The 121,896-nt window shown below is 34.5% G+C and overlaps 1 protein-coding gene across 5 annotated transcripts; it reads left to right on the top strand.

Annotated features, from left to right (window-relative positions):
* Nucleotides 1–5,150: 5,150 nt before the first annotated feature.
* Nucleotides 5,151–120,152, top strand: LOC105209306 (uncharacterized). 5 transcript variants are annotated; one of them, XM_011179657.3, is made up of 6 exons: nt 5,151–6,881; nt 63,741–64,623; nt 112,785–112,994; nt 113,098–113,327; nt 117,256–119,111; nt 119,420–120,152. In XM_011179657.3, the coding sequence occupies exons 1-6, from the start codon at nt 6,816–6,818 to the stop codon at nt 119,568–119,570; spliced, it is 3,396 nt and encodes a 1,131-aa protein (XP_011177959.1). In that variant the 5' UTR covers nt 5,151–6,815; the 3' UTR covers nt 119,571–120,152. The 5 variants fall into 5 exon arrangements, with proteins under 5 accessions (XP_011177959.1, XP_054089685.1, XP_054089686.1 ...); XM_054233710.1 differs by lacking the exons at nt 5,151–6,881; nt 63,741–64,623 and adding an exon at nt 82,923–84,062; XM_054233711.1 differs by lacking the exons at nt 5,151–6,881; nt 63,741–64,623 and adding an exon at nt 83,980–84,058.
* The last annotated feature ends 1,744 nt before the right edge of the window (nt 120,153–121,896 follow it).

The following is a 121,896-nucleotide window of genomic DNA, read 5'->3' as shown; positions in this document are numbered from 1 at the left end:
GTTTACTTATATACAATCTTATATGCATATACTCATTTGTGTTTGTGCGAATAGGATTTAATTAATTGGAGGAGTTGTAGCGCACATACTCACTTCTATGTACATATAAACTTATATAAAATTTTTTGTAAATATGTATTCTGTAAGTATTGTGATATTATACATATGTTTGCACATACCACCTTTTGGTAACTACCTACATATATGTAGATAATGAATAAAATTCGGTTCGGATCGGCGTATTTTTGCACATCAATTTTGTAATGTTTTAAGCTTTGTGTAGTTGTTTAAAGAATGAAAAATTTAAGAAAAATATTTCCATTGTAATATCTAAATCCAAATATAATTTTTTATCACATTTCCACAAAATGCTCTAGTATTTCAACAATCTTTTCATCACTAATTTTAATAATTTTCATTACTGTTACAAAGTTATAAAGTTTTTTAACTCCAATATTTAGTATTTTAATGAAAAATCGTATTAATTATAAATAAAAACGAATTCTTAAATGAAGCTTATTTTTTAATTTTTACAACTGAAATTATGCAAATTCAAAATATTTATAAATTAAATTTAAATATAATAATTTTAAAATAATTTTTTATTTTACTAATCGGTCGCATTTTAAATATTGATGAACTTAATTACAATAATACCTCGATTCTTGCAAGTAATGAAAACCGAGCTCAATGAAAGTATTGAGGATGTCGCATGTATCGAATATTTTTTCTGAGTCTATGGTGCGTCATAACATAGCGTGTAATAAAGCGTTGTTTTGCTCCGCCCATTCTAGGCAAATATTGAATAATATAGTCTCCTCTGACGTAACTTTCGTATTCACTTTGACGTATTCAAGATCACGTCGATTATTTCTCCAGATAGGGTTATCATCATCGGCGCAGTGAACTTCATATTGTACGATAGACTTTTAAGTAGATTCCTCAAATCATTGCTCAATTTCAGTTTGTTACGTCGAACAATTTGTAAAATGATGACCGAGTTGAATACACATTCCATACATTTGTCAAAAATCATATTGGATTTTTTAAGGTGCATCGTCTACTATTTTTCATCGTCGAGCGATGTGACCTAAACGGTTTTTTTGTAACTCTATTCTCCTAGAAAGCACGTGCGTAAGAGACACAACAATATATCATCGAAAAAAAGCTGGAGTTCTCTGGAATTCGTCGTCGCAATTATCGAGGCCAAAATTTTTTGCTGCCGCAAGTATTGAAAAATATTTCTTTGTTGCAAGAATCGCGCTGTTGAAAGTATCGAGATGTGCAAGAATCAAGGTGCCACTGTATCTGAAAACAAAAACTTCTAAGATTTATAAAAAAGATATGTCCTACATTTTCATTTGCTTCTACTGACATCAGTTAACATAATACCTTAATACCATGGAAATAAACTGTCTCATTACCCACGTAAATTGAAAAAACTTTAAACAAATTGATACCTGCCAAAATAATGGAGACCGTAAAAACACAACTCAGATAATACATACGATTCTAGAACGTATTATTAGTTGTCGGAGGTTGTGTGCGTGTGTGTCTACTTCAAATTAATTAAAATTTATATTTAAGTGTGTAATTTATTGTGAAGAATAATTTTCTAATATTAAATAATTATCAAATTTAATAAATTTTGAGGTATGTACATGTACATTAAAGTAAAATATGGTTTATGTGCAATATAGTTTTCCTATAATATCTGAAACTCTTTGTTATGTTTTTATAATAATTGTTTGAAAATACATTCCCCTCACTATTTGCCATTTACTCAAATAATAATTCAAAAAAATAAATATCCACTTAAACTAGTATATAGAAAGATTATTTGTCAATTAATATGTACTACGCCTTCTTGTATGCCCACTCGCATACCAGCGCACTTTGCTATGTGCGGTGCAGCTTTTGTATTTGGTTGGCTAAATCCTTCGTGCAGCACCTAATCGCATGTAATGCGCGCGCATTATCTGCTCTCTTAACTACAACAACGCGCACGAAGCTAAGCAGCAACAAAAAGGAAAAGGACCAACAAATTTCATTGCACATTGCTACTAAACCTGAAATCAAGCACACACATTCCTACAACAACAGCACACACACAACGAAGCACATGTAAATGGTAGAAGAACAAGAACAGCAAGGAAAAATGAGACAACAAAAAATCGTGCGCAGGAGTGGGTGTTGCTTTAGCTTTATTTTGTATGCATTCGCATTTGTGTATGTCGACCCGCAATGAGTGCCCGAAGTAAAGCCTCGCACATGAAAATTTCGCCAACAACAACACTCACAAGTGACGCCCGACACTTTCAACGCCAACGCTAATGCCTTCGCCACCATTGCCAATGCCACTTTCGCACGACACACTACCGCGCGTTATCAAACGGCGATTGTAAATATATCCGTTGACTCTTTCGCACTCGCATAATCGGCATATCCGCTGGTTGGGTTAGGGTGGTTGAAACCGGAATCCAAAAATCCACCCATTCATCCATCCATAACCATTCGATTGTGCAGTAGCGCAATAGCGGACTCTTTCGTCGGGCTCGCAAATCCAAACGAATAAGCAGCTGCGAGAGTGTCAGCGTATGCAAAGCGCCCGAACAGGTGCGGTGGGCAATTGAGAGCCTTTGCAAAATAAACAAATGAGTTGTCATAGGTCTTCCACTATGAAAATTTTAATAAATATGTATTTTTTCGATTGTATATATACACGTATATGTCTGTAAATTAAAGTGTTCAAAAAATACATAAATTAATTTATTAAATGATAGTATTTACTTAAAATAAATTTACCATATTTTTGCCTTATTTTATTGTTGCCATTTGGTTCTCCCTTATCAGTTTGGCAGCATTTGCAAAAGTATGCGTGCTCTCGTGAGCTCGCTCATTTTGCTTGCCTCCACACGCAACTGCGATTGTATGCGTGTATTTTGTTTTGAATTTCTCTCACCAAAACATACACACAGTTGAGAGTGTGTTTGAAAAAGCCGGTCTCTGTAAAAATTAAAACACTCTCCACAATATGAAAGGAAGGACTATGAATCCAATTCCAATTAGATCCTTGTATGCATGAATTTTGCGTTAATTTCGAATTTTATGTAAAGTTTTAATGAGTTTATTATAATTAAGAAATAACAAAAATTTAGATTTCAAAGAGAAAAAAATTAATTTTATTATTAGTTATTTATAATAAGAAATATTTTCGATTTTTCTGACATAGATTTATGTATATTCGATAGCTTGTATAACTGCTTCAAATGAAATTATGGATATTTAATCCCAAAATTATTATCCAAATACAAATTCTTTAATCATCGTTCCGATTATCTGAAGCGCAACCAAAACTTTTAATTGAACCAAAGGTCGTTACTTTGCGTCATTGAAATGCATACAAATTAAAATCCTTCTTTTAATCTAAATTTTTTATAGAAGCATCTTTCGTCTTTCATCATTAGATATTAGCCCGAAATTTTTTTATTCTTTCCTCGGTAGCCACTACTTAATTGAATATAGTAGTGGTAACAACAGCGCATCACTCATGTTTCCTTTTGGTGGCGCCAATTGGTGATACCAAGTGCGGCCAAGCCCTTCACCACCTGGTCTTTCCAACGGAATGGAGGCCTTCCTCTTCCTCGACCTCCACTAGCAGGTACTCCACCGAACGCTTCCAAAGGTGATGTCTTTTAATACATTTGGACAACATGACCTAGCCAGCGTAGCCGCTGTCCTTTTATTCGCTGAACTATGACAATTTCGTCTATAACTCCTACAGCTCATCATTCCAAGACCATAAATCTCTCGAAAACTTCTAATGCCATCTCATCGGTTGTTGATATCGTCCATATTTCTGCACCCTAAAGCCAGATGAAAGACTTGCAGAGTTTGATTTTTGTTCTGCGATAGAGGATTTTACTTTTTAATTGCCTACTCAGTCCATAGAAGCACCTGTTGTAAAAAGTGACTATGGGTTCAATTTCAAGGCTGACAGTATTATTGGTGTTAATGCTGGTTCCAATATAGACGAAATTATCTACAACTTCTAAGTGATCACTGTAAACAGTGAGATGAGATGAGCATGAGCCTATTTAGCCTAAAAAAGCAGAACTAACAGTGCGGTTGTCATGGTCAATATCAGCCGTAACGGGATATAGAGACCTTAATATTGGGGACAAAATGTACGATAACTAGGTTAGTGAAGTTTTATTTCTCCTACCCTAAGCTTATTAGTTCCTTTTCACACCTTTAGCAGTTGTATGTTCTGCAACTGTGACTTTGGAGGAGCTAAAGTGTAATATATTGAATTATCTCTTGATTAACGCTTATGAGAAATACAATTGATAAATTTTCAACAATTTTTGTGTCTCCTTTCAAATTAATCGCTTACGGCTTTGAAACTATCATACCATTTTCTGATGTCTAAAGACTTATCCATCATGTCCCGTATTCAAAGTCAGAATTGTCAAATAGGAACTTAGGTTGACACTATTTCCAATGACATTTGAATGGAATTTGTTGGAGTATTGGATTAAGAATTTTCATAAGTTCATTGATAATGTATCTGAATAATCCAAATTTTACAGATTCAGATTTAATTGATATTTTCTTTCATATTAACTTAATTAGTTTAAAAAAGACATTTTTGAAGAATACGAAACCTTGAATTAGCTTGAGGATTACTCGTTACTTTGCTAAATCATAATTTAAGATCTTTGAAATCATATTAGTTAATACTACTTAAATAAGTGTATATTCATCATATCACAAGAGAAGAAATATTCATTATTTGGCAATATAAAATGGCGCCTCATATTATTATTTGATTAACAGAAAGTATTGGTAATTCAACTAAACAATAGGAAATTATGCATCCGATATGTGGTGGCACAACGCTTGAGAGAATTCGCAAGAGAATGTAGAATTTCCGAGACCAAAGTGTATAAGTATGTGTAGAGCGCATACCACTACAGAAGAAGGCAACATTTCGAGAGCGCCATCATAACACCACTACAAATGCAATGAAATGCAGAGAGCCAACGCCGCACAGACACATTTGCAAGCATGCCGGCACACATACACGCACACAACCCAAGCAATGCATGCTTAAAGGTAAATTTGAGGTGAATTGTTGAGAGCGCTAAACAGAATCAGTTGTGCGGCAACTGACAGTGTAGAAGGATGTTATGTTGCTCGATTTTGTCACGATAAAACTACTAACTGACTGATAAATGTAATAAACAAAACAATAGAACAAATAGCGAACATACATACATACTTGCATACAAAAGTATACATGTGAAATAGATAAATAATAAATTGAACGAAAAAGTTATTACACACAATCAAATGCCATTAATGACAGTGGATCAGAGGTGAAGTGGAGCAGCAGAGGAGACGACGGCGTGTCATCAATGAAGGCAACTACAAATTAAAGTGTGGATGATATGTGATGCGCGGCATTAGAAATCACTGTTAATAACAACAATTACAACAACAACAACAATACAAGTAAATCAAATAAATCGTCAATACGAATTAAGCGTCGGTCTACAGCAAAAAAAAGAAGGGGGCTAGCGCGGTGAAATGCTTATGGAGACGCTGCCAGTGGGGACATTGAAGTGGAGCGCAGCTGAGCTTATCATTGTGGCAATTGACATTGCATGTTGACAGTCAGTCGTTGAATGGCGCCCGATCAAGTGTGAAGCGTGCGTGTCGATATACGGACGGACAGCGCAGTGAATCCAAGCAAATAGCGAGCGAGTTAGCGTAACGCCGTAATACCGTTAAGTAAATTCAAAAGCCGAAAACGTGTTAGTGCAGTGAATTTAGGATCATGTAAAAAAACATGGAAATAAAAAAATTCATTAAAACAACAGTACTGATTAAAATGCCACCGCTTTTAAATTGTAAAAACACCTTTACGCTGAATGCTAGTCGTTTTCTAGTTCCTAATATAAACCGCTTCTAAGAAAGTGCAAACAATAAAAATTATTAAATAAAATAAAAATTCTTTGAAACTCGCAAAAAGTCATACCTCAAAGCTTGTGCCGCGGAATTTCCATAAGCGTTCGCAAACCAGCACACAGTAAAACCAATAAGAAAGCACTTCATTAAGTGTCCAAGCAATCAAGCAATCTAACTTTAAATGCATCACTGCTTTTCACTCGTTAGGCGCGTTAGTTACGCTTCTGCTACGGACTTTGTCGCGCGTCCAGTGTAAAGCTTATTACATGAAGTCGCTGCCACCTACAGGCAAATCTAAGCAAATACTAACAATTGAAATACAGTAAATTTACAAATACTTACATCGTAGAGATCCTGCCTGACTCCGTCAACTGCTTGCGAAATGAACTGTTAATGATGCCGCGTCAACGCCGTTGCCAACAATCAATCAAGCGCGCAACCACATTTCCAATAGTTCTATTAGCAGTTGCAGCGAAATTAAGTTATATCGGTGCATACGTCTAACTAACGGTCTAATGCTATAACACGATCGCCAAATGGTCAAGCGCCAATGACTTTTCAGTGATTACGCTCAGCTGCAGTTATTACTAGTGCATGTGTGTGTCCAATTGGCAGTGGGAAAATATGTAAAAAATATAAATATTGTATATATAATAGAAAACAATAGTGGAACTTAATTATAGTAAGCGCTGTAGTTTTTGAATAAACTCTAAGAATCATCGCAAAGTTTTGATAAGTGTGATCATTGGGGAAAACATTAAAATATACAAAAAATCGAGTATAAAAAACTTTAAGTTCAAAATCTTAAAACCCGTCGCTATTAAAGTAAGAATTTGTTAAAAATGGATTTCCAGAGTGCTATGGAAACATTTGCTGAGGCTTGGGTTGCCGCCAATGCAGGTCCACAGGTGAGTTAAAGACTAAAATGTGGATTCAATTATCTTATTTACTTATTAAAAATGATTTCAAAGAAGCACTCATTTGTGATTATTTAAATAAATTTATAAAAATAAGGATAATTTAAATATCCCAATGAATCAAGATCATTTAACTGTCTGATTCTTGGTTTATCTATCTTTCTTTTAAAAATGTTCAACATCAAATTTCAAACGAAAATTATTTTTCTATCAATATCATAATTGTATGATATTCATGAAAGGATCTTAGATAATTATTGTCTACAACTATGTACCTTGGACTTTTTCCATTATGTTGGTAAAAAAGTGACTTCTACTCTCTCGGAGTGATATTTTTATGACTTTAGTGGGCAATTTCATACAAAAACTATATAATTTTTAAGATTTCCATGTGTTTGTTGATAAATTGTAAGCCACTGTGTGTTATAAAGCAGCTGCATAAAATAATTTTAAACTTTTCCATGAATTTACCTGTAATAATTACAGAATTCCGTCTACACCAAGATGTGTTTGTCTTTCATGTTTTGGAAGCAGATGAAGTTAGCGTAGCCTTTTACTGTTCGAAAACTATTTGATTGTCCATTATTTCGGTAATACAGAATTATCAGAAACACCTAAAAGGATTAAGCTTCAGAAATTTGAAAACTCAAGGTTTTTAAAACAACTACTTACTATTATACAATAAAATTTTGTTGATCTACTTACTTTAATTAAACACTTTGAGATATCCATATACTTACTTTCCCCATTATTCAAAATTTCATTTATTCAAACTTTTACAGTTATCTTCATAAACATATATATTTCTTCTTCTATACATTCCACTTGGTACAATGCTTATCTGTGGAGTAAACAGCTTTCAATGTATGTAAATCTAGTTGTGTAAAAAGCATTTATGCCATATCTTCAAGAAGTGAAATACCAATATCAACACATACATACATACAAACAAGCATCCATTAATGCTAATTTTTTTAACGATAACAAAGATAATTTCAGACTGAATGTCTCCTACGCTGATATGTGTCCAAAAGTCAGTAAGTCTGTGAAAGACACAGAGCTGATGATTCAAAGATACTTAAGGGATTCACATTTAATAATTTTAGAAAAAAATATGCCTATGACATAATTACCCCATGATAATGCCGACGGGAAATTAGTTCACTAATTATCGGGGAAAAATATGTTCTTTATATGGCGAAGGAAAAAGATTGTTGTTGTTATTTCTAACTATGAATTTTCATAAAGCAAAAGTATTTATTAATTGACGATTCGAGCGAAAGTGCTAAGCACAATCCGCATTCTACAAATCTTCAATTCTTTCTTCTTTTGGACTGAGTGTATTGAGGCATTAAAAAGTCAAAATTGCAAATAAAGCCTAAACTCAAATATACGCACTTGTGCACGCAACAACGTGCAGGTGTATAAACACCCAATACACAGACATACGGAACATTGGTGGTGCCGAAAAAATAAAATAAAACAATTGACAGCTCAGGCAATGCCAACAAAGGCAAAATCTAAGTAGATGATACATTGTGCATGTGTTTGTTATTGTTGTTGTTTTTTATTTGCGTTTTTCCACTTTGTTTTAACGCTGCCTCTGCAACAACAATAACAATCAAATAAAGGTGCAAAGAAAGTAATTGCATTTGTATGTATGTATGTATGTGTGTGTATTTGCGGCTTTCTTTGCTGCAGTTATCTTACTGTGCCGTTGTACGTCTATTAGCGCAGATTACGATAATCCTTATCAGGCACTCGGTTGTCCAAAGCAAACGTTAGCAATGAGTAAGAAACAAAAAAAAAAACCCGATGACAACCACTACGCTTTTGGATGTTATAATTGAGATGTGTGTGGGTGACAATGGGCATTGTGGTTTTTCAGAATTTTTACTGTTAATTTAGCGTGTGGCGACACATTGGCATACATACATACATACATTTCGTAAAACTCATTCATTGTGTTGCGTAGAGTTGTAGAAACGTATGACCGCCCTATATGGTGGACAAAGAGAGTAGTTGTAAAAATAACTGGTCAAAAAATATTTTTGCTAATAGTTTGCTTAGAAAAATTACGACATTGAATTAAATTTATAAATATACGTTAATACTGCAGTTATCAGCAGCAATTATCTTCCCGGGTCATTGTCAAAGTGCAAAAATGTTAGCACAACTAAAGCAAAACAACTACAGTGGATTATGATAGTCAATTACTCTGAATTATCTTAGTCATATTTAGTAAATAAATAATTATTAAAAATGAGTAATATCACTTATGCGAAATGTAGTAATTTTTTCTTCGTTATAAACAGTTTATTAATTTATTATCTCGCCTCACTATACACCAAGCTTTATGCCGTATTAAAGAGAGATAATTGTTTATGGTATTAATTAAATGGCAATTAGTAGATAAATACAAATAGACCGCTAAATTCAAGTGTTTAAGTGCGTGACTATCAGCTGGTGTGTCGTAGGTTCAAATTATGAGCATAAAAAAATAAAAATTATTTTTTTGATAAAGACTACCTGAAGATTTAGAGTGCAGAGAGTGTAGAAAAAGAAGAAGAGGAAGAAAAATGTAAAATATATATATATATTTTAATTTTTTTTCATGGATTAATATCAATTTAATTTTCAAGTAAATTCAAAGTTCAAAACAACGGTTTTTATATTATATTTTGTTGTTATTACATACAAATATATATATTTTTTTGTAATCAATGCTCTTAATGCTATTATTCTCAAAGCAATATCTTAAAATATTATGAAGCACCGTTAGTACTATGGATTACTGTAATGAGTAAGCGCGTACTCTTACTTATTTTACTCACATCTGCGGCATTTTGCGGGCATAAACAATATAACGTTCATAAATACACGCGACGCATCGTCATATAATTTGTAAATATGCCTACGATTTTTTTTTACTTACATACATACCAACATTTGCACGTTTATTTAGCGCTTTAGTTTGCTAACTCCGCTACCGCGCTCTGCCCGCTGCACGTTTTTCATGTGCCGCTGCTGTCGACAATGTGGGCACTGTTTTTAGCCGCACTCAACACCGCGTCACAGATAAGATAATCCTGTTGACCCACTAAGCGAATGCGCATAAAGCGTAAGCGTAAGCGTTATGGCGCAAAGCGCAAAGGGGTTACACGCCCAAACAAAGCACCTCACTCCCCTACACACAAGCCGTGGCAGTAATTGAGCGTCATAACAGCTAACACATGCGAGTTTGTCATGTGTGTGTGTGTTTGTGTGTGTGTATAAATCTACTCTGGGTGAGTTTGCAGCGCAGTTAATCCAAAAATATCTGATAAAAATATAAACGAATTGAATTTTAATCGTAAGTCATGCGATTGCGCGTGCAAATGGCTATAAACATACAAATACAGGCACACTTATTTATACAACAATCTAACGGTTGTGTTTGTGTGTGCATTTGTTGCCCGTTGAACACTTTGTGATACATCTGTTGTTTGTTGTTGTTTTTCGCCGCAATATAATTGATTATGTCCCAAGTGTGTAATTATTTTATCTCTAAGTGTATATTTTTTTGATAAATTCTGATTTAATATTATTATTTTAGTCTGTTTTTTTCTAACGGCTTATCGCGCAACAAAGTCACTAACTAAATTTGTATATAAATTTGTACATTGGTGGTATTATATATATAAACTTTTCTGAATTAGTAGATATTATAGGCGAATGAGCCCCGTAGGAAAGTGAAGGTTTCGAATCAAAAGTAGTTTTTTTCTACTTCTGTGTACTAGACTCTTTGGGTTTAGTGTCATATATTCTTCAATAAAAATTAAATAATTTTAAAATAATTTCATAATTTAGATTGAAACAAAGTTACTAAAATACTCAGGATACTGGAAAAATTTATTAAAATTATCGCTGCAGGACGACTATAGCCAAAATATATACATATTACCAGAATTATATATTAAAATATAATATGTGATCAAAGAATTTCATTAATATTCGCAATTAGAAATATGTAGATTGAACAAAAAAAGAAATTGTGTATATAGAAAAAATTATATAGGGTGTCTAGATGAGAGCTTTGATGTTAGATAAAGAAAAATGGATAATTATTTAAATTGACTTAGAAACTAAAAAATGCTTTTCTCAAGTTAAAAATTAAAAATTTTCAAATAAATTTTCCTACAGGGCTTGCACTACTTATAGTTAGTACCAGTTTTGGATGGATTTTAACTTATAATAAGCAAATACTTCGTTAAATTTGACATTGATGATTAGGCAACGAAAATGTAAGGCGTATTATATATCGCGCTGAAATTTCTAGCCATTTCGATTAACTTATTTTTAAAGATAGATAGAGCGTACAGCCCTCAGCAACTAAAGTATTATAAAATAAAATTAATTTTAAATTTCACGTGAATTGATAAATTTACAAGTAGGTAATATATTTCATTTATTGATATTTTTGATTTATTTATTATTTATACAATTGATTGATAATAAAAATTTTGGAGTATTAGAATACTCGCTCACTGGCGTTTAAATATAAAATTTTCAAAGCAAAGCATTCCCGTGGATTATAAGAGTGTAACGAATGTCTATATTAATGTGGTTTATAAATTCAATGAAGCTAATCAATTATTCACTACTGAACTGGTTAAGTAAATAATTGAGTAGATCAAATTGGATATATAAATAACTGATAAAGAAGTTATAATTAAAATTTAGTATGTAGGTTAGTCTTCTATGGTGTTAAATTGGTTTGAAATTATTCTAGAATTTTTCTTTCTAAAACCGAAAGTTTATTACAAAATATAAAAAATATTTCTATATTTCGTATGCCATCAATAATAAAATAATAGATTACACTTAAGTAGCTAATTTTTCTTATAAATAATATACAGAGCTTAATATGTAATTTTCGCCGATATTAGTTTTTCATAAATTCTTAAGGGCTTTAAGACTTTACCAGAAAATAACTAAAAAATTAGACCTTTTTAATTTAAATATGGTCGTCTAGAGATCTGTGGATAGACATTATATTGACCGTATTCCTAAAGTAATCCAAGGAACAGGATTTTATTTATCATGAACATTATTTCCTGTATCTCCCACTGGATCATAGGGCCACGAAGTATGAGTAAGAACATATTCTTAATATTTTTATCGAAAGCGATTATGTTGTAATAATATTTCCAAAACTTATTAAAATATATACTCTCAGACTTTGTATGGGCTTTAGGCTCCTTGAAAATAGGAAAATATATCCGATGAAATAGGTATGGCGACAAAGTTTAACTTTAGAAGCAAAGGATTAACTGCATTAAGCGCCGTTAAATGTGCAGCGCTGCGTAATGCAACAAGGTGACACAAATATCCCCCCACACATATACATATGCACTTACGCGCTGAACAAAAGCAACAAAAATAAAGCCAGCGACGTTTCTGTAACACAGCACAAATGTATGTGTAGAAGTATGGACAAATATGTACATTTGAGTACACGTATGTGTGTATTTATAAATCAGTTTCACCAAATTGTTAGCTTCTTCGGGTTTTAATAAATTAATTTCGTTTGTGGGGATTTACGCATTTTTATCGCGCTCCAAACACCGACACGACAAGGGGTTGCGTATACCACATGTACATATACTTATACATAAACACAAATACATATGTATATAAGTATGTATATCTGCCTACATGCCTATGCATTTGTAAACGCTTACGCTTGTATGTATATGTGTGCGTGTTTGTGCCGGCTTATGGTGAGCTTATTGAAAAAATATGAAAAAGGGTAAATCTATATAATAAATAAATCGCCGCATTAAGCTTTATAGTGATGTCATTGGAATGTCATAAAATTGTGCGGTAGCTTTTACACATTTTGTTGTTGCTACTGTTGTTACTTGTTATAAGCACATAAGCATAGTATTATATATCTTGCACTTACTTTGCTTGCGATTGATTATGCCGCAGAAATTTTCGCTCTTCAAATGGTCTTCAAATCAGTAGTTAGCAAATACATGAAAAAAACATCGCGTTGACGTGCTGATAATACCACACCAGACTAGTATTAGAAATACACCTAGTACACTATGTTTATACTCTACAAAGTTAACTCCAACTTAGTGGCGCGCTATCAGCATATCTGCTTTTGCACGCCACATGACCGGCTCCCATATGCCGCGCGGCCACTCTGCATACATATGTACAGATATATTTATCACCAACGTCGGCCTATCTCTCCACGCAAATCCTATCACAAATAAAAATACTTTTAATCCACCATTGACAGTTGGTAATAAAAATACGTGAAAAAAGCATTACTTAGCGGTAATCTAAGTTGAAATTTGAAGAAAATACAAGAAGCACAAAACAGTTGTGTCGTTTGTGTTTGTTTTTTGCGAGATTAAGATAATAAATATCTATTGAGAAAAGGCCGAAAAATGATAAAAAAAATATTAGTGAGTAATTAGCGCAGCTTTTGAGCCAAAACACACTCAACACAAAGTGTATAATAACTATATAAGTGCTGTTACTAAATATAAAATATTTATTTGTAAGATTCTTAAGAAAAAGTTATCAAAAAACAACAAACAATTTTAGTTATTATTAGCTGACAATGTATTTGTTGTTGTTATTTTTTTTTACTTCTTTATTGTTGTTAATATTTTTGTTCTTATTTTTTTTTTTGTAAATTTTGTTGTTGGTTTTTTTTAGTTTTTTGTTGCCTTTTTTTGTTGTTGTTATTTTTACTTCTAATTTTTTTTGTTGTTATTTATTCTTTACTTTTTTTGTTGTTACTAATTTTTTTTGGTTATTTCTGTTGAAGTACCCAAAACCTCACAAATCACTTTTTTGTATTTTTGGTTAATTATAAAGCATTTAATTTTATTGTCGCGATAATATTGGCGTTTATAGTACGACTGCTTTACTCTTTTTCCGATAGTAAAGCTTTCAGCCTTTATGTACGCCTCAATAGCGGATTGACAGATACACATGTTTATGCCTACAAGCACAAACTTTCCATATATACATATATATCTATATATACACGTATGGAAGCAGATAATGCGGCATGGCCGCACCACACTACGCTTGTACGCTTTCAATCACAAAAAGCCACAAGTTAACACACACATACACCCATTCACACCATGTTTGGATGTATGTATGTATGTATCTGCTAACGAACAATGCATTGGCCTAATAAGTGTATTGTATACAAATGGTAACTGATATGAAGCGTTTAAGCAGCTCATAAATTTTTACGCTTAATCTGTTGATTTTTGATGATTTCTTTTCGGCTTTTTGATTGTTGTAATATTCGTCGTTGTATTCGCTGTTGTATACGTATACTTAGTTGTTATTGTTGTGCTTGTATGCATTGACATTGGTAGGTCTTTGTTTTTCCAGCGATTTGGTTAGTTCGCCGCTGTCGCGTCGCAGCAAAGCGTTAGAAGGGTTTAATTTGCCAAATATTTCGGCTGAAATCATTTGATTGCCGCATTGATATCGCAATTTTTCGCTAGATACAATTGTATGTTTTGTTGTTGTAATTTTATTGGCTTGTTTTGTGCTCTGCTGCTCACGTAATTCTTAGATATATATCTATCATAAATACGGCTTAACACCATGCATCAATGACGGGGACAGGTGTCAGCCTGTATAATGATTTTTGCCAGCCCAAAACAGGTAGTTTTTGTTTGAGGATTATTAAATGTATTTTCTAGTTATCAAATCCAAGAAGTGTGATGATTGAATATTTCTTATGTAAGAGTTTCCAAGTTTTGTAACTATAAGTTGAGGTTAGCTTCATCAATGTTCTGAACTTAAAATTCCTTTGGGACTTTCACAAACCGGTTCCCACTTTAAGTGACAACCACCCTTTTTTTCATCTTCAACTATCTATATTTCCCACGGCCTTTCGGAACAAAATTTATTTTATGCTGAAGAATAATATTCTATAATTAATATTTGCATACATTTATTCTACGTTTGACATCGCACTTCACTAGCTGTGTTATGTTTAATACTTCCATAAATGCTAAGACTAGGTCAAATAAGAGATCTGAATATTGTGTTTGATGAACGCTTTATATTATAATTATATTTTAGAGATCTTCACAATAAATGCAGTAATCCCTGGTCATTTTGATTTCACAAACTTATACAACCTCAAAGCTATCTTGAACTGTTGAAATAAGTTTCGGAACATTAACGAATGCTTTTTTTCTCTTCGACTGTATTCTTTGTGAAATCCATTCTAATATAACTTAGAACCTTTGCTTCGAGATAATCGTTAATCTAATTTTTATTCCAACTAACTAACCCACAACTGCTCAATCATATAGTTGATCCATCATCCAGAAAACATGAGATATACAACAAAGTATCAAAACGTTATTAACGACTTGTAATTCCATATTTCATCCAAAACAATCATCTTCCAATTTTCTGAAAAAAAACAAGAACAATAACAGCATTTTAATTACTTCATACAATGTCTGACAATAACAACTTCTACAGCTGATAAGTTGAGACACCAAAAAATTTAAGATATTTGAAAGCGGTACTTTTGAAGTTAATATTACATATTATCAGCTTGTAGCACTAGGTGCTGACACACAGGTAATATACATACATATATATGTAGGAACTCACTCATGTACTTAACCCACTTTCAGCAACAACACATGATTCTTAGCTTGGTAGAAAAAGATCGCTCTTTGGGTGTAAGCAATTAGGTTAAAACGTTTTTCGCGTACGGTAAATAGTTTTTGAGGCAATCTATATTGTTAACCAGCTAGCGATGATTGTACTTTTCGCGCAAAGCAATATCGAGCCTTTTGCGAAAGTTATTGCTTTGTCACGTCTATTATCTAATACCGGAATGGGGACATGCTTATTTTTTAATCTTGACTCATGCGCATTTATTACGCTTGTTTTTGTTGTTTTCCTGCAACTTTTATTTATTTATTTTTGTTTTTTGCTGCTCTCACCTTATAATGCCTTGGAAAATCTTGACATTCAATAAGCATTTAATGCATATTTATGCTTAGAGATTAGCATTAGTTGCAAATCCGCAAATGTGCTAATAAACTTTTTGCTTTATTTTCTAAGCTTGGTGGTATTAAGATTGTGACGGCGATGAGACCCGGTAGGAATGTTGGGAATCGATCAATATTGATTTTTGATAATTTTTCTAATACCGAAGCTGCAGTTTTCCAATTATGAATAAGAAAGAACATTCTAGCATTTTGATTTCTGGAAATGTTTTATTGAAATATGAAAAATAATGTGAGAGCTTGACTTAAAAGTCTAGTCTTGAGGAATGGGAAAAATTTATTTAAAATTGTTTTTTATATTCAAAATAATCTCTGAATTACTAAAAAGTTTCAAAAAAGTTTACCAGCACCGGCATAACAGTTAACCAATAGTTGAAAATTTCCAACAGGGCATGCTCTACCACGTCTATGTATGTATGTATTATACATTATGCAAGTATATGACCGATTTAGCGTATTAACGTTTGCCGTAAATGAATGCGACAACTTATCGTTATAAATTATTATAATCTCAACGGATTTGAATAATTAATAAGTTTTAACCACATTCATTCAAACAATAATCACTATAACAAGAAAAAAAACAAATTCACAAACAACAACAACAATAATGAGTTTGCTTATAAAGCGAAACCGAGTTGGAACGCAAAGATTTAAGCCGAGTTTAAGCGTACAACAAAAACAGCGGTTGGCGATGAGGCGTGGAAGTTGCTTAAGCTTAAACTGCAACAAAAGCAACAACAACAGTGAAATTAAGCACGAAATGCCAACAACGTGCATATGAAACGAGTGGAAAATACTAAGCGAGTATGAATAATAGGCAGTTATAAGAAAGAAAAAAACAACAACACGCACACTGAGTTAAATAAATCCGCATAAGAACGTCACAAAATGTGAATGGAAATTGAAAGACCACCAAAAACAAATATGTATATGCAAATGTGGATACTAACTAAGAAATCTCTGAACGAATTATGTACAAATGGCAGTGAGCATAAAAGTTTAGAAGGTGTTAAACGATTTGAGACATAAAGGCGTAAATTTTCAAATTGTGGTAGATGAGAATAGCTGAATGATGGCGGAGAAGTGAATTAAACAATGTTGGTGGAAACTAGCATAGTTGAGGCATTAAAACTGAACTAGATGGGTGGCAAGTAGAATGGTTCCAAAGAACAAAAGTTTATTGTTTTATAAATATTAATGAATTATTAGAATATTAATAGAATTATGAAAAATTGAAACTGATATTTTCTGGATTTAATTAAAGCAAAGGAAAAGTACATTTATTTATTATTTAGAATGAAAATATAATAATGATATAAAATATATTTTTTTTATTACCCAAGTTTTCCAATATTAGAGGCCGGTATATTAAAATTGCTTAAAACAACTTAAGACTTCGAGACAACCAGGCTTATTCCGTCTAATATATTTGAAAACCGATTTTCCTTTTCTTATTAAACAAGTATTTCAAATCTAAAGCTAAAAAAAATAATGGAATTTCAATTTACTAAGCAAAAAATCTGATACAGCTACTAAACCTTCAACCAACCACATACATTTTTCACCTTCATACCCTTTTTATGATGCATTTAAATATCCACAAAAACATACTTACAAAGTAGGCGCGACGCACAAGTTTTGACACTTAATGCATGCGCATTAGGCTACTGGAATTTAAACGGACCCAATTCGTTTCGATACGGAGCTAGTTGTGTACGACGAACGCAATAAGAATAAAAAATGGAGACAAAAAGCAGACAAACGAAGTATGAGGTTAGGCTTGTGGAGCACATATAAATATATATTTACACATACACTTAGGTCTCTTTAATTTTTATGACTTCTATAGCGCATGAAAGCATCCGCAGTGCCTTATGATCACAATAACTATAACATAATTTCTACGAAGACTTTTTAACTGACTGTATGAGTTAGCAGTTTGAGCACAGTAGCAGTTGCAGAACTGATTCCGATTATGTGCGTCATCAAATGAAATTCTTGCCTTTAAATTTGTTTTCAATTCCTATTTATTATCACCAACCGTGGCCAAGTTGGAGATAATCACGTGAAGAATACACAGACGGCGTTAATAATAAATAGCTTACATCATAGATCCATAGAATTATAGTGTATATCTAATAAATACGTAGATAAGATTAGGGGTGTCTGTGATTTTAATTGATAAATTATAATGACTTGCAATAAATGGTGATTTGGTTGAAAACTAAATAACAATTTAACTATTTTTAATATTGCGACACTGTAGCAATATTTAGTGTAAATATTAATTGGAAATCCCAGCAAATACATGATTTTGGTATATACTTTTGCCTGTTGATAAGTGTTCTTTCTTATAATTTTGAATCGGAAAACTAGATATCCCAAAATTATTACATAATTTTTTTTAATTCTATTATATTTATAATCTATTAATAACTGTAGTTACCGAACAACTTAATTTTTAACTTTTCTAACCGATTACTGTTTCTTATTTTTATGTTTTAATATCATGTGTATTTCATGAAGTATCATGTTCTATCATGCTCTACATTTCCTCCATTAAGTTTTCAAGAGATCTCAGAGATAAAAGTTCATTGGCTACATGTAATAAATGAATGGGACTTTACATTAGTTTCGTTTCTTGGCACTCAGCTTCTAAGCATGATTTTGGAGCTTTATTTCGTCTATATTTCCTGCTGTAAAATAAGCATTAATAAACTTGTATTTTAAATATTTTGTGTGCATAGTTAGACGATTTTTAATAAACAAATGCTGTTATAAGCTCTAAATTTTCATGATCAATTAAAGTCGGCCAGATGATTTTTTTGTGCATTTTCGTATACATATGTCTATGAAGTTCTATTTACAATCAATATATACCACGAGTAGATCATTCTAAAGACTTTAGTGAGTTTTAATGGTATTTTGTTGCTCAAAGAACTCAAAATTTAATCAATTATCGACCAATTAGTTTACCTATATACTCGTATTACCACAAACACCATAAATCAATTAAAGCTTAAGATTTCGCTGAGAAAAACACGTTATTCTTTACCAATCAATCTGCGGATTAAACGTAATCCGCATTAAATAATGAGAAATCGCATGCGATAAAAATAAATACAACAAAAAAATAATTAAAAATTTTATTTTTGCCTATTTATTGGGTAGTTGGCTGCCAGAAGCAGGTATTCTTTATATACAGACACATTATATAATAAACCACATCACCTTAATTCTAGCATGCTAGAATTTTTTATTTCCTTTTTTATAGCTGTGTCCCAACGCGTTGGCATTTCAGTGCTTTGGATTAACCTTCGTCTTACGTTGGCCATTCAACCAAGCTGTGCGCACTTTGCGTTTAAGTAATTCGGTCCCAACGGATTTGCGAGCACGAAATAGATTTCCAGCGCACTTTTAATCCACTTGGTTGTGTGTGTGTGGTTTTATTTACAAGTGTGGCTGTGTGCGTATGGTTTCAACTATTGGATTTGTATTAGCAATATGTGGCATACGCAACTACAGCAGATTTATAGTCACGCAGTGGACACACACACATATACATGTGCCAAGGTGTGCTCTTAAAGCTCTTTAACGGCACAATAATTAAGACAGATTTACTACAAACGAATAAGCCACAAAGTCGCTTAATTAAAATAATTTAAAAAATTCTTATTCTTTACATTTTGTATCATGATTACCTTAAATCTGTCTGCGCTGCTCTCTAATTTCGGCCACCTTGCTGTCATTTAGCTTTTATTAAGCAGCGTCGCCTAATTATAAGACAAAAACGCAACTATGTGTATAAATATGTAACTGTATTTACTAGAAAGCATAGACAAGTGTATGTATGTATGTAAGCTTGTGTGTGTTTTATGTCATTTTAGTATGCCATAAATTCTCGTCAAACTTGTTGCTTTCATTTCGCTAGCCACTCAATATTATTTGTATTAAATTTTTTTTCAAACATTTGTTTTTGTAAATTTTTTTTTTATTGATTTTTTTATTTTCTTCTACTAAATTTAAGCATTTCGGCTGCTTTACGCTATTTTCTTATGAATTGTGAAATTATGATGGAATATGATTTGGAAAAACAAACAAATCCTATGGGGGCTTAGGCGACTTAGCGAGATCCGTTGCTGGCTGTTTGAAAGTGTCTAAATACATGTGTTCATACCTGTGTATGAATGTATGCATGAGTATAAATATATTTGCTGCTACTGTCGTGTTGCCGCCGCCGCCGCCATCGAGTTTGTCATCATTTAACAATGTCATTAAATGTTTTCGTTCATTAAATCATGTTTTCGATATACCACACTTTCCCCTCTAATTCCCATAAGACTACTGGTCTTCGGTATACATATGTGCAGACGACGCGTATGTTAGGTAGTAGGACGTGTAACAGCATGGCATATCCACAATTCATTTAATCTTTCACACAGTTAATAAGCTCAATGAAATGTGCGGCTGAGCGATTGAAAATACATAATGACATACAGACATACAGACATACAGACATACAGACATACATATATATATATATATATATATATATTCTCTGTTGCCGCTCTAACAAGGTGTTTCATTTGCTTCTGTGTATTTCTTGTGTCTGCTTTATTCCGCTTGATTTTCATTTATTATCCATTCGTCTGTATCATTTCGTTCGGTGCGTGTGATTACGAAATGATTACGCGTGTTAATTTATTTTTTCAACACTTCTTAGTTGAAAATTTTTTTCAGCGGATTTGCTGCTGCTTCCTCATTTCTTTCCTACACCGTGTCTTCGTTGCCTACATTTCGCTGTTGTTGTTGCATGTAATTGTTGTCCCATCTGTAGACGCTTTACATTTTATTTATAGTTTATATGCGTTTTTTGTAGTTGTCGTAAATCTATTTCTGTATGAATTACAGAAATAAAAATGGAAAAAAAATCTCATAAGAGAATTCAGTGCATCAATGTCATTAATTGCGATTTGATTTCATATTTCACTGCGCATTGCGTGACACAGGTGTATCGGTGTGAGAAATTTTCGGTAAATAGTACAAAGTCATTTCCTTGGATTTACGAGAGTGTTCGGGTGTGTGTGCTCAGTTGTTTGTGTGCATGTATATATTTATGTTTGTGTGTAATGTATGCGAGTTTGTGGGGGAAATTTCATTGCATCGTGTTAAATTAAATGAAACGTTGTTGTACATACAAACATATGCAGATATATCAGATAATTAAGGCTTTATGATAGCTACGAACGGCTGAAAAGTTTATCTTATATATCATACATATTACTTGTTCAGAAAACAAGTAAGGAAAGGCTATGTTCGGATGCAATTTATTGATATAGTTTTATTAAGATAAGACTCAAATTGACCCATATATTTGACATAGAATAACGAAAATCATTATATAAAGTATATGAGGGCTGAGATAATTCCCGAACTGATTTAACTCATTTTCACCACCAACATATGCCTATTTTCAATAGCAACCCTCTCACGATCCCAAGGAACATGTATACCAAGATATCTTAATTTTTACTCAAGTTATCCGTTGCACGGACGGACAGACACCTACCCGGATTACAATCTCGTCATCCTGATCATTTTGATACATATAACTCTATATCTAATTCGTTTAGTTTTATGACTTACAAACAAACGTTGTGTGAACAAAACTATAATACTCTCTTAGCAACTTTTATTACGAGAGTATAAAAATGAGTAATAAGGTCTATGTGATAACCATGTTTATTTCTTTCGACGAGTTAATCAGATATATCCCTTTTTCTATCATATATATGATGCTTTACCGAGAGATGATACTTTATGAACTCTGTATACATTTTCTTCGAATCAGAATAATTTTTGCCCTCATTAGTTAAGTAAACCTTACGACAGTATATGACTCATGAAAAAATAAAGTCGATTCAAATATTTCATTATCTAATCATTCGGATCCAGATCGGTCTACCTTTTCCAGCATTTTCTCCGCATGGACTGCTCTCAGTATCTGAGAAGCATATATCCCTCTCTTAAACAGATAAACTAGTTGTTTTTTTATTTTCAAAGCTAAGTAATACTCGACTTAAAAATCCATATACTACTGTAGACGCGATCAGATCGGGTTCATAATTGGTTGATTAAGTTATAATGTAAATGTTAAAGAAAACAATTATTTTACTCCGAATAATAGACGAAATTGGTCTGAAATAAGCATTTAAGGCAGACATTCAAATCATTTTGGTTCAAATATCTTGGACGCAATATTTTGACTATAGTTTAAATGGGAAAACTTCGTAATGCAAAATAAAATTTGCTAATCTGATGATATATCGTCCTCACACCTTCTTTTAATGTTCATTCAGAGAAAATACCTTGAAATAATTTCTCGAATAACATTACTCTCAAATGTACCCACCTTAATGTTTCCACTAAGTTGTGTCTTAAATGATTGCATGAACTAAATTCAAAGATTTCCCTCCATCATTAGCCGAAAATACCTCAATGAACGTCTCAACGGTTAATGAAATCGGCTAAACAGTTGAATTCAACGAGCAAAGATCACAGAAACCATGGAAAATTTACTAAGCCTGTACAAATCGTATATTTTTACGAGTCATATTTGAAATCCGATTTTCTTAATACGCCCCTACGCGCTTAACACACAAATAATACAACGCAACATATCTGTTGTAGTTGCATTTGTAATGTATGATAAGTATTTGTAAGTTTGTATGTATGTATATAATAAATTCAATACGCGTCAACTAGCTTAAATTTAAAAATCTACTTGGACCCAAAACGCTGTGATAGTCGATTGGTACGCAGGCGGATTTCATTTTCTCACCAACAACAACAACTGCCAATGATTTTAATTAAAATAAAAAGTAAAAAAAAACAGCTAAGTCTTGAAAAATTTCAAAAAAAATAACACTTGTTGTTGTAACAACTTATTTGGAAGGGAAATCACCGCATACGGCAATGGCCAGTCATGTGCGAGAAGGAAGTCAAAGAAAATCTGGTAACCTCGATTTATTTAAAGTATTAACTACTTACTGGTTACCGACTTATTTACACCGTACAACTACAAAAATAACAACAACAACTAGCGCGCCATAATACAAGTATGGGCAAGGGACTTACCAAGCGTATAAGTGACTTAAGTGCGCGCCATTATAATAATAACAACAAACAGATCAACGGTGGGGAAAAAATCGCAATCGCATTGCACGAAGGCTTAAGAGCTCCAGACATGATCGTGCAAACTATCAGCGAATTCAAGACGCTTTCATGTGGATTTCGTCGGTTTTTTCTTGATTTTTTTTTGTTTTTCGTTAAGTGGAGATGACAAAGTAAGGAAAAAGAGAGAGGTGTTCAGATCAGAGAGTTCACATAGCAGATGGGCGGACACGCTGTTGGTTGTCGCCCTCAACGGTGTCTAGGCAGTTACTTACGTGTATGCATGTGTATGTGCATGTAAGTAGAAGCTCTTTTGACTCGAAAAGTAAACAAAGATCAGTTTATAAGACGCACAAGTTACTTGCATTAGTCGCTTGCCGGTTGGCTGTTCGTAGCTGGTGGTGACCACCGATCGCTAATGATCAACGCAGATATGTAGATATACTTATTTACTCGTATATTAAATACATATGTATGTATTGCTTAAGCGTTACATATGCCGTCTGCTTTGCCGCCTGCTAGTGTAACAGGTGATCATAATGGCATGAGAGGTGATCATGCCAGCATATACAAAAGAGATTAAGTTTTTATAAGCTAAGAAAATGAATGAATGCCAATGGAAACTAAGCCGAATGTTAAAATACATACATATCTATATTCCTATATATGTTTAAGTAGAACTTGACTGGCGATCGTACGCGTTCACGTTGTGATCGTCATGTAACATGAGCAAGATCATAAGCGTGAGCGTGCACGGTAAAGGAGGAAGTGCTTTAATGTTTGGCGCAAAGTTGAGCTGCTTAACTAAATCCGGCTTAAAATCCGACACAAAATTAATGTCGTTGAGAAAAGAAGCCACCACCAGCAGCACCGCCGTCTCCAGCGACACCAGCGCTAGTAGTCAACAATGTCAACGAACGTGTTGCGCGGTGTTAAATACGAGTAGTTGAACGTTGTGAAAGGGCTATTGAGTACGAATGTAACAAAAGTCACACATTAGCGACACTAGACTGGAGAGACTTGAGGGGGGAGAATATTAGAATTTTAAATTTAATTTAATGAAATGGGAGTGGAATATGCAGGTTAGTTAGTTTAGGTATTTGAGAGCGATATATTTGCATTTTTGATGAAATTTTTAGAAAATCTCTCTACTACTAGATCTTTACTGGAGTAAGAGCTACTCCAGCGCACTTTCTCATTTCTTTAAATGATAGAAATTCAAAACTGTTTAGCAGTATGAAGATTACATCATTAATCAATCGGGATTATATTTAACCCTAATTAGAACCGCGCAAACTCACAGGAAACTCACAGGGTTGTTTCGCTTCACTAGTTATGTCACCATATCCTTAATAATTTAACATCGTTATTTCATTGTTTGCCCCATGCGATATCAACTGTTTATCGCAATTGAAAGAATTTCTTTTGCTAATTACGGCACAACAAATTAACGATCAACCCATCACGATCATCGCCATCTTCACGAATCACAAATGATCCTTAACTACCAACTCATGCATAAATTTTTGATCGGCGTGAAACCTCTGATCAGGGCTTAGGTAAATAGAAGCTGTAAGCCGAACGCATTTGTACTCAACGACAAGGTATAATTTATCTAGTAATACGATCGTGTCACCGTAATCAACGCACATTATAGGATTATAGACGACAAATCTCTCAAATACATACAAACATGGAAACATGGAAGCAATGCAAAAGGAAAAGTCATAATAAGATAAAATGTGCGTAAGGAAATGAGTAAGGAATTTGCTTAGAACGCGATGTGATCTTGAACTCAACTTTTTATGCATCGTATATATTTGCTGTGCGTAAACAACGCGCTGGCAGTTTGTCAATTGGAAATCATGGATCGAATTGCTGCTGGTTGACAAATGTAAAGAAATGTTCGTGCACCTTCAAAGGAAGAAATCTGTCTATATGTACTTATGCACTTTTATTTGTTTGTGCGCACCGTAAAAGGATACGGTTTACCAAACATGCGGATATATGAATGCATCTATATATACATTTGTACGTTTATTTCTATATACGCGAAGATTAGACAGCCTAATAAGATTAAAATTTGTCATACTGACATACATATGTATATGCTTATGTGGCATTTTCGTGCGTATTTCCTTGCGTGCGTTGTAAAAGGAAGTCGTCGGGATCTAATACACAAGAAAGGAAGTGCTCTAGGCACTATTGCGGCTTAGTTAGTAAAAAATGTGTGTATTTATGTCAATGAACCACGTTGTGATGCTTGAGGATATATAATTCAAAGTTGAAGATATACCTGAGTAATGTTTCTATGGGTTTATTTGTTAGTGTTTGAGTTTAAAAAAAAACCAATTAAGCTTGCTGGATATAAAAAAATGTATTTCTTTATATAAGAAAATATATATTTAAATGATTTAACGCATGTTTTATAATAATTTTTTATATATTAAAGAAAGTATTTTTAATTAGAAATATTTGGAAAATGTTATAATGCATATATTTGCTTGAAAGAGAAATTATTATTTAAATATTCTTATTAAAATTTATATATATATTATATATTAAAATTTATAAGATATTATATATCTTATAAAATTTAATTAAATTATATTTTTGATTTGACAAAATTTCATAAATCTTTATGTGAAAATTATTTTAAAATTGTGATATAGCATAAAAATACATTTATCTTCAATATACAGTTATTTCACCATATCCACGTAGTCTTCCATCAAATAGTCTACGAAATACAGTTACAAATATTTAAAGCATTCAACTCTTATCGCCATTTTGCACTACACTCCACTCTGCGCTTAGCCTTAATCACCATAAACCAGCCTAATTAATTCCATATGTCGTCTTATTTTTGCCTTGCGTTTTCTTAATTGTCAAATCCCGCTTAATCAATCATTTTAAATTACAAATACCATACAGTCAAGAAATAAAAAAATAATAAATTAATAAATTCCATGGATACGAATAGGCGGCGGCTCCACTAAGAATTATTAGCGATGAAACGAATTAAGGCACTTAGAGAAAGATAAAGCGAAATATATCGTATATTTGTTGTTATTTTCTATAATTTCGATATATCGTTGCATGCAAGCTTTATCTTTGATAGAAAACAACACGAATGTAGAATCGGCACAGTGATGGTCAATAGTCAGTAACGGCATTAATTGTTGGGTCTTATGCGCAATGGACGCGATGGAAGGGTGGCAAGGCTTGAATGTGTGTGTATTATATATGTATGAATATATACAGCGATTAGATTAACCCCTAATAATTTTATCATAAACAACTTTAAGTACATGCATATGTATGTGACTTTTATTGATAGATGGTTAGAGCAAAGCAGTTTGGCTTGACTTTAAATTCAAGTGGTTTTAAGCAACACACCCTCACACTTACAAACGTCTAAAATTTGTTAAATGAGTTGCTAATGAGATTTTGATAAAAAAAAGAAAATATTCAGCCGTAAAACTCAATCTATTATATTTCTGTAAATATTTACCTTTGACGCCGTATCAGCTTTAGCTATTTTTGGGGAATTCCTTGTGTTGGTGTACTTAATCATTTTATTTTTATTTTTTTATTTATCGTGGATATACGAATTTAGTGCGCACTCATACATACATATACCTTTGCATACTTACTGGTGTGTCGGTGTGTGTTTATCGTATAAGCCGCCTATAAGCGTAAACTTTCTGGCTGTCATGTTAATAAGAAATTGATTAGATTTGCGCTTATATCCAAAGTAGAAGTGTTAAGCTTTTAGGACTTATCGTTTGTTTTATTTTTAAATTTTTATCTGCTGATAAAATGCGTTATAAAATTGGTTGACTTTCGTGAAACTTTATAAATATAGGTAAGGTATAATCACTAAAGTTGAGTTCGAAATTTCGAAGGCCTTGATATATATGTACATATAGAGATATAAAAACTGTTATATTAAAAAAGTTAAATTTTCTAATGAAATACGTCTCTGGCAGATATTAAAAAGATGAAAACCAGCAATGATTATTTAAACAATAAATTAAAAAAAAAATATTTATATTTTTTGATAAAGCTGGCAAATTTTTTTTTTGGTTAAAACAATAAAAACTATATACGTATGCTTATATAATAAAAAGCATTAGAAATTGCTCAAAAGAATATTACTGAAAAATATTTAAATTATTTATGGTCAAAGAATTAACTTTTATTTGAAATTTTATAAAAAAAAATAAAATAAAAATTTTTTTATAAAAAAAAAAAATAAATAAAAAAATTTTATAAAATATTGCTGTTGTTGTTTTATTTGTATATAAAAATTTTAAATATTAAAATATTTATTATTTTTTTAACAAAAAAAGTTACGTTTTTTAAAAGAAATTATAAATATGTATTTAAAAGAAAAAAATTATATATTACAATATTTTATTGAAAAATATATTATAATTAAGAGATATCGGCCGAAATTTTATAATCGTGAAATACATACAAAATTAAAAAAAAAACATAAAAATGTATCCAGAATTTTTCTTTAAAAATTTAAAATCCTCAAATAGACATTATTTAATTTTCTAATAAATTTAATTAACTAAGATATTTACTGAATTTTTTTATTTTAAAAATTATCTCGAAATTTTCTCTTTAATTTTATATAAAAAAAATAATATACAATATTTTTGAAATTTTTCCTTTGAATATTATTTTATTTTTATAGGAGCGCCAGACATTGCCAAATTAAATATTAAACATGAAAATTAAAGAATTTTTTCGATACAGCATTTATTTGAATGTTTTATTAGTTTTAAAGGTCGCGCGAATTTAAAATCATTAAATTTCTATTTAAAAAATAATATACAAGAGCTTAATCACAAATGAAACATTTTTTAATTACAATTTTTTTTTAAATTTCTAAAAATCTAAAGATTTTAGTTATTATTTTAAACACAGTTAATATCCTTACCCTTTTAATTTATGTCTACTTAAAGCACTGAAATTTAATAAAAATAATTTTATCGCAAAAAAAATTCATAAATTCAATGAAAAAACTGTAGTACACGTGTTCTATAAAAAATATTTGCTTTATTTTTACTACACACCTTGGATTTATTTTCCTAACTCTAACACATTCAAGTGCATGCAATCAGTCATAGTCCACAACTTCGACACTGTCGGATATCTATGCGCAAACATAGATAAACCGCGCTCATTAGTATTTGCTTAAGTGCAAGTGATTATTCATATGATAATCGGCATTATGCCCTTGCCACTATTAAATTAAATTATTTTATATGTTCACTCTACAACCATAAAGCAATATCGACAGTTTTGCGCACAAACACACCCATATATGTATCTATGGATGTGTGTATTTGGTTTCTAAGCTAGAAAAAACGCTAGTTTTATCGTCAATTTGCGTGTTAGCAGCGTTGATATTTACCCCTCACTAAATTTGTGCAACTACACCAGGTGACAAGTTTGCAGCCAACAATGACATATGATTTCTGTATGTACATATACATATATATTTGTGTGTGTGTGTGTGTGAAATGCTTTGAATTCGCATTTATTTATTTGCGCGACTGGGATTGCGCGCGGCTAGCCGGCTGTGCTTGCATGTGCTTACCCAAGAGCTTATCTGCCGCAGTCAAGTCGTGAGTGCGAAAAATAAAGCAAAAATCAAGATAAAACGTAAATTTAATGAGCGGCGTTGTTGTACACCCCCGCCTGCAAATTGCATGTTATCTTTACTTAATCCAGTTCCGTTTTTGCTGTTGGGTCTATTTTTCACTTGCGCTTTCCCTTCAACTTTCTGCCTCGCTTCGCCAATTGTCAACGTTATGGGTATTTGATCACATGTAACTATTATTTATTGTATTTTAACTATTTGTATAATTTGTTACTCAACACTATCTTTTGCAAAATGTTTATTTATTCTTTTGGAGGCGACTTTCATTCACTTCTAGTTTTATCTCAAAAATTCCCCTTTTTATTGTGAAAAAATAAAGCTTTAATTGTGCTTAACCTCCCATATTATCGTATCAGCTTAATATATTTAATTTTAATTATGAGGGGGCGTTTTAATGTGAGTGTTGTTTGTCATTAATCAATGGGCGTTAATCAAGTTTTAATTCTTTATTATATATTCGTTGGAAATTCGAGGAGTAAATCGGAATTTATCAATATTTCAAGTGTCAAATGTTGTTATTATTAAGAAACGTATTGATATTAAGTGTTCAACTAAACTTTCATTCTGCCAATTTGAAATAATAATGGTTTTAATGGATTTTAATTTATGTAGTGGGAAATATACAGAAAACTTGTTTCTTGATCACTTTTAATAAACATATTTAGTAATATAATATCCGAAAAATGGATGGATGCTATAGACTGAAGAAGTCGCACGATAGTGAGTCACCATGTGGGAGAGGTCCTTCCCGATCCTGACGGAGCTTTTGGTGTTGCTGAACGTCAGCCCTATTAGTTTTACATTGATACCACATTCAGCCATCGCGGCATATAGGAAACTCCTTTTCGTGCTATCGAAGGCAGATTTAAAATCGATGAAACGGTGGTAAGTGTCGATTCTTCTCTGTCGGGTCTTTTCCAAGGTTTGGCGAATGATGAATATCTGGTTCATGGTCGATTTTTCAGGTCTAAAGCCACACTGATAAGGTCCAATCAGTTTGTTGACGGTGGGTTCGCCGGCAATCCATCGGCCTCGCCGCCTTGTTGTTCTTCAAGCGGGTAATTGCTATTCTAATTTCTTCACGGTCGGGCAATGGGACATCTGTTACATCGTCGTCGATTGGGGAATCGGGTTCGCCATCTCCTGGTGTTGTACTTTCACTGCCATTCAGCAGGCTGGAGAAGTGTTCTCTCCACAAACTCAGTATATTCTGGTCATCAACAACTAGATCACCTCTGGGGGTCCTACAGGAGTGTGCTCCGGTCTTGAAACCTTCAGTTAGTCGCCGGATCTTTTCGTAGAATTTTCGAGCATTACTCCTGTCGGCCAGCTTATCAATCTCTTCATACTCACGCATTTCGGCAAATGCGTCTCGCTTCCCTCTTCAGCTCCTGGTATCTATCCCTTCCCACACGTGTTGGGGTCGATCTCAACATTGCAGTTAGGCAGTCTGTTTTCTCTTCACTGCTACTGTCTTAGAGATACATATTTATTGAAGGATTACTGATTTACTGATTACTGGATTACTTGACTGATTTTGAAGGAAAATATTAATAGTTTTGCTATTTCGACGTCACTTCCAGCGAGTCATCGATAAAAAAGGGCGTCCACATTGACAGTATAACTCGTAGCAGGATCATCTACTAAGCGTTTCATTAAGACTTTTAACTAAAATTTGGACGAAAAAAATAATTAAAATTAGATTTTGGCAGACAGTTTTATGAAAAATGGAATTAGAAATTTTGGGCGACATTTTTTTAACTAATTCTAATTGAAAAAATAATCCATGATCCTTATATCTCGAAGACCTGCCAAAAATTTCATCATTATAGGTTAAATTGGTTGAATTCGTGTAACCCATGTAACATTTTACGTTACACCCAAATGACTTCCGGGTCTCATGCTTGATTTTTATGTGACTGTTTTGCTATAATTGAAGCTACTTTCTGACCAATAAGATTTTAAACTTACGATCCACCAAGTTGTTACACAATGTCTCACTCACCTAGTATAAGCTTATTCTTCTTGCTTTTTTTTAATCTCAAATAAGAAGATCTTCAAACTATAAAAATTATTCTTCAAAAATTTTTTTTTATTTTTTCATTATTATTTTATACCCTTTCTTACAACAATTTCTAAGAACGTAAAACTATTAAATTGTTTCTTTTAAGATTTATTAAATAAATATTATAATCATATCATTAATAATATTTGCAATTAAAACTAATTTCCTTTAATTTATTAGCAACATTTTTCACTTTTTCGCATAAAATTCCAAATTAATTGTTACGCACGCTCCCCCCTCTCAGAGAGATCTTACTCGTCAGTTTGCCCCCACAAAACATATGGCCGACCTAGCCCAACAACAAACGACTCAACGCTTGCAGCAACAACATTATAATATTCAAGGTTAGACAGACAACAGTGCATCGTTTTTGTATAATTTACAATTACCTACAAGTTGACATTTACGAGCTGACTGCTTGCCTGCCTGACGCTACTTTTACAGCCAAACCGAATATGTAGTTTATAAAAAGTGCTGTTTGTTGTTGTATGTGTATGTGAATGTGAATGTATTTTTTTGCAGCGCACATTGCGTTTTTTAAATCTATCCGATAGCATCTTTACTGTCGCAGTGGCACCCTCCCTTTATATTGGCTGATTGTTGTAGCTCTTTCTTGCTACACATTTCAGTTGTGCTGTTGTTGTTTTGAGTTTTTGTTTTTTGTATTTTATTTTATTCATTCGACAGTTGCTTTCCACCCTCTATTTGCTGAGCGCGCGTCATACAAAACATTTAACACATATGCCAATAATATAGCGTGTTGTTGTAGACAACAACATTACTCTTAAAGGGGGCAGCGGCATAGGCCTCGAGGCACTTTCATGCGCCTATTTTCCGTTTAAACAGGTGGATTGTCCATCATCGTGGGGATGTTTGGTTGGTTTGTGCGTCAGCTCGTTGGTCGGACAGTTGCTTTACATGTAGTTTGATCTCTTGCTAGTATCTCTCTGGCTTTCCTCAACCACATGCCCGTCTGCTAGTTGCATTTTCCATGCGTTTATTCTCGCTTTCAGCGCGTGTGTGTGTTTTTTTTCATGATGCAGTAGGCATATTATTAATTGCATTTGTTTGCCCTACCATCATTATTATTTGCCTTGGCTGCGAGCAAAAAAGTAGATAGCATTGTTTAAGCGCGGGAAATGGCACTTCTGTGCGGTGGCTGTCGCACACACACACACACATCATACGCATATGCTGCAGCTAATGTTTTCGTTGTGTCTCTGTGTTTTTAGTATTGTATTTGCAGTTGCATTTTCCGGCGCCTCCCAGTTGATTTTTTTATGTTTTCTTGATCGCGCTCTTGCTTTTTTACCTTTTTCTGCAGCATGAGCTCCATTATAGATACATATGTGTGTATGTATAATTTTGATAACAGCAGCAAGACAAATAAAAAGCCTACAGATACCTATGGGCAGTTACAGCAGCAAAAGCAACAACAACAATTGTAAATAAAACATTTATTGTGCCACTTCCTCTGTTGTTGCCACATTTGTGCTCATTGCTTTTCGGTGTATGTGTGTGTGTGTTTGCGTTTCCTTTCGCGCTCTTCCGGTATCTTCTTATCACATTTTTTCTATGCTCCCTCCTTGTTGTCTGTCGCTACTGCTGACTTTGTTGTTTCTTTCTTTTGTTTTCATTTCATTTTTTTCTCATTTCATTTTCACTTTTTGTTGTAATATCCTGTTTATTACATACGAATGACACAATTTCGTTTTGTCATCTCCAGTCATACAGCTGCTTCAGTGAGATCCGCAACAACTATTCACACATACTTCTGCTCCGCAGCGGCGACTTATCTACTACTTGTATTTGCTTACATAGTAGCTATGTTTGCTCGCGCCGCATGCCCGGTAGCTACTTTCATTCATTAACTCACCTACTGTCGGATGATTGATCTCTCGTTTGTTTTTTGTTGTTGTTGTTTACATTGTTAGTAGTTGTAGCGCATCTTAACCTTCGACTTGCTGCTGTTGTTGTTGCATTCGCTTGCATGCCGACAAATCCTTGAGCGATCGTTTGTTTTAGTTTTTTTTTGCTTGTTGGCGATCATCATAAATTACGGGATAATCTGACATGAGCTCATTTTCGGCTGCGTCAATTGCTTTTAAATTGCTGGCATCGCCATGTGCATGCGTGTATTTTGGGTACTTTCTTAAAATTGTTTTTCAAAAATGTGTGAACACAGGCACGATAAATGCTTCACATATAGCTAGTTTGAGAGTATGTGTAAGTCAGGATCCTTTGTTGGCGTACTTTTAGCTTATTGCTGCACAATTTATTTTCGAGAAAATGTCGCTACTGTCTCGTCTTTTCTTTCTATGGTATTAGTATTGACTTGGAATTAAGAAATTTGCAAATGCTACAATATGTTTCCAAATTTTTTTTTGACTACGAAAAATTTTTGTAACTTCGAAATATTATCAAATTTGAAAATTTTAACTTCGAAAAAAATTTAACTTTAAAAACTTTTTAACTTTAACAATTTTTTTACCTTAAAACATTCGACTCCGAAAGATTTTTAAATTTGAAAATTATTACTTCGAAAATTGTTTAACTTCAAATATTTTACTTTGAAAAATTTTGTAACTTCGAAAAAATTTTAAATTTGAAAATATTGGCTTCAAAAATTTATAAACGAAAAAATTCGAGTTCGAAAATTCTTTTAAGTTTTTTTACCTTTAAACAATTGACTTCCAATTTTTTTACACCAATAAATTTTACTTCGAAAAAAAGTTTTAACTTCAAAAACTTTTTAACTTTAACAATTTTTTTCCTTTGAAACATTCGTCTTCGAAAGATTTTTAAATATGAAAATTTATACTTCAAAAATTTCACTTCGAAAAGTTTTGTAATTTCGAAATATTTTTCAATTTGAAAATTTATAACTGGAAAAATTCGATTTCCAAAATTGTTTTAAATTTTTTTGTCTTTAAATAATTGACTTCGAATTTGTTAACATTAATAAATTTTACTTACAAAAAATTTTAACTTCAAAAACTTTTTAACTTTAACATTTTTTTCCTTTGAAACATTCGACTTCGAAAAATTTTTAAACTTGAAAATTCTGACTTCGAAAATTTTTAGTATTTAGCTTCAGTACAACTAGTATTTAGCTTGTTAGCTAGGCAAGAAGTGCATGATTTTATTTTAATAAGAAATATTGTGGTAAGTCAATTTTCTTAATACATATATTAAAGTAAAGGCAGTGGGGATCACATTACCTATTATTCTAAAAAAACACATTTAATCGCAGAAGCCTTACGAATACAAAAAATCTCAACTGATTATAATTCTGTTGTCATCTCATATTACCCAAGAATAATAAACGAATGTTTCAGAAGCTTTTCGCCTCTAAAATGATTGTTGTTTATTGTTGAAATATAATATTTTTAATTTTTTCTGCAAATTTCTTAATTTGTAACTTCTAACTAACTCTAAAATATACATATTTGTTGTAAAAATAATGTTTCCAAGACTCTTTTTTACTTCAAACTCCACTAGAATAGAGCAATTAGCTTGCGGTCGAAAATATGTGAATGTCTAACACTCAAGATTAGAAAAAGTGCAACATTAAAAAGCAAATAGCGGGAAATGTGCACATAAAAACTGCACAATTCTTTAGAACACATGCCACAAGATTTGCTGTGGCAACACGCATAACCACGCAACCATACAACACAGCCGCTGTGGACTGCACTTTTCACGCTAATTTTCCCGTACAATTTCGTTGACAATTTACTGTTGTAAACACATAAAAATTACTTAGTTGTGTTTAGTGCGACAATAATGCGTGCAGTGCAACACAGCAGCAGCGAAGAGCGCTGAATGCGCGCCCAGTGGGCGTCAACGGGAAGCATTGGCGGCGGGTTGACAAACCTTTAATAGTTTCAATATGTCAAAAATCGGCAAAAACTAGTAGCAGTGAACACATAAAACTGGCGACGTGTTGTCAAGCAAATGTTTTTTAGTTTTTGTTATTTGACTGCGCTTGTGCGCTTGCCACATCTGTTGCAAGCAACAACGTGTCAACGCTGTGACACAGGAAGGGCGCACAAATGACAAATAAAAAGTGTTGTCGCAGCAGCAGCAGCAGAGTAGTACTGTGAAGTAATTGGGCAATAAAATTAATTCGCGCCAATGAATAAAAAGCCGTGTTTGCAGGGAGAAATACGCGAGGTGTGTGTGTACTTACTTAGAGTGAATGCAAAATAAATAAAAATGCGCACATAAAAGTCATATGAAACATAGAAATCAAAAGACTTTTATCACTAAACGCTTTTTTCTGTGCTGCACACGCATTGCATCGGAGGTGTGACACAGTGGCGGCGTCAACGTGTTGTACAAATAATACAACGTGCTATGTGCAACATGCTGCATGCGTTGGCATCTGATGATCACCATTAATGCGCCTCCTGCCTGACGCCACCTAACTGCTCTGCGCCGCACAAAGAGCGGCAGCTAGTCGAGAGCAGCCTGTAGCCAGCAACCGACTGTGCATTGTGCGTGAGCATTTAATTTGCGCGCCGCACATTAAAGTTGCGCGCATAGTTTCCGCCGCTGTTTTACAGCTGCGCCCGGCTACAAATGCTTCGCGCGCCCCGTGTTTGTAAACATGTTGCAGCAACATTTGCGCACAATTAGCTGTCGCCTTGACTAGCTTTTAGTCGCGCTGTCTGTCGATTTGTCTGCACACATTTGCGACAGTTTCTTCGTACCTCATATCGCTTTAGCCGTCCGTCCGCGTGTCGCCTATTTTATTGCCGCTGCGACATTCGTGCAGCGCGCTGCCCAAGTGCTTTTACAAATGTGAAATATGTTGCCAATGCGTTGCCTTGCGGCAATTGTAATTGTAATTGCAAGCGAAAGCGAAAAGAGACAAAATAAAATAAAAAATATAAACATAATGAATTGAAATAAAAATAAAAAAAAAATAAATTAAAATAAGAAATTATCTATATCAAATACTTTGCGGCCGTCAGAACAGCCGCAGCGGCAACAAACACTTTCAGCATTGTTATGGCATTTGTATGGGCTGTCATTATGTCATGTTGGCGTGTTGGCTTTGCTACGCATGAGAATTTGTTGTTGCCAACTGCATGTAACACAGCCAACCAGCGAGTCAGTCATCCAGCCGGTTAGCTGCCTCCACCAGTCGACGCGTTGACAACAATTCGCAATGACAATCGCGTGCCATAATCATAAACGTTGCTAAAATGCGATCAAACAGCAATGAGGAATATGTTGCTGACACGAGCATTGACAACGCTACCTTCTCGCTGCAGCTGTAGCATGCTGTCGCACAGGCTGTCATCAAGCGTGCTGCGCTCCCCACGGCATGCGCACCGGCTTTTATGGCTATTTGTTGTTATTTTAAAGCTGGTGTTGATATGCGCATGATCAGCATGATCATCGGCATTACTTCGTTGTTGCGCTGCATTGCGTTCGCTGTAAGCAACTTGTCTGCTGTCGGTTCATTTGCTTGTCTGACTTGATTTCAGTGTTGTTGTTGTTGGGAAATTATCTAGTTATGCATTTGGCTCATTTCGCTGCGACAGATTCCCTCACATTTAAGCGCGCTCAGCTATAGTCGTATAAAGCTTGTGCCCATAAATGTGCATATGAAAATAGTTTTAATTACTAATTTTATGTGCGTTGCCATTCATAAATTTTGCTTTATTGCCAGCGTTAGCGACGTGTTCGTTCGTAAGATGAGTGAGTGCTGTGTAATTGCTCTGGAAATGTTGCTGCCACTTTACTGGTAACTGGGATGTATAGATCGAGCAATTTGTATGGAATATCGCTAAGAACCTCAACTGAAGCTTAAGCTCAAAAGACGCCAAACTGATAATTTTACTTTGCAATAGTTTAGACCTCAGTTAGCTTCATACTTTGGTATTCCAATTCTGATAATCTGGGCCGAAAGGACTCGAGCAACTAACTCCAATTCCTGAAAGTAGAAGAGGCAGAGTTATTTGGATTCACTGACTTTCCAGGCATCTTTAGACTATTAGAGGTGTTTTCCCAGTAAAATACTCTCAATATGAGCTAAGCTACTAACTTTTCCTCAAATACTTGATAAATTTGATCAAATACTTAACAGATTAACCTTTAGAGATGTAGGTCATAAATATTATACTAAAAAGTTAAGATGCCGACGGGTTGTATGATAGTGTTGTTCGGTTCGCTCCCAGGCCTATACAGGCCATCATCATTAAACTTTAGAAGACAAGAAAGTTAGATACATATCTGTACTTCCTTCGACCACCATAGTTACTTTAACAGGACAACATTTTCTTAAGGAGTTTCTAATGAAGTTATGATAATAACTTTCCGAACATGGCACCTTAAAGCCAAGGAAACATAGCCCGCGATATAATAGCAGATGTAAATATTATATTGAAGGTCCTTTGCTATAAATTTTAAATAATAAGCACCACATATCATTTTATAAGTCTCAAGTAGAAAATACACCGTTAGTTGTAATTAATATTACAAATACAACATCCAAAGAAAGGAAAAGTATAATATTAGATGTATTGACCAGCTGACAGCGTTGACTACTTGCTACTGCTATGTGATGAAGGTCATACTGATGAAGGCACTTGTGCATATTTATGATGGTCATCAAATTGTATTTTATTTATTTTCATGCCATCTAAATTTCTTTATCTCATGCAAATATCTCTATCAACTACTCCTACCGCTAATAAAACTAATAACATTTTACAGTTATGTTATGCCTCTACAGAAGTGAAACCCTTTCTCTAACAACAAATAACTAATCAAACATTTCGTCTACGCGCGAACAAATGTGCAAAGCGAAAAATAAAATTAAAAATTTTCGAAAAAATGTTGTGCACAAAAACCGGAAGCGTTTGTTAATTTCACTCCCATAGGTGGACACGCAGACAGACAGGAAGTTAACTTAATTTAGTTGCGGGTTAAAATTCGCATAAGCACAAATGACAAAAAGACAAAGAACAATGGAAGCTTCTAAAATTCTAATAAAATGCAAAAGAGCACAAGAAGGCGGTTTGGGTAAAGAGCAGACCTAACAAGCAGATAAGCAGTCAGTCAGGAGTTGATAGTAAGTAACTGCAGCAGCAACACAACATATGTGTTGTCGTCTTTTTTTGTGAATGTTTTTGCTGTTTTATCACATATACCGTATTTTTAGACTACAGTCTGGCTTTTGAGTGGACAACAGAGAGGAAATTAGTTTATTAGTTGGCTTTGTAGTTAACTCATTTTGTGGCAGCAGCAGCAAAGGCATCATCACATGAGAGAGAGTGAGTTAAGCTTTAGTTTTGGTGCAAGAGCGTTGGGTATATATCAAGTTATTAACCAATGTTCAAAGGTAGTTAAATGACTTTAATTAGATTATTAGGAAATACAGTGGAACTTCTCTAACTCGAATCAACATAATCCACAAAAAACTTCGACTTAGAGAGACTTCGAGTTATAGTATTTTCATTAAAACATAGTATTTTTCAAAAAGCTGTAAACTATAGATTCAAGAGCTCTAGTTATGGAAAACTTCGAGATAAAGAAGTTAGAGTTATGGAAGTTCTACTGTATTTGATATTTAAAACAATAAAATATAATCGTCCAATTCCTCTAGAATTGTATCTCGAAAACTTGTATAAGATTCCATCAAGATCGATTGAGTAGTTACCGATAAATCTGAACAACCGATTTTCAAAACCAAGTTTTGAGAAACCCACGCTAAAAAATTTGGGTGACAATAAAGCTATCCCGGAGCGCTCAAATTCTTCAGACTGTATCTCTAAAACCATTACTCGAATGGGCTTATTCTAAAAGAATATTGTGGAATATAAAATAACAATAAAATTTGTTTTTTTTTTTCTTGAACCCTGAACCTCTTGCCAAAATAATGTGCATAAAGTGCTCCAAACTTGTAGAAAGTGTTACCAGGCTTTGGAAAATTGCCTAAACTAGGGCTCTGACTTAGCTTCACTTTTCAAAAGCAAATTTAATTAGTCGAAATTCGCTCTCTACATTGAATAGTTATCAGTTATAGTATGAATGTCCGAGCTGTCACTTTTTCGTGTGTGCAACTCTATTTGTAAGACATCTGCATAGTCAGTGAATTGTAATAAAATAGTTGAAATATCCCCTTGCAAGTGAGCCAATTAAAATAATTACAATTTTTGCCATTTTTCTGTAATAGGTCAGTGCGTACAGCGCAAGCAGAAAGCGGGCCTACCCCGCAGATGCAAAAACAAAAAAGTTTACACTTGAATACTAACTTACAAATGTATGCGTGTGTGTGTGCTTAAGAGTGTACACAAATGAATAAATAGCAAACAAATGTGCGGCATTTATGTCTGGTATTTTGTAGGCCTTTTAATTTCACTTTTCAAAAAATATCTGAAGCTACTCTGCGAAGCATATGTATGTATGTATATAGAAAAAATTTAGTAATATATTTGCAGTATTTTTTAAGTTTTTTCTTCACCTACACTGCGATTCTGCCTGTAGATTATAGCGTTAAAAGAAAGAAAAAAGGCGCAAGTATTAGTGGCTAACAAGTGCATAAGGCAGCAGCGAGCCCTTAGGCGCAGATCACCGGTGCCAGATAAATGTCGTTTCAGATATAAAAGCACAAATGACGTAGCCGTACTACCAATATGCACACACACACACACACACACATATGTATATGTATGAAGACGTATGTAGTTGCAGCAATATTTGTTGCCAAAGCGTACACCTCGTCCACGCGTGGGTTAATACGCGCCAACTTCACTTTCGTTGCTTTGTGTTGTGTTGTTGTGACCGGAAGCGCTTGAAACGACCAATTTGCATTGTTGTGGATGTGGCCGGAGAAAAACGTAAACGAAACACGTGATATTTTAGTGAGTAGAAGTGGCACATAAAATAAGCACGCAGAAATTAGGTGCGAGTAGGCATTTTTTGGTATTTTTTTTTAGTTTGCTTCCAGAAAATAAAAGTTATTCGTTTCTTTACAATTGTTCAGCTTTCGTTCTTTGGACTTATTTTTGGTTGATTGTTCGTATGCGCTGCTGGAAGGGTTGTCGTTGAGTGCTAACTTTTGTTGAATTCTTATATCCTTTATGTACAACCCTTCTTGTCTCAGTATTTTATTGCGAAACTTAAGTGTTTTGTGATAATTCGATGAATTTATTTTTTTTTTCGTTCAATTTCGTATGTGGCCTACTTATTTTTTAGGTAGAGTCTAGAGTATTGGAGTATTGAAACATTTGGTAACCCTTTTTTAATTTATTTATTCTTAGTTTGGTATTAAAAAGCGAAAGTTACAGGGCGGCCTACTTACTGAAGGACCTTTTTAAGTTACTGATCAAATTTTCTGTCTGCCGATTTCCTTGCCAATATGATAATATTTTCTATAGTCGAAATGTAATTCGATCTCTAACTTCTCTAGTATTAAAATAAGTATCATCCGGCACTTTATTAAACAAATTGTTCAAAAATATGTTGAAAACTAAGGATCATGAGAAGTTAAATGCCTTTTTCCACAGGGTATAATATTCTATGTTCAAAAATATATCGTTCTCTTCATTATCTGGTCTTAGAGTAGGTTTTATGAAGCACTTTGTTCAATACATTTTTCAAAAATAATTTTGGAAAATATGTCTCTGAAAGTATAGTCAAGTGCTCTATATATGTGCTCGAATATAGTTCGAATCTAAAAATCGTCTTCCACCATTTTTATTATGAAAAAATAAACCCTTCGCATATATATAAACTAATATAGCTTATTAGAACAACCAATTTCGCATGGCCATAAAAAATCTGAATAAATATGGCATACTGTCAAGCATAACTAAATAGCATTTAGCATAGCACTAATATGCGTCAGGCACTTTAATCAAGTTTAGTTTATTAGAAAGCAAAAGGAATAAGAAAATACGGCAAAAAATAATATAAAAAATATATATTTATGGTTTTTAAAAAAACACATTACACTTATTAATACACAATAAAACATGCAGGCTTTTTAATGCGCTTCTAATGTAGTGGCTAATTTTATTATTACCAGTGCCAGTTTAATGCATTTACGAGTATATCATTGTTTTGTATTTGGTTTCTACCGACGTCACTTGTAACTTGTAACGAATGTAGCGTATATACACACAGACGTGTGATTGTGTGTGTGAATTGACGGCAAACGGCTGACAGGCTTTTCTTTATTGCCACATTAGCTATAGGCCATGTTACACATGGTTAATTACGGTCGGCTACTGAGTATGGCAAAAAGTGGGAAAATACATACATATATTTGTTGCTGTTGTTGTTGTTGCAGGCAAGCTGTGGCGGAACTAAGTGCGTACGGTGTGGTGCGGTGCGGTGTAGTAGGGTGCACTTTGTAACTATACAAAATGAGTGTGTGTTTCTGTGACTCAAAGGATATTCAAGTTGCTAGCAGTAATTGCTGTAAGCAGCTGTCTATATGCTAGCAACTAGAAAAATTATATTTTTTTCGCAAAAACAAAAAAATATTTGCCTGTGAAACTTCTAATGGCCACTCATTTTGTTAGTTATTTGTTGTAACAAAATTTTTTTTCTCTCTCGCATTTTTGTTAATTAATATGTAATTAGACGTTTAACTAATAGTGTTGCATGCAAGATTGTATCTTACTTTTCACAAGCAAATACACCAAAAAACAAATGTACAGATATGAGTTATAGCACTTATTGGCAAGGTGTTTGTGCGAGTCACCTCTGCAACAACGCAAAATTTGCTATGCAAATCAAGTACAAGTGTTTAACAACAACAACCAGATAGTACTTACTTCAGACAAGCCTTTTAACACCTACATGTATAGAGTTGTTGCAAGTTGCAAGCAAGATAACAACATGCAACGCACTCATCAAACAAAAGTAGTTGCAATACAAATGTGGAGATGTACATACAGTTGCACTTGTTTGAGGTTATGTAAGAGGAGTTCGAAAATGGTTTGGATATCAGTACAAATTGAAACTATTTAAGAGCATAATGTGTATTCTTTTAAGAGAGTGAATGTAGTTAAATTAATAGAAAAATCGAAAAAAACGTTAATTTATTTATTTGAATTTCGTCCCGATTTGGTTTAAGAAAGTTCATGAATTAAGTTCTCATTCGATTACTTGATTCCCGTACAATCTCAGGTTTAGTTGGCTCACACTTTTTTGTTTTGGCGCTGAAATGTAGGCAACAGCTTTTGCTATAGAGTATTTTTGGTATCCAGCTAAGCCACATGCACGAAGGCTACTTTGTAAAATATTTGAAAAATATTTTATTACTCTGCATTTAAACAGCATTTTTACACTATTTCATAGAGTTCAAGAATATTTGATTACACTTTTTAATGTCAAGCTATTTATTGTTTTTATTCGTATTCTGTGAAAGAAATTCTATGGAAAAATAATTTGATTCCAAACTAGTCCAAAATTGCCACTTTTTGGATAATTATAGACATTGTAGTTCGTTTTACTGCTTAACAATTTTTACTTAGAAAAGTTGTAAGTTTACTCAATTCTCTCACTAGGCAGTTATCGTGTGACTAGTCTGTCTCCTAACACTGCCTAACACTGCACCTTACACTATGTACCATAATTACCTACAGTCTTATGTAATAACTTGCGAAAATATGCCGCCCATTGAACGCTGCTATCAAACGCACCAGACCGTCACTGCCATAGGCGCTGAGTACTGCTCTCTGCAAATTGTATATACTCCACACTCTTACTTGAACAGACGCTTGGTCCATTTTCCCTTCACTCACAACCATTTTTCCTATATCAATCTGCTGTTGGTAGTAACTTTGACAATATGCATGCAGTTACAAATTGAAAGCAGTTATGCCTCTTAAACGAGCACTAAGCTGCACTCAGCTACAAATACATATATATATTTACGCGCTTTGCCAACGATTTGAACGAAATGCACTGCAACTGCAATGGACTAACAGGAAGTACTCTCTTATCGTTCGCCCTTCACTTCGGTTTTTTTTCTGAAAGTGTAACCCTTCACTAGCTTGTTTTACCAATTCAACTGAGTTGCCATATCTATGAACATAAGTTTGTTTGTAGTTCGTCAAATGTTTTGCGGCAATTGGTTTTGCACATGAGCAAAGGAATTTTCACTATTTACAACAACTACATGCCGTTGTTGTAAAGGTATGTGTTGTAAAAAAAAAACATAAAAGTATCGAAAGCGGAAAAAAATGTAAAGGTGGGTTACAATCGATAGCCGAGAGCCCTACTTAGATAATAATTGTACGTTTTTTTCGACCATATGTTGCAAGAACGCTTGTGACAGCCAAGTGCATATGCAGCTTTAGTTTTTTATACTTTTTACTGTAGGTTTTTTGTTTTTGTCAATTGTGAAAGACTTATTGTGCGTAAGCGTTGGTGGTGGCTTAACATTTTTTGTCGCGATGCGCGGTTGATTCGTTAACTGGGTCAAGGATAACACAATTTTTTGGGAAGTTAATTTTTTTTTGGCGGAAATATTTCACTTAAGCGTTTTTGAAACAAATATTGGGAACAATGTCGAAGCTTAGTAAGTTAACAAAAAACATATAGCGAGGTCAGGCAGAGAGGAAGCGGATACCCCACTCCTCACTAGGACCGTTCTAAAGCGAAAATATATATATAAGAAGTATTGGAAATTAATGCCATATTAGTTCATTATTGAGGTAAAGACTGCATTTGTCGGTTCTAGGATTGGAGGTTAAAGAGTTCTAACTTATTCTTATTACAGTTTGAATTTTCAACATTGCACTTCATGGTAGCTTATCAATATTATATGCTGCTATATTGATTATTTATAGAGTTATACAACTGTACCTTTTCAAATTTAATATTTTCTCGATCAAATCATCCGAAACAAATTCATAATAACATGGTTTTTAGAAGAATTTAAAATTTTCAAACTGTAACGTCGCTCACAAAGCGTTAGGGGGACGTTAAAAAAATGTGTCCAATTAGAAAAATTACAATAATAAAAACTCATCAAACTGCCACTCAAGTCTTTCTTCATAAAAAATGTCATTTGAACAACTGGTGTTTAAGCCCAAGTGCAAGGCCATCCCTGTATATGGATTCACATTAAACACGAAATAAACTGACGCTGACCAGAGGAGGGTAATCCTACTCACATTAGCGCAACTATGCGACGAGCAGAGCGACTGGCTAAGCACAACGTGTTCATAAGTAGGAGGGTAATAAATTTGCTTACTGCTCACTTATGCATGACAAAGTGTCCCCTGTATTAATAAAGCAAAAACAAAACTAACGTTAAACGCAACTGTCTCTAAGCCAAAGGAAAAATAATTTAAAACAAAAAAAAGTTATATGAAATAAAAAAAAAACATTAAACCGTCGGCATAGTAGTAATACAGGAGTAACCTATTTAATTGACTTATAATTGGACAGCAGCAACGCTCAGCGCGCATCTTGCAACAGCACTGCAAGCATATGTGCACCTAATAATTTCTATAAGCAAACACGCACACACACACAGATATAGCAGTAAGCAAGTGGATAAATAAGTTTATAAATAAATACAAACAAATACAACCTCCTACCTGATGTGCAGCGGTGAGGAGTTTCTCAAGCGCAACACTGCAAAAAAGTCAAAACTCTCACATACAAACCTTGTTGTTGTAAAAATATAATTTTCCTTTCATTGTCGGTATTTTTACCTTTTACTTTTCACTATTTGCAACGTGCTTATTTTGAACCCTCTGCGCACGTTAGAAGGTATTGCTGGCTAGTCGCCTACTATGGAGTACATATTATTTGCATGCAGCGACAATATTCACCAGTCGCAATTCGAAAATTCTCATGACATTTTAGGCGCATTACCAACATAACAATATGTCATTTACTATATGCTCATGTGGGTAAACAGCTCTACCAGCCAGCAAAAGAGTGGGCGTGTTATGATATAAAAAATAAAAAGGAAATGTATACGTGAACTTGAAATCGAAATTGGCAAGGGCACCTATATTTATGTCCATATGTGAATTCATTTGTAGCAATAAAATCGTCAGCTGCAATTTGAGGTCAGTTGGTTAGTGAAATATATTACGAAAATAATTTCACTATTTGAAGCATTTTTATTTAATTCATATCATTTAAAAACATTAATTTAGTATTTTTATTGCAAATAAATCAAAAATAATTAATTTCTGATTAATGAATTAAAAATAAATATGTATCATATGATTTGACATCACGTGATTTTTTATCATATGATATTTTCTTCCCAAATAAATCAATAATCATTAACTTCAAATTTAAAAAATATAATATTTAATTTAATTTATTATTTTAAATTTAAAAGCTTTTAATGAAACTGTTTGATATCATATGATGTCACATCACGTGATATTTTTCTCATATGAGGTTTGATCAAATGTCTTCAAAAATTGTGAAATTATTATGTTTTTATATTTTTATATGTACTTTTAAAGTAAATTTTTTAACAAATTCTCAGATATCGTGCGATGTGACATCTCGTGATTTTATATCACATGAACTATATTTATTGTATTAATGGCATATTTTTCTTCATATAAGTATGCGTAACTTAATATTTTCAAGTTTAGATTTAAATATTACATATTATGCAATATCATGGCAAATAATATTATGTGATGTCACAGCAAACAAATTTTTTGTCACAAACAGACATTCATAGCATATATATACATGTATGTACAAGAAGTGCTGATTTACTTAATACTAAGTTAATAACCTCTACAAATTACCGTTGCTAATGAGATGAATTATTATCAAATAATTTAATTCTATAGTCAATTATGTTCAATACAAGTTATTTCGTATTCTACAATAAATTTAAGGTTCGGGACATTATGGATTTACAAATTATATTTTCAATGAAAATTTTAATTAATGAAAAATTATAGCCAGATATTTTTCTATATAAATTTTTAATATTTCTTAATCAGATATTAAATTCGAATCCATACTCTAATATTTGGAAATACTATCAATTTTGCTCTAAATTCAATTCACGTGATTTTTTTCTCAAAATTCTCCACTGATGCAACTTGTCATGCAATCAATATAAATAAAAATCACTACCAAATTAATATTATTAATAATCAGAAGATCACAATAATATGGCAATTGTCAGCAATCGCACATGATCGCACCTAAATGCATACACACACACACACACAGTAAAGCAGCCAGTGATTGTTAATAACATACAAAACAACAAAATCAAAACGTTCAACAGCAATAAGATCACCACTAGCAGTTAGATAGATAGAGAACCAGCCGGTCAGCCTGCGCGCAAACAACCACAGACGTCATCAACGCCATTAATTGTTTTATATGCAAATTCTAATACTTTACTTGAACCATCGTCCGCCCCTGACAGCGCTCTTTGGCATTCCAAATTAATGGTATCGAGCATAGAATAGACGAGCGAGCGAGCATAGCATAGCGCAACGCATCGCAACTACAATTGCTTCATTGATCAATCATTAAGAGTGACTTAAGTGATCTTGTCACGCTTGGCGCAGCGCAAATAACGCGCTGGATCTACAGTGTAATCAACACGCTTTGGAGCGTTTGCGCAGCATCAGCTGGCATTTGTAAGTGATAGCTGCTGAGAATGAAGATACATATATACATAACGTTGTTGCGACAGCGAACGCATTTGCACTAGCAATGACGCTGATGCCGTTGATCATGTGAGTATGTAGATGTGTATGTGTGCAGGCGCAAACTTTGTGCGGTAGTAAAAGATTTTAATTAAATCGCACCAATTAAGCACATTCAGCGGCATTCAGTATGCCAAACGCGCGCACACAACGACGACGTCTACTGTCGTCCATCCATAGATGAGTTGTAGTTGCCGCAAACGGCTCTGAGCCCAGGAAGCTTTGTTGCAATCACACAGCTGTAGCGCTTTATAAGTTTACTTGTATTGGTTGGCATTAATCGAAATAGTCACATGAAGTTATATGCCACAACTCGCTTTACATATGCATGTGTTGGTGTGGCATGAGCGACAATTAAGCAACCACAAGGCGACAACAATGGCAACACTGCCGACATCAACAACAGATGCACCAACGAATTCCTCTTCGCATTTTCTCTACATTTTTTGTTGATTTATCAATTGTGTTTTATTATTTATTTCTTTTATTCATTTTTTTTATTTTTTATTTATTTGGCTCTCTATCTCACTTGTATGGAAAATCGTATAAGAATGTCAGCATTTAAAGTGACTATTTGCGTCATAAAAGCGTCGACCTACTGACTGACGCACTGATCAGCACAATAAAATTTCATTTCAAGAAATATTTAGGTTTAGACATTTAACAGTATATTTATGTGTGTAACTAGGCTTGTTGATATTGAGGAATCAGACCATTTTTGTATAGAGTGTAAAAAAAGATTTGAGGGGCGTATCTGTGCACGATCACCTTGTTCGACTGATAATACTTAGATTCTACAATCTGAGAAGGTAATAAATATAGGGCATAGGTGTATAAGCATAGCATGTTTTATATATGTAAAATCTTATATTTATTGATATATATTAAAAGGTTCGATTATTCAGTCAACCTAAACCCAAAATCTAATATACTCTTCTAATAAATAGGTGAACAACAAAGATGAAAGAATGATGGCTGAGAAGTGCGTCAGATGTAAAAATTTTGCAGTTCCATATTAACCACGAGGAGTTTGGGACAAATGCCAAATACATCTAATAATCTTATTCTAGATTTTTTGTGTTAAACATAACCTCCAAATTCAACAAAGCCACAATTTCGGTATCAGAGTCACGGTCCATAATTTTTTTATATATTCTGTAAATTTAAAGAATTATAATGCGCTATATGTGATCTAATCTTTCAAATAAACCATTAAATTGCTCGCAATCCCAGTGCAAAGTCCACTTTAATAAACCCATTAATATGTTGCCTCATCGGCTTACTTGCCTCCCGCCGCAACTGCTATGATCTAAACTGGAAATTCGCTTATTAATTTTATTATCTGTAGTAGACTGTTGTTACATTTTTCTTAGCATTTTTTAACTCACTAGCGTGTATGCATCATCCTCGTCTTCACTCAACGCTCAAGCCCGACTACTAATCTGTTAAGGTCAATCGATGTTAAGTAGAATCACGAATACCAAATTAATTGGTAGTGATATACGATATATAGCGAGCAGCACCCAAGTAATGGAGCGCAGAGCATACACTCACTCATACAGACATATGCATGAAATCGTAAAAATATGTAAGGCAAATATAAAATATGCCTGAATTGTGTCAATCTGTTACAATGGAACAATTATTATGACTACAAATTGGTGGTAGAGTAAGACAAAGAAGAAGACTTCAAGACTTCTTACGCAGCAAACAAGTAAATAATAAATATCAATTTGCACGCGTAGCATATATATACATACAATTATATATATATATTATATATGTATAACTTTCAGCTTGTTCATATACGTTAACCACTTGCTAGTATTACGCACTTGTTTAGAGCAGCTTGATCGGTGATCACTTCAAGCTACCGATGTGAAAGAAACGCTTGGATTTTCCGCTTATAAAATTAACACACATATTTTTTTCCATATATTTATTTTTTGTGTTAGTTGGCGCTGCCTTACTCAATTTATATTAATTTGTGTTTGCAACATTGCTGCACAATTGACGCTTGCGTAACGCAAAGTGCGAAGCTTCATTCCAGCAAGCATTCGATCGCACTGACGAGCTTATATAATCGCTAAAATGGGCGTTCCGCTGCGCTATTGGTACATATTAGACACATACAGACACACGTGTTGTTTGAAAAAAGTTCTTAGAAAGCATGGCACATAAGCAAACAACCGTCATGTTTTGCGTTATTAATATTTAATTGAGGACAGATTGTTTTTCCTTGTCTTATTTTTCAAAAAGCTTGCATAACCTTAATAGAATTGGAGAAAACAGATTTTGTTCGACGATAATGGAGATACAATGTATATAGATAACAGTGTAAGACTTTTAACTGATCATACAGAAATATGAGACTTTTAGTGTAACTGCAAAGTATATGTATAGTATATGTACAAAGTATGTGAAATATATGGCATATATATATTTATACCTTGAATCGAAGGAACATATGTATAATTCCGGATTTTTAACACGTTTTCGCTGTTTATGCCAATTTTAGAACGAGTTGGAATTTAAAATTATCGAATGATTTCGTTGTCAGAACTTAAAAATTTAATATGTGTCAAGTACAAATGAAAAATGAAAAAGAAAAATGCATGATATTTTTTTTTGATAAGTACTTTTTAAGTGAATCAATTATATGAGGTCTATCGTTCAATTAAATTAGAATATATTATCTTACCAACTTTAGTTAAAAACTAGCTTTTTGTATTAATATTTATAAACTTTAAATTGAACTAAAAACTTACATTTCAAATTCTAAGCTTATCGAAATATGTTTCGGTGGTTTTCGAAGTAAAATTTGATTTTGTTCGAATTGATTTATTTCAAACTCTCATTAAATTCTAAACTGCCCAAAAACTTCTACTTTTTGAAGATATTATTCTCTCAATTGCTCAAAATTGCACGAAATGATAAATAACAAGTAAAGAAGGGCTAAGTTCGGGTGTAACCGAACATTTAATACTCTCGCAATTTAATTTTATTAATAGAACATAAAATTTGACCCACACATTCGGTATAAAGTCCATTGGAAGTTGGAAACCCTAATATTAGGTATATTGGAGTTAGGTGAAGTTATGACCCGATTTCACATATTAAAACGGAGACATATTATTAAAAGAAAGACATTCCCTCTGAATTTCTTCGAAATATCTGAGAGACTTATCTATATTTTCGGTAAAAAAAATTAGAATCACTAGGAGCGATGCCACACTAGTGCTGTGTTTATGCAAAGTTCTCTTCCGATATCTTCACTAGAGCCTATTTTTTATCATGTAAAGTAAGCTATTCAGATCAATTTCAAAGTTAGGCGTCGTTGTGAACTGATTTGGCCTATTTTCACAATTTATAATTGGGATGCAAGGAGAATATCACAAACCTAATTTCATTTATGGACTGTATAAGGTAGTACCTAAAAGAAACGACTCTAGATAAAATTCGTTGATATAGCTTAAGTAGTTTACGAGATATGTACATAAAACTAAGTAGCTTTATTTATGGCTTAGTTATGGCACTTTATGTGCTTTCAGTTTTCGCCATTTTGTGGGCGTAGCGGTGGTCCGATTTTGCCCATCTTCGAAAGCAACCTTTCTATGGTACCAAGAAACACGTGTACCAAGTTCATTATTCATCTTAATTTTTACTCAAGTTACAGCTTGTACAGATGGACGGACAGGCAGACAGACGAATTTGAACTCCACTCTTCACCCTGATCACTTTGGTATATATAACCCTATATCTAACTCGTTTATTGAACTCTCTCTCTCTTAGCAACTTTGTTGCGAGAGTATAAAAAGCTCCGGTAAAAATTTATATAAATCACATATTAATAAGCAATGACCATCATCTATACAATTTTTTCCAATTTTTTTTTTTAGTCTATAGAATCTCAGTATGGCTCGTTTTTTATTGAGAAATCTTAAGTTATCTCTACATCTTCCTTAACTCTATGTCAATGTGGCTTTATTCAAACCAAAAATGAATCAAACTCTAAAAAAATCGATTATAAAAACTGCAATATATCTAGAGCGTTAGTAGAGAGGTAAGCTTGAGACACAGTGGAAGCAATTACGATAATTATAATACTTCTGCAGAAGCGCATAAACAGTTCCATACCTGAAAATGTACTGCGTATTTTTAATCGAAAAAAAAAACACAACAGAAGCTTTAAAAAGCATAACGAACTACCAACAAAAATTATATGCAGTCCTAAAATCAAATGTGGCATAAACGCAGGCAACATAGAATTGCGCTAAGCCATGCTTCTTCCACAACTTAGTATTAGTGCGTCGATATTCATAAGGGATTCCATAATCAACTTCAACCTTTTTTTACCTTTATGCACATTTTATACATAATTTATTTCAGCGCCTATGTCTGCATGGCATGCCAAATTTTGTTTGGCGTTTCTTTTTGTGTGCTTCACGCGATCAGCTACTGTTTGTCACAAAATACGATCAATCATCATATAGATTGCTAATTTTTGACTTGCACTCTACACTTGATTCGTTTAAAGCACGGTTTTGTTGTATATATATATATGATGTACGTACATAAGTCCCTTGCGATCAGTTCTGAAGCGAATTTTTGTTTATTTCAATTTTTGGGCCATTTTTGGTGATTTTTTCGCGATACTTCGTTCGTTAATGCATTTCGTTTTATTTGTACTTATTTTATATGCTTATAAGTGTCCTGTTTTATTGCTTTTTCCATTTTATTTCATAAAAGAACTTCGAGAAGATCTTCGCTTGTTTGCCATCCATTTTTGGTATGCTTGGACATAGCTTAACGCTCGCGAAATTGTTACCCCATCTGAGTAGCTACAACTGCTCATCAGCGCTGTCAGCATCCTGCAGCTTCGCCTTATGAAGTGCGAAAATTCACTTATCTTCAGAATACTACATGTAGTACTACAACTACAGTAGCATATACCATATGCACTTCGCACAACCTGTCAAATGTGGATCTGTTGCCATTATTCGCTTCAACGCGTCTGCTGCTCTCATCTGCCTCTGATTGGTTGCTGATTGTCTGCGCTGGTGGGTTGGTTGGTGGCTGCTTGCCAACCAACGCTGCTGCTTTTACTGCACGCAAAAAGTGTCAATCTTGTGATCTTTATCGGAAAATTAACGATTTTTACTCGTACGCATGTATCATGCATGCGTCTTGTTGAGCTCGTCAGCGTCGTAGGAACGTCATCTTACGCATTGCGTACAACATTTTTGTGCAAAACACCAGCCAAGCGATATTTTTTTCGCCACCGCGCCAAAGAATTCCGTTTTATGTTATGTTCGAATATACTTTTATTCGTTTTTTTTTTTTCGTTTCTATATATTGGCTTACACGAGCACTGATCGTGTTGCATTCCATGGCGTCTGAGATTATGTCTGCTCGTACCTTTGGACGGAAGTTTTTGCACTGCTAAATACACTGATTATTGCTCTGCTGCCTGTTTGGGGTTCTCATGCCATTTTCGCCGATATGGATTTTTAGGATTGGGTGGCACATGGTTTTTATACGCTTCTTAAACGCTTTTTGTTTGGATTGCGTGCAAGATGATTTGAGTGGATTTGACACGATCACCTACGGTATTTGTGGCGAATATTTTTTCATCCGCGAATATTACTTTTAAGTTATGCGTATTAACAGTTGATTTGAAGTATTTTTATTGCTACTGCTTTTACGTACTCGTAGGGGCGCCGCAGAAAAACACTTCCAGACTTATTGGCGATCGTGTCGGCTGTGCGCTTTTTAATTAGACGCAATAAAAACCGCAATACAAGCTTATGATTAAGTGTTTCAAAAGTCATGGCGTCTTTGTAGTTGGCTTTCAGCAGACAGCGCACAAAAAAAAACACAAATCTGTCCACCGATCGTACTCAATTTGGCGATCGCTTGCCACATACTTACTTGCGGTGTGTACTGACTGCCTCGTTGATGTGACGATCCTCTGGTGATCATCGATTGAAAATAATTAAAAATCAAAATGCGTTTGCATTCTTGCGTTCGCGCTGCATGAATCTGGCAAAACCAATATCGGCGCGCAGGCATGATCGGCGATCTGCAGCCACAAAAACACGGCAAACACACATGCACACGTAAAGCTTCGAAGGGAGTTCTGTGCAACAAATCGACGTGGTGTTACACAAAGATAAGCAGCGTCTAACCGTTGTGGAAACTGGTTGACAAGCGACTTCCACTGCAAGCTACTCTGTCTTTTTGTTAGTTTGCTGGTTGTCTGTCGGAGGCGCGCGTCTGTCATCAACAGCGCCAACTTCGACATCATCAACGTCATCAAAAACACAAGATGGAATGTCAGACGACGACCTGATCTCTGCAACAGGAATTTTGCCAAATTGCCAACTAACACACACATAGCGGAAAGCATATATTTATGAGCGTACAAGCGCAATTCCAGTGAATATCACTTTGTGCCGAACATTTAATTATTTATTTTTTGGTGAAAATGTGGTAGCATACAAATTTTGCTGCTCTTTGCTGTAGTGGAATTCACGCAGCACGCTATGTTATGCTATGCTGCAACATATCATCTCCTGGCTTTGCTTAAGAATCCTCAGCGCAACGCTGATGATTGGTTTGCTTGCAACCATATTTGCGCCTGCTGCATGCTTTGGTGTGTATTCATGTATGTGTGCATGGGTTCTTGGTCTGTTCATGTCCAATTGTAGGCATTCATAATAATAACAATAATCATAAAACAGAAGCTGTGCCATTGGCAATTGGCGAATGTGTGGTGATGCCCGTCGTGGTGTACCGGCTAAGACGTACTGCAAATGCTGCGAGCTCAAGCCCGTCTTGCGTTAGTTAGCCAAAGGCTACTCTTCGCCTGCATTATGCACCCGCTATGCAATTGAATATACAAGTATGTATACGTATGTCATTGCATTCCCTAATTATGCTGGTTGTCACCAACAATTGTTGCCAGCTTTTTCGACTGCAATTGCTTTTATTCGTCATCATATGTATGACTGAGTGTTTGAGAATTTTTCGTATTTGTATATTTTTGATTTTTGATTTAAAAAAAAAAAAAAATTTTTATACTCTTCACACTTATTCGACTGTCTGACATTAATTTCGTACGCTTCGGTATGTTCGTTATCGCGCATGCGCAAAGTGTCTGCCATTGACATGCATTGCTTGTGTTATTTTTGCAAGAATTATTGATATTTTTCAAAAATGGTGTAAATAGACTGCAACCAGATTACATTCTGCACACCTACTGAATGCGAGTAAGAAATTAACAAAATTTCGGAAAAAGGTGGACAAGTTTTTGGACTGGTAAAGTAATTATTGGATGGTAGACTGCAAATTAGTGAGCATTAAAATATTTTGAGAGGTCTCTCAAACACAAGAAAAGCTGAATGTCTGGATTAAGGGTTAAAATAAATTTAGAAATAATCTTTCGAGGCTTTTATGGACTAGTTCAACTGAGTTTTTGACTGACTAAGCATAAGCGAGCTTCGCATTCTCACTTTAGCTCGCCTGCAAACGGATGTCAGTTGGCTACCAAAGGGATATTTGGTCTAAAACCGGAAGTCGTGAGCTGCTTGAGTCATATCCAAAAGAATCGTTCCTAGCCACTCCCAAGTGAATGGCAATCAGAAACTTTCCTCACTTGCGTGAACTTCAACATAAGACCCAATCACTCTAGTCTAATAGATGGTATAAATGATCGGATTTTTACTGGGTGTTTAGTGAAGTAGTTCGAGAATAAATTGTATCTTACAAATGAAGATACATGTCTTTAATCGCTCGAGGCTTGAGGCGAAAAAGTTATAAGATATTCCAAATTTTTATAACAGACCTTCCTTTACTGGGTGTTTAGTCCTTATTCTAACGAAAGTTTTATATCATTGTGTCTTTTTCAAGGAATTCGGAGTATGTGGACTTAAAAGTTCGTCTCTTTTTTAATTGTTGATCACTCATAACCGCTCAGAACACTACCTCTTATATAAGTATTTCTCAAGAAGCCCATACCCTATTAACAGTTTATTACCTCGAAGTTCGGTAAGATCTTCGGACCTAATATGTGCAGTCGGAATTTAGAAATTTATGTGAGATAGATTTATTTAAAAACATCCTATTATAGATGACACTCAAATTAGAAATCATGAGAATAAACCAAAGTGTTAAGTCATAAGAAATATTAAAAAAGAAGAAGAAAGAACGGTTGTGAATTCAACTTACCTCAAATAAAGGAAAGTGTCATATTATTAGTTTCGCTGAAAAAGGAAACCAATGAGAGCTCTCTGCAGTGCCATTGTAATGCATTCTACTATTTTGCAAGCAATTTGTTAAACCATATAAACAATTTTGGATTGCAGTATTTTACTTTCCAATCTTTTTCATTCACCATACATACATATACCAATAAAACTCCTTATTAATAATTGCCTGGCCACCATTTTCGCTCGCCTCTTATGATCCTAAGTGATTTTAGTTATCCCTAAAATGGCAAATATAATTTCAATAACTCAATCTGTACGTTTAATTTAATAAATTCCAATTTTCCCATTGCCTTTCAACAATAAAGCAATTCATATCATCACTCGCACCACATATTACTATAGGAGCTTTTCGCTTATGAAAAAGAAGTAAACTGCATAATAATAACCATCTATTTATGGCATTCACCAGAGCACAGCACAACACCGCACCGCAGCGCACATAGTTGAGTATGCGTGCCTGACACACATTCAATAAATGTCTTGGGCAATACAACAATTCATCAAATAATCGATGTAAATATAATACGAATGAGCCAAAGTGTTGTATTAAAAGCAGACGATCATATTTTAATCACCGACGGCGTATGAGTTCCGTAAATACACACACACTTGAATAAAAATATTTCTGCATTTCTTCGTTGCAAGTGTGTGTTGCACGTGTATGATCGCAGTCAGACTGCAAGTAAGTGTTCTCCACAAAATATTTAACAGGCAGACAGTGCGTCTTCTTGTTGTCCACGTCTTCTGCGTCGAGGCATCATCATCATCATTATTATCGCCACGGCAGATTGCTACCGCAAGCGGGCGAGCAAGATGTGCGCGCGATGATTAAAACACATTAAAAACTCCGGTAGCACAAGATGATCGTGCTGAGCGCGACATACTACACGTATACGGTATACCTCTACACATACCACGCTGCATAAGGCCATAAAAACGAACTTGCTGTTTGCTGCAGTTGAACCAAAAAGGATATGGATGCGCGTATTATACGAAATTTTTTTGAGTCAAATCTTCTACGCGCTCAGCGATGCTAGTGGCTTTGCTTAAGATTTATTGCGAAAAAAATATAAATATGAAAATATTTATTTTTATGAAAGCTGAGAAGAATTTCATGATAGAACTCAATCACTTGTACCTAGATCTTGATATAACGGCTCGATCGGTTATATAATCTTTGATTATAAGCTCAATTTAAATCATTTAACTAAATGTAAATAATTCCCAGAGGCTACTAATTGAAGCATAACTTCTAGTGAACTCATATAAGAGTCAAGATTAACCAATTTGTAGTAAATATACTTTCCTTTGACTTACTCATCGATCGATTGAGTCTCTCTATACTGTTATTATTACTAACCTGTAACAATCTTATTCAACCTGCACTTTGCGAGTTTTTTTTGGAAGATCTTAAACATGATTAGAAATTGACAAGATCGGGGTCATGCGTTTGTTCAAGAAAATATTTTATTGAAATTCTTCTCAGACACTCGTAATCAAAAAGTCTTCAAGGGATCATATATTACGTTAGGTGTGATTCAATACAATTCCATGCTACTTAAGACCTTTTTCTATATCAAGGGCTTAAAAATTTATGGATTCTTCACATAAATAAGGCATTGCTGCACAACTTAGTACTTTATAAATCTTATTAGAAATCGCTCAGCTTTCGCAAAAGAAGAAATATACCCCAAATATCATGAATAATCAAAAATTAAAAGATTCACTCGATAAAAGTTAGACCACGATCCATGGTATCAACATCATTGCGTCACGTAAGCTATGTTGCATATACGCAGATTACTGTTGGTAATATTTTTGAAGCAAAGAATACACATAAACCTACCAAAAGGACGCATTGCATTAGCTTTCCACCAAGGGATTGCATTTTTGTGCCAAAATTTGCGTTGTTGCATGCCACACTACGTGTTCTTGCAACACGGTCTCTCGATATAAACATATGTACATATATATATATTATATGTAGAATGTAGAAATGTGTATATTTTATCAACATTTTTTGTTTTTGTTGTTGTTTTATTTTTTTGATTATTTTATATGTTGTTGCATTTTTCAAAGAGGCCACAACGACTACCTGTTGTGATGTGTGTTATTAAGCGACGTCGCGACGACAGCCAAACGTCAACTTGTAGTCATCATGCCAATCCGAAAAGAGTCAACCAAAGCAGACAACATCAACAGCGACAACAACAACAACTACAGCAACAATAAGGATAATAGTTAGTGTAGTAATTTTTTGGCAAGATACATAACTTCGACAACAGTTTCAATTTACGCTGATCAACGGCGTTGATGTTCATGTTACTGTCGAGACGGTTGGCATATGTCCGTACATACTCGTACATATGTTTGTGCATTCCGGTGGGCCTTAGTGGTGGCTTAACTTTATTTTCTTATACATATGTATACTCCTTAATGTTTTATTTTATTCTTATTTTTATTCTTTTGTTTTTGGGTTTTGTGGCAAGTGCAGAAGCTGCTACTTGATTTTTCGTAAGTTGTAGTTTACTCTTGTGTTGTTTGTTGTTGACTGTTGATTTCAGGATTTTTGGTACCAAAAATGCCATGTTGCGGTTGCCTACTAATTGATGTGCGCTACGTTGTCGTTTATATTGTTATTTGTGGTGTTGTCGTTTTTGCTGTTGTTGTTGTCACGCATTTTTATGCGTTTTTTCACCTTACTATCGAGTTTGGTTAAGTTATTTGTCAGTTGCAGAGAGATTGATTTTTATTGGGTTTGGAGTTTATTGTTGTTTTTGTAATATTTTTTTTTTATTTTTTTCCAAAATTTTTGTCATTGACATATTTGTTATGACACTTGTGTCAAGTTATTATTGTAAGCTCAATTTTTGGTTTTGAAGACGTTTATTTAGCTTCAGGAAGTCGCCTTTAGTCTTTTTTGCGTCTTAGAGTTAATCTAGACTTTTTTAGAAAGTAAAATCTATGATATACCTTCTTCTAAGAACCCGGAGTATGTATTATTTTCAAGCTGCGTTCCTTTTTAAATAAGTCTGTATATGGAACATCCAAAACTGCCTGGCGACCTTTACTTCATTCATCAGAAGATTCGGTCTGAGATACATTGTCAGACGTTTGGACGAGCTATTATATGTTGTCCCTAATGATCTTTTCCGTTAAGGTCTCAATGTTTCGAGTCTTAAAACGACCTCACAATTGTCACTTTCCACAAAGTTCCTTTCTCTCAGAAATATTTAGAAATACTTCACACAACTTGCAAATTCGGTTGAAATCTCGAGTCTACTAAAAATCATCTTAATTAGGATTAAAAATTTCTACAGATTCGTTAGTTTGTTATGGTAATCTCCCTGGACTTTAATCAATGTTAAGCGCATCTCAAATTAAATCAGCCCATTTTTCTTGCCATTAGCATTCGAATTTCCGGTGACCAAATAATACGCATCGGCTTACATACATACATACATACCTGCGTACGTGCTACTTTTTCATTATTGTAAATACTCTGTATAATCAAAATCGATGCAGTAGCTAATATTAACATAATCACAGTCACTACATGGCCGTTGGCAAGCGTTGAGCCATCGCCAACAGCAAGCAATCAAGTGAGTGACCAAGCAACGAACTTATTTAAGAGCAAGTATACGTAGTGCCCTGCATATGTAAGTAACTTTTTGATCAACTACCGAACACTCGGTTACTCCACTCCACCAACTTTTTTATTAATACGCCGAACTGAGCGACTGGCTGACTGGCTGTGGCAGCTTTGTGCTGATCGCAATTTCAGCATAACTGCAGGGCGATCAATTAAAATTTTGATCGAATTTTCGTCAATTTGTGTATGATGCTTGACATGTGCCCGTCGCCAGTCACCGCAACACACGAACACACGAACATCCTACCGACCGTCAGCCACATGATTGTCGCGGGTTGAGCTTCAATCGACTTCATCTGCATCAGCAACGGTAGCTCGATGTCTGTCTGTAGCCTGTATCCGCGACCATTGATGACTTTAGATTGTCGGCCCTGGCCCGCTACCCCTCGTTTGGACTTGACGTATCCGAGCTAAATCATAATGAAAGCTGCTGCAATTCCAACAGATCAATGTAAAAATTTTAACGCCTCCGGCTAAACGCTGACTGACCAGGGACGACAATACACCGCTATGCCAACAAAATGTGCACAGTCAACCCAACCGCTAGCGGACAGTCACAGCGCCATTATATCTTCTCCTATACCTCCTGTATGCCGAGCTGTCCATGCGCTTGAAAAGGGTGGTATATTTTTATTAAAGCGTAAATGAATTTCTGCAGCCAATAATAACTGCCGAAAACGCAAGCCGAGCACTTGTCGCTCCCTCATCAGACGTCCTGCTTGGCCCCGCACTTGGTGTTTTTTCTTTTGTTGCACTGCTGCACTGCCGGAAAGATGATTATAACTTGAGATCGATCACTTGATGTCGTTGATCGCTAACTTGATGTGGCTACTGTAGAAAAGAAGTTGACGTGCGGCGCGGCGCGCAGCCGGCCCTGCAGAAATAAACCCGAAGAATGTGTATGAAAAAAGTACTTTTCGTTTGGCGCTCTGTGTTCTTGTTGTCTTTTTGGCTTGCAGAAAATTATGTAGCGCAAGTGTATGCCGAAAGACTAAGTCGCTGCGAGAAAATTGCGTTATTAAATTTCAGTACACGCTTCACCAGCACCAACCCGCGCACCGCCTGCCGGTAATGCGCACTTACTTACCTTCCTTGTAGCTGCAGCATCGCACTGGCAACCGACTTTATTTGACAAGTTTAGCCTTGAGCTATGTAGCGTGTTTGAAATAAGGTTTAATATTAACTTGATTGAAGTATTTTTCGGCGTAGTGATTAATGTTTATCCGCAGGATCAACAGCCAGATCTTATGCAGATTTCACTGATAGCCGCAGATTCACAATGAAGTGTTGAATTCATAAGAATTTAGTGTGGCAATCGCTTGAAATGCGGTGCAGTAGGGTGATGTGTATTAAAAAAAATTGGAAAGTTGCTCTTCGAGCTACTTAATGGTGTTATAAGATAAGAAAAATGTTTTTTTAAGAAAAAAAAATTGCAGTTTAAGAAATAAGTGTTCTTACTACGTAAACTGTGATAATCAAGTCATCTGAGAAGAATATGATTTCATGAGCTCAAGATATACAATAAAATGATACAATATATTATAATATGAAGATATACAAGAGATAAACTTATTTCCTCATTGCTTAAAAAACTTCAGAAACCCTCCAATTACCGCAATATATCGTCTCATTTCGGAAGTGATTTATTATAATCTTCTCTATATTGCAGAGATTCGCATCCGTTAGCTACCGACTAAATCTTATCTTTTTTATTCGTACTCCTGACTTTCGCATTTTAAAAGCTTTTAAAAGCTCTAAAAGCTTCCCAAGCTTCATCATTAATTACTATATATCCATTAGATAGAATTTAAAAGAATTTCATTAAAACGAAAATATATTAATTATTTATTTAGAAATCCAAATATTGCATAAAGTTCTAGGGGTTAATTATTATGGCTAGTTTAATTTAAAACAAGTAAGGAAGGACTAAGTTCGGGTGTAACCGAACATTTTATACTCTCGCAATTTATTTATTTGACTTTATTTATATTATATAATGCACAATTTGACCCACATATTCGTCATATATATTGTATAAAGTCCATTGAAAGTTGGAAATCATAATGTTAATGTTAATGTTAGGTTAGAAGCATCGAGGTCCTCGTGTTCGATATATGGGGCCTTAAAAACCTATGGTCCGATTTCGGCGGTTTTTATAATGGGGCTGCCACACTATAAACAGAGTATTTGTGCAAAGTTCTGCACCGATATCTTCACTAGTGCTTATTTTATATATTGTAATGTAAACGATTCAGATCGTCTTCAAAGTTCTGGTATATAGGAAGTAGGCGTGGTTGTAAAGCGATTTGGCCTATTTTCACAACATATCATTGGGATGTAAGTAAACTTTTACAAACCAAGTTTCATTGAAATCGGTCGAATAGTTCCAGAGATATGGTTTTTGACCCATAAGTGAGCGACGCCACGCCCATTTTCCATTTTTGTAAAAAAATCTGAATGCAGCTTCCATCTGCCATTTCTTATGTGAAATTTAGTGTTTCTGGCGTTTTTCGTTAGTGAGTTAAACCACTTTTAGTAATTTTCAACCTAACCTTTGTATGGTAGGTGGGCGTGGTTATTATGCGATTTCTTTCATTTTTGGAATGTATTAAGATTGTACTAAAAAGAAGACTGCGGAAAGTTTGGTTTATATAGCTCTATTGGTTTCCGATATTTGTACAAAAAACCTATTTGGGGGCGGGGCAACGCCCACTTCCTCAAAAAAATTACATCCACATATGCCCCTTCATAGTTCGATTCTTCATACAAAATTTTATTTCCATAGACACTTTATGTGTTTTCGGTTTTCGCCATTTTGTGGGCGTGGCAGTGGTCCGATTTTGCTCATTTTCGAAAGCAACCTTCCTATGGTGCCAAGAAATAAGTGTGCCAAGTTTCATCAAGATATCTTAATTTTTACTCAAGTCACAGCTTGCACAGACGGACGGACGGACGGACGGACAGACAGACATTCGGATTTGAACTCCACTCTTCACCCTGATCACTTTGGTATATATAACCCTATATCTAACTCGTTTAGTTTTGGGTGTTACAAACAACCGTAATGTGAACGAAACTATAATACTCTCTTTAGCAACATTGTTGCTAGCAACTTTGTTGCGAGAGTATAAAAACACAGTGCAGTAATTCGGAGCTTTTAACCTCACGCGATTCTTGTATTTATTAATTATGTCTGTTTAGATCATTATTTGCATTCAAGCAATTCAAAACAGGCTTTCGAAGCTTTTAAGCTCATGGTTTATTGAGGAAATTCAATTTTTTTTTAACTTAGACAACCTTGTGTTTTCTAACTGGGTTTGTGTAGGTCTTTACTTTTCTTCAAACCACACAAAATAGTGTCGGCGAGCTTTTAAGCTCACTCCATATTGGGAAAATGTTTTTTTTTTTTTTAGTTTTAGAGAACTCTTGATATATTAAGTGGCTCTTTACTTGCCTTCAAACAACTCACACCAGTCATTCTGAGCTTATAAGCTTTCGCTATATTAAGAAAAAAATAACTTTATTCTGTGATATCGTAAAATATCATTGTAACTTTATGTTGATTGTCGATTATAGCATTAGAACTTGGTATTATCAACAATTTCGCCCTTTCAACGCTGCTCTTACTATAAAATTACTTTCTTTTACTTTCACATTGACAATCTTCCTAATTCTCTGCTCATTTGCCACAATTAATTAAGTTGTTGAATGCTTATGACTGAACCACACTGAACTTATTTAACCTCAACGGCATGCAGCTTGATGATCTTCAACGATCATATACATACATTAATAGGTATATATACTTGATTCACAAATTATAACAAAAATATAGCACTGTACGCAAAGAACGAATAACTTTCAAGCCATAAGCTCGCAATTAGAATAATTGGAATACTTTCGAGTAGAATTCTTATTTTTTTTTGTGCGCAGTTGACCCAAAGATCACAAGTGAATGTGCATGGGAATCATTAATAAAGTTAGATCTAACAAGAAATCTGTATAACGCGAAGATAACTGCGCAGTAAAGCGTGTGCTTTAAGTTTCATTGAAATAACAACCGTTTACTTTACGTCTATGTATTCGTATGGCTTGCAATGCGTAACGAATTTAGCTGCTTTTCCAACGCTTTGTTAAATTTTCGCTAATAAAATTATTGATGGAATTTTGTTGATTTCATTGAAATTACAAGTGACAAGAGCAATGCGGCGAAAAAAGCTCAGAAAAAGCTATAAGTAAAGCATTGTAGCCAATAAGCAAGCACACGTTCTTATGTATTTACTTAGCGACGCGTGAAAGCGCAAAAATGATCAGTGAAATGAAAGAAGCGCACAATAACAATAAAGCGCTGTATAAGGAAAGTAAATAAATAAATATAAAATAAAATAAATAATTAAAAGTGATCACGCTGATCGTACGATTGAGACATGTGAGGCATTCAATTAGGGCACTATGCCTGCGTCTGCCCGCTCTCGTTAGATTTTCAAAACCTAAATTAAATATATTTAAGAGTAAAAGCTGTTATTTATATATGTATATATTTTTTTAACAAAGCTTAGACAAAGTGAAGAAGGAAAATGTTGCGCCAATCAAGCGCCGGAGCTTCTGTGTATGTTTGTTGTCCGATCATTAGAAGCTCTTGGGGCGCTGATGGGCAAACAAATCAAATGGCAGCAGTAAGTAAATCAATCCAATCACAGTGACAATCAACGCAGTGTCTGTGTATTTATTCATGCACACGTGCATAGCAGCTTTTCAATGGTGATCATGAAATTGATTGTGCCGATCAGTGACGATCTTTCGCCACACAAAAGATCATCAAGCGTGGCAGAATTGCTGGAAATTGGGTTGTTTGCTACTCAAGCAGTGATTACTCGTAAAGGCGAGTTGCGCTGACAATGATTGAAAGCTTTGACAATTAGCAGCAAATTTCCAAAACTAATATTGGAAATCACAAAAACCGATCAATTTACACATATTTATCTATAGTTGTACGTATAAGCAGGAGAAATTCGTTGCTTAAAAGAAATAAATAAATAAAGAATAAGAAGAGCAATAAGAGACGCTACCAGACAATTAATTAACTGTTGCTGGCTTTCATACTATTATGCTAAGCCAACATTTATTTCAGTAAATAAAGACTTGAATAACACACAATTAGTATATGAATCAAAGCATAAGCCTAACAATTATCAAATTGTTGTTTTTGTTTATTTTTAAGATCTAAAACTATGTATTTTCTTTTACTTTCAGAGTCAAGCCTTGGCGTTGACACGCGCTGCAAATGCCGCCGCCGCCGCTGCAGCCGCCTCAGCCAATGCGGCAGCTGCCGCCGCCGCGCAGGGCATCAAACCCAGCGGCGCAGCCACTCTAGCCGAATTGGCGCTGAAGAAAGAGCACTCCTTGTCACCACCACACAGCATCGGCAGCGCCAGCAGCGCAACAGCTGGTGCTCTTCCAAGTGCAAATATCGATGAAGGCGGTGGGGGTGGCGTGGCTGCGGCCAATTATCGGCGACGCCCCTCACTGCAAGGTGTACAAGACAAGCTGGCGCAATTGCAAATGCAACATCAACAGCAGCAGCAGCAACAACAGCAACATTTACAACAACAACAGCAGCAACATCAACAACAATTGCACGAACAGCATCAGCAACAGTTGCGCGAACAGCTGGCCGCCCACGATGAGGCGCGCAGTCCGCGTTTTGGCAATCTGGCTGCCAGTTTGAGTGTAGGCGCCGGCAGTAGCGCTATTGTGCGTTCGCGTTCGACAGATGCCAACTCATCGCCGAATGCCACAGCGCATATGGCCACAGACAACGAACGTCACATTTCCTCAACACCTTCTAGTCAGAACGCGTCATTGGCTGCGACACCAAAGCTGCTGGAACGTGATGAGCGTTGCGGCACCGGCTCTGGTGCTGGTGTTGTTGTTGGTGCAAATCCTGCATTGGTTGGCAGCATTAGTTGCTTGCCACCGGCTGCGTTGAATGCGGTTGCCAGCAGCATGGCGAGCGGTGTAGCTGGTGCGCTGCATTCCAGTGTTGGTGTGCCCACACAGGCGGAGCAACTATTGTCGTCGACGCCGTCGGCTTTGGAAAGCCGTGCACGTGAATTTGATCCAGCGAAAGTCAATTGTGAGTACAAAAATTTGTTATTATTATAATACCATTTATCGATATATCGGAATGCCGAAATTCCTAATTAAAATTTCGAGTATTTTTTTTAGAAAAACTAATAACATTCAAACATATCTTGAAAAATGTGGATCCCAAAATTTATTATTTCGAACTTTTCCTAGATAAAAATGAACTATTAAATTTAACTATTCAAAGTTAAATATTTGATTTCATTAAAATGGATACTCTCTTAATCTTCTCTCACACTCACCATAATTCTTTTAATGCCGTTCTCCAAATCCATCAACTGCCTTCTCCAATTACTTGTATGAAATATTTCAAAATGCGTTGCTTCAAATTCGTCTTGTAGCAACCGCTTTCTCTGCGAAACATTCAATAGACTCACACTCACACAAATACACCCGAAGTCTCTCTACGTTTCCAGCCTAACCGGATTTCCTTTTACTGCTTATCCACAAATTTATATGCACACTTATCCCTCAATTATAATGATGCATGTAGCAGTTTATGTACATACATATACATTAAGTATCTACGTATCCAACATTATAAAATTTATAATCCCTTTTTGGCTTTGCTTTTACGCTTTGGCAATTTCTCTGCCGCTTTGCTTAAGCACAACCTTGTGTGCCCTATTATTATTTATTTCCTAATACTTTCAATGCTTGTTCAAGGATTAGTTCATCTCATTTGTCGACCCTCCTCGCTCGTTGCTTCACCACTTCATTAAAATAATAACATTTCACACTCGTTTGATCAAATCACAAACGATTCGCTTGTGCGACTAACCGTAGTCAAGGTATGAGCGGCAAAAGTGGTGGAGGGGAGAGGTATTAATATTGAGTTGGATATGTAATTGTAATACTATGTCTGCAGAAACCATGTGTTTTTGCTATGTGGAGCCATACATACTCGTACAATAGGCAAATCCTTTAATCCCATGCAATAAGTACGCATCAAAGTTTAGTTGTGAGATATGTGTCTATATTAAGGCAGAATATTCAAAGGAAAGTATGTTTCTATATTAATATAATATTCTTCGGATAGATGACTTTATTCTACCGATCAATGGGTTAATATGTATTGTTATTTGGAAGTCAGTTAATAAAGTTCGATTGAGTCTCAAAACATCAGATATAGATATTAAAGGGTCGATCGAAGATCTGGAGATCAGTTATTAAAGTTCGATTATTTTAGTTTTATACTGATTACCCACCTTTCGAGTGTATTCCTACCATAAAACTTTTTATTATTAGGTCTACAACTATGCTTCCTCCGCTTTTTTTGTAAATTTAAACGGTTACAAATGTCGCTGATCCTCAGCCGCACTTTTCTTGAAATTAAAAAAGAAAAGCAAAATTTCCAGCAAATGTCGAGAATCCGGCTCATAAAGTGACATTTTCAGTTGAGAATAAATTTGAGATGCAAACAGATCACTACAAATATTTAGTAGGGTTAATGTTGACACAAAAGTCCAAGATCGATATAAAAAAAAATCGATTTAATCGACCAGTGCTTGACCCTAGAGACATTCCCGCAAACGTCAAGAATTCGGCTCAAAAAATGACATTTGGAGTTGAGAATTAGTTTGGGATGCAAACAGATCTCTACAAATATTTAGTAGGGTTAATGTTGATACAAAACTCCAAGATCGATATAAAAAAAGTCGATTTAATCGACCAGTGTTTGACGCTAGAGACATCTTTTGGAAAACGGCGGAAGCAAAGTTGTAGACCCTCTATCAGTCGCTCGAATTCGGATTAAATATTACGAAGATATAGATCCACACTGTATTATAGCTTTTCCCCCTGCCTACACAACATAACTCTTTTTTTTTATGATAATATTTTCAACTGAAATTGTTTTCATTTTTCTATATACCGATTTTAATTATCTAATTAGAAACTAGAATTATAATGCTAAAATTCCTTTATATTCATTAATTTTGATTCGAATTTTCGATAATCCACTACTAATGCACGTAGTCAAAGAGGGAGATTTTAAATAAATTGCCTCCACCCAGCAAAATATAAAAGTCAGCTGATCAGCCTGGCATTCTCGATTTTGCCCAAAAGGCAGGCTTTAATAGTGAACCCTTTTATTTGCGGCAAATATTACACATAAAATACATACAAACGCATGCCACAAAGCAAACAAACCGATATATAGATGTGTGTTTGCTCATTGCTGCCCTGAAGCTACAAAGCGATGGCATTAAAATAATTCAAAAACGGCTTAGGGATTAAAGGGATTAATCGGCCACGCTAATGAAAATTGTAACATTGCGGTTGCGAGGCAAACATATATGCTGCCACAAAATTAAATGCATATCCGCACATGTGTACTTGCAACATATCGAAATAAAACTGTATAAATGTGTGCTTGCTGGCTAAATGAAAACGGACTCGTTAAACCAAAGCGGCAGTAAATGATAAAGCAAAAACAAAAATCGAGCAAAAAACCAAAACGATTTGTATTTAAGAGCAAAGCTCTTAATTCGCCTCTTCAGTTGCCACTGCTGTTGTTGTTGTTATTGATTTTATTTTCATGCAGCAGTGTTAAAGGATTTCAAGGATTTGCCTAAAAATGTGCATTTAAAGGAAAATATTGATTTTAGGCGCTTACAAATAAATCTCTGTATATGTATGAGTACAATATCAGTTAAGTGTGTGTATGTGTGTTTGTGCTCATTTTTACAACGTTTGCATAAATGTAATATCTATAGCTGTGTGCGCTTGTAGAAGGATTAACGCTAAAACCACAACACTGTATAATTCCTATAATGCTTTCAGCACAAATAATATGCAAGAACTCGTAAAGGCATGAAAGAAAAAGTGAAAATATTTGTATACAAATTAATTTTATTGCAATATTGGCTGAGATTTAAGGATACTGTTGTGAACGAATTTTTTAAAATTAACCTTTATAAGTTATTAAAGAATTACTAGAAGCGCAATGACTCCGATTCGAGTAGAAATTAGGTACGAATGAAGATCATATCCTTCAGTATAGGAACTATATTTTCAGATCTCCAGTTCATTCGAACGGCAGTCAAAGACCTTACAAACACGTATCAGTATATTATATCCAATCAAAAACCTCCTTATCGGAAGCGGTTCCCAAAACTATTTTCATAATTTTATATTCTTCTACAACAACACTTAAATATAGTTGTCAGATCATGAGAGCTCCAAATTTAAAAATGCACCTTTCAATGTCCAGAATAATTGTCAATATCAAATTTTCAATATTTAAATTTTATTTTATTTAATAGTTAAAATATCATCTTAGTATGATTCATAAACTCTATGAACTCATTCCCAAAACCCTTACGCAACAGATATGCATATATACTCGTATGCTTAGAAGGCTATCATAGCACATGCTTTCACATGAAATCTCAGTGTGTTGCGTACGAACCTCAAACAACAACCCCAACAACAACCACCAGCTGTGCCAATGTGTTAAAGTCAGTGTTATCCTAGCAATTTTGCACATTGCCACGAATTGTTGGGCTGCCTTAATCTGTAGCCAAACAAATTCGCAAACGAAAATTCCAAAACACACACGCATGCTCTTACATGACGCACTCGCTACGAGTTAGTATTGGTAAATGTTGCTGTAGTGAAGCTGAAGACATAGCAAGAAGTGTGTCACTATTTTTGGTAAGGTTGGCAAGGAAGAAGAATATATGCATATGTATGTGTAGAGACACAGATGAACTCAATACGCCGAGTAGGTTTTTAGGCGTTTACACAAGTTTATCACTATAAACGATATTACCTCTTGGTTATGCTGCTTAACATTAGAAACAAATATGATGAACCTTTTCTACGATTAACAAAGAAGTAGATATACACTAAGCAAACTTGTATATATCTACAGTCACACCACATCTCATTCTAACAAGTGTTCCTGTAACTCTTTTGTATTCACATCTCTGCTACTTACTACTCGTATTCGTATTTGATCCGCACGTACAACTCATACTTCTCATACATCCTTTTGTCCATTTATAAATCCGCACATTTATCATCATCAACAACAACTCAATTTGTACATACATATAAACACACTCATGCATATACATATCTATATATGTTTTGTCATTTTGCCGCTGACAATCACGTCAATGGCGTCATTCATCGATGTTGTCGCCAACTATCTAAATTCGTCCCCTCCAAAAGCACCTAGAGAATACTGTTCCGTCTCACCTCTGCCACTTTGCCTATTATGAATGTTCTCATCTCAAATGCCACCTATATATATATTGTAGAACGATGAAATGCTGCAAATCCTTAATCCAAAGGATTTCCCATCGCCACATTCAAATGTGTGTGCACAGCTCGATAAATCTGAAAGCGCATAAAGACGGGCACATCAAATTACATAGCTACAAACATCTACTGTATTTGCTTGTGTAAATATGTTAGTATATTTAATACATATAACTGAGTGTGTTGTCGCATGAATTTCTATCACTTTGAGTATTAGCAGGTTGTTGAAAGCAACATGTGTGTGTTGTTGCAACTGTAATATGCTGAAGGTATTTAATATTAATAAAATAATAACAAATTTATTTTTGTGAAGTGTTTTGGGTTATAAATTTCCAAATTAATAATTTAAAAAAAAAAACGAAACTAAAATTTCACTCAAAATTTTAATTTTAGAAATAAAAAAAATATATTTCTTCGAAAATTTGAAAAAAAAACAATATTTTTTTTTTGAGAATTTTAAATTTATATTTTTTAACAGTACATTTTAACTTAAAAAATGGAGTTTTAATTGACTCATTATTTTAAATAAAAAGCTTTTTCATAACGAAGAGTTTTTCATAAACAGATTTAAAAGTGTGTAAGCCTCCTTGAAGACGTTAATAAACTCATTTAGTATCCGCAAACGCCAAGAAATACTCATCCATCATAATATAAAACTTAATATATCGAGTTTAGAACGCAAACCAAGAATGCTTTCGCAAAATATCTCATTTTAAAGCAACCCATATGTTGATGCCTCAAAGCACCTCCAGCAGTAGGTGATTCACTATCGCCACCACCTCAACTGAATTTCACTAAAAATAACTACAACTTCAATATGCTGCAAATCCAGCAGCTACACTATCGCCAACATAGAACAGAGCCACACAATTGCTAAAAGAAGGCTTGACCCGTACTTGCCAACTGCAAAGCTACGAGTGCAGAGTGTCATTGAAAAAGCTTAGCTTGCGATGGCCGCAATTGTAAGTAACAACAGCCTTCAAAACACACCACATATCAAAATATTTTGTATTTGTTATACAACACATAGCCTCACATCGCAACGATGAGCAGAGGAGCAGCGCAGGGCAACGCAACAACTCAACTGATCCATGCGTATTCAGCTAAGTAAGTAAGCTGCCGAGTGAACTCAAAATAACTACAAAAACAACTGAACTGCTAAACTTACTGTTGTTGTTGTTATTATTTTGTATACTCAATATATCCAGCTGAGAATATGCCAAACGTTGATAGAGAGGTTTTATGTGTTAATTTTTGTGAAAATCCCTCTATTTGATCAGCAACATCAATAGTATACGTCGCAAGCGTAAGCTTACGCACACACACAATTACACGAGTATATATATATATGTACTCACATGTATATATGTATGTCCTCACATGCCCTCACATAGATTTATACTTAGTATTTGAAATATTTGCCACAGTTTGTTGCATGCTTGTGTTGAGCACTTTATGTGCCTCGAACGAGTTTGTGCGTTGGCTTGTTTGTTGTATTTGGCACCTCATGTGCATATTTACAGTTGTATCAACTACGCACAGGTGTCATCTGTACATATGCACAAGCATGCAACACTCGATGCGGAGAACGTGCCTCCAATACAGTGTTTTTGTTTGGCAGGTTTTGTATTAGGTGGGGGGTATTTATACGAAGAGGATTAAGGATTTTCAGTGCCAGAGCTCTTTACATCTAAACATTTATAAATAACAATAGTTGCACGTTCGTCGAGCATATTCAGCAAGTGACGGATGCTTGCAACACACTTACACACATGATGTAGTCGTAGTCTGTTAGCAATATGAGCCTGGCAATCCGACAATCCAACAGCGCGCACAGTCATACTGTCAACTAACCAGCCCAACGGCTCACCAAGCTCACCGGCTTACGAGCCAGCCAACCAAACGGCCAACTCAATTCAATGCTCAGCGAGAAGCCTTATGCAACTACAGTAGCAGTAGCAGCAGCAACATAACTTCACTCTGCCATCTAAATATGTATAAATGTATGTGCGAAGCATAGTTATTGGCGCGCACCCACAACAGCAGCAAACAGCAACAGCATGACATGAGAGCTTAGTTGAATGGTTTAAGCGAGTTGCGAGCACAACAGTTATTGTTGCCAGCTATTGTATTGTATTGTACTAGTTAGCAGCAGCGGCAGCAGCAACACTTGTTGCATGTTTGCTCTAAATGCCACAACAATACAATCAACGCCATATCGCATATGCATATTCATATGTATAGCAGCAACATTTATACAACAACACACACATGTTGCTGGAAGCACTCAGCAATAGCAGATGTCAACTGACCTTCCTGCGCGCCTGTGTATGCGTATGCTTTATTTTTCTTATTTTGCATATCAGTTTAGCTGCATAAATTTTCTTTCCTCTCTGTGTGTGTGTATATGTTTGTGTTTGTTGTGATATATGCGTGTGTAATTTGGCGTTCATAATTTATGATGTGATTAAGTTTTTGAAGGGAAAATGTTATGAATCAGCTTTGAGTGGCTTAATGCTATAATGAAATGTGATGATTTTCGAAAATTTGCATAGCATTGGCCATGCGTTTTGACTTTTAAATGGTGAAATGAATGCTAAATTAAATTATTTTGTATATTTAATGTGGGGGGAACATGAAATATATATTAAAAATTCTTGAAATGAAATTGGATTTAAAAATATTTGTGTGTGAAGATGAAACCAGCTTTTGATATTCTTAAAAAAATTAATAGGAAGGAAATTCGGTATAAAAGAAAATTTATTTTGCTAACAATATTTTTCTATTTTTTTTTTAATGGAAGCAATATAATATCTTAACCCTTTTGCTCAAGTTATTACATTATTACTTATATGCTTTAGATGCCAGGTTAATATTTTTCTTTCTCTCTCCCTTCCAATGTAAGCTAGGCAATCACCAATCAAGCCTAAGACTAAGCTACTTTAATTCTTTTGCAAAGCGTCGTCTTTATAAAAAATAGCACAGAATAGCAACTCTATGTGGTTTGACTCTGAGGGTTAGTTGACTCAGTCAAAATCAAGAGGACTCTTTGCGAAAATGTAAATATGACCTAGAACCGAAATATAGTAACATTGAGGTCCATATCGCGAGACACTTTGAAAATTACCCTCCACCTACATAATATTAGCCAGTAGCCTTAAGGTGTTACATGGGCTTCGACTGAGAAAAACGACCTTATTTCAAAAATATTAAAAAAATTAAATTCAATACATTGATTGACCTAAAGATATACATTTAACGAAGCATTACTAAAATGTTTTAAGAAAATTATATAAAACACTGACATCGTACCTTGATACAAATCGGTTGAGTAGTTCTCGAGAAATCTTGAACCGACTTTGAAAACATTGTTCTGAGAAATAAACTTTTTGAAGTTTCGATTGACAACCCAGCTACAACTCAGACTAGATCTCCGTAAATATTATTCGGATTGACTAACTGATCAATTAAAGATCAACTTAATAAATTCCATCGCTGTAACAACATTTGTTTTTGGTTTATGTTTTCCCATAAGACATATAAGTATATGTATGTATGTATGTGATTGGCGTTGCAACCGTTTAGCCGGTTATAGCCGAATCGACGATAGTGCGCCACCTCTCTCTCTCCTTCGCAGTTCGGCGCCAGTTGGAGATCCCAAGTGTAACCAGGTCGCTCTCCACCTGGTCCCTCCAACGGAGTGGAGGCCTTCCCCTTCCTCGGCTTCCTCCGGCGGGTACTGCATCGAACACTTTCAGTATATAGTACATTAAAAATCGATGATTTATCTTATGATGATCGTATATATGATCACCATCAAAACAATGAAGTACTAATTCTTGAGTTCGACAACAAATAAAATTTTTCAAGCCTTTGTCGCGCTCTCTCCCTACCCACCACCAAAGCTCGCACACCTGTCGTGCTTAAGCATTAAGCATTATGCAAACTCCATATGTGAGTAGATTTGGCACAAAATTTTAAGTCGCAAACGAAATTCACAGATTGCCAAATGTAGCATATGTATGTATGTCAAAGTATGTGTGAGAATTTGTGAATGTCGCCGGAACACATATACATACAAAGATATGTATATATATAATATGTATAAACGCAGGATCGTTGAAAATAGTGAGCCATAGAAAAATACTCGTGTCTGTAATTGTTACACCTCTGCTAGTGGATTTAGTAAGAATTGATTTGGAGCGCAACACAATTACAAACATATAAACATAGATGTTTGATTGTGTGTGTTTCGCTGAAAGTTCGATTTGTGAGCAGCGGCGGGCTGGAGAGAGCGTATGCGAGTTATAAGCAAAAGGGATTTGCACAACAAAAAGCTTTTTGTGCGCCAGCCAACATACTACAAATGCTTCATCAAACAAGCACATATGTATATAGAGATATTTGCCTGCACATACACACACACACACACAGCTAAATGCATTTACCTTTGCATATGTAAGACAATTTATTCGCATGGATTATACACTGACACTGAAAATATTGTGCGCTGGTTTGTGTGTGACATAAGCACATTACAAACACTCACAAGCAGCTCGGAAGCGTCACACATATACATACATATGATTCAAATACGTACCGCTGTGTGTGTGTGTTTTAGTACGAATTTTGCTACAAATGAATTCGATAGCTAAATTTATCTACGAAATGGGACAAATTTCGAGGATTCAAATGTGTTTGCCATACAAAATCCTAAATCCTTGCGCTGCCTAACGCTGCCGCCTGCGGAGTGCTGCTGCTGCTGCTTCGCCTTCCACTATGTAGACTGTCATGTTGCTGTTGCTGGCTAAAGCTCTTGCAGCAGTTGCTTCAGCCGTTCAGCTGAGTACGCTCAGCGCACAAATTCTAAACAAGGTTGCAAGCCAGCCAGCCGGGTTGTGGTAATAACAGCTGAACTACACAAACATGCACGCCAACATACATAAATACACTTTGAATGGTAACAACAATAACATTTGCAATAACACTTGCAATTGTAGCTAAAGCAACTACACATACATACAATCATTGAGAGTTGCTAGCAAAAGGATTGAGCAGCTTAGTTGTATACCTATACATATAGAAATTTACGCTTGTATTCAATATCCCATGCGACAAAAATTTTAAGAGAATTTGCAAAAATAGAATTTCCTGAATCTCACCTTACGATATCACCAAGTTTCTGAAGTTGCAAAAGTTTAACATACAAAAAATATGACTATCTGTACTTCTCGAAGGACTGTTGTTCCTGATAAGGTATTTCCTAAGACCTTGTTCTTCTTGTTGCATGGTTTTGAATTAGATTGAAGAACTAAGTTGGACTTTTTCTGGATGACTGAATGTAGTCAAGAATCAGATAAGGCATTTCCTACGATTTTCGTCGTTTGATCTGTTTTAAATAACTAGTCTGGGTTGTTTTAACGATTCTGGTACTCTTACATTTTTGAAACTCTATCCAACCTTAACTGGCCTAAAATAAGTCATTCGAATGAAAGACTCCACTAGATTTGACATCTACTAAAACTACTATGACATCGGAATCGTCTAGAAATTCAACTTAGTTGATCGGTTTAAAACAAAAATTAAATCTGTTCTATGTATAACCTCTTGGTTTACTGGAATAAATGCATTCTCCTAATTCTGCTTCTCACACTGCTATGTGCATAACCCTCTGCGTTTGGCATACACTTAAATGTGCGTATTATAAACGGATTAAAATTCGCCTAGCATTGGTGGAATGAGGTGGCCTGAAAGATACATACATATAGAGCAACCAATGAATGGAGGCGCTCAGCTGCTGAGGCTGTTGCCACACTGCAACGCACTGCCAATATCAATAAGCATATGCATTCGTAAACTTGACGACTAGGCTCTGGCTCTGCTACTCACCTCACCCGTCAGCACCTCCACCAGCTATTATACCGATATATATAAATATGCACCCATATCTCAGCATCTAATTCGTACGTGTTGTGTTTGCATGTGCTTGCAACACATTGGTGCGTCATAATCGTAACCAACCGGCAACAGTTTGGTAAAAGATTTAGGCAAAATAACTATCATCATGAGCAATACGAAGACATAAAGATATTATAGCACTAACGACAATACAAACAAATACAAATGTGTTAATGGCAATAGATGTCGCAGCAAAACGTGTGCCTACACACTTGAGTGTGTGTGTTAATCGTGTAGATTTAGTGCTTTCTACATATATGTATCTCGTTCTCTGCTTTTCACCAAAAATCTTCTGATTTGGCCTGAGTATGAATTATTTGTTATTGTTATTTTTGCTAAGTTGAAAGGTGCAACTATTTCGATCTGTGTTTGTATGTAGCGTACATGCTCTACAATTAATCCCTTCTTATGATTATATGTATGTAGCTTCGACTCGGTTGCACTACATTTAAAGAGTTCTTAGAACTGTTCATGTTAATTAAATTGCATAATTATCCTATTGAGGTTGGCCTTGAGAGTGCATGTGTACTCGTCTATATACATTTGTATCAAATCAAAGACTGAATGCTGTTTTAAATATGCAAAGACTCACTTACGATAAAATAGCAAAAATAACAGTACTTAATTATTTTATTCACATTTTATAAATAATTTAGTAATTAAAGTGCAAATTGTATTTGTTGCTTATGTAATGGATTATAATAAATTAAGTCAGTGCGAACATAATTAATAGTTTTTATAGGAAAAAAAAAATGCCGTCGATAAGTTCCGTGATTTTGCGCGATAGAAAGGCTTTCTCTTCAGTTAAACGCTGAAGAGTTCTAAATACAGTTGAACTTCCATTTCTCGAAGTTTTCCATACATAAATCGAACTCTTGAATTGACAATAGAATAGAAATAACTCGAACTTCTATAATTAGAAGTCTCTCTAACTCGAAGTCTCTCTAACTCGAACTTAGTTGTGAATTATGGTGATTCAAGTTAGGAAAGTTCAACTGTAACTATATTTGCTAACACCAGGTGCTGCCGCTCCTTTCCAAGTTGGAGAAACATATTCTAAACAGTGCTGTGTTCTTAATTCCCGTCTTGAAGAAGGAAGTTCGTGTATACTATAATTGTTTCCAATGGACAATAGTTAAAATCTTTAGACTTCCAGCACTCCTTATATCTGACTGCAGTATCGGGTAAAGTTTTCAAAAGGTTTAATATGGTCGTAATCCTTATTAATAGTACGTAGAACCTACTCTTTTAATATATTTATTGTTGCTCTTACTCAGCAGAATATTTCGAATATAATTTCAAAACTTAAATTTCAATCATTTATATATGTATGTATATGTTTAAACATCTATCTGAACGAAGCAATACAAAATTGCGCTTTAATCCCTTTGGCTTACGTCGCTGTTGGATATACTATATACATACATGTATATTTGTTGCTGTCGCAGTCAGCTTCAGCATCAGCAAAGCCTTAATCCGCACGTACAGCGTTTGCTAAATGCTTCAACGTCACTTTTCATGCTGATATTTTAAATGATGGCCCAACGCCTAATCCTTAGCTTTATGCATACATATACACAAAGTTACATGCGCCTCCACTCTGCGCCTCGCTCTCAGGCTCCCTCTCCACACCCGCTCAACGGTAATCCCAGTATTGTACGTTCGGCACATTTTGCTCTCAATCTATCCATTCGCTTCCAATCATCAGCCAAAGCAGTCAATGTGCGAGCTGCATGATTAATGGAAAATTTTGCAAATTATTGTTATTAGTTGTTGTTGTTGTTATGTTTCCAATACATATCCGAATATGTACTCATATCTCTGGCTTACATAGACTTTGATATAAATTTTATGACTGTCCAATATGAGGCAACTTTCTATAGACACATATGAAGCTTCTATACATTTATATGTATATATACATTTCTTATACATATACATATGTATATATGTCAGCGCAAAAATAACAAAAGCAACATAACAAAGCACTCGAGTAACAATAACAATAATCTCATTGACAACCGGACGTGCGACGGATTTTACTAATCCGTCAACTGTTGTAACTGCACGCTTCGCATTTCCAAGTGTGTTGTTGTTGTCGTTCGAAATATTCAAAATTAAGCACCAAAATTAAATTTTTTGAAATTTCAGTGACATAAAATTGCAAGAGAATTGCTAAACCCTTTGGCTAGTTAAATTATAAATATTTTGAAAATATTAAAAAAATATACAAATGTACATATATACATATATATATAGGTATGTATGTATGTTTGTTTGTACATTGCTTCACAAGCCCTGATATTTGCGTAAATATTTAAGACAACGCTCGTACCCCATAAAGGTAATTTTGCGCGTAACATCACATATTTTTGCATTGCCAAATCGCGTTTAATCCAGAAATCGTGCCTCAACACCGAAAATACCACTACTGCCGATGCTTAAACACTGCAATATGCTGAATGTGGCATTTGTAAATACCGACGAGCCTGTCTGCAGTAGCTGGCATATACGCAGCTGGCATACACGCATATGCACCGCAAATGCATATTTGCATGCTACTGCACTTTTACAGTGACGGTCATATTATTGGCATCAAGCTGATAATGGTAATTTAATAAGAAATCGAAAATAGTAAGCAAATTAAGAGGAATCATGGAGATCTAAAGAAACGAAAGAAGAAAGAAAAGAAACGGTTAAGCAATCATCAAGTAGAAAGAAGATTTAAAATTAAATTTTTCTAATTTGCAATCCTCGCTGGATTCACACCCTAATGAACTTGGTCTTTAATCGATTAAACAGGAAAATGTACCCAACAAGAAAAATTTGATTTGAAAGTGACAATTCATAAAATTTGACTCCTTGACTTGGCTTTCAGATTTTGCAATGGCGACACTTATTTATACTTTATGGCTATAATTATAAGTCTATTTTTATATTCAATATTCTAATCAGTTAAATAAAACATGTGTTATCGTTTCTTTTTAAGACATTTTTCGGACGTTCTTAATTATATTGGCAACTACTGTACATACGCAATAGCCGTTAAAAATGCATTTTTTTATAAGATCAACAGCACATTTACTTACATACATATATGTTTACTCAAATCTTTGAACACAGCACATTGCAACAGTAAGGGCTTAATTCGAACCATTGAATCAAACGCTAACAATTGTCATTACAACTCAAAGGCTTATATGTATTCAAAAGATGATGTTGCAACATTATAACATGGAATCATGTGTCAAAAATATCGATACGAATAGCCAATACAGAAACCTCTGTAAAAATTTGTCTTTTATAATTTAGATAAAAATTATTTTTATTATATTGAAGGTCCCTAGAAGTATTTTTGGATTATTATATCGAACTTGAATCTGAAAAATAAATATTTTTAGCCTAAAGCGGCTTCATGATATATTTTTTTGTGAATAAAAAATTTTCCTACTGGGTATTTTTAGAGTAAATTTAACTTTGCCCGTCATTAAAGTGTATTAAAATTTTAAATTTCTTCTGTGAAATATCAATATGGGGGATATGCAAGTATTAAAATGATTGCAAATGAATAAATCAAAACCAAATAAACGCTCAGATGGATCAATATGTACAAATATGTTGAAGTTAGCCAAAGAATCCTGTATAAAATACAGTAAAAAACGCATTCAAATGAAAATCGAATTGAAATATAAGGTGAAATTTTATAATAATCTTAAAAAAATATTCTTAACAAATAAAAATCATTTTTATTCATATAGAAATTTAATTTCTGAATTTCCTACACTCCCTTAAATACACTTTCCCATTAATTTCTCCTCACTTATTCACAACAAAATCCAAAAGCCAAAGTGTTCGCTTAAAAGTTTCAAATCCTTGAGAGAAACAAACAAACACTATATTAAAAGTGTCTAAGCAACACCCATGCGGCGCAGCTAACGCAGCGTTAAGAAATCCCACAACAACAACAACACAGAAAATATAGCAGTAAAATATGTACACACTCAAGCTATAACCGCACACGCACACTAACAAAGCAAACAATATGCGAAGGAATATAAAACGCTTAACCTTACTGCTGCTGCAAAAGGATTCCAACTTCGCAAATCCGCACGAAGCGGCGACTAAACTTGATATACCAACTTACGTACATACCTTCTTCGAGCTGAGCATTTATCCGACGTCGCAGCGCTGCGCGTGTAAATCTCACAAGGACGTTGCCGATAAGCACTCGGCATTGTCGTAAACCACCGTATGCATGCAACAGCAACAATTCAAAGCACGTATAAACCCCTCGAGCAGCTAGTGCGACGGCTGTACTTATGGCTGAGAAGGTGCTGCGACACAACAAATTTGCCGGCAACGAAAGCTCCAGAGGAGCCGAAGTGAGCACGTGCACAACAAAAGAAGCAACATGCTTGTTGTTTTGCGCTGCGCTACTTGCTGCTTGCTGAGTGGTTTAGATTTGCCGCCAAATTTTGCGACAGCCACAGGGACTGCGGCGCTGCAAGGACTCTCACTCGGTATACATATGTAAGTGTATGGCGAGCCATTGCGTCTATACAACAAGCACCACCACCACCACCACCATCGTTTGTTTGTTGTAGCAACAATGGTTACAGCGTTAGCAACAGCAATATACACTGAATCCTTTATCCCTTTATCTGGATTTAACTCTAATCTCATCAGACACAAATGAAGAGCATTTCCTCAGTCTCTCTAACCCCTTTAGCCGTTGCTTCCGGCTTCGAGTTGAAAACTTGAATTTCAATGCTGTCGCACAGTTACACACCGTTGCCACTCATTGTTGTACAATAAGTAGTGTTGTTGTTGTTTTTGTTGGGGATAATGCAAAGGGTGTTGTTTGGCGCTGGTTTATAGGGATACACATACAGACAAGGATGAGGATGCGTTACATTATATATATATATAGAGGCATTAAGAGACAAATATTTAGACGGTTTCATAGCGTTTCGAAGGGTAAGGTAGTGGTTAAATGTAGCTGACAGCCAGTTAGTGGTTTAAATGAAATAAGTGAGCTGTTAAAAAACAATGGAGATGAAGTGAAAATATAAACACTAAATTAAAATATAAATTTTAGTAATAATTAGTATAAAAAGTAAATTTCTAGTGATTTTTAATATTTACATAATTTAGTTATGAAGGAAGGATATCAAAATAAGGAAATATCTAAAATATTACAAATAAAAAACAATAAAAAAAATATTTTTATGTAAAAAAAACTTTAATATAAATTTAAATTATGATAAATTTAAAGCAAATTCTAATTTATTTATAAATTAATTCAATAATATTGTGTAACATTTAAAAAAAAAATATTTTCACAAATTATATAAAACAAAATCACATATTCCTTAAACAAAAAAACATCCGCACACATCATTTAAAAACTGCTTCCATTAGCTTCCCCACCAACCCCATCCAACTGAGAGTACACGTCGTCTGTCTGCAGCGTTTGCGTTTTATTGATCGACGGATTATCCTGGCGCGCATTAATTTAAGAAGCAGTCGAACCAAAGCAGAACACACGAAAATAGGGAGAATGAGAGCAGGCGCAAATCCAAGGCGAACAGCAGTAAAAGAAAGCACCAACAAAACACGGGGGATGCTAAATGTAATGAAGTGCTCGTGGAATGACTCTGCTTAGCCCCAAAAACGCATATGGCATTCCCTTTGTCTGCTAGACGCTTTAATGATGTGATATGTCAGTGTATAAGTGCACACATACACGACACACACACACCAGATAATGTATAAATATAGACTATTTAATCCGCAGCGCACTCCGCCGCACTCATTTCGAGCAGTGCGCTTTGACTAACATGGAAATGAGTAAGGCTGCTGTGGACTGCTGCCCGTTTTCGTTTTATCTTTCAAACGACCAAATACAAATCCGCATAATTGTTGGTGTATGGCAAACGCACATGTATTACAATAACACCAACACACCCGTATGCGCCGAGCTTTTCGCAATTGTACGCGCGTGGATTTGCGATAACGCCAGCAGCTGTTCGCCGCTCACTCTAGATTTTCGCCACGCTCTATTGTGGGCTTTTAGCCGCACTCAGCACCACCTCAGGGGCAGACTGTACAGCAGTGTTAGTGTTGCAAGGATGATGGAGCGTATGTGTATGGGCGGCAGACACCCATGCTGAAATGCGTACGGCTTAACTGACCTCTACTGCCCGCGACGCCTATCAAACTCCTTCTTATGCACTACCAAACTTTTTTGTTGTTGTTTTTTTTTGTTTTGGGTCCTCACTTGTAGCTACTGTTGATCGGTGTATTGGTATTTGTATTTTTTTCGGCTGAGCTCTGCCGCTGAGCGGCGTATGGCGAGCAGCTTTATAACTGAGCGACAGCATATTTTCGAAATAAGCCAGATTCCGCATTAATCCCAACGATTTTCTGCACTGGGCATTACAGCCTTACAGCCGAGCCGTTGCAAAAGCCAACTACACCAGCGCCAACAACAACTAAATATACTCTACCGAACTGGGTGGGCAGCTCAACTCGATTCGGCTTAGCTCTTCCGCTGTCGTTGCTGCCCTCCACGCCACGTCACTGCTCTCATGCATACCGAGCGCTGCTGTATTGACGCCAAAAAATAAGTTTATAGCTGTATGTGTTGCTGTTGTTGTGTCTGCGTTAATCCTTAAACCGGCAGCGCTGCTACTTTTCTGCGCGTCTGTCAGGTTGAATTGTAGCTGAAATAACGCAACAGCAATCGCAGTCGAGTGGGAGCCAACACCAACACCAACCAACACTCAACCTGCTAAAGTGGCGACACGCCATCGGCTGTTGGCGGTGTCGGGTCTGTTTTGTCTGGTAGGCCAACAGAATGACTCAATGACGGTGTGACGATATGACAGTGTGACCGACACTGCGACCGATAACAGTACAGCGCGCTCTGTTGTTGTGCTGCTATTTGTAATTGTTGTTGTTATGTTGCTTGCGATTTTTCATGTGGGCGTGGGATTTAATTTCGTGAGGGATTATTATTTCGGATTTAACTCTTCGTTTTATGGATCGCACGGTATTACGTAGCACAGTGGTACGTTTTAGAACTACGGTGATGATTCCTAATAGGTCCCACATTCTTTATTAAAAAATGAACTCTACAGAAATGAAGCGAATATAATTCTAGCTCAAAGGTCGAAAATATTAGGAGACGACATTGTGTTTTTGTGCGACAAGACGACGTTTTGAAAAAAGACCAATTTTAATAGTTTTGAACATAAAAAATTAAATATTTTCAATTTTTTGTTGTCATAAAGATACACGTTTAATAAGAGATTACTGAAATTTTTGAAATCAAATATTAAAAATGCTGCCACTATGACGTCAGTTCCGGGAAGTCCTCTGGGAAAAAAGACATCTGCGTTGAAGCATGATTCCAAACGGGATAAGCTGAAGTGAGTGAAAAATAACTACGTGTTTAATTAAGAGTTTGAAGAAATTGAGCGAATTTTTGGGAGGGATTTTTGCAAAAAAATTTATAAAATTTGTAAATTTGTAGTTTGAAAAAAGAATCCTTCACCCTAGTCCCTATAAATTGTATCTTCAAGAGTCATCACAATCTTGACAACAGATCTCAGAATACACTTTTGAGAAAACTGCATTTCAAGTTTTGAGTAACAATAAAGCCACCCTGGAACTCGAAACTTCTTTAGACTTTACCTCTTAAACTATTACCCTGATCCAGTTGAAATTTTATGACAATATTCAAGAAATGTTGTAAACAGACAATAAATAAATCGATTTTTTACGTCATGTAACCCCATAAGTTTGGGCATCATATCATTAGTCTTCCTGCTTCAACAACCAATTATTAATTTGGTCATCGCTGCTCAGCATAGGACATTAAATTATACCTATCACATTTGGAACGATAAAAAAGTGAAATGACATGCAAGTCTAAATTTTCTGATCTTCATTATATACCTAGCTTAAGCCTCTGCATTATTATTATGTATTAATATTAATATTTAATATAAAAATACAATGACTTCACAAATTATCTATTATACACTCAATGAGTTGCATCCATCTAAAAAAGTCGATATATTAGGTAACCATCTTCCATATAAAGATTACTTTTTTCCGCCAGCATAACTCCAAAAGACATTGTATTTATTTTTGTGCTCTCCAATCAATAATAAGAAATCCTTAATCTCTTATTTCCTAATTTATTATCGATTTGCTACACGGTGGCATAATATCGAAAGTGTATTTCCTCTTGGATTAATTTCTTTTTTTCTGCTTTGCCTTTTATAAATACTACGCACGCATAACCGGCACATCGATGCTCAAACATACAGACAAATACTGTTTACTGTATCTGCTCTGCGCCATAAATACGTGCCAACACATACGCACTTGCGTAAATATATATATAATTGTATGTATCTTTCAGCACAAATTTTATCCGTCCACCACAGCCGAGCGCTGCTTAAATGCCGTGAATCACTCGAGCATAAAATACAAAACAGAATTATCCCGTCTAAATGACATCCCTTCGAAATTAATCCTTAATTCCATTCATTTCGCATAATCCCCTCTGATATGGCACGATAAACCAGACGAATGAACGAACAAACGTACAAACGAACGGGAGCACGTACATACGCAATGAGTGACTCTGTATGCGTGTGTGTCGAATGCAGCGAGCACTGGAGAGTGTATGTGTATAAAAGTAAGTTGAGCGCTCTCATTGCAACCATGAGCGCCATTGTCCTATACGTGTTTGGAGCTATGCTCTCGCTCCCACACAAACAACACACACATCGAAACACCTGCGCATTCATTTATGTGTGTTTGCTTTGGGGGGAGGGCCCACACCGTCGCTCTCTCGCTGGGTTGGTTGGCTGGCTGACTGGTTGGACTAGGCGCTGCCACATGTTGCGCGCCGCACTGTTTATCAAAGATTACTGTTTACAGTGTTGGTGGTGTTTGTTGGTGTGTTACTCCTATTGAACGCTTGGAGAGCAGCGATGGCTGGCTAGCGCTGTTGACGTTGAGATTTGACTGACTGCTTTGCCGTGTGTTTGTATATGTATATATGTGGATGTGTGTGTCGCTGTCGTTGGTGGTGGTTCTGTGCGTGTGCATTTGTGAACATTCATTTGGGTTGGCGCTCATGCGGTGCGTCAGTTACGTGTGCGACATGCTGGAAGAAGGTTGGTGAGCGCATTTCATTTCTTACGGCTTTCTTAAAATTCTTACTATTTAGTTGAATATTTCATTTTAACAAATGTTAGTTGACTTCAATTTGTTTTGTTATTGTGATTTTCGTGTGTTCTGTAAAGCAGTGAGAAAAATTTTGGACAGATCGGATTAAGTGTTTTTGGTGCGCCTCGGCGATTCTCAACGATTAATTTGTTTTTTGATGATGTGTTGTTCATGTGTATGCGTGCAATAAATAAAAAAAAAAACACTAATACGCTGAAATATTTGACGAATTTTTATAATAAGCTGTAAAATGCTTAATATCTGGAAAATTATTTGAATTAATTGGCAATGAAACAAAAGCGAAAAAATATAATTGTGTGAATGATAGCTGATTAAGGCAGTGATTTGAGTTTGTGAATGTGATATTTGTGAAATTGATAAGCGACATAAAGCTTTTGTTTTAATAATTACGCATATATAATTTGTGTTTGTTTTATAAAAGTTTTTTTTTGAAAGGAACATTATAAATAATTAGATTTCCTTGTTAACAATGTGATTAATATTGTTATTATTATTCTTTTGTGAAATGAGAAAAAACTTTGTTGTGTTTTTTGTTAGAGGTTTTTCGATTTTAATCAAGAATGAAAAAAAGAAACGAAAATTTCAAGATTTCATTTCATTAAATAATATTTTTGTTTGAACAAAGCAAACTAGAACCAGTTTTTTTTGATTACCTTACCTTTTTTATTGGTTTTATACCAGAAACAATTTTTTATTAAAAAAGAAAATGTCAGAAATATTTCTTATGCATTGGCACTAGTTCCTTATTTGAGAACTATCCGCTAAAAGTAAATTTAATTTTTCAAAGTTAAAGTCCAAAGTTTTAAGTTAATAATGATGTAATGTTCTAATATGAAGATTTCCAAATTATTTGAATATATTCAATATTATTTACAAAAAAATAGTTGGACATTCATTTGCCGACGGTTTTAAGAATCTACCTCACGATAGATATTTTATTTCGTAAAGAAACTAACCAACATTTTGGCTTATCCATTCAATACAATTACAGATTATCTCTATACAAAACATATTCTCTCAAACATCGTAAACCTTAGAGATTTTCGAAACAGCTGTGAATTGTATAAAAACGAACTAAATTTACAAAATTCCAGTGAAAAGTTCTAAATTAGTAGCAGTTGAAGAGAACTATAGACTTGCATATATACATATAAAACTCTAACCCTTCAACAATTCTCTTGGAACCAATTCTGAGTGAGAAATATGTGGAATGTGATAAAAGATGACAGATACCATACAATAACATTTTATTATTTTTCAAATATTTGCAAAAATAAGCGCACTGATCTTTAGAATCTTCACAACGATATCCAGTAAATTTTTTAAACCTCCATTTTTGGATATTTTCTACTCAAAATGACGGTTGAACTCATGTCGCCGAATGACTGACTGAAGTCAGATGAAAATTTTCCACATCAGCTGTCAGGCAGTGCAAGTCAAATGTACGATACAGCGCTTATAAACATATGTTTCTTGTGTTTCTTTGCATACATCAAGACAAAAAAAAAAAAATGGCAGAAAAAACGCCGACACGATCTGGAGAAATTTCGACTACACGAGCAACAACTGAATAACAACAGTAAAATCACTGTAAATATGCCGGCTAAAACAAATGCAAGTATTTACAACAACTAAAACAAACAGCAGAGTAAACTTCTGCAAACAAGACAATACAATACTGTGGCATATAGTATGTATGTATGTACATACATTGAGCTTAAATAAACTCTGAAAGTAGCAGCAAGGAAAGCAACGATGAGAAAAGCTTTCAAATCTGATGCTTTCATGCTGGCTAATCCTTGTGAAGTTCACTAGATTTATACTTGACGTTGTTGTTGTTGTCGTTGTTGCTACTGCTTTGCTATTGCTGCTCCAGCCGGCGTTGGTGTTAATTCCAATGTTGCTGCAACAACTAAACGGGTGTTGGGGATTCGAACACGATTCAAAGTAAGGCAAATAAAAAATGTAAACAACAGCAGCATTTGCTAAAAGAAGTAAAGCAAAAAAATCGCAAATCTGGCATGCGAAATGCAACTACAAGAACAACAACAACAATAGAGAGACTAATAGAAAGACAGACATACATATATACAGACACTTGGTTGCAAGTAAGTAAGTAAGTGACACACAGCACACAGCACACAGCTTAGCTTAGTCCATGCAGACGAGAGAAAGTGGGTGTATTAAGTAAAAGGACACGCACAAACACACAAGCAAAAGTGTATGCGCTGTTAAATAAGCAAACAACAAATAACTAAGTAACAATATATGCTTAAATATGTGTTGTCACAACAAAATATACAAGAAAATAGCACATATATATAGATATATATATATTTATATTTATGTGTGTGTGCACTCACACAAATGACATATTGTATGGAGCAACTGGCGTAAGCTTCGTTAGCGACAGGGTTAAGAGACGAATGAGTGTATTAGCGCAAATCCGCAAGGATAAATGTGGTTTGCGTTGTACCAGCATGGCTAAGAGCTACAATTTTTGCAGCACATGCTTTGACACATTCTTTTCTGTGTCTCTTATTTGTCCATAGTGGCAGTGACTTAAGTGTGATATGTGTTTTGAGAGTAGTGCTCTTTGTACAATTGATTTTTAACGCTTTGATTTATGGTGGAAAATTATGGAATTGGGAGGAAAATTAGTTCTCTATATATGTACATTAATATATATATTAGTTTTTTTATTCAAACGAAAAACAAATTAAATGAAATGGAAGTCAAATCCGAACGAAGATTAGTAAAACATAGTTTTAGCCACTACAGTGGGTGAAAAAATTGTTCCACCAAATATTTTTCAAGACAACATGTTTGTCTAGGATCTCCTCTCTTCTAATCGATCTCTCCGATTAACCGCTTATAATTTTGCATTTTTTAAGTACTTGTTCAGCTTGATCCACCTGTTTCATATTGAACAACTCATCTGTTGGAGATGTGTGCATATATAAGACACAATAACCAATAAGGAACCACTAGGCAAAATTTATATTACTTTCTGGACCGCTTACTCGTACGCCCTCATGGTTTACTATTCTATTACCTTTACTATGTATAAGCTAAGCTAACGCTCTGCTTAACTATTTTCCATTCAGTGGCATCATGAAAAATTAGCAGTTAATCCTTTTAAATTGAATCCCGCACATGTTGTCATAGCCATCGTGGTCGCTGTTGACGTCAAAGTCGCTAAAGCTAACGAAAGTCAGGCGAAATGTATACACAAAAAAGTGTCAAAAGCGAAAAAAACACTTTATGCAGTGCAGATAAAAATCAAAATCAAAAACATAGCGAGCGTATGCGTACAAATTCTAAAAACTGTGCAAATTCTTTTTGAACGTGTCGAGTTTTACTAAGGTGGCTGTGGAGGTTTTTGAATTATGGCAATCTAGATATAATATAAAAGAACGTTATATTTTAATATAGTTTTTATCTAGATTTAGACAGAAGAAAGTGGTAACCCAATAATATTTTATAATACTTTTTCAAAATATATGTGTGAAAAAAATATTATTTTAAATTTTCGGAGTTTATATTTATTGCAAAATCAATACAAATGCCCGACTTTTTACAAAAAAAAAAAAATATTTTCACCCAAATCCGTATACTTATTATCATACCCTCGCATTTTTTTCTTCACTTACGCTATTAACATTCTCATCCAACCATTTTAAGTGCTGGCTAAAGCGAATCTTCCCTCCCACTGACTGTGTTTGTTTGCTTGTTTGCGAATATGTCTTAATACACAGCAGTGTGTCAGCATTTGACTGGCTACTCAGTCATTTAGTTAGCCAACCAAGCTTGTTCAACTGTTGTTTGTCTGCCTATTCAACTGTCGCGTAACGCAGCAGCGCTAGTGGCCGCAGCTTAGTGTGGCATAGCAATTAGCCAATGTGGCACATAATCGCGCGGATAAATGTTTGAGATTTTTAGTTTAGTTGCGGATTTAACAGTGTTACAATGTGTGTTTTTTTGTTGTTTTTGCGACACACACATCCATACATGCTTTTATATACTAATTTATCTACGCTTATTGCTCTCACCGCTGTTACTTTTGCGGTGGCTTATTCTTGTCTATTGAGGTTTCCATTTTTAATTGGCGTTGGCATTAATGTAAGCGCTCGCTGCTTGTTTGTATATGTGTTTGAAGGAGAAAAGCACTCATATAAGACACATCAGGGGGTTAACACTAATGCTCTGCTTTTGCTTGGATTCTCTAATTTTAGTGTGACGCGAATTAGTTGCTTTAGATTTTTCCGAGGGATTTATTAATGTTACCAAGGTGGCAACAACAATAATAAAATAAATAAAAACCTGGCATTTAAATGTTGCAAACTGTGCAATTAAATGCTTTGTGAATAATAAAAATAGGAAGAAATATATCAAGCGCATTAGAATGAATGTTAATAATCGTTAGGTGATCAATATACGGTCAAGAAGAAATATTAAGTAAGAGGCTATAAATGATATAATTTTCCTATCCGAGCAAACTCGGTAACTTTTGGGTAATCTTAGAGGGATCTCACTTTTATATTTCTTGAGCTATCAACCTTATATTAATCAATATTCAACTTCGGGCCCATTTTATTTTTTGACTGTTTCTGTTGGTCGAGAAAATTCCAAACATCCTCGTAAGTTGAATGATCTCTTATAAAAAGTCAAGAAACAACTTTTCTACTTATTTAAACTTTGGAACTAAGCGTTAGTAAGGAAAAAATTATTCAATAGAGATAAAAATATTTGAAGGTTCGACAAAAAATCTTCAAAATATTGTTATAATTTTTTGAAGAAAAAATAAATACTAAGTTTTTAAATATTTTTTTCTTAATTTTATATGCTAATTCAGTAATGTAAAGAGTTACATAATTGCAATTTTATATATTTATTTTTCTATAATCTATTACATATTTATTCATGTAACACAATCAAAGAGTCGGATTAAAATAAATTTCAAAAAGGTATTTTACCTACCAGACTATAATCTAAAGATTTCACTGTCCCTCTAAGCGTTCTCAACTTCAGGGGTCTTAATTTGAATTATAAGCGCCCTTATATGTAAAATTCTGCTTAAATATAGCTGGCATCACAGAAATTATGCTTTGAAATCGAATACTTTTAACTATGTATTTGTATTTCTCTACAAACATACATACTTCTGTATATGCTATATATGTTGCAAGCATATCTGCATATGCGCGATTGAGTGTGTTGCCCGTTAAGCCGTCAACTTAACCACTACCATCTTATCTCACCCTTTGGGTGCTTATTTTATTAGCACGATACGTTTGGAGTTGAGGCAAATCTGCACTCGTGCTAAATGAACGCCACACAATGCACACACACACACACAGCTAGGCTCTTTCTAGTATGTATGTGTGTTGCTTTGTATTGTGAAACTTGAAATCTCTTAAAAAATTTGCTTAATCTCTCGACAGCGAAAAATAAAACGCATCCATCGACTGTATAAGATTCACAACAAGAACAACAACAGCAAATTATAATTCCCACAGCAAATCCTTACTTAAAAATTAAGCTCCTTCATATCGTCAACATTTCAGCCACACACACACATATACATACATACATACATCTGGCAGCAGAGATACCTTAAGTTGCTGGCGCTGTTGCTGTTGCTGCCCCTGCGATTGCTTCAACTGACTGTCGCCGCCGCTACCGTCTTTCATGCAGCGAGTCAATGAATAGCGCTGCAACAGCCCATAATAAAGGTTATGCTTTATGCAAATACTTGCTGGCAGCTCATCACCAACGATGCGACCGCCGCTGCCTGCCTGCTGCCCGCGCCTTTGCGTGCTTGGATCAAATTTCATCCCCATCAAAAGCCCAAATGCGAAATCCTGCGCGCAATCATACTCCGAACACATACCAATGCTTGTTGTTGTTGTCGCTAATGTTGCCACTATTGCGAGTGCTACTGATTTTGCACCGGCACCCGTGTCTTATAGTTGTTGTTGTGCTATTGGCTTTGCTTGCCTCCTTACTGGCGACGGGCATATTCAAATGAATTTAGAGCCCAGCACAGAGTTCATCGTTGCACACAATACACAATTTACAATTCACAGTTCATTGGTAGCGGATTAAGCGGCGCACAAAGACGTTCGGATCGATTAAAAGAAATGCGATGGGGTGTGCGGTATGCTACTGGCGGCTTAGGTGCACGCGAAAGGCAAAGATATCCGATCGGATCGGAAGGGGGCGGAGGGTGGAGCGAACGATTTTCTCTGCAAATGCGAATGCAAAGATATGCCAATACATAAATATGGCATTTAACGAAGACGCAGAGGTGGGGTAGATGGATATTTATATGGCTGTAAGTGAAAATAAAATCACAACAACGAAATATCCATAAGTATCATTAACTTGTATTTAACCAGCGGCTGAGTAGCTGGCAAAAGCTCTGCCGCAGTTCCGCTGTTGACTGCTGAGGAGTGGAGAGGAGGGACTGATGTATTCCTGACAATTCTTTTCTTCCAGTTGCTCAGCACAGCGCGAAGTGATATGAGGAAACACACTGCCTGAAATCATAAGGAAATCAGTAGGACTTTGCAACCAATCAGTTGTGCTGTTGAGGCATTAAATCGTCGCGATGAGCAGCGTTGCGAACAAAGAAGCCAACAAGCAAACAGGCAAAGGCAGGCATTCAGTCAATGAGGAACGTCTCCAAGCGGATTATATTAATCAATGCAGCAGCGACGTTTAAGGCCACAATACAAGCATAAATTGGTGTACATGGTTGTGAGTGTATTTGCATTCTGTTTAAGTATGGTTACGCACTTGGGTGGAGTGAAAGTTTGCAATGACATTAACGCAGACCATCAGACCTTTGCCGGCCTTTGTTTAAGCGGTTATGGTAGTCAATGTGAGCTTTGTTGCCGGGGAACGCTGCTATAAGTTTTTAAGACACTCGATATTCATTTCGAAGACTGCTAAGAAGAGTCAAGGTTTTAAATTATAAAAAAATACATATAGTTATTGCCACTCAGATGGTCGCCGAAAGGATATTCTATATCGGCTGTGGTCGTATAGGCCTTACAGCAAAGGTTATCGAAGACAAACCCCAAAAAAGAGCGAAGCATTCCCGCAAAGAAAGTGTTTTTATGTAAAAAAAAAAAAAAACAAAATGATATTTTCGAAATCTTTTGATAATTGAAAAATAGAAATAAAATATAATGGAGAAGTTTGTATTATCAGGAATCCATGCTCTGGTTGTCATTTGTCATACAAAATTTATATATATTTTTCAATGCATTTTAAGTTAATTATTTTTGTATTCACTTGAAGAAATTTGGAAGATTCTTAATGAAAAAATGTGGCAACCTCTATCAAAACTTCATGCATTTCAAATCCCTACTCAACTATAAACAATTACTGTTTATTACTGTTCATTTTTAAATTATTTAAAATTATTCATATTTGAAAATAGGTGGCAACACCATAAAACAAAATTATATTTACTTAGAAAGCATATACTTGAGCTTTAAATATTTTTTGGGATATTAAGAAAACCAAGCAAACCACTTCAGTATTTTTTGAATTCCAAAACGATATCGCTTATAAAAATTTTGAAAATTTTCAAAAGGCATTAGCAGACTGATAATGAGCAAGCAAGCAATTCATTAATACAAAAAGGTATACCTCTACATAGCTTTACACAAACATACAAACTCCACGCAGCAAATTTGCGTATAACTAGCGAAGAAGAGATTAAGAGCGCGCTATAAAATGCAGTTAACTGTGAAATTTTCGAAATCACTCAACGAAGCGCATGAACGCTTAGCTTTTTAACCCTCAAAATAAACAAGGAACAAAATCAAAACACACAAACACACATGGTTTCCCAAACTCACCGCATAAGGATAAATATGAGGGAACGACTTTTGTGCATTTCTCAACACTTTCGATCTTTTGCACACACACTCGCGCGCCTGCCTGAATGAAATTCACATTCAAGTGCACACATTCACATTCTGAAGTGGTATTAATCAAGGAGGTCGTCGAAAAACACTCAGCTTAAAGGACACACACAAACCGCACCACCTATATGTGACTCTCATGTGCCTCCACGCACACACCACATTGAGCGCATTAGTACTCGTATGTGAGAGCGCGCTTAAGTACAAAGTAAATCAGTGAAGCAGCGCATTTGTGTAACCTTTAATCCGGCTTTTGAATATCTGAAGCGTTTTCCAAAGCATTGCGCAGCATTCGAGTACGGCATGTATGCGAATCTGCGAATTTTCGTATAGCTGCTTTGCGCTGCTTTTGATTTTGTCAACAGTTTGCTGCTTAACTGCAGTCAGCGCTTAAGTGTAACTGAAGGATTTCAATGCTACTTCAATCACACAAACACACACATGCATTTAAACATTGAGTATCCATTGCTAACGCTTTACCCCGCTGGCGCTCTCGCCTCATTCATCTATTGACTCGCACATTTATTCCCTTATTCATTCAAAGCTTTATCCAGTTACTCAATTGCAAGCATTCACGCAGCCAGCCAGTCGGAGAGCCTGCGAAGTGAAGTCAAGCAGCCAATCAGTCATTTATTCAGTTAACATTGTTGCCTTTTGTTCGTTGCAATGTGTTTAAGTGAATATCAAATACACTCTTTAGAAGATGATCGCACAGTGTGTTGTGAAAAAATTGTAAACATTAAAATTTTTTTTTTACTAAAATTTAGAACTGAAAAAAAACGTGAAAATACAATCTTTAAATAATTCTAAAGATATAACAAAAATATCGAAAATTTCTACAAATGAATATTAAAAAAATATTTGAAATATTTTTCTAAAAATAAAAAAAAAGAACAGAAAAACAGAACAGAAAAGGAAACTAAAAAAAAAATAAAAAAAGTATAGAAAAAGTCTACAATTACTACTTGCTTAAATTAATATTTCTTTATTAAATATATTTTTTGTAAAATTTAGTTTTCAATCTTGTGGAATGAATAAAATGTATATTAATTAAAAAAATTTAATTTTAAGATTTTTTTTAATAAATAAATTTTAAAAAAATATTTAATATTAATTTACAAAATAAATTTTAAAATATTCTTTGATAAAATTCTTTTTTCCTTGAATTTAACAACATTTTTTTTTCAGTTTTATTTTAATTTAATTTTATATTTTCATTTAAAAATTTTTTAATATGAATTTTTCATACCACTGACCCACTGTGCTGACTCGCCGCTTAGAGGTAGGGGTTGCTTGCGTATTGAAGTGTGAGTGCCAATGCATTCAAATGCTCTACTGACTTATTTCATTTGTTAAAAAAAACATAAAAAACGTCGATTTGATGAAAACCCCTATTTGGTGCACAAATACTATATTTAACGCCAAAACCAAAGTAGACGCAGAACATACTGTAGTGTGCAAAAATACAATAACAAATAATAATAATAGAAATCAAAGCCAACTTAATCTTTGACATTTCGAGTGCATTTCAGTTTTTCAATGGCCTTTCAATGTCATGTGTAGAAATATGTGTTTGTGTGGTTTTGGTCGCAAATCTTCAGTAGTCACATTGGAGGTCATACATATAAGGAGATATGTGTGTGTGATTTTGAGAGCCGTTGAGCAACGATTGACGTTGCAGCATTTAATCCTTTTTGTCTGCATCGTCATCACATTTGGCCGTTAGACTTTGTCGGTTTTAGCTTAAGTTGCAAGTATTTGCTTAATATTGTTATTGTTTTTGTCTTCACGAACTCACCATATTGCGGTATGTAAACAAAACCGCTTGGAGTTAAGTCTTTCTTAGCTTGAACATAATTTTTTTTTTTTTGAATTTCTTCAGCCACAAATATTATATGTATATCTACATTTGTCAAGTCTCAGCATTGCATATTCCTACATTTTTCCACCCGCTGTGATTTCAAATTGCCTTATTAGCAATTCATAGATGTTTTTGCATTTGAAATACATATAACGGTATTTTATTTGCATTTCTTTAAATCGCTCAAATCCATTATTTGCTGGCATGCATTTTATAATATTCATCTTTTCGATTTTAAATATACATATCTAAAAATGCCACAGATTTGAAACAATTGTCTTAAGCCTAAGCCGCACATAGAAAAATACAAAATGCAATTGCATAAAAGAATTTTTGCACACACAAATGTACATATATGTACTCACATATGTACATATCTATGTATCTACATATGCATATTGACCACTGCTTTCACTTAAATCGCAATTTTATGCTTTTGCATTATCTGAATTGTCTTTGTCATGTCTATAATCTTGTTATGCGGTTACTTTGCTTAGTTAGCTACATAACATAACTGCACACATGTCATTTTTCTTGCCGCTAGTATGGTATTTGTTTTTACACACAAGTGTATGCACATTCACGAGTATATTCACTTCCTGGTTAGGTAAAGAGATTTAACTAAATCAGTAAGCAGTCTAAGACCATAAAAATAGTTCTAACGAAGTTGTGTCTATGTGTTTGTATGTCGCCAATGCTTAAAGGGATTTAAGCTTGATTTTGCTTGCTACTTCTCGGTTATGTCCGTCTGACCACTAGCAACCAACTAAGCTAATCAGTTAAGTTTCTTGTGCTATTTATACACTTAAAGTAGAATCTAGAAGTCAAAATGCAAATAAAATTGCGGTAAATGAAAATGATGCTAATAAAAGATTAAGTTTTGATATTCAAGTTTAGACGATTTTTATTGAAACCGGCTGATTTTTCAGGCTTATAAAAAAAATTATAAAAGTTCTACAAAGACTAACCTGGAACCTGGTCTACGAAAAGGGAGCTAACTTGCGAAAACTAGTTTTTTTTTTTTGGATTCTATCACGTGAAAAAGCATCTCATCTTCCAACCGAATCAACTAAAAAGTGAAAATTGATTTTTTGACACCTAAGCCCCCTTTCCGTAGATCAGGTCACATATAAAAATTAAATTCTATTATATTTTTTTTTTTTTGGAAAAATCGGTTTTTAAAATCTAAATATATTACCAAATTTTTGTTTAAAAAATCGATAAATAAAACTTTGGTCAGGAATTTAACACTTGGGAGTACGAAAATGTCGCAAGAAATGTTTTAAACTAAAAAATTTTTCTTCAAAAATTTATTTGGATTGCTCTGAATCCCTTAAAAATATTGAGACCTCAGATTCATGGATGACGTCCATTCCGCTACCAGCTTTCAAGTTAGTCTAAATTTCTGACTTAGAAACCTACAACACAATTTTTGCAGCGAATCTGCAACTGCAGACTACAAAAGAAAAAAAAACACATTTGAATAAGGTTAACAGAGCTCCTCTCCCCACTGGCATAATGACAAAATATGCATTTGACCTTTCTAAAGGTGTCACAGACCAACTATTTGTTGTCATATATACTTATATACCGATGCATGGTGGTATTTTGACTTAACTTACATTTCCAAGCAACTGAGCTGAAAAGCGGCTAATAGACGTCGAAAGCGAATAAGAATTTTGTATATTTTCTGTGCCAATGGACAATAAGTTGGACGTGTGTATGGTAAGCCCATCGCTTGCGAATACTATTAAGGCTTGTTAATGTGGTTGGGTGGGTGTGTAACGCCCGCTCATTGCTGCTTGCACCTTATACTCATACGCCACTGTTATTAATAGTATTATTATTGGATTATATCTAGCAAGCGGTGAATATATTTCTGTGACTCGGACTCGGATTGCGGTTGCATATTAGCAAACTAAATAGCTAACCGACTAACAAAGTGCATTAGTAGCCAAGCAACAACATGTCAGCTGAAACTGAATAAGTACTGTATTTAGTGCAGTGCTAAATTCTTTCTTTGAGAGCAAAAAAGCTTATTTTCTCGCATATATTTGGCATAATACATACATGTTGCATGCCTCGGTATGCATTTATTGCTGTATTGCTTGTATTTGCTCATAAGTGTTGCTAATACTTTTGACATTATATTTTGCATTGTTTGTTATTGTAACTAAATTAACACGCTTTGGTTTTTTGTTGTTGTTCTTTGTTTTGCTGCAATTTAAAAAGCTTATTTGCTTTAAGAAATGCCAATGCTTATTTACAATCTTCGTATTTAGCACGAATATGTCGTTTGCATGGTTCTGACCATTACAACAACAAAACAGCAATAAAGCAAAACTATACTAAAAGTACTGCCTACACCTTTATAGCTCTGTTTTTATCTACATCTATATTTAATTTTCTATACAAACTGACAGATTTGAGTGATTTTTAGTATAATTCTTTTTCAAATAATACGGGAAATAGTTCAGAGCTGAGTAATTTTAGACTATCCTGATGCAAAAGTTAAACAAAACTTATAGGGTTGTTCCCACCGCTTTAGATTTAAAAACAGCATCCTTCGTATTCCGAAAATGTAGCTTAATAACCCCTCCATAGAAATGAAAATATTTCGTGTCATATGTATATGTTCTGCCCACATCCTTGATATATTAGGTTGTCAAATATATCCCTTTCGCTTTTTTGCTCTTTATTCCATGTATAATAAAAAGTGTTACAGTGATCGGATTTAGTTCAAATATGAGCCGTTTCGTTCGATAATCTGTTTCCATCTAGACGGCAACTTAATAATACCCTCCTCGTAGAAGCCCCTATCCATATTTGCGAAGTACTCGGACAGCCACTTTTCACAAGCCTTTTTTGAGTTCAACTTTACACCACCAAGGGCGTTCGCCATGTCAAGAACAGGTGGTAATCACTTGGCGCAATGTCCTGTCTATATGGTGGATGCGATAAAACCTCCCATCCGTAGCTTTTGACGACTCATCAACAATGTGTGTGGTCTGGCGTCGTTCTGATGGAACACTACACCCTTCCTGTTGGCCAATTCTGAACGCTTCTGGTCGATCGCCTGCTTCAAGCGGTCCAGTTGTTCGCAGTAGACGGTAAAGGGTGATTTTTTAAGAGCTTGATAACTTTTTTTAAAAAAACGCATAAAATTTGCAAAATCTCATCGGTTCTTTATTTGAAACGTTAGATTGGTTCATGACATTTACTTTTTGAAGATAATTTCATTTAAATGTTGACCGCGGCTGCGTCTTAGGTGGTCCATTCGGAAAGTCCAATTTTGGGCAACTTTTTCGAGCATTTCGGCCGGAATAGCCCGAATTTCTTCGGAAATGTTGTCTTCCAAAGCTGGAATAGTTGCTGGCTTATTTCTGTAGACTTTAGACTTGACGTAGCCCCACAAAAAATAGTCTAAAGGCGTTAAATCGCATGATCTTGGTGGCCAACTTACGGGTCCATTTCTTGAGATGAATTGTTCTCCGAAGTTTTCCCTCAAAATGGCCATAGAATCGCGAGCTGTGTGGCATGTAGCGCCATCTTGTTGAAACCACATGTCAACCAAGTTCAGTTCTTCCATTTTTGGCAACAAAAAGTTTGTTAGCATCGAACGATAGCGATCGCCATTCACCGTAACGTTGCGTCCAACAGCATCTTTGAAAAAATACGGTCCAATGATTCCACCAGCGTACAAACCACACCAAACAGTGCATTTTTCGGGATGCATGGGCAGTTCTTGAACGGCTTCTGGTTGCTCTTCACCCCAAATGCGGCAATTTTGCTTATTTACGTAGCCATTCAACCAGAAATGAGCCTCATCGCTGAACAAAATTTGTCGATAAACACATTTCGAACCGAACACTGATTTTGGTAATAAAATTCAATGATTTGCAAGCGTTGCTCGTTAGTAAGTCTATTCATGATGAAATGTCAAAGCATACTGAGCATCTTTCTCTTTGACACCATGTCTGAAATCCCACGTGATCTGTCAAATACTAATGCATGAAAATCCTAACCTCAAAAAAATCACCCGTTAGAATTAAGCGTCTGGCCATACGGGAGCAGCTCATAGTGCCCTTCCAATCCCACCAAACACAGAGCAAAACCTTCCTGGCCGTCAATCCCGGCTTGGCCACTGTTTGGGACAATTCACCGGTCTTCGACCACTACGGTTTTCGCTTGATACTGTCGTATGTGATCCATTTTTTGTCGCCAGTTACTTTAAAAACGGGTCGAGTTCGTTCTGTTTCAGCAGCATATCGCAGCCGTTAATTCGGTCCAGAAGCATCAAATCATGCAGCTCCCAAACTGAAGCTTTTTTATGCATCCAGCCTTCTGCAGATGGCTTAAAGTGGTATTAACTTATGTGTTGGAAGAATAAAGTTCTTAAACTCATTCAACTCATTCATTCTTAACCAAACATTTTTTAATTAAAACAAATTTCTTAGTATAATTCCAAACAATCCGCATTAGTTTCGCCTAAACCAAAACGCAGTAACCACAAATTATTGCCGCAAACTATTGTATATTTCTAATAATATGCTTAAGCACAACTGAACATCGCTTGCTTGGCTGCCAACAACTTTCGCCAACTACTTATGTAATTGGAAATCGAATAAGATTTTGATTTGAATTCGAAAAACAAAAAGCCCAGTTAATTAATGTTACAAGTGTTGGCACACACACACAAATCTACGCTGCTACTGTTGTCCAGTTTATATGCTTAGCCACTTATGTACTTAAAATTGCTATTACATTTTAGACAAACTTAGGACTTAAGCATGCATACAAGCAAGCAGCAACAACTACAAACATGCAAATAATAACAGAAATGGCAGCAAATAAGCGGTAAGCAATAAGCAGTATTAAGACACTGGCGTAAGAAACCTTTTTTAGTTGTTGAGTGTATTCTTGGGGATTTTCTACAATACCAACTTAAAGATGTTGTACTTGCCACAACATACACAAATGCACATGTGGTTGTGGCACTTCATATTCTTCGCAATATCCAAATGAATATGCAACGTAGAAATATCGTATATATGTATGCTATATACATATATACATACGTATGTGTCGTTGTGCTGTCCAGCAATATTCACAATTTCTCAACCGACCACCTACACTGCTAATGCCCGACCACTGCTGCTTGTCTCTGTTGTTTCTTGTATTCTTAAGCTGCATACATGCATTACGTAACGCTTTATTACAGAAATTACAACTCTGCTGCTGTTGGTTGTGTGTGTTTATTTGTATGTGTGTGTGCATGACCCATCTTGGCATGTTTTCTGGTCATATAAGCTTAAAATGAGTTAAGAAAATCTCTATACTTCTCTGTGGCATTAAGTTAAGTTGAAAATTTCTTGCAGTTTTAGTAATTTCCCTTACATGCTACACACAAAAACAAACACATAGTATATATTCAAACACACACATTCGCTCCTTTGCCAGCTACCAACCAAGTAAGCAAGTAAGCTAGCGAGCAATTGCTTAAGCTTAAAAGCAAGTGTAAGAGTATGTACATGCATGTGTGTGTGTGTGTGTTTCCTCAAAATAGAATTTTAAGAAAATAATTTCACCTGATGATAGTCCCAAATCACCATTTGTTGTATTGTTGAAATTTTCTGAAAAAAAGGATTTCAACCTAATTCGTCTTTGCTGAAGGCGGCATGTACAGACGCACGCACATAACAACAACAACAACAGCGACACAGCTTATGTCCTGCGTAGCATGAGGATTTAATACAAAATATTTATTACGCAAATAAGTTGAGACAACTTAAATGCCCTTGCTAATGCCACATAAGTATTGTTTTTCCACAGTTGTTGGGTTATGCATAAGCAACAAACACAAACACACACATATAAATACAATTTGCTTGTGTATGTGTGTGCACTTTAGGTTTACATCATTAAGGTCGGTTATTATAAATTGCTGCTTGAGGACATTTCATTAAGATGACACTTATATGCGCATAAAAATAGCAGCATAATCACACACACACATATACAAGCGCATTTACTCACACACACTTACAACCAAACGCCATTTTAACTTTTCTAAGCTCTCTACAATTGCTGTTGTTGTTATTTTTCTTACCCTGCAAACGCCGCTAGCCAATTGTTGTATTGTAAAGTGGCTGTATGAGTGTGCTTTGGAATTTTTGAAAATTCTCCTTTAAGCGTATTATGCAATTTTCTTATTTTCTTCTAAGACGATAGTTGATTTCTTTCTCTGCAAAAATGTATTAAGCAATTGGCAAATGGCTTTGTCCAGTTGCAGTTAAGCGTTTTGTATGAATATTTTTTGAAGAATATTTATTTATTTATTACTTATATAGAGACAAGCGGTGGCAATTTTGAGGACTATTGGCAACATTTTTATAGTATTTTCCATTTTAAAATCTTAATCAGCTTTTCTATAAATTTTGCATGACTAAAAATATTTCTTATTTAATACTTTGCTTGTTACATTTTTTAAATTCTCCCCCGATTAATAAATCTTACTTCAATTTTTAGCTTCTTATTGCATACTATTCCTGTGTGTAGGTGCATATATTGAAGTCAAGCGACTTTGAGAAATCATATTAGACCATCTTAAGAAATTTTTGCAACCAGTAGAGTTGAAAAGGTCGTTATTTATTTTCGATTTACATCTTCAATTATGAAACCTTGCCTTTTCATAATATATGTACCTTCCGAACCCAAAATTTATTACTTATCCACAACTCTGTCATACTTTAACTTATCGCACTACAGGTCAATATTTTCATAAATAAAAAGTTCTCATAAAAAATTGGAGTCACGAAAGCCACATGGAATTTACTCTCCACACAAAACAAATAGATGAAAGCTTGTAAGCTCAACGAAAGCTCTGTCGACGGTTTTCAAAGCTTTAAATTATCTAAGTTTTACAAACTCCAATTTATACTAATATTGTTGAACTAATTTTTAAACTCCTTTATATCACCAAAACTAATTTACAATATTACACATTCCACGTCAATGTGTGTAAACAATTAAGATTCCAATTAACACCTCTTAATGGCAGTAATTCACAGTTAATCAAAATGTTAAGCAGCCTTTTTCCAGTACACTAATTGCAAAAAAGCTTGTCTTAGTATTTAAACTGCTGCGTAATTGTCACAGAACAAGTTTTTCCGCTCGTTAAATTGCCAACATTTCGTATTTATTAAAAAGGTGTGTTACTACAAGTGGTCGTTCACACTTTGGCACATGTATTGAAGCAGTTGCATAATGCATTTAGTATTTAATGGCGGCAATAAGCCATAAGGCTCGTGACACTTAATGTATGTGATTATGGTTGTTTATAATGGAATTAGAAACGGAAAAAATTCGAATTACTAAAATATGGTGTTTTTATAAATATTGTTTTACTAGCCTGTCCTACAACTATATAAATGTTTGATCCCGATTTTACCTGGACAAAAAAGCTTTATCCATTAGACAGTTAGGCTATATATTATCGTAGAAAGAGGGGGTCGCATAGTTTCTTTCTACAACTTCTCAACATAGATAGAAGGATTTTATAAGTAGATTACGGTTTTGAATAACTTTCTTCTAAAATTTTGGATTTTTCGTGATCTTTACTGAAATCAATGAATCAATCAGACATTGTAACCCAATTAATATAGATTTTAAATGTGGTCCCAAAAACAAAGAATACATATATATCCAAGAATATCGTCTCGCTAACTTTTCAATGACTTTACACAGCTCATAGATAACATTTTTGTATGATTCTGATGTTTACTTACTTGGAAACTCGAAGTGAATTCTCTTCAATTTTTTTCTCAAAAATAATTTATAAAATTTCCTCCAAAAAATTCCAAAAATTCAAGTCGTTTAACATTGATGAGCAGCAGCATAATAGATTGTTGTTGCTTGTAGGATTTTTAGGCGCAAATAATAAACAACAAAATACACAAGTTTGGTGTTAAGCTTGACAACTTTGCACATATTCCTATTAATATGCTTATAAGTTTCATATACATACAACCAATATTTAGTGTGTGTGTGTAGGTGTTTGTTTGGCAAGTTCAAAGATGGAAGGACGTCAACAGCTGAAGCTGTAGCCGAAGCCGAAGCTGTAAGTTCAGATGCGACAGCTTAATACGCATGAACTTACAAGGATTTTATAGTTTCTTTCAACTTTCTTGCCAGCTAACACACGCACACATGCAGGCATGTGCGAACCAATAAGCGCTTTTAATTTCACTTTGTACGCTGTCAAGCAAGAAAGTATAAGCACAACAACAATGCAAAGCAACAAAGCAACAATGAAATTTGTTGGCAGCATTCATTCAAATGCAGTGATTATTGCATGGCAAAGTTGCCGAAAAAGAAGAACAAGAACAATGCTTGGCATATGAGGCACTGCGAGGAGGCGACGTTGAGACAAACAAGAACTATTAAAAGTGTAAAATAATGTATACGCCATTGGCAAACAACAACACTTGCGTAAGAATTGCACAAGAAGATCTAAACACACACACACACACACATGCATACGTGCAACATACTAGTCTTCGCTCATAACTGCTAAGGACGCTGCACTTGAGCGGCAACAATTTTAAGCCGAGGAATTATAAATTAAAATGCATGAATTAAGTCGCTGCCGAAAATAAAGTTGATGAAAAGCAAAAAGTAACATGAAAAATGCAATAAAATCAAATAAAATAAAATAAGAAAATAGCTGCCATTTAAGTAAAGTGCCAAAGAATGCTCTAAGAAATTTAAAACCAAAGAAATTGTAAAGTGTTTAAGTTTATGCTTCAGTGAGTAGCAAGAAAATCGCATGCGAGAAAAAAGTCACACGATTTTGATGTAGGTAAGAAAGGCCAACGAAAATAGCAAAAACAGCTATAAATGCGCAAACACATGCCTACCACAACAACACATACAACAATTTAGAGTTTATGATGTTGTTGTTTTAGTATTATTTCGTAGTGTTGCTGTCCGATAACTTTGATATTTAGAAAATTAAGTAACTAAGCCATTACGCAAATGCGGCCTTAAGTCTTTCACAATTTTGATTTCAATTTAAAATCATCACTTGACCCAAGTTAACTGCCTACACACATACACAAAAAGATAAACGAACCTACATCGAGTATATATATGTATGTAGAATCATATCTATCAACCAAGCAAACCATTTTGTAGTTTCCCAAGCATTCTCCAACAACAACCCCGACCACATGATGTTCCACTATTATACCGTCTTAGGATTTTATGTTTAATATCCGGTCAGTTGCGTTAATTTCCTACTGTTCAACCACTGATAAGTAAATTGTTAAGCATATAAGTACTTAATTTCTTAGATTTTTTTTTTTTGTGGTTATGCAATCAACTGCCAATAAAGTAAACTTTACCCTTAAAATGTCTTAAGAAGCGCACAAACTCATCCAAACACTTTCCATGCTTTGCTATGCCTCTTAAATTGTTCATAAATAAACAATAAACACAAAAATTCTCCACAACAATAAAAACTGTATATTACTTTAGTGGCTTAAGGTGTTTCGTATGCAAACACTTATAACGGTATTTATGCATACATATATAATATGTGCCCTTTCTTGAGCATTTATGAAAACAACGTAATTTACTTGACCAACCCCTAACAATTAATCCTGCCACTTTCCACCACCATCTCTACGAGGAGACAAGGCACATGTAAATGGTAAGCAACTAATGACGAACTACTAGAAATACTTAAAGATTCACAGTTGTGCAGAGATTAAGGTCTTCAACGGTCAGCCACTTTATTCTTAATAACGGTAAACATACACATGCTGAGTAGCTGGGCATTTTGGTGGTTCTTTTCGTAGTTATGAATTCTTCAAGCCTTCGTTAAACATCTACTGCAGCTTTTTGTGGCATCTTTTAGGCGTTGCCTGGAAATTCCTTTAGTCAAGTGGTCAATTTCTTAAACGGGAATGTATGTGTGGATGCGTATATGTGATATGATGAAGATTTGTATAGGGATGGAGATAGTTAAAACTTATTCTTGGTTTGTTGAAAATGTTCTTCACTTGGAAGGCATCTATATAAGTGGTATTTTAACAAAGTGGAAATTGATTTAAACACTTATTTTTAAAAGCTTCAATTGAGTCATATTTAATATTAAATACATTTTTCTCGTCATTTTTTTTCAACTAATGCGTTTGAAATAATTTAAGCATGATAAAGTGCCAATAATTAGCAACTTTATTAGCACTTTCTGCTTAAATTTCTATTAGAAACGAAATTCAGTCAACTTTGATTAGATAGAAATATAGAGAGATAATACTAAAAAATTCAAAGCAAATATGAAATCAACGAAATTCAACGAAGTCCCTATTCTAGTGTGAATTTCATGGCTTACATTTGTACTAATCCTTAGCATTTAATATCTATATTATATATACATACTTAAATGTATTTAGTGTTATAATTGAAATACAACAAAATATTGTTTTTGCTTTGTTAATAATTTAGTTTTATGATTTATGTATGCATATGCACATTGTTTATGCCAAATTAGCTACGCTGCTTTACAAATACGCCGGCAACATATTAATATATTATTGCCAGTATTTATGAATTAATAAAAAATGCGCATAAATACTAAATACACTTATGTGGATGCTTATTACTAAACATATATGTATAAACGCATATGTGTATTAATGCCGTAAAGCTTTTGAAGTAACTAATCGGTTTAATTATTATTTATATTTTAATTATCAACTTTGGCAAAATATCCGCTAATTATAATAATACGTAATATTTTATTTTTGTGGTTCAAATATAGGTGCTTACACACATGCATACATGCTTAGTATGTGAAACCTTGCAAATAAATAATTTATTATAATATGGTAAACAATAACTGCAATGATTAGGTGATTTTCAGTTGCACTTATCGACTGCTAATATAGTTAGTTGGGAATAGTTTTGAAGGTGGGTTTAAAATGATTTAATGATTTGTAAGAGATTTTTTGTTTAATAGACAAGTAAAAGTAGTGAAAAGTATGCAGAAATGTATAACCAAAGTGTCGATTTCGTTATTGTATTACATTTTGAATAACTTTTACTAAAAAAAATTTTCATTGGAAATTTAAAAATATTACAATTCTAGAAAATTCAAATTCACTTCATTTTATATACGTTTAAAAAAATTCTGAAAGCGTTAATTATAAATTAAAAAAAAATAATGCAATTTTTTTTTCATTTCCGAAAAGACTTTGTTAAAACATAGTTTACTTCAATCTACAATTTAGTTTGCCAGAAAAAATAGTAGAACTAATAAGTATAGAAATTATTAAATTATCTTAATTTAACTTGGTACTTATTACATATGAACCCAGCATAAAATGTTACTCATACGCCCCAACGAACGACAACTTCAATCAGCATATACATATGCTAAAGTAACACACAACACTCACAATCATAACAGTACTTAAACACAAAAATATTACTCAATGAAATGCAGTTTTGAGCACACACTCCTTCATACACATACAGACAGCTACAAAGTACCGTAATAAAATACGCACATATTGTACAAACGCATCGGCCCAAAAATTGTTATAATGGAAAAAGTGATTTTCAATTAACATATTTCGCGGCAGCTTGTTTTATTATCAATGCGTATGAAATATGGAAAATCGACGCACCAAAAGAAAAAAAGAAAAAAAATAGCGCAGAGTATGTGCTTATTGCAGTTACTACTGAGTGCATGTGTGTGTGCATGTGTTCGTTGTGCGTGAGTTCATAATTTCGGCCACTTAAAATCTATTTGGCACTTTTTCACAATATTACCACAGCTCATACGGACGCTGTACAATTGGATTTTTGTTGGTTAAACATTTAATAATTGGAATAATTAATAATAGTATTACGTGCGTTAAGCTCATTAGCAGTGCCACGCCATCAACGGTCATCATGCCGCAGTTGCGTTGGTCGAGTTGACCAAGTGAAGAATCAGCAACACCCAGCTCGCCAACAAAAGTAAATCAGCCACTTACATACATATAAATAGACATATACATATATATGATTACATACTGCATTTTGCATGCACACATATGTATGTACATAAATAGTACTTTTCATTCACATTTAAATCAACACTGTAGCTGCTATCGTTTCATTTTTTGTACTGTTCGTGTAAATTGTTGTTGCATTGACTGCTGACGTGCAGTGGCACAGCTATGAACCAATTGCAATTGACAATTGTGGCGGTATTACCAATAATAATATCGCAATAAGCTTATATATGTACCTACAAACACACTTGATGTGTGATTTAAGTTTTAAATGCATATATTTGAACACATTTGACATGAAATAAAAGAAATCATTATTTATATGATGATTGTTTAAACTCACTATTATGTATTTTGGTGGTGTCAGCCACATATTTTCGTCATAGGGAAAACTGTTCATCAATAAAAAAATAATTTTATTTGAATCCACAATTTAAAAAAAAATCGTTTATTACACAAACAACTATATAGGCATGTACAATTAGTATGCTTTCTCTTAATTGTAAATTTCTGATTATTCCAAAGAATGGTGAGGAATATATGTTTATAGAAGAAGTAGAACAACACAATTTTGGTGATTATTTCGATTTAATTGCTAGATAAATAGATTATTTTTTATGAATTTTATTAATAGCCTGTTGAATACACGAACTTATTATAATTGAATTTTCACTGTATTAAAACCCGCTGATTTATTTCTCTATTATGGGGTTACATCGGTTTCGTGGATTCATAAAATTGATTGTTTTTTTAATTTAATTTCTATAACATCTCACGAATATTATCCTAAATTTTCAAGTCGATCCGAATAATAGTTTCGGAGATACAGCCTCTGAAAGGTGTGCCTCCCAAATCAGGTATTATTGTTACACAAAACTTTAAACGCGTTTTTATTGGAACCCTGTTTTCAAAGTCGGTTTTCAAATATTCTCGAAAACCACTCAACCGATCTTGATGAAATTTAGCACAGGTGTTCGAGATACAATTTACTCGTGCTTGAAAAAAGGATTTAATTTTTTTTTCAATTACAACTATTAAAAAAAAATGTCAAGTAAATTTGACCGAAGTTTTTATTTTTTTGGAAAAATGTCTGCCAAAACTCCAAACTTTATTTTTTGTGTTTCCTTCGTTCAAGCACGAGTATATGGTCTTACCTAAAACACTTATTTTTGTTTTTTTTTTTTTCATTTTGGATGATCTTGACAGGAGTTATGTTTACAACGCGGACGTACCTTTTTTCCGAGGGGTCAACGGAAATGACGTCCCAATAGAGGAATTTTAATTTTTTTTTTTTTAATTTCAGAAATTATGCTTGAGTATCTACATATAAGACGGAAAAAAGTTTGAATTAAATAAAACTTTTTTTACATAGAAAAAAATATTGCAAATGATCTTTTTCACCCTACAAAGCTCATGTAAAACCCTTATGTTATTGTCTTTGAGAAGATTTTATTTTTACTAAATATATAATTAAGACCAAAAAATTATTTGATGAAATTTTTTTTAATATTGAAAGCCGAAAATTGATGCAAACATTGAGGAAATGTTAGAAAATTATATTTCTATTAGCAATAAAATTAATTCTAACAACAAAATGAATCATAGTTGCTTCCATATTACCGTGAAATAATATTGTCGTTCCCATTAAATGTTATATTGACTGTAGAAATTCTCAACAAATCTTATTTTTAAAAGCTTCTCCAATAAAATGCTACCCATTTCATAAAAGATTCCTTGAAATATTCCAATAATTTATTTATTTGCGATGAAATATGAGCTTGATTAAATTTCTAAATAAATATTCCGGAAATTTTAGACCCACAGCCGCAGCTTGAATATTTGATAAATTCTAAAAAATGTAAAATTCAAAGTACATTATATAAAATATGAAATTATCACCCCACAGGCATATTATGAGATAATTACGCCAAGCATTTTACCCATACGTATACACTCCAGCAGCACCACAATATGTAGCTGTAGTACGCAGTTGTCAATATTTGCATTATAGCCAGAGCATATGCTTGCACTATGATGGGTCAGCCGCAACAGCCATATTAAACGGCAAATAGGCCAAAACCAAAAATGGGACTTATGTACCCGTTGTTGTTGTTGTGCGCGTATGCGTAAATGCAGGCAACCCACCAATGCAGCGCAGAGCACATAAGCATAATCGCCGCCATATGAACTATCACTGTTGAAGAGTGGTGAAAGGGTGTGTGTGTGTGTGGGCGCAGTGGCGGTTAGTTCGGGTGCAGTTGTTGGCCAATAATACGTCGACAACACGCCCGCAGCATATTTCGCGTTTATACTTATTGCAATTTTTTTTTTGTTTTCTGGTTTTCCAAAACAAAAAGTGACCGCTGGCAAGCTTTACTACATATTTGTATGTATGTATATATATATGTATGTGTGTATGCATGTACGTTAATGTGTGTGTTTGCGTTTGGGTATGTGTGTGTTTGCTTAGCATATTCGTAGCGTCACGATGGTTGTTTGGTGGTTATTGTTGTTGCTACAGCTACTGGCTATTGTTGACCAAAAAGTGTGCAAAGTTATTGCAAAATTTTGTTGTTGTTTATGTTCTTTACTGCTGGCTGCTATGGTGATGTTTTTGTCATGTTATTACGGTAATGCACTTTGACGAACACACATCATTACATTGAAATCAACTCTAGCAAACCTAGGAAGGAGTTGTTTGATTATATATAGACCGTGCATTATAATTAATATATATAGCGTCTCTATCTCTGTATCTGAGAGATATAATATAGTATGTATTTAAAACAAGTCTCATATTCTCAAGCAAATTTAATCAGACCTCTCTTAAAAGCCAAAAATATAGTCAAATGCAAATCTAATAATGGACTGCTCGACATTATTAGCAGTCGTACGCCTTCACCGTTACACACCTAACGTAATGAAGGCACTCCTGCCGCCTTACTAATCATTGGGAACCCATCTACATTCAGCTTCATATGCTCCAAGCGCCAAACCGTTAGGCCACCGTAAATGCCGCACCGCGCCACGTCGGCCACCAATAATAAACTCATTAAATCCATTATCCTCGACCATGATTTGAGGTTAAAACAAAAGCGGATTTCACGCAGCCACTCAACAGCTACGTAGCACACGCGTGAATTTGCGCGCACACACATTGCAGTCTCACGAAAATATACATGCGTGTGTATGTATTTGTGAATGGGTTTGAGATTTTTTGAACGCCGCCGCCAGCGCCATTTACACACACACATATGAAGCCAGGCGCATATGCCCGTTTGAATTGACGGCGCAATGGATTATGTCCTTATTTGTTGTTGGTATGCAAAAGTGCGTTTGGATGAACGGTCAGCGCGTTTGCATTTCCATTTGACGGTGCTTGTATGTGTTTGTGTTGGAATTAGCGCGACTTAAGCGAAGAAAAATAACCATTATTTCCGTAATGAGCTATTACAAGTGGTGGGATTGAGCGGAGTACATATGTACGTATGTATGTACGAGCTTTTGTTTGAAAATTTCGCGTATATGCTTTTTGTTTGTGCATAATTGCTGTGCAATTAAAAAATTATATTATTCAGACATGGACATATTTAATTAATATTTTTGAGCTTTAAGACTGCAGCTTTCACGGATTTTTCAACAGTTCTAGTTTTGTAAAAGCTTGAAAGCTCTCTTTTTTTACTAATTTGTTGTGTAAATTGATAAAACTAAAAAAAAAATTAGATTTTCCATATAACTTTAGTATTTTTTTGCTAACTTTGCTGAAAGTCAGAAACAGCTTTTTACTTAATTTTTTTTTTTCAAAGCGAGTTCTGAGTAAGATTTATCGCTCGCATCACCATCTCGCATATTTTCTTGAATACAAACATTTTTTAACTTTTTTGTCATTCCAATGATGGAGTTATGTTTTTTTTATTTAAAAATGAAAATTAAGAAAAATTTTCTGAAATTTATTTTTTCATTTCATAAATCTTCTCTTTCTTGAAAATCTGAAAACAAAATAATTAACGTAATTTTTATGACTTGTTAACATGAAAACCAAAATAAACCCACTTTAATCTTAAAAAAATAATATTATCGAACTCCGCAAATCACCCATATCAAGTTCCAAATAATACGCTAGATCCATACTCCCTTCAAATCTACCAACCTTGTCATCTTTTCAATTTGTAGCACACCAAAGAACAGATGACATTGAACCAAATTAAATATATACGCTCTCTAGCCGCCGCCAACAGCAAGCCACCACAGTCCATATTAAGTGGATGTGGATTTATTAAACAGGAACTCAAAGCACAATCCGCAATCGGCGGCTGCACGGGGATTTAACGTAAGCGTAAAGCGCGTAGTAAATAATATGAAAATAATGAAGCTGTTGCCACAGAAGAACAGATAAATCAAAGAACGCAGCAACAAGAAGCAAAAATTGATAGCCAGAAAAAAGTAAATCGCATCATGCCTTCGTTGCGGGCGGCAGTCAGCTCAAGACAATTTGAAATGAAATTCATACTTAAATACACGCACAAACACACACGTACACAGATTCGCGGAAACGCGCGCTCATCTTTAACTTAAGCCACTGCAACGAAGTCGGCACGCGTCTAGCTGTCAATAAAAAATCGTTCGTGAGGGGGGTGGTTTAGCGCTGGTTTATCGCTAGCCGTTGCAATTGATTGTGTGCCGGAAAGACGCTGCCGATAAGTTGCCATCGATGCTATTTGTTTTTTTTTTATTGTAATATCTCATGTTGTTGTTGTCGTTTAGCTTGTGGGCGCTGAACAGTTGTCACAGGATTTATTTATGCGTGAACAACGTTTCGCTGATAAGGTCATTAAGGTGCTGCGAGTGGGTGGGGTGGTGTGGGCGTGCACGGCTAAGCAGCGCTAATATCGAAGATAGCTATTCCATTAGCGGTAATTTCTTTTTTCTCTCTCAAAAGCGTATTAATTTTTTACTGCGCTCTGGGGAGAGCTAAAGAGATTTTAGCTTAAATATGTAGTAATAATCAGCGGTAATATGCTGTTGGGTGCGTTAGTGGGAATAGATTTATTTAATTTGATTATTTCTATAATTTTTTTTTTTTTTGATGTTCTGTGACACTGTGCCTTACTTGTTTGCGAAAAAAAATTTGGAAACAATTACTGTAATAACAGAAATAAATCGCAATTTAAGGAAAAGTTTGAAAAAATATTTACAAATTTTGTTTACATATTTACAATGATTTTTATTACGCATTTTATGACAAAATATTATTGCGCATTTTATTATAAATTACGTATTTGTTTTAAAAAAATTTTCCATCGATTCTATTTTGATACGCAGTTATGTAAGTTTAAGCGAATATGTATCAATGTCTTCTGTTTTTTTTTTTGGAATCCCTCAACGATATCAGATTAGTCGCAAGATTTTCGCTGCCGAATAAGGTTGATTCATAATTTTTAAAATTTCGTGCGCAAATTCTAAAAGAGATTCTTTGTTTTAGACTACGTGTGTGTGTTATTAAGCTGTTCAAGCTATTTATGTGCTCTTTGATTGCCGAAGTTAATTGTGCCCAATTGCATGTACTACAAAGTTTTCTTCTCAAAGGAACCCTTATACATTATATAATCAAGAAAAAAGTTAAAATTAAAGAAAATGTTAGAAATCGCCGCCTTGAAAATCGACGATGCCCAAGAGGTTCAAGATCTATGGCAAGCTTGCAAGGAAACCGGTAAGAGCGCAGAATTTCAGTGTTGCGTCTTATATATGTATATAGTTCCTGTTACTCCTGCAAGGAGCATAGGGCCACAGTAAAACAGTTCCAACCATTTCTGTCACATGCCATACGCTTTATTTCGCCCCAACTTTTTCCTGTAGGTCTGAAGTCAGCCTCCAACTGTCTTCTCCACGTATGAGCAGGTCTGCCAACTCGCCTCTGTCCAGGCGGGTTCCAATCAATAGCATTTCTTGCTATATCGTTTACAGGTTTGCGCAAAGTGTGCCCGATCCACGCCCACTTACGCTTGAGAATTTCGAGACACAGTGGGGTTTATTGCGTGCGTCTTATAATAAATATTAATAATTTAAAATACATACATATATGAATTCATTTTAAATGATTTCAAAAAACAAATAAAATTAAGAAGAACTCGAAATTTTCGTTTCTACATTTTTCAAATATGAGGATCCCGAAGCAAGATGCTCCATAATTATCTTTCATATGATACGCCATATCATATTTACAATGTTTTAAATGGCAAATATTTGTTTACAATATTCGCTGAGTGTCAAACAAAATTTCTCACAAACGGTTGTTAGTAGCAACGACCTTGTTAGCATGTATAGAAGATATTTTTAAAATTCAAATTTCAAGTAATGCGTATTTAGAGTATATTAAGAGTTGCTGAAACTATTTATAAATTAATTTGAATACAAATATGGAATTTATCAATAAATATTAATTCAGAATAATCATAGAAACCACACAAGATATGTAATAATTGTATGTATCGCATAAGCTTTGGCGTATACAGTCAGCCATCAGTGCTCATTACAAAGTACTTTGCTTTGGGATTACACAACAGTATTTCTTACTTATTATAGAGGATCAAACAAGAAATGAGCTCACCGTATCGTAAGAAAGCTTTTGTTTATTCAATCAAAAATTTTCTCGTATTTTTTTTTCAAAAGTGAATTACACAGCTTTTTGTTGTAAATTTCAATATTTTGGTATTTTCATATTTTTTATATCAAAATCTTGAAACATCTTCCATTGTTCTAAACAACCTCTTATTCTTTCTACTTACAGCGAAATCGCTACCGTTACATTGTGTCGTCGAATCGGTGCATTCGTTGCAGGCCTCGCTCGCCATCGACTCACGCAGTCCATGGAAGCGACGTACGAATATCGAAACAGATAGCTATGTGATTATGGCCGCAGCAACGCCATGGTCGGAGTTGGTGCAGACCGCGCTGCAGCGACTAGGCTACTCACAGGAGGCGGTCAATACGGCAAGAGGTGAGTGTGGAGCAATAACTAACTAAATTTGTTATGTTGTTTTAAAATATGGGATCGAAATATTTTGCTTATTTGAATTTTATATTTCCATTTTTCTACTCAGGTTCTATTATGATAAAGAACTGGAAGCCCATACCATTGGAAATGATCTCCGATAATCCAGTTGTGCCCGTCAGTGATATTATCGGCGAATTGACTTCGGTCATAACACTTCGTATAGTCATATTGCGTTCCAAACCGTCGACTTTCGGTGAAATTAAAGATAAATTATTGAAACTGCTCGTGCTGCAATCGCATACAGTATTGCGTTCCACCGGTTGTCCACTTGATGAGGTGAGTTTTTGATGGATATTAATAGATTTTCTACATATTTTCTTTAAGCATTTATAATAAAAAATATTTTTTAGGGTTTTTATAATAATAAAAAACAAGTCTTTCAAACCACTTCCTCAAAAAAGTCATATTTTTGTCTTAACTGCTTGAATTTACCATTCAGCACATATTTAATCCTTATTTTCTTGTAACCAATAGTAATTTAGCACCCCACTACACACTTGAAACGGTGTAGTTGTAAACTTTAATTAGCATTTCTGCACATATTCACTTTGAACTTAAGAAAATTGCCCCAAAATCGGTTTAACGCCAACAAAGAAACTAACAAAATGGGTATTTAAGTATTTTATGTCAATAATCGGTTTATTGTCTAAAAGCTTTTTGTATTTACTCTCATAAGAATACCTGTGAAAATCGCCCACCCTGCAAACTAAAACATTTTCAAAATTCTACGCTATATCCAGCGCTTATGCACATGTACATACATGGTTCTATATACATATAGTATATAGCTGTATGTATTTGGAATTTATATAAAGTTAATCCGCTCTTGAATCAATTTATAATTGTAAGGTAACGGTAATTTGTTTATGTCATAGCATTTTACATTGCCTTCGCACGCTGTTCCACCATAAATTGAGAAAACCCTCATGTAATTAGCGCTCAATAACTCTTTCATCTTGCAGTTAGATTAGGTAACCCTAGTGTGGCTGAAATCTAACCGCGTTCAAATGTTACTCATTAGAGGATTAATTGCCAGAAAAACTTAAATATATACATGTGTTGTTATACATAATAATAATTTTCATTAATTTCTGGAATACTGGCATCTAATTCCAAACCTAATATCAATTTTCGTGAAGATTAAATATTAAAAAAATATATATATTTTATCACATCTTTTACATTTAAAACCTTCTTTGAACCACACCACTTGTTTCTTAAAGCTTTTTAGCAAAACTCCAGTTATAATACAACTACCGTACAAAAGGTCAGAGGTCACAATTTCCGGCATAACTTCTTTCGGTTCTTTTTGTCGAAAATTAGCTTTTCTAATTGTTTCCAAATATAATACAGCTTGTTTATCGCCAATAAATACCCAACAACTGCGTTCTACGAAATTAATTTTCGCTAAGCTATCGCATTATCTTACTTATACACCAATTCTTAGATATATATATACACTCACCCAAGCGCACAAATATTTGACTCATACAAATATTTCCTAAAATTGTCATTTGACTCATAGTCAATATTTGCGATTACAAGCTTAACGCACGATAAATCAAGTGAAATACGCGTTGTTCACTTGAATTTATTACACTACATACAATTTGTATTGGAAAAAGCACACATTTTGCTGCGATTTCATAATTATCAATAAAAATCAGTATATTTTATTCGCTTTGCCAACTTAATTATACCAACTTAACTGCTTACAACAAACGTATGTTTGTATGTAATTAGTGAAGCGCTAATCATGTGATAAACAAAATAATAAACTATTTTTGTGAAATAATTTTGTTTTTGTACATTTGTATTTGTTGTAATTTTTTATATGAGAGATATTATTATTTTGAACCCAATTGGATATGACAAGTTGACTAAATAGGTGCAAATTTTAGTAACCAATAATGGTGATAGTAAACTCGAGTTTAATATTTCAAATTTATGTTGGTGTTTAAGGAACTCTGAGTTCATTTTACCATTCTTTTTGTACGCGATTTATATATATATCTGTTCCATGTTGAACTATTAAATTGTTAACAGTGTGTCTAAATTGCTTAACAATTAGTCTAAATTGTTCAATTAAAGACTAAATTTTATTGCAAACTTGAGTTTTAACACGAAAAACTTCAAAAGAGTGATAAGGATGAGTTAGAGGAAAGATTTTTGTTTGTGAATATTTTTTATTTTTATTTAAAATGTTCCATAAACTCGAGTTAGTGTCTCAAAGTGAACGAGTTAACACATTTAACAAGGAAATATAATTAATTTTATTTTTAATAATTTTTTATTTATTTATTTCGCACAAAAAAAATTTAAAATATTTTTTTCATTCTAAATGAAATAATTTTTCACAACAAAAATAATTTATTATTATTTAAAATTAATTTATAATTATTTTTTGTGTTTCTTTTATTAACTTTTTATAACTTTTATCTAACTATTTATCTAAGTTTTTCTATATGCATGTTCTGATTTGTTATATCTCTCGGTTTAATTACAAAAACTAAATACTATGGTCTGCATTGTTGTAAATTGCCGTGCATCAGCATGCATTTATGGCGGTATTATGCGTTATCAGGTATTAATGTTTTTACCGTTAAGCCTACAACTAAATCAAAATAACTTAAGTAAGCGATCACGCAATTTATTGCGCGCATAAGCGTCAACAGCAAAAACCCAGCAATGGTTAAATTATTGTCACACAACACAAAAAAATATAAATATTTTTAATATTTTATTTATGTGCATACAGACCTGACAAACTGTTCTGCGTAATGCCAAATGTAGCTTAAGTGATTAGAGTGTCTTCTTTAGCTGATAGTGGTAACCGATACCAATGCGTCAGGCATTACCCAATGCTATAACCTCTCTAACAAAGTATGGACTATATAGAGTACCAATGTATGTATGAATGTTATATGTCGTTATGTATGTTCATGTGTGTATGAATATATGTTTGTTTGTGTATTTGTTGCTGCTATTTTTGCTTGTGTTTATCTTATGAGCTTAAGCAATGCCGTTCTTGTCTATACCTGGCGATCAAAAAATAATCACATTTTGTTTATAGTTAACGGCTATCTGGCGCGATTGTGTTAAAAGTTATTGTTTTTTGTTGACTTAACGCTAATGCCGCTAGTCATACGCTGCGCTGGCATACACCAGCGTTGGTCAAAATGTATGTATATAGCTAGCTAACCAAGTACCAATTATCTTTGGGCCAAAGGCAGTAATAACTATATATAAATAAATATATATGTAAATACATATGCACATATGTATGTATGTTTGCTGATATGAGCTGTCAACGTAATGAATAACAATTTGAAATTTGAAGTGATTTAACGTCTTGCAATCACGCCAACCCATTTATGAGCTAAACGAATCCCACAACACTCGAAAGGTCTACAATATTGTGTCGTGATTTTTATGGCGTACACTTAGCAGGTGACAGAAGTGGGTTGGAAAATTTATGTTTGCCGTGTTAAAGCGCTTTATAGTACCACAACACACCACACCACTCCACACAGACATGTGGTGGGTACAAGCGTACGCATATAGTTGCGTTTGCATTGAGTTCTGTTATTAGTAGGAGGATTAATATGGTTTGAATTTCGTTGGATGGTTGATAGCTTTACCACTTGCTCACATACATACATACAAACATATACTCATATACAGTTACCTCGTAGCGATATGCAATTGTTCAATCGCTCAATTGTTGTCTATTGGCTAATGACATTGCATTGTTGTTGCCTGGGGTTTAAGCAACGCATTAACTTGTGTTATTGGAAAAACTCGACTAGACGACAAGTGCATGCATTGCAAACGCTAATATTTATTGGGCTGATTGTGTACTTATGGGCTAAAAAGTGGAGCCATTGGATATTATGGTTGGGAAATTTCGGCATCAGCAGTCATGGGATTCATTAGATAATGAGTGCAGTTAATAGAAATAAGTATTTTGTGGAATAAGTTATCACTTACCTATTTTTAAGTCAAATATACTTCAAAGAGTTAAGTAGTTTTAATGTGAATAACGATATATTTTATATACATATAGGCAACTTACTTTATTGATAATATATTAAATTAAATAAACATAAATTTTTTTTTTTTTAATTCTAACACTTTTTATACAATCTTCTTCCAATACTAGCATTTTAAAAATTTTTTTCTCTCCTCCCACTTTCGCCCACAGATGACGCTCTCACAAATATGCCGCACGTCTTACCAGAATCCATATTCCTTTCCCGCCGGCGAGATCTCCGATGAGCTACGCCGCAAGTTCGACCAATGGTGGTCGCAACAACTCACGCCACAATCTAGTATTACGCCAAAAATGTTACCGTTCCTAACAGCACCGTCGTCGGTGACCAACGAAATGGACTTCCCTGTTGGATCAGCGGCTGTGGCTGCAGCCGCTGCTGCTGCTGCTGCGGCACAAGCTGGCTTACATGCAGCCAGCGGTGTGGGTAATGTACCCGGTAGTAATATACCCGGACTTAGCGGCAGTCGTGATTCGCTGCTGATGAATGATGCCACACACCATGGGTCACAAGGTGCTGGCGCAGCACATCATCCCAATATGTTGGTACATCCGGCCATGCATCCTTCGATGCATCATCATCATCACCATCCACACTCACAGTATCCAAATCAGAAGACACGCATGCGCACCAGTTTCGATCCAGAAATGGAATTGCCAAAATTGCAGAAATGGTTTCAGGAGAACCCACATCCTTCGCGTCAGCAAATACAAACATATGTTGTGCAGTTGAATGCGCTGGAGTCAAGGCGTGGTCGCAAGCCGTTGGATGTTAATAATGTCGTATATTGGTTCAAGAATGCACGTGCCGCACAGAAACGCGCAGAAATGCGTGGCGGTTTAGCAGCGCTGGGACATCCCAGCTTGAATGGCTTCATGCTGAATCAGCACGGTCAGTTGGGTCAGAGTTCGAGCAGCAGTGGTGGTAGTCAACAAATGAGTAGCAGCAATATCAATTTAGCCATGTCACATGACTACCTGAAGAGTCCGTTGAGTCTGAAATCGGAAGATGTAGACACAATGTCACAGCACTCGGATGATATGGATGAAGACAACAGTCGACCAGGTTCACCACAATTACCGCTCTCACTAACTACGCATGAACGTAATCGCAATTCGCCGATGGAGGGCGCTGAGGGCAATATGGAGTCGGTCGAAAGTCGTCGTGACATCTGCGGTGCTGACGGTGCGTTTAAGGATGAAAGCGACTGTCAAACCATGCTAAATGGCTCACTCAATCAGTCATTACGCTCATGTTCGCGCAGCTATACCGAGGAGGAGGCTCAAGCGCAGTCCAAACCGAATGACGCACAAACCGATGACCAACAAGGTGACAATTCTAATGAAGCCACCGCCAATGAGCAGCACAGTGAAACAGAACACAACAATAGCAATAACAATAATAATGCAAATAACCTAAATAACCTAAATAACAACAACATTAACAATAGCAATAACAATAATAATACTAATAATAACAATGAGCAATCCTGTGATGCCGTTAACACACAACCGCAAGCACATTCCTCACCTAAAATGAGTTCACCCAAAGAGGAGGACGATGATCTCGATTTGGAAGATGATGACGATGACAACGAGAACGATGCCTCACAACTAGATGAATATCGTTCGCTTTCACCAGATTTGGCTAATGCCATGGCACAGCGTAAAGATCTGCCCTTTCCAATGGTGCCGAACTCGATGTTCTCCCAGTCCTTCATGTACATGAGTCATTATATACCCGGATTTGGACAAGCCGCCAATCATCCGCACGCACATCATGCCGCAGCTGCAGCAGCTGCTGCCGGTATGCCACCGAATGCGCTAATGAATCCCGGTGGTCTGAATTTGTCGAGCATGTCAAACGAGGAGCGTCGCAAGCGAAATCGTACTTTCATCGATCCAGTTACTGAAGTGCCGAAGCTGGAGCAATGGTTCGCCTTGAATACACATCCATCACACAATCTGATACTGAAATACACGGAGGATTTGAATACAATGCCCTATAGGTGAGTTCGAAAAGCAATGATAGAATAAATATATTTTTTTCACGGTTTAACTCCTTCTCCTTATCGCACCCTCTGAAAAAAGATATTCCGACTTATTTTCGAGTTATTTTCAAACTTTAATAGAAGTATCTCATCAAAATGATATACGTTTTTGTATTTTTTCCTGACGATGGTAGAAATTATAAAGCTTCTCGAATCGTTTCTCAATTTTGGGACTTCATACTATATTGACCTGTACTTATTTCATGTAAAATTAATTTTTACTTTATTTAATCTAATTCAATTTCCATTTATATTCTTTCTTACAGACAAAAGTTCCCACGCCTGGAAAGTAAAAATGTACAGTTTTGGTTTAAGAATCGTCGTGCCAAATGCAAACGCCTAAAGATGTCGCTCTACGACAGCTCTCAACTACAAGGCCTGAACTCATTCGTGAGCAAATATGAGGAGCGCGACTAAAGGGTAGATATTTACATATAAGCGAAGGAAATATACATGTCTTCGAGAGAGTAAAAATTCAGAGCCCTAAACTACATGAGGTTTAATAAAGAAGCAACAGGTTTGTTATATGCAAATGTCGATTACCAGTGATAAAGAGGCGGAATGTTGAACCAGTATAAATATAGCCAATGAAGTATTGAATTTAATTTTATTAGAACTGAAGTTTGAAGTACGTAAATACAACTATGTATGGATATTAGGGTGGTCATTGAGGACTAAATTTAAATTTCTAAACCGTTTTTTGTCTGAATTTAAATTTATTGCTGTCTTCAAAAATGTTTCATAAAAAATGCTGGTCGGTCCTTGTGAATTTTGACCGGTATTTCGAGACCACTCTAAGGTATCTACATATAATTTACATCAATTGAAATGTAATTTTATGCGTGTTAGTAAGCCAAATTTTGAGTCGAGACACTTCGAATGCTGCTATAACAAATAAATACTAGAAGTGTATTCCTTGTAAGTGGTTCATGGTAGGAAAACCCTCCAATAAGCAGATGTCATGTAAATAAAGTACCAATAAAATTTGTTATAAAATTGCATGTCCTTTATAAATTATTTGTATATCAAAAATTAAAATGACAAATAACTAATTATAATTTATGTAGAAATTTTTGTTAACTCAAAAACTAAAAATTATTATTAAAAAAAATTAAGTAAATGTTTTGTGTAAAAATACAATTTTAGCATAAAAATAATTATTGTAATTTTCAATTACAATTTATTTCAATAAAACCAGTTTGCATAGCTATAAAAATAGTTTAGAAAAGAACTTCAATTTATTGATACACTAAATAAAATATGTAAAATAATAATTCTAATAAACATAGTTAAAAGATAGTGAAAACCAAAGATGGCATTTCTAAATAGCATATAGCAAATATAAAATATGCGAGTATATAAATAATAAAATATTATTATTTTCAACCTAAGCATAAGTAATGCAATTTTTTCAATATAGTAATTAATTTTACTAAAAATTATGTTTAAAAATCTGCTCAATATTGAAAATACATATGGAAATATTTGCAAAAAATACGTACATATATCATATATTAAAAAAATATAATTCATTTCATCGTCACCTAGGCAATTAGTAACAAACATTTTGAGTCAAATAAGTATTCGGAAATTTTTAAAAAATATTTCAAAGCATGAATGCACATATCGTTTATTTAAAGAAAATTTAATTCTTACTATTAATGTTATATCAACAGGTTTATATAAACTGATTGTTTTGTGGTTATGTTTCAAAATAATTTTTTTTTAATTAGTTTTTGGGTATTTGATACTTTTTGGAAATTTTATAAAAATAAAAGAAGCACTGAAAGCTGAGAATTTGCAGAACAACAAGTGGTTCGCAGAAATTGGCTAATAAATAGCTTATTTACAGATTTTCTTAAATTCATGAAAAAAACAGTATATTTATTAAAATGTAAAATTAACAACATAAAAAATTCATACGTGCATAGAAATTGTCAATAATTTTGTAAAAAAATATCATCAATAATGACAACAACTGTATACCAGCTATGAATCAGCAACAAATTAGAACACTTTTAATAATAAACAAATGAAAAATATTAATTATTTTTGAAGTTACACACAGCTAAAACAAGAAAATAAATATAAAATAAATAAATTCAAAGTTCCAAAGCAAAAAATCATATATACAAATAACCGTAAGTATGTAATTACAAATACAACTTATGCAAATAATTGCACCAAATAAATTAAGTAAAAACCCAACAATAACAATTAAAACACAACTAGTAATAAGCAAAAGCACTTAAACCAGTAAAACAAAATTGTTTAGTTAAAAACGTTTTGAAAAAAATATTTTGATTTCAAATTTACAATTAGAAAACAAAATTGTAATGTATTTAATACGGAAGTACATATGTTATAAATTATTTGTTTCCTTTAGCTCTTAAGCGCACTGTAAAATAGAACTAAATAATGAATATAAAATAAAATATTTCAAATTTGTAAAATATAAATACGATATTCGTCAATTTATTGCAAAAATCAAATTAATAAAACGAGAAATAAAAAATTTTAAATGTAAAATTGAAAAACACTTGCTTTTTAATTCATTTTGGCAAACTAAAATATAAATAACAGCGGCAAAGCAGTGCCATGAATGCTACATACATTAACATTCTATTCAACAACAGTAAGTACAAACAACAGCAAACACATGTAAATGAGGTAAGCTAACAGATTTTGTTGCTAGAAGCATAATAGCAACTTACAGAAGACGAAGCAATGTGTATGTGATAAT

The sequence above is a fragment of the Zeugodacus cucurbitae genome, chromosome 6 (assembly GCF_028554725.1).
Source record: "Zeugodacus cucurbitae isolate PBARC_wt_2022May chromosome 6, idZeuCucr1.2, whole genome shotgun sequence".
Classification (NCBI taxonomy): domain Eukaryota; kingdom Metazoa; phylum Arthropoda; class Insecta; order Diptera; family Tephritidae; genus Zeugodacus; species Zeugodacus cucurbitae.
The sequence above is the reverse complement of the archived record's forward strand: the minus strand, read 5'-3'. Positions and strand labels throughout refer to the sequence as shown.

Coding starts and splice junctions, on each gene's coding strand:
- LOC105209306 (XM_011179657.3), top strand. CDS start 6,816: ATGGATTTCCAGAGTGCTATGGAAACATTTGCTGAGGCTTGGGTTGCC. Junction 64,624..112,784: donor TGATCCAGCGAAAGTCAATT/GTGAGTACAAAA, acceptor TTCTACTTACAG/CGAAATCGCTACCGTTACAT. Junction 113,328..117,255: donor CCGGTTGTCCACTTGATGAG/GTGAGTTTTTGA, acceptor TTTCGCCCACAG/ATGACGCTCTCACAAATATG.